We start from the raw sequence: 116,900 nt of genomic DNA, 5'->3' as shown, positions 1-116,900 counted from the left end.
TTTGTTGACAATAATACTTTTAACACCCTTTGAAAAGTAATCCACCCCATCCGTAAGAGTAAATAAATAAATTTTTAAACCATAAATAAATCGAATAGATTTAGATGTAATAAAATAAATAAAACAATATTGTTTTTAAACACTATTTTTTTTTTCCACCGACCGGTTTCAAAGCAAACAAGCTTCTTCGTCAAATAAAGTATTTAGTAAACATGGATAAAATAAAATAGAAAATAATCAATGAGTTACGTAAACCTTGACGAAGCAGCTTGTTTGCTTTGAAACCGGTCGGTGGAAAAAAATAGTTTGTAAAAACAAATCTGTTTTATTTAGTTTTATTTATTCAGTGTTCTTCATCCGCCCGGACACAGACTAACCGCATAAGCCTTTAAAAATGCTGTATTTTATTACGCGAATGTATGTTCCAGCTAAACTAGTATACGCTAGAGTGAGTGCAGGCCTGTACAGTGCCTTGAGTTCGGTAGCGTGGTTACCCATCGGATCAGTGCAAAACTGTCTTTCCTAACGGATGGTTGGAAAATTCTAGACGCGTCTATTAATTAAAAACGTAATTCGCGCGAATACGAAATAAATAAACATTTAATATTAATTTATTCAAACAGAAAATAAAGAAGTACTTGCTTTCCTTAATAACAAATTACTGTATTTTAAAACAGTGGCAACCCGGCGCGTTCTATTTTTCAAAATCGCAGTGAAAATTTTTACAGATAAACAAATGCTAGCGGGTTCAAACAAAATTCACCGGTAGCGGTGTCAAATGTCAAAATTTAAATACAATATTAGTTATTTTCATTTTGATTTGCTGTTTTAGGAAACGTACACTAATTTGGAAGGAATTTATCAAATTCACATGTAATGTGATCAAATTAAGTTCGTGAAGAAAGCGTAACGTACATTTTATGTTAAAAGAGTATTTTTGAATAAATTATTGTGTATTTTTTGCAATATTTTACGTAGCGAAATTTAATTGTGTTTGTGAAAATGTGATGTGATTTATGAAGAAGTATTGTAATAATTGGATATTCGCATTTGAATACGTAAGTACCACACTATTTTTTTATGTATTTTTTAAACATATTTGAATTACATACTAACTTTATGGTAATTCATAATACAGATGACTGACGTTAAATTATATTGAAATTGATAAATAATTTGTTTTCCTGTTTTTCTTAATCTAAAACAAAAAAGTATCAAATACCCGATTACACAAAAAAGAATTACATCTGTCGCATTATTTTAAGAAAGATAAAATATCAGGATAATCTATTACAAGAAGGTAAGGTAATCAGTCTTACGATTCAGATGCCAGTCCAGGAACAATCCAATCAATTCTTCCATTTGTTGATTTTAGCGAAGTTAAAGAGCTAAACCTTGATTGTTGTGAAGAGATTCATCTGACTGAATTATTTCACATACTAGGCAACGCCTGAAAATAATTTTTCCATTTTTAAACTTCTTCTTGGACCAGTTGGTTTCATTACAATATTTGAGTTTGTCCAAATGTTCCTAGACAAAAGACTGGATTTCACCCCCTCGGGAGTCATTAAGATTAACAAATTACAACAGGGATGGAGAATAGTTTATTACCATATTTATTTATTGATATCAGTGATGTTAATTATAAATTTTAAAGATTCTAGTTGAAAAAGTTCATTAACATTTAAATGTTTGGTTTTTTAAAGAGTTCTTTAGTTGGTGTTAGATAGAGGTCTTATACTTTAAGCCAAACTTTTAAATGTAAGACATTTGTATTATCTCCAATGTCTAAAATTTGTTGTAAATCGTCAGCACTTGTTCCCTCAAAACCCAAACCGCCATAGTCAAAGAAGGAATCAAATGCTGGAGATTCCGTTTCGTAAATCAACACTTGGACAGAGGCCTGCAAACGTCCTTGCTCCTAAATTGTATAACTCATACTTTATAGACACAACGGAAAATGATAATTTATGCCTCTCTTCTACTAATAATTCATTTGTAAACTAGGTCAAAAATACAAATGTCAATTAACAAATTACAACAGGGATAGAGAATACCTTAAAGTAAGAATATGGGAGTCTAGGCATTTACCAGCCATGACCTGTCATTGGCTGGTTTAAGTGGCCACTTTACACACTGTGTAACATGCACCATTTTGCCTATGTTTGAAAATCCATATTTCTCAAATTCAACCATTTGTTGATTTTAGTGAAGTTAAAAGAGCTGAAACCTTTCTTGTTTTGAAGAGATTCATTTGACTGAATTATTTCACATACAACGCCTGAAAATAATTTTCAAATTTTCAAGCTTCTTCTTGGACCAGTTGGTTTTATTACAATATTTGAGTTTGTCCAAAATCAACAAATGGTTGAATTTAAGAAATATGGATGTTTCAACATAGGCAAAATGGTAAATGTCACATAGTGTGTAAAGTGACCACTTAAACCAGCGAAAGCCCTGTAAATGCCTAGACTTCATATTCCATACTTTAAAAGGTATTCTCCATCCCTGTTGTAATTTGTTAATCTTAATGACTCCCGGGGGGGTGAAATCCAGTCTTTTGTCTACAAACATTTGGACAAACTCAAATATTGTAACAAGTGTCAATGTTTTCTTTTCCCGATAAACTTTTAATTTACTCTCGTATTTTTTCCTAATTTAATTATCAACTTAAATTAATATATTTTTCGGTAAGGAATACTTTAAAATTATTTAATTATTATCATGTATTAAGAAATAGTGTTTTATTTCAAGACAAGTTATAATAGTCTGATTTAACCAAAGATGCGCTGGTGCGCTAATGAATTATTTAGTTTATTAATTACTTTTTCGACACGTAGCCCAAAACGCGAAATAGCTGTTGGGTCGTTGCTTTCTAACGATGAAGGCGGGGGTTCGAGTCCACAGGGGTCTCAATTTTTTTTGCAATCATGTTTTTTTTAAATTGTATTTTTTAAATCAAATGTTTGTGCTACATTAAAAATATTTTTGCTGAAACTATTAGCCGCTGGAGCCATTTGTTAGGAATTATTGATTAAATATAAAATAGACTTGTTTTTTATATGCCATACTACCGCTATGGACATTTTATCAGAATTTTCATAGCTTAACAATTTATTTCCTAAGACCTAGGACCTAGGACCTAGGACCTAGGACCTAGGACCTAGGACCTAGGACCTAGGACCTAGGACCTAGGACCTAGGACCTAGGACCTAGGACCTAGGACCTAAGACCTAAGACCCAAGACCCAAGACCCAAGACCCAAGACCCAAGACCCAAGACCCAAGACCCAAGACCCAAGACCCAAGACCCCTTAGACCTTAGACCTTAGACCTTAGACCTTAGACCTTAGACCTTAGACCTTAGACCTTAGACCTTAGACCTTAGACCTTAGACCTTAGACCTTAGACCTTAGACCTTAGACCTTAGACCTTAGACCTTAGACCTTAGACCTTAGACCTTAGACCTTAGACCTTAGACCTTAGACCTTAGACCTTAGACCTTAGACCTTAGACCTTAGACCTTAGACCTTAGACCTTAGACCTTAGACCTTAGACCTTAGACCTTAGACCTTAGACCTTAGACCTTAGACCTTAGACCTTAGACCTTAGACCTTAGACCTTAGACCTTAGACCTTAGACCTTAGACCTTAGACCTTAGACCTTAGACCTTAGACCTTAGACCTTAGACCTTAGACCTTAGACCTTAGACCTTAGACCTTAGACCTTAGACCTTAGACCTTAGACCTTAGACCTTAGACCTTAGACCTTAGACCTTAGACCTTAGACCTTAGACCTTAGACCTTAGACCTTAGACCTTAGACCTTAGACCTTAGACCTTAGACCTTAGACCTTAGACCTTAGACCTTAGACCTTAGACCTTAGACCTTAGACCTTAGACCTTAGACCTTAGACCTTAGACCTTAGACCTTAGACCTTAGACCTTAGACCTTAGACCTTAGACCTTAGACCTTAGACCTTAGACCTTAGACCTTAGACCTTAGACCTTAGACCTTAGACCTTAGACCTTAGACCTTAGACCTTAGACCTTAGACCTTAGACCTTAGACCTTAGACCTTAGACCTTAGACCTTAGACCTTAGACCTTAGACCTTAGACCTTAGACCTTAGACCTTAGACCTTAGACCTTAGACCTTAGACCTTAGACCTTAGTTTTTGCAATCTATGACCAAAAATGGGATAATGTACTGACATTATCACATGAAACTAACTTACTGAAGTTAGTCTTTGATATGCGTTTCCATTGGTATACCCGTATATATGTTTCTTATAGCTCTATTTTGTATTACTTGTATTTCTGGTATCAGTGTGTATACACTCTTTTGTGGCAAACCCCAGATGCACGACAAGTATACCAAATGATAGTGTATTTATTTTTATTTATTTATTCATATTTTTCGCTTACTAACTGTAATTAATAATAATAATAATGTGATCTCACTGGGGTTTCCCGTGCCGAGGACACTTTTTTGAAATATACTTTTTTGAAATTACATTTGAGAATAAACAAAGAAGACTTTAAAAAAAAAACATATTCAGACAGTTTTAAAAACAAGGTATTTATGTACATTTATATTATTTATATTACAAAACACACAATGAAAATAACAAAAACCTAACATAAGCTATACACTTGTGGAGCAGTTGATTCAATATTGGTATGGGCGAATGAGACAATCCCTTTTACTTCTACCTAGCTCCACTATCCATTTTTTTATAGCCTTTTTAGACATTTTCTCGTGACTAATTGTTTTAATAGATAGTGGAAGTAGGTTATAGATTTTGATTGAATAATACTTTGAGTATTATTGGATGGATTTTGAAATCAATTTGTCCGAAAGTGGTTTTAGTTTGTATTTGTTTAAGTTGTCTATGTGTTGAGTATCTAGCAGTGGCGAGCGGTGAGTTTTTAAATTGGTAAGCTATGAAAATTCTGATAAAATGTCCATAGCGGTAGTATGGCATATAAAATACAAGTCTATTTTATATTTAATCAATAATTCCTAACAAATGGCTCCAGCGGCTAATAGTTTCAGCAAAAATATTTTTAATGTAGCACAAACATATGATTTAAAAATTGCAATTTTAAAAAACATGATTGCAAAAAAAAATGAGATCCCTGTGGACTCGAACCCCCGCCTTCATCGTTAGAAAGCAACGACCCAACAGCTATTTCGCGTTTTGGGCTAAGTGTCGAAAAAGTAATTAATAAACTAAATAATTAATTAGCGCACCAGCGCATCTTTGGTTAAATCAGACTATTATAACTTGTCTTGAAATAAAACACTATTTCTTAATACATGATAATAATTAAATAATTTTTAAGTATTCCTTACCGAGTACGATAGTTCACCAAACAAAACATAAATTACGTTTTAAGAGATATTGTTTCATCGACTTTTATATCACATTGTTATTCACAAAACGACATGAGTTATATATATTATAATTCTTCATATATATTTATTCTTAACACAATAAACACCCGTGCTGAAATATTATCTGAGGCATATTATCTCCTCTCGATTTTCTTGTTCGGAATCTTTACTTGTGAGCATCCGTCGAGTGCAAAACACTCTCCCAGAGTTCCCGTTCTATTCCACACACAGAATTGTATCTTCATCCATCTGGACAGATATCTAGTGCCTACAAACATAGATGCATTTTGTTTTTAAATATAAAAATTGTTTTTATTGCGTCTACGAACAGCCCAGTGCTAACGAAATTAAATTATTCACAAAACAAGCAATCTATTCACCCCCCGTTTTAGTTTTTGTTGCTTACACCCCTCGACGTCCATGCCAGGGAGGCTCAATCAAATTTTTATAAAATTAAATAAAAAATCATCCACCTCGCGGTCAAATGGTCAGCACGTTTGCCTACCACGAGGTCTCGAGCTCGATACCCGACATGGTTGGCATGTATTTATGTATTTATTCAAATAAATATACATATTACAAAAAAATAACAATAACATAATAAAAATTATCACATAAACATAAATTTTAATCAACATCTGGACAACACGCTTAATAGTACTTTATCTATGCAATGTCTCGCAGCAGTCTCCTGCAATGCTCTCTTCCCTCAGACAAAATACAAACTTGTACACTTCTCCTGAAAGTGGTTTTCGTTTCGTAGAACTTAGCATGTTCATTCAAGACATTGAACACTCTTTGGGCCACAACAGAGATTTTTTTCTGAGCGAAAGTCGTACGTGTTTTTAGTATTAAATAATTCAAATTCCAGGAAAACCTCTAACGAGCATTCTGCTGGGATCTCCTCTTGTTACCGCATGACCAGAAATGTGTCAAAGACTCGTTAAAAAAAATAGTCTTATGTCCAGTACCTTCTTAAATTGAAACAATGTCTCAGATTGGAAAGTTTAGGGACATCGCATCGTCAATTTCAGAATTAATTTTTTATATAAATCTGTTTTAACACCTCACATATTTGAAATAAAGTATTAATATTTTTTATTGATATTACATTTTGTGAAAATGTACTTATCTATGTTGAAAAAATTAATTGAATTGCAACGCATGAAGTTCAAATAATGAATTTCTTAGTTATTATAAAATATTATTAAAATATTCTTAAAAATTTAAGATGGAGATCATTTTAGAGATGGGATTACGGAAGTCTAGTCATTTAAAGAGCTTATGACTTGTCATTGACTGGTTTAATGATTACTTGAACCAGACAATGACTACACGATATGTAATATTCACCATTCTACCCATGTTTTAACATTTTCCACCAATAATTCATTAAAAGAAATCCTTTATCTCTGTTGTAAAAAATATCAACATTGACAAATTTCTTAGGGAGTAAAATCCTGTACTTGTTTACAAATATTCTTACATGCTCTTAATATTGCAATGCTGAGTAACCTTTATTGAGAGTCTAAGCATTTTTACAGGGCTTAATTCCTGTTTTTAACCATGTAAGTGATTACTTCACGCACTGTAACCATAACTAGCCTGCTTATGTTTGAGCTCCCACATTTCTCCTATCATTTTATCCTTCGATTTATAGTTTTAATGAAAAAGTTCAGTACTACGGGGAATTGTATATAAAAAATGTTTTCTTAGACGCAGTAAAAAATAGAGCATTTAATTGCACAGCGAAATTTCTCCAAAATTTATAAAAAAATTGATAAAAATGATTTTAAAAAATAAACTACTTTAAATAACGTCACAAGTTATTCTAAATCAATCAATGATTTAGTGTTGCGATAGATTTCCGGTTTCCAGGAAGCCAACCCACCAATCAGGACAACTTACCAAAGAGAATTAGTCACGTCACGCGCGAAACAATTAAAAAATTTGAAAAAATTCGTCAATGTAGTTTGATAGTTTATTAATAAATAAAAAATGAAAAAAAAACCTCCGAACTTCCTCATTAAAAGAGCTGAAACCTCTATTTAAAACATGAAACAGGTTTGAATTGGCAAAAAATATATGGGTATGTTAAAATATGCATTTAATTTTAGGTTCAATGAGTTTTGAATCTATTGTTTTTTTTTCTAAATATGTCACGTTCTGCGCATGACGTCACAGCAGCCAAAGAGTCATACAAAATAAATCACGCCTATTGAAAATGTTCACCGGATGTTACGTCACAAAGGCAAGTCGGTAGATGTCTCATGCGCATGACCTGCGCAGTACTAGGAGGCACTGAGGCTACTGGGTGAGACCGTCCCTTGGTTACACCTGCCTGAACACGGCACATCCTGTATCACGTGCTACGGTACCTGCACCCTACACACCTGTTTATAGTTAGACAGGGAGAGTTTACTTGCAACACGGGGACACAAAACTATCTTACGTAAAATAAACCAGTACTAAAAAACTGTATCCCTCTGAATAGTCTTTAGATTTCATCATCATCATTCCATGTCCGCTCCCTGGTTGGACCATATGGTGTCCACGAAGATTCTCTAGGCATCTCTGTCGGCTATTTTGTATTTTATTTTTTTTAAATAGGAGTTGCATTATGTTTTACCTTGCTTATAATATACAAGGTTTATGTTTCAAATAAAATGATTTTTCTGCAGTTAAATTACTTTAAATTTTAGCTTAGTTTTTAGGATCAGAAAGGATATTCTAGAGTGGGCCAATCAGGAACTTCTCAGCATTTGCTCATGTGGAGAGGAAACCACTTAAAACTCTTCAGGAGAAGCTCGCATGTTGACAGCAGTCAACAGGCCTTCCGTTCCACTAGAAGAGTGTTCGGCATTTTGTTCCCTACTTTGGTTTATTTTACAAATTGCCTGCAAAATTTTGACCATGTATAATACTACCATCTCTGTCGGCTGCCAGCTCCTGTGCATCCTACCAATTCAGATTCGCGTCCCGTAGTTCTGACATGAACTGCCGACAAACAGTCAGCAGTGGACGTCCAGGACGTCGAGAACCGATGCCGAAAAAAGTAGGCAAACGTGGTTAAGACTCTAAGGAGGCATCCTCAGTACATGACCAAGCCAAGCGTATCTCCTCCGCTTGGTGACAGTTGTCACCGGAGTTTGCTGCGCCTGTTCTCTTATTACTTAATTCCAAACAAAGTCAAACCACCGCACACACAAGATTCTTTTGAGACACATATTATCAAAAATCTGTATTTTGTTTTTTTGGGCCCTAGTGAGATACCACGATTCGCATCCATATAGGACACTAGGTGATATGCAGGCGTTACATTGGCGGCATTTGGTTTTCATTGAGTAAATATCCGATCTCCAGACAGCCTTCAAACTGTTGAATGTGGCGCCTGCTATTCCAAGCCGCACTTCCAGTTATTTTTAAAGCTGCCATTTTCCGTAACATATATATACTCCCAGGTATTTGGAATTTTAGACCCTTTCGTTGACTTGGTGTGACAGATTTAGGGGATTTTGTAATAAAAATACAAATATATGAAACAAAAAAAAAAAAACAATTAAGAAACGTTAATTTGTGTTTTTGTAATTTACCTAAATATTTCAATTTTGGAACCATTTTCAACGAGTTGTAAATAACTCACTATAAGAAAATTTAAATCAAGTTGGGGTAGAGTGGGGTTCGAACTTCGGACCTCTGATCCGTGAGTCCGCATAACTAGCGACGGGTGTTTTCGACTCGATGGCTGCTCTCAGGTAAAAATCCTGAAAAAGGTGATCGAATCGAGATAAGTCCACCTCGTAGTGTATTAGTTACTGTATTTGCCTACAATGCTTGAGGTCCCGTGTTTGATTCCAGGGAAGGTACCCAATGATGCATAGGGCACTGCATTGCCACACCAACCGCAGTGTATCTTGATAATAAGGAAAAAGGTCAGTCTTGCGCTTCAGGTATCAGGGACGCACGGACTATGAAATATTCTAGTCTAAAAACGCATTTACACAAATACTTAAATATTTAATTTCAACCATTTCGGGAATCGAACCGAGACAGCTTGCACGCGATTTAAACGCGCCGACCCTTTGGCCACAGAGACAAAGGCGAAGATCTTAACAACGACGCAGAAAATGATTTATATGCCAGTTTAGGCATTTACAAGACTCGTGTATAATACGATTTGTTATTATCACGGCATACGCGTGTTTTTGTGATTGCCCGGATTTAAAAAAATGTTTTACTTACTTTCACTTTTTTTTTCGTACATTTTTAATTTTTTTGGATAATGTCTGTTTAAGCATTTCTGAACACCTTATTTTGAAACTAACTCCCTACCTCAAATTATTCACCGAACCTCGACTCCTCGTGTAAAATAGGAATTTTTTGCTTTTGGTAAAAGTTCCACAGGCCCTACTTGGGTAGGTTAAAAATAGGATTACCTACTATCGAAAGAATAAAATTAACATCATTCCTGGATTTTATTTAAAAAAAAGAATAACCCGCTAAGTCTCTATTTTAGAGGTGGAAAAGAGAGGACATGAAAGGAAGTTATAGGAAGGATTTAAATTAAAATTAAAGAAGCACATTTTAAAAGTTCAACCGACATTAATTATGGACGAAATGTGGATTTTTCTAAATTATTACGATACTTACGAAATACTCCACTTTTTATGATTTTAAATAATTTTTCCTAAATATTTAGTATGATGGAAATTTCCAGCACTAAGCATTTAAGGATTTATTTCGATATTTCGGGCAGCGTCCTGGGATCAATCTTATTTATAGGCTACATAAACTCTCTTTGCAAAATAAATAATTTGGGAAAAAATATTTCGTTTGCCGACGATACGGTTTTGTTATTTGAGGCTGGTGACTGGAACTCTTGTCTTTCAGAAAGCAAACCGTGGAATAAACATAGTTAAACAATGGCTAGATGATAATCTTCTTACACTTAATATTGATAAAACGAAATATCTGACATTTTGTATAAATAATAGTTCTCTATCAAGCAATACGCTTAATCTAGGAATTTACTGTGATAAAACATACCAACTTCTGCAACGGGTAGATTCCGTACAATACCGTGGTGTTATCTTTGATAGGAATTTGCGATGGAAGGCTCAAGTCTAGTCATTGAACTCTAGATTGAGAAAGCTGTGCCATCTATTCTGCTCTCTTAGAGACATTCTGGATATTGGCACTCTCAGAAGTGTGTATTTTGCTCTGTTTCAATCCACTGCAACCCATGGAATAGCTGGCTGGGGGGTTATATAAATTATTATTGAGAATAATGTTCCGGCGCCCTCCAACATACCCGTCAGAACAGCTGTTCCAATACATGAAGATGCTGGATATGAGACAACTGTACCTAAAAGAAGCACTTACACACTTCTGGTCGAACAATAAGGAGAGGTCTCAGCAAAATGTCCGTACGAGATTTTCCAAGAGCATGAATTATGTCATACCCAAAACCCGTACGACTTTTGCTCTGAGACATCTCTCATTTATCGCACCGAGAGTTTAATATTTTGGAAGAGCGTATTAAGCTCTCAAGGACAAAAACAATTTTCAAGAGAGTAGTTAAGGACTGGACTTTCCTTCGTGGGAGGGTTTTGAGTAGGAAACTCCTTGATGATTTTTCGAATGTTTGAGTTTACTGTATACCATATTGATGTGCCATATGTATATGTATATTAAAAAAAAAAAATTTGTTTCTGATCCTATATTTGTAATGATATAATGGGATAGTTGCTGAATGTGCATCTTGAGTGGTTTATGCTATGTATATGTGCCGCATGTAATGTATATGTTTGTGTATGTTTTATATGTGCGTTCATGTGTGTGCGTGGATGGCTCGGAGTGTACATTCGGTATTTTTATTTATTTTAATTTATTGCCTCCATGGAAAACGCAAATGTCAACAATTATTCTTTTCTCACTTAAAATTCTTATTTATTTTTTTGTCACATTTAATGTTTATATCTTTTTAATTTATGAAAACTTAATTGGTCTTTTTATGTTAGAAAATTGTTGTTTTTAATACTTATTTTGTATGACTGTATGTTTTCTGAATAAAATATATAAATAAATAAATACTCCCGTGTTTGTGTCAACTAACTGCTCGTCCCATCTCAACACAAGACTTTAAGTCCCATGGAGTTGCGACTTAGGCCTCAAATAATGTACAATAAACTTATGTGTAAATAAATTAATTAATAAATATAAGCTAGACAAAAAAAATCTAACTCAGATTTGATCGCTGAAAAAAACATAAATATTTGGCTATACGTCATTAATTTATTAATAGAAATTATTATTTCTATATTCACAATGAAATTAATTATTGAAAAAATACCAGCACGCAAGACCTGAGTTGATAGATAATTATATTTAAGAACAAGATTTAAGATAATAATTATTGACATGTTAATACAAACACTAGCTGGTATGTGGTTACAAAAACAGTTATTATCAAGTTAGACGTGCATTTGATGTCAATGTCTGCCACTTAGAGAAAGGGAATTAAACAGGTTTAGTTATAATACAATAATTAATAATATAGATATTCAATTGTAGAAAGTTGATTGATTCTTCTTTTGCCAATCATTAATCATTATCACATGTTAATAATATATTCTCAAACTTATAATTAGACTACACTAACAAAATTAGGCGTCTTTGATAGTGACACGATCGTTAGCAAAATTAGAAAACTAGTTTTATGTACCTAATTACTAAACTTAATGACGACTCAAAGAATTAAAATAGTTAGTCATACAAAAAAAAATGATTTAAATAATATTTAAAGTTAGGTATCTTAATAAGTTACCTCCAGATATTGTTCTCTAAATCATTTGAATAAATCCGTAGCACGTGACAACAAAATAAATTATTTTAATCAAATTACAAATTTAAAGCTTCAATTAAATTAACTTAACAGTAGAATCACCATGTAAAGCGCCCTTGAGGTATTTTATTACGAAAATGGCGCTATATAAGTTATCCACAATAAATAAATTGCTAACTCTTCCTAAAATAAATTGCTAATGAGGAACTTCAACCCTACGGGAAATTGGATACAAAAAGTGTTTTCTTGCTCGCGGTAAAAATTTGTTTCTTGAAAATGTACGAAAAAAAAATAATTTTTTTTCAAACTAAAACGCACTACTTTGAACGACGTCACAGGTTCGTATGATCCAACCAATGATATAAGAGCTATGAAGGATATCCGGTTTGCTTACCTTATACAAACCAATAGGGAGAACTGACAGAGAAGAACCTCTGACGACACACGCGGAGTTATTTCAGAAATACAAAACTTTAAAAAATCATAGCGCTGATAATGCGATATATAGAAATATCTTTATTTTTTGCCTCGTTTAATAGTCTAGTCTGCAGACATTTTTCTTTTAAAAGCACGGAACTTCCTCATTGAAAAATAAATATTTGCGTTCTTATGAATTGCCAAATTTTGATGGCAATTTACAACTAGTAAATAACTCACTATTAGAAAATAGGAATCAAGTTGTGGTAGAGTGGGGTTCGAACTCGGACCTCGGATCCGTGAATCCGCGACACTATCCACTGGACCACAACACCACATTGGTTGTATCCGTTTTATATTAATAATGATGTATTCTCCTTTATTTTTTTACAACAAATTACTCAATAATTCGTGGCATCTTCACTTTAAAGTGCGTAAGTATTGCAAGCAGCTATGGTAGTTTTATTCCCTCGATTGAACGCGAACAGAACGAGGCGTCGAGAATGCTGTTTACCTGACTTACATTTTGAAGACTCGGAATCAAATAAAATAATACTTGTAACGTAAAAGCAAACATAATGTCTTGTAGAGCAGAATTTTTATTTCGAATGACGCATAACCTTTAGCATTTTTAAAAATGTTTGGTGTTAATTTTTTAATTTGGAAAAAAACGAACACAATTTACGAAAACACCTTGTACTAATTTTTACCAATAATCGCCGTATTTTGGCACTGAAACTTAAATAATTGTTGCGTCTTTGTCAAAGTGGAGAATATGGATTCCATTAAAAAAGTAAAATAACTATTCATTTTGCACATTTTGACATAAACGCAATAATTATTTAACTTTAATCCAGTGTTTCTTAACTGTATTAAAATAATCACCTTCTTTACCACAGTAAAATTATCCAGCGCCCCCCCCCTCCCTCCCGAACAAAAAACGAAATATTTTTTTTCACTTTTCTCTATGTAGGTATGTTTGGTATCCAATGTATTTCCTGTTACAAATAAAAAATGATGAGAAGTACAAATAAAACACAATATTCTTTTTATGAACATTATGTACTTTTTCACTTTTATGTCATACTAATATCACATACATCTAAATATATATTTTTTTAATTAGTAAATAATTCAACATCAATTTTTTATCAAAAAACTAAAAAAAGTTAATGAGATCCTTAAGCGTCATTTAATTTTGCCAATTTAGTAATATTAGGTTCAAGTTAACTCAAATGTAATCTTGAATCTTTTCTTTGACTTAATTGTATTCGATTTTATGATTTTTTCAATATATAATGCACTGAAACAATGGGCAATGGTACATGGGATTTTGGAGCTGTCCATTAATGGAATTATTGACGTAATCTCTCCATAATCTATTTACTATACAATGGGTATCGCAAATCCGTCCAACTTCTTGACTCTAGATTCTGCCTCTTTTGGATTTCCTTGTGATTGCCTTTAGTACTTTCATCTCTGACGTTCTGAGCAGTTATTTAGTTTTTTATTTAGTTTTTCTAGTAAGTTTTTTCTACTTGGTTTTTCGTATTTTTTATTTTAACTCGACATTTTTTAGGCCTCCAGGTGTTTACTAACTGAGATGGATATGTTCTCATCATCACTATGGCAGCATCATCTGCATGGCATGAAATGTCAATGACTTTATCTCCCTTAGTAGATTCACTACTTTTTTTTATTCTTAAAAGCGTTTTTTAAATATATTTATTCTGCTTGTGTAGGAAAAGGTTTTAGGCGTATATATTGTTTTTGTGTATTTGGTTATAAATGTGCTAAACTTGCTTTGTTTCTTTGTTGTTCTCAATAGGTGTTATTTTTTTAATGTTAATATTATTTTTGTCTTAAATTGAGTTGTTGTAACTCAATGGAATGTAATTCAACGAATTATACTTGTAAAATACTTTGTGTCATATGATTTATAAATAAAAAAAAATAAAAAACCCTTCACTACCAAATAGGAAGATGGCTAATTTGACTTCTTCCCACAAAAGAGGGTATTGATGGCGAAAACGAACCCAAAAAGCAGCATAATCACATTATTGAATACTATTTTGGCTTTGCGGTCATTTTGTAAGTCAATAAACTGCTCTTTTAAATTTGAACCGACACTTTCTCGTCCGATAAAAAATGCCTCGAATGGTACAAAACTTTTACTCGGGTGATATTTTTAATTTTTTTGAATGGGCTTATATTTTATATGAAGAAGATGATATTTAACTTATTTTGACACAATGCCCACTTGATCTTCTGCAGCGCTCCCTAAATGCTAAAAATTTTAAAACGCCCCGCCAGAACTTCAAAACGCCCACAAAGGGGCGCTGGCGCCCCGGTTAAGAAGCACTTCTTAAAACTGTATTCAACTCCACTTGCTTTGATCCAATTGGCTCTCAGATATTACCTGAATTTTTATCAGCAATACCTAACCTTTATGTAAATTTGAAAAAAAAACATTGTTTTTGTTCCTCGGGCATCTTTTCAAACATCAAACAGTTTAAAGATTCTGTATTTTTCAAATACGTTTTCAATAAGTATGATTTTTGGGTGAACTCGTGTGAGATAAAGTTCCGAAGTTTCCACTTCCATTGCTGGGTCCATCTTCAGGATGATTATGGTCATATTTCTCAAGGTAACTGATAACAATCAACCCAGCGGTAATGCAGTAAAGTGGATGATGTCATTCCTCCAGATTGGCCTGTCCAAATTGTTGGATTCTATTGCTTTCTGTCTGAGTAAGGAGGTCCATAAGCCGCGCTAGTAAATAAGCCAGAGCCATCATTCTATTGTGTGCAAATTGGATCCAGATATCAATCTAAATGTACTTTTTTTATTATAAAAGATTTTTGTACGTTACGAATGCCACGCCAGTGTTTTTCAACCTTCTTGAACACGCCACCCCTTTACGAGTAAAAAAAATCTGGCGACCCTCCAGGACCTTCATTTTATCATACAACTCGTATGTCAGCGATTTCAACCACGACGCGACGCGGCATATTGAATTTCCTTTCTGTTGATACCATGTTGTATAAAAATAAGTGCGAAGTGAGAGCTAAGCAGGCCGTCGGCAGTAAGATCTATAAATCTTATAGATCTTGCTGCTGACGACATACTTAAATTGAAATTTAACTCGCAAGTTTGACGTCTTCTAGCCTTAAAGACATTAAGAATATTCAGAGCTGACGTTTGCCACGTCTTACCAATGCAAACCAAGGTTCTTTTCAATGATTATTATTATTATTATTATTTATTTATTTAGTTCTATGTATTACATAGTCTAATATATATTTACAACACAATATTTACATCTATACTTATTCTAACATTATTTATCACTATTATACACTTAGTATCCTAATTTATAATATTAACTGTTTCATATGTACATTTTCATTAATTATATTCACTATTTACACTATTTACTACATAATATTTTTCACATATATACTTTTTACATTTAATTTTAAATATTTTTACATTAATTTCATTTTTTATGCTTTCTGGCATTTCTTCAAATAGTTTATGATGGACATAAAAACTTTAAAAAATATATATTACTCCAATGAGGAATTTCAGCCCTACCGGAAATTAGATACAAAGAATGTACTCTTACGCGCGGTAAAAATTTGAATATTAAATTGTACTGTGAATATTTTTTTTTATAAAAACGAGCTACTTTGAACGGTTACTAGTTCTTTTTTTTATTTAGTCTTAAAATAGTACAAAAATCGTATGTGAATGTTAACTTATATCTTATATCTAATTATTATTGAAACATATAATTATTAACATTTTAAACTACATTACAATACACACGCACACAAAAGCAATTTAAAAAAAATAAACTTTATAAAATTATTCCGTTGATAGTACGATAGATATATTTTTTTTAAATGTACATTTTGGCTTAGTGTAATAAGCTTTTTACAAATAAATAAAAAAAACCTATCAGAAAATAACTTAGTTATTATTTGTGTCCCAAAAATAGAACCACGATTCAATGAATTGTTGGAAAATACACATGCGTAGCTTTCTCACTAATACTATAGCATTTTTATTGTAGTGTATGCCCTAAAACCCTTGCCTTTTACTTTTATCTTGCTAGCGAATGCGACCCCCCACGCAACGCTGTGCGACCCACCTAGGGATCGCGACCCACATGTTATAAATCACTCCTATGCACTATATACGTTTTTCAGAACCTTTGCGTTTGAGCACGCGTGAGTTAGGTATTTTATACGACGCCCAAAAACACATTTTTCTTAAATAGATGCATTAACAACACCTCAAGCGACGTGACGTCTATCCGGATCCAATATTTATCTAAGATTAAATTTCTGAAGACTAAGTTTGCGTTCGACAGAAAAAAATGTTAATAAATAATATCTAGTTAAGAAAGAGCGCCCAGTTTGCCCCACGTAAACTGCATTACAGTCGTTACATTCCAGTTTGTAAATTCAATTGTTTTTTAAAAAATAATTAGCTTATCTTTTGAGTTTTTTAAAAAAGCTCGGTTATTATTATTGGTTTTGAAGGCTACGTTTATTCCAAATTTTTTTTTAAACAATTTTCACAGCAATCATCTAAAGATATAAAACTATAAGGCTTCATTGATTATTTCACAATACATAGGTACATGTTTGTCAACAAATACTTACTTTGTTTGAAATTTTTCTGAAATTCAAATATAAATACCAAAATTCTTCATTACCTATTAAACACTTAGCCTTGCCCTTAAATATTGGATTTCCTACAATTATGATTAATGTACATTAGGGTGATGCTTAAAAGACCCAAAAAATTTTTTTGTTTCTTTTCTCTTGATTCACCCTTCCGTTTTGTTCTACCTAATAAGAGAAACTTAAATTAATTTTTTGAGATTTTTTGAGAAAAATTTAAAGGTCGCTACCGAAGATTAAAAAATCTAAAATTTTCCCAAAAAGTGATTATTTAAAAAAAATTGTATTTATTATTATTTTTTTTTTTTTTACATAATTAAAGCTAAAATGAGGTTATAAGGTCCATATATGTTACTCAAAGCTAATTTTGTATCATATATGTGTTACAATTTACTTTCGGGATGTGAACAAACAAGAGGAAAATTAGACAAAAAACACAGATTTTTATAAAATTTCTTTAACTGTCACAATTTAAAAAAAACTTATTACAGAATTAATATAAGCTTATATTAGTTGTTTAGAGTCCTTAAAAAGATTTTGATGCACAATTAACACGTAAAAAACTCATTATGCAGACAGCAAAGTTGCTTTTTTGTAGTTCGGGAACTTTTGTCTGAAGGACTTCACGAGAAGCAAAATATACTGCTTCTGGTCTTCATCTAGGGTCAGTATTTTGTTGTACTCTTGGATTAAGGACACCCCTCTCTCTGCTGTATCATTGACTACCTTAAATTTGGATACTATCTCCTTACTTTGAATATATTCCTTGTCTTTGATCCAGTCTTCAACTTTTTTCTTGAGGAAATCGGAGCTTAATCCGGTAATAGAAAAGAATCGTTTGGTGTTACTAGTGACAAAATCTTCTAGATTTTTATTACCAATGTTATCAATGTCTACATTAATTCTTTTCGGGCAAAAATCAGCTCCTTCTTTCTTTAGAGCTTCCACCATTTTCTTCTTAGTTTCATTTCTCACTTTGTCGTCAAAAAATGATAAGGCGATAAGTTCCTCTGAGACATACCATAAATGGCCACATACTTTATTTATTGCTTTTCTAGCTATGACAGGGTTTACATCCTCATACTTCTTTAAATCTTTGAGGAGTTCTAAGTCGTTTCTTGGGGCTGAACAAGCGGATGGAGCTTGGAACCAATACTTTATATAGATTAAGACTGTAAAAATACAGATTTCTCGCAAACCTTTTTCCTCTTGTTTTGTTAGTCTGAATTGTTCTCGAAACAAGAACATTTTCAGAGAGTAGATAGACTTTGCCATCCAACGTGCTCGGTGCAGACCTGCAGGATTTTTGAATGACACGCCATTTTTTAGTTCTCCTCCCAAAAATACAATGCTTAGTTGCAAGAGTTCCTTGTAATCATCTCTGGGCTGATATTCTGTCAATTGTTTCTTAGCAAAATTAATTATTTCATCTTTCACATCTTGGAGCTTTTCAATAGATTCTTCATCAGTTTCTAACGTCGCATACTCTTTTTTATTAATTAATTGCCAGTTTTTCTGAAATCTTTTGAATAATGAATTATCTGGTCCAGACGAAGGCCCAATTTCGTTTTGAACAACTGATTCCAGCATAATTTCCATAATGTGATGCCTACATGCTAGCCAGAGCATTTACTTATCCATTTTCTGCTCAAGTAGAATACAAGCCCCTTTTCGAGACCCGGTATTAGATGCGGTTGTGTCAAAACTCATACTCATTACTTTATTGAGTAAACCCCATGAAAGGAGGGATTCATAAACTGCTGATGCAATTTTTTCACCTTCAGCAGACTCAAGTTTCGGAATGCAGAGAAGCTGATCCACCCCTTTACCAGAAACTAAAACTGGAAGTCGGTCAACAACTTCATGGCCTGTGAAATGTGAAAGTGTTTAGTGGGATAATAATTTTTTGTAATATAAAAAATTACCACAGAAAATTAAATTGAATTTTATCATTTTTTATTAAATTTAAAGCCTGGTAGCGACCCCTAAAACTTAATGAAATCCAACAAAATTTTAGTTAACTCCATTTTACATATGAGAGATCAAAATGGGGGGGTGAACCGTTGAATTTTTTAACTTTCATTTTTAAGCATCACCCTAATGTACATGCTATAGTTCATAAAACCATTTTTATTTTTAACTTGAGTACCTTGAGTTATATAACTATATAAGGACATTCAATTAATTTATTTTTATTTAATGCACAAAATACACAATTTTATCATAGACACAATTATATGTTTTTTTATGTCCTGACTTGTTCGGAAATTCCGTGTTAAGTCGGGACTCTTCGACATATAAATTAAAAATATTTATTTACATATTAAAACAATATGCAAAATAATCAAAATAATATACAAAATAATAATAGAAAAATAAAAATCATAAAAATTGTAATAGAAAAATATGAATAATAATAATTTCAAAATTTCAAACATTTTTATTTTTTTAAAATAAAAAGCATATAATCTTCATATTTGTTAGAAAATGCCCTAACAAGGCGAAACAATAGTTACGAAATTTTTGTTTTTATATTTGTAAAAATAAAATAAAGTTTAAATTTATTTCAACAGAGAGGGAAAAATTTTCTGAGAAGGGAATATGGAAGTCTAGGTATTTACAGAGCTTATGACCTGTCATTGGCTGTGTAACATTCATAATTCTGCCCATGTTTAAACATCCACATTTCCTCAAATCTTCTATCTGTTGACTTTTGTGAAGTAAAAGAGCTGAAAACTTTATCACGTGGGTGAGATTCAGACGGCTGAACCAAATCATCTACTAGGCAACGCCTCAAAACAATTTTACATTTTTTTTACTTCTTCTTGTACTAAGTAGTTAATTCAACAATGTTTGAGCATGTCGAAATGCTTGCAGACTGGCTGGATTTCCAAGGAAATGTGGATGTTCAAACATGGGCAGAATGGTGAATGTTACGCAGTGTGTAAAGTGGCCACTTAAACCAGCCAATGACAGGTCATAAGCCCTGTAAATGCCTAGACTTCCATATTCCCTTCTCAGAAAATTTTTCCCTCTCTGTTGAAATAAATTTAAATATGAACAACTCCCTAGGGAGGAAATCCAGCCAGTCTGCAAGCAATTGGACTTAATCAAACATTGATAAAATAAAGTGTTCAGTAGACTCAAATCAGTGTTTGATTTTTTATATTATAAGTTTAAATATAGAGTTTTACAAAATAAACACCACATTAATCAATCAATTATTGATTTACTTTGAGTCAGATTTATTTCCAGCATTTCCATATTTTACAACATATAACGAGAAAAAATAATAACGTATCCCTAACTCTATGAAGCCAAGAGCCCTGTGTTGAGTTGGGATACAACATAATAGAAGGTGGAAGTATGCATATTATTAAAGAATACTACAAACAAAAAATATTATATAAAGATACATTTTAATAAACATCTGGACAACAAATTAATTAAATTATTATGAAAATAAAACTTTGTTATCAGTGTTACACAATTTTATTCTTTTACAAGAACACAACAATAGTTTCGGGAGAGCACTCCTCCCATCGACGGGTGATATAAAACTAATATAATAAACACAGAATATTGTTCACAATGTCATCGAATCTAAACAAAAAATAAACAGATTAATCAGTGAAACTTAGAGCAGGGGGTTTTATTCTTATCTAAGGTGTTGGCATATCACCCGTCGATGGGAGGAGTGCTCTCCCGAAACTATAGTTGTGTTCTTGTAAAAGAATAAAATTGTGTAACACTGATAACAAAGTTTTATTTTCATAATAATTTATAATGAAGTGTTACGAAGTGAATGCCGATTCAATTAAAAATATCTGGACAACACGCTAAATAGTACTATATATAAATATATGCAATGTCTCGCAGCAGCCTCCTGCAATGCTCTCTTCCCTTAGACAAAATCCAAACTTGTGCACTTCTACTTCAGTAGTCAATCGCTTTCGATTTGGAGAGCTCAAAATGTTCATCCAGGACACTGAACACTCTGATGATGATGAATGACTCTGACTTTAAAACTCTAATATCCAGTATCTTCATAAAGTATAATGTCTCCTATGAAATATAGAAACAATAGTTAGTTTGTAACTATGACTGAATGCAAGATTGTAGTAAATGGAGATAGTTTGAAACAGGTCGAAGAATTTGTATATCTGGGTAGTATGTTTACTAGAGATGGAAATATGGACAAGGATATTGAAAGGAGGGTTAGTGCCGGTAACAGAGTTAATGGTGCCTTAAAGTCTGTCGTAGCAAATAAGTGTCTATCGCAAGAGGCTAAATTAGCAGTTCATAATGGAGTTCTGGTACCAACCCTAATGTATGGAAGCGAAGCATGGAGTTGGAAAAAAAGGGACGAAAGTAGACTGAATGCTGTTGAAATGCGATCCCTCAGGCGAATGTGCGGAAAAACAATGTATGATAGGTGCCCTAATGTCGAAATTAGAGCAGAATGCAAGGCTGAGTTAAGCATTATCGACAAAATTAAGAAAGGTCTTTTGCGATGGTTCGGTCATGTGGAGCGAATGAATGATGAAAGAACGGCTAAAAAGATTTATGATGCGAATGTGTCTGGTTGTAGAAGTCGAGGAAGGCCGAGAAAGACATGGCATGATCAAGTACAACAAATTCTTGAAAGTGGTCATGTGAAAAGTCGGAATAATCGACGTGCGTGCATGAGAAGATGTATGAATGTGAAGGAAGCAAAGGAAGTGTGCCAGGACAGAGTGGTGTGGCGTTCTATCCTCTCTGCCTACCCCTCTGGGGAAATGGCGTGATGGTTAGTTAGTTAGTTAGTTAGTTAGTTTATAGTAAACTTTACTACTTTTTCTTAGCGAACATATTTTTTAAATATTTTAATGCTTATTTATTTATTAATGTATAGGCATTTTTAAGGACATATTTATACATAGAAAGTTATTATAAAGAAAAGTAGAAAGACGCAATGGTATATAGTAGACTTGGTGGGAGTGGAAGCGGAAGAGAGGTGTTTATAATTGAATTTGATTCAGTGATCGTTTGAAAGAAGACAATTTGCTATCAAAGAATTTTCTTAATGCTTCGCAATCGCGATGGGAATCTTCCTCTTCAGGGAGGGTTACCTTTCTTTTTTTTCCTTCGATCCGTCAGCGCCTAGAATCGTCTTGGGTTATCCCCGATCACTGGACTACGCAGTTTTTATCAGGTCATGGTAAATTTAATCAAAAATTATTTGTTTTTAATATTGTTGACTCTCCTTCGTGCTGCTGCGGATATCCTAACCAATCTTCTGAACACATCCTGTGGTCTTGTCCCTTTCCCCTTCTCTATGATTACCGAATGGAGCTTCTCGCTACTATCCGTGGCCCTGTTATAGGTCCTGTCGGATATACAGATCTGGTGGCTTCTAAAAAGAATTTCAAGGCTTTTAAAAAGTTTTGTAATCATTTCGGCGAATTGATCATGTCCAATCAATTTAATCCCAGTCAGTGAAGAATTCACTTCCCTCTCTTCTCAATCCAATGAAGTACATATTATGTACTTCTGGATTACTTTCTTTCAGCACAAAGATGCTTAGGCTACCAGATTTCAGAGAGCTCCTTCGGGCAGCTTTTCTCGTTTGACAACGAGCAAATTTTCCGTGTATGTGGGCACCGCCAAGGAGACTTATGTCCTCAGATGCGGTGTGCGGTATGTGGTGGGTAAGCTGCTATCAAAGAATACTTTATTGTATGCGAGTAATTACGCCCACAGAATATTTTGTTTGCATATCTCGCGCCCTTGAGGTTTCAGCAAAAGGATTGATATTTTAAGTAAAACCTTTAAGCCTATTTCACACGGTTGTATAAATCCACACGGTACGATAAACATATGGGATATTTTTTACAAAGTTACACATATTTCATAAAACTGTAACGTATCCCAAACTCCATGATACCAAAAGCTCAGTGTTAAGTTGAGATATAGCATAAAGAAAAGTGGATGCATACTTTTTATTTCTTAATCAAAAAGTAATAATTAAACCATTAACATTAATTTTGTATCACTACATAGACAAACTTCATCAAAATGTCAACGGATGTCGCCCGTGAGAAAGCGTCAAATAATGTGAAAGGACGCCTGCTCTAACTAGACATGCAGCTTTTTTTTTTCTTTTTTTTCATTGATTGTGTACACTGTGTAGATGTGGAAATCATAGATATTAGACAAAATAGTGAATGTTAACCCTACAATGCCCAATGTAGACGATCTGCTACATACAAATAATCGGTGTATAAAAGTATTTTCAAACATGTTTATCACTCGGCAACTGGTTTTTTATATTGTACTCATACTTGCCGTTGTATTTTATTTTAAAAAGTCGCTACCAGAGTAAAGTTTTTCTAAAAAAATTGAAACAAAAAGTCACTTACACGTATTCTGTCAAAAATGTTATTTAGATAAAGTTAAACGAGTGATTTTTTTTTTTTTTTTACGATTTGAAGTTATAATAATTGTTTCCGAAACTTTTATTATTATACTAGCATAAAAAGATGTTCATAAGAATAGTTATTTTTTGTTTCTTTACATTCTTGTATTTTAAATAATATTTTAATGCGCGGTGTAGTATATCATACACGTGAACATGAAATTAAAACTATATAAAAAAAAACTTTTTAAAAATTATTTTTCCTAGTATTTGCATCCCAAGATATTTGACTAATTGGAATTGAGATTCGAGGTTCAAACCCCACTCTACTACCCCTACTTGATTCTCATTTTCTTATGTACTCGTTGAAAACGGCCCCAAATTTTATTTAAACGCTTGGGTAAATCATAAGAACGAAAATATTTATTTAAATAAAATAAAGTGAATGTGAAGTGGCCACTAAAACCAACCAATGACAAGCCCTATAAACGCCTAGACTTCCAAACTTCTTTTTCTAAAATATTCTCCATCTCTGTTATAATACATTTAAAAACGTTTTCAAAATACACGTATAAAATATTAATACTGTTTTCGTATAAAAACATTAAATATTATATTTATATGTTGTCGGCCTCGTGGTGTAATGGTCAGCGCGTTTGCCTACCGTGCAAGAGGTCTCGGGTTCGATTCCCGACACGGTTGGTATGAAATATTTATTTAAAACGGTGTTTTCACTCTAGAATATTTCATAGTCCCCGGACTGGTACCCGAAGCGTAAGACTAATCACTCACCTTCATGTAACAAAATTGATCGAGATATGCTGCGATTGGTGTACCAATCCAGTGTCCTATGCACCATTAGGTGCGGAAAAGGAATGTTGATGATGTTGATATATGAGTACATATACAGGGCCTCTGTGAGAAGTGGTACCGTGGTACCCAAAGGGCCTTGAATTTCGGCGAAGATAGATCATTTATAAGAAAAATAATTACAGATAAAAGCTAGGAACATAATCAACTATTGTGCATTGTTTTAATAAATATCTTTATATTCAGCTCATTCAACATGATATCTATGAAAAATTAACATATTTTTCTGAGTTCTATCTCGCGATGATGGCGTTTACCTCGCGGCCTTAACCGATTTAAAAAAAATATATTTTATTTTCTGAAAACGATAAAATTCAACGAACAAACGACAGCCTCCATTCGTGCAGGTGTTTCGATGTTAACTTTAATTAATTAATTGCTCATTGTTATTTGTGTTGACGTGTTTTAATAAAATTATAAAAATACCTCTTAAATAGTCATAAGCCGCTCAGAATCTTTACTTTCATTTTTGGCCAATCAACTACATGTTATAAACCCAGGGTCGCGATTATAAAGGCTATCTTCATCTGTACATACCGAGATGGTATATTTAACTTCTGTACTATCTTTATCTACCTCGGTATGTTCTCGGTATGATCGAATCCAACCACTGAATGACCTTGAAAATTTAGTCCGCGTTCCTTACTTAACTAAATTTAAAATAGTTCTCTTTTATATTTTTAACAGGCCTTTGTGATAAAAAATAAATGGTCACTTCAAAGCGATTACGAACTCCAATAAATCCTAATCCCAGCAAAAAATTCAGAAAATTACCAAGAAGTTATGCTAAACTTTGATCTGTATTTTTCTACCTAGCGATTACAAAACCGGCTTTTTTAACGTCACAATACGTACACACTCTGGAAGATAGTAAAACAAATGGAAAAAATATAATTACTAAATTTATTTTTGATAGTCGCAACATTTTTATACCTAGATGCTTTTATATGTTGTTAGGCCAGAATCTAGCTACATTACCTACGTATCTAGCCGTTCGTTTTCAAAACTGACAGTTATAGCAGAGTTTACTTCGACTTAAACATTTAATTATTTCTCTCTCATATTTTAAAAAGGTTTTTATGAAAAAAAGTGCCGACCTCCGAACGATTTAAAATTCTAATAAATCAGAATTAAAGGAAAAATGGCTCGGTGGAACAAATTTTTGACACTTTTAATGCGTAGAAATGCCGTACCGAAGGGTACTAGACCCGTCAATACATACCGATGTTCCCACCTCAAAACTTGAAGGTGGGGGATCGGTAGTGTATCTCCGTAATCGCTCGTCCGCAACTATACCGTCATGGTGATGGTATGACGTCCTTAACTTCCTATTATAATCGCGGCCCAGGTTTTTCATAAAATAAAGCTTTTTACACCAACCTTCTAATTTTTGAGACTATATGGACATTAGGTGGTTCGATTTTATAACTAACATTGAAGTCTGAGAACGGACGCGGCAACCTTCTATAACGAACGTTTTGATGGTGCAGCGGTGTACCTGACTTGGACACGTAAAAACAAAAAGAGAGTAACGAATTATGAGGATTAGATTAGATCATTTTTTATCTACCTAATAGTTTACGTGGTTTCAGTTAGAAAGCGCTTTAATAATAACATCTAGTGAAAACATGGAAAAAAAATACTGGTCACGCAGTAAAGGTAGCATTTGAGAACGTATCTGCAAGACAGTTGGGCTATTTTATAATCATTTGAAAATACTAAGGAAAATGCGCATGACCTTTGTCGAATTAAATGAATGTAAAACTCGTCTTTGAATAAAATAATTGGCGTCACGCAGTAAAAACCTAATTAACTTTCTCTGCGTTTGGTCTCATCGCCTTTTCACAAAATACCACCTCTCGCCCTTTAGCGATATACGAGAAGCTAGGTATACGCACCTCTAAGGTAAATTATATAACCTATATTACGAATAGTAATGTTATCAATCTTTATTGACGCTCGTTGCAGGGTTGCCAAAATTAAATTATTTAAAAAAAACTTAGTATGCAGCAGAATAAATTCACATGTGAATATTCCAAATACAAACATTCAGTCATCCAAAATGGTGCATAAGTCATGGGTTCTGTGTATATTTATTATATGGTAAATATAAACTATAATACAGGACAGCGAGAACTGAATCCAACTGAATGATGTGACTAGATTTTTTAATTTATTTATAAATCATATGACACAAAGTATTTTACAAGTTGAATACGTTGATTTTGTGGCGGGTCGACAACGACGGCACGAGCCGAACATTGCCGAACGCCGACGTAGAGCGTACGAACGGGCCAAACCGGCGAGGGAGAAAACTACCGGATTCCGACCTCACCGCACGCGTCTTCGAGGCACAAAATTACCGCCAATTTAGATCTACCAACTTCATTTTATTTTGCCTAATATAGTTATTAGAATCCTTCTTTCAATGTGTTAGCTTCAGTAGTTTAGTTTCGTGAATAAATCTTTGTGTAAAACGTAAGTACCCTGTTTTACTTGCTCTCATTCTGTGCACCCACATAACTTTGTACATCACAAAATTAGGCCACCAACTAGGTGCCTACATAAAGGTGGTAACAATCCCACTAAAGTGGTATACCCCGACGTTTGAACACGAAAACACAACATTAAACAATCAATCACGGTGACCCCATTCAAATTCCATAAAAATTGCGCAAAATTTCAGACAGAAATATCTTCGCTTGACAAAATTGTACAACAATTACTTTTTTTCGGTCGGTACATGAAAAATTTAAAATTTCATTTTTAATTTGATTGCACTTTTAATTTATTTGTAATTAATCAAGGTTAATCTATTTCAAGGTTAACTCATTGTAAGGTTAATTAATTTAGTATAATAGAATTATATTATAATAATTATAATATATAATAGAATTAGATTTTTCAAAGACCGAGCGAATCGAGTGAATTTTTCTGTCGGTAACAATCTTCAATGTAAATGTAACTAATGTAAATGTAATTAATGTAACTAGTGAATTGATTAAACTGTGATTAATTTCTTAACAATATTACTCGGCCGGGATTAATTCAAACAGGTGATTCATAATTTAACTAAAATTATTATAAACAAACATAATATAATACGTTCGAGCGACTCGCTCACCAAAAATCGCACGCCGAGTAATACATTCCTACAACACATATAAATTTTATTTTTTTTATTTTTCTTGAGTCGAACACACAAACAATTCACACGAACATTTACATAGGGTGCCAGATTGAGTAGAGGTACTTACAGGGTACCGGAAAATAATTGTTATTTATAGTTCTTAAATTTTTTTTTTTTTTTTTTTTTTTTTTTCAAAAATCCGGTACATAATTATTTTTGACAAATATTATATGGCGAGACAAGCGTGACGTAGGCATCCGAAAGTTTCCTCCTTGTGAACGCACTGCGGGAGTAAGTTTTTTTTTTTACCAGCGAAATCTATCGGAAATATTTTTCAGCTGGCGCAGTCGTTCACAATACTTGCAATTTGTAAAATTTTATTTTTGTAAACAACTTGAAACTATCAAACAAACAGATATTCGGGCGGCTAAGCCGACGAATGTTTAACTTAGTACGTGGACATTAGTATCCATACTTTTTTTCTATATACATTATATTGTAACGTAAACGTAAGTACCCTGTTTTACTTGCTCTCATTCTGTGCACCCACATAACTTTGTACATCACAAAAACGCTACAGAGATCTTTCTTCAACCAAGTGCATAACCTCAACCATGCAGGAGCCGACGCCACGACCAAGACCATCAGTCAAAGAGGCGTCTGGAAAAATATGAAAGCAGACTGCGCAGCTTGGACGAAGGCCTGCATACCCTGTCAGAAGAGCAAAGTCAACAAACACACGAGGACACCGATCATCAAGATCGACATGCCGAGACAGAAATTCTGCGTGGTCCATGTCGACCTCATCGGACCTTTTCCACCATCAGAGGGACTGAGGTACTGCCTCACATGTATCGACCGATACACTCGATGGGCGGAAGTAATCCCTATCGCAGATATCCAGACCCACACAATCATCAGAGCCATCTGGGACAACTGGATTGCGAGATACGGCGTACCGGAGAAAATTATAACTGATCAGGGTAGGCAATTCATGTCTACGGACTTTAACTTGTTTTGTTCCAGATCAGGCATAGCACACTCCAACACGACGCCTTACCATCCACAAAGTAATGGCATGATCGAGCGATTTCATAGAACGCTGAAGACGGCCATTAAAGCTCACCACCCTGTTCCGTGGACAAAATCGATCAGCACCATACTACTCGGACTGAGGGCCACACTGCGCACGAATGCAGAGCACTCAGTAGCAGAGATGCTGTATGGGTGCAAACTAAAGTTACCAGCAGACATCCTGGAGCAGACGAACGACTACATTGACCCGGACTCCTACACTAGGCAACTGGTAAATTTCATGCAAAACGTCAAACCAAGGCCAGTCGAGCACCACAATAAAGGTAACGTTTTCATCCACCCGGAACTAAAGAGAGCCACACACTTGTTTCTGAGGGACGACAGAGGGTACAAACCCCTGATGCCGAACTACAAGGGGCCCTACAAGGTCATCACCAGGGCGGAAAAGACGGTAACACTGGACGTGGATGGCGAACATAAAAAGGTTTCGCTGGACAGGTGCAAGCCGGCGTTCCAGACAGCGGAAGAACGAGCCAGTCCAGCAGAAACGGAAACACCAACAGAACAACCGGCATACACAACGCGTAGCGGCAGGAGGGTGATACAGCGTCAGTTTTGAAAAACAGATTTCAAAACTTGGAAGGGGGCTGTGTGGCGGGTCGACAACGACGGCACGAGCCGAACATTGCCGAACGCCGACGTAGAGCGTACGAACGGGCCAAACCGGCGAGGGAGAAAACTACCGGATTCCGACCTCACCGCACGCGTCTTCGAGGCACAAAATTACCGCCAATTTAGATCTACCAACTTCATTTTATTTTGCCTAATATAGTTATTAGAATCCTTCTTTCAATGTGTTAGCTTCAGTAGTTTAGTTTCGTGAATAAATCTTTGTGTAAAACGTAAGTACCCTGTTTTACTTGCTCTCATTCTGTGCACCCACATAACTTTGTACATCACAAAATTAGGCCACCAACTAGGTGCCTACATAAAGGTGGTAACAATCCCACTAAAATTTCGTTCCCAGGAGTTACAACAACTCAATTCGGGATGGAAATAATATTAACATTTAGAAAATAACACACATTGCGAACAACAAAGAAACAAAGCAAGTTTAGCACCTTTACAACTAAATGTAGCACAACAATATATAAGCCTAAAACCTTTTCTTACACAAGCAGAGTAAATGTATAAAAAAACGCTTTTAAGAATAAAAAAAAGTAGTGAATCTACTAAGAGAGATAAGGTCATTAACATCACATGCCATGCAGATGATGCTGCCATAGTGATGATGAGAACATATCCATCTCAGTTAGTAAACATCTGGATGCCTAAGAAATGTCGTATGGTACAATGAACATATGATTATTGAAAACATAATTCGGATATACAAAACGTGTGTCAGACCAAATCATGGTGTATACAACAGAGGCGAGGATAGGTAGAGAGAGAAAAAAAACACGAAAAACCAAGAAGAAAAGCTAAATAGAAAAACCAAATAACTGCTCAGAACGTCAGAGATGAAAGTAAAGGCAATCGCAGGAAAAACCAAAACAGGCAGAATCTAGAGTCAAGAAGTTATTATATATAATAAGATGAACAACGAGCACTGAACTGTACTAAATTGAACTGCACTACCACGCCATGTGGTCCTTTTATAGGTCATGTTCTTTTATTCTTGACGTCACTATGAAAAAAATGTAGTTGATAAACTCAAGTAGCTCAATCTCAAACAGCTATCGACGTGCTTAAAAACATGCATTTGAGCGATCACAATGAACATGCTTAAGTTATCGCAGTCATAAGTCGACGCTCGTGTCAGTTTATTTTTTTGTTTTCCTCGTAAATATGTACAGTTCATTGCCAAAAAATCAGCGTTTACTATAAAAATAATAAAATATACTTATTGTAATTCCAAAAAAGTAAGGAGTATCTAATACAAAAGAGATAAATTAAATTATAATAACTATGGCGACTGCTCTTCTTGACATTTGGCTTGCCAACCGCCATCTTAATGCAATGATTAGCATGATAAATAATGAATAAATAAATAAAAATAGCTGTTTTGAAATATTTTCCATATTTACACCGGTGAAAATCAAATGTGTGATTGCGCAGCAGGATTATGCGTCGCGAAACGTAAATATTTTGACATTTAATATTAGGTGTTCACGGATATTCTATTGTGATTGCGAATACGATAAACAACCAAGGTGAAAAATTGTCATCACGTTGCTTATTAGCACGTCGATAGTTATTTGTGATTGAGCTACAGAACGTTGTTGGTACTGGATATATCACCCTATTTCGTTACTAAGAATTAACGTCCCGTGTGAAATAAGTTTGTCGTGCACAATTTATTATTACTGTTTCCGTACTTAACATGTGTGTTATTTTCATTTAAATTTGGTCGTATTTTAAATACCTACATGTAAGCTTGTTTAAATTGTTTAAAAATTAGCCTTAGTTTATTTTCAACAATATTTTGAGTTTGTCCAAAATTTGGTAGACAAGGACTGGATTCAACTCCCTGGGGAGCTGTTTATATTAACATATTACAACAGAGATGAAGAACATTTAAGAGAAGGTAATATAGAAGTCCAGGCATCTACAGGGCTTATGACCTGTCAATGGCTGGTTTAAGTGGTCCTTTTACACATTTTGTAACATTCACCATTCTGCCTATATTTGAACATCTATATTCCTTCAATTCTTTCATCTGTTGATGTTTGTGAAGTTAAAGAGCTGGAGTAAAAGTGGCCACTTAAACCAGCCATTGACAGGTCATAAGCCCTGTAGATGCCTGGACTTCTATATTACCTTCTCTTAAATGTTCTTCATCTCTGTTGTAATATGTAAGTTTATTTTTTTAGCCTTAGCAAAGGAACAGACCTGTTCTAAAACCAGCTGAAATTTCAAATCTGTTATATTGGTTTCACACAAAATAAATTCGTAACACGTAATTAAAATATTAATTAAGATCTACAAATATTTGTTTTACATTTTTTAAATAAATACAAATCAAATTTAGTGAGTATTTTAAGTTCATACAAAATTAACAATTAAAATTGAAAATCCCCTCAAGATTCATAGAGCAATAATTGAATGTATAAATTAACAAAATGTGATTCAAATTATTTCGAATATAACATTACTGGCATCCTTGACTTTACGCGTCTAAAGTCTTCAAAAAAAAATATTACGTACAGACCGTTATGTCAGCATACGCGTATTAAATTCATTGTTAATAGGTATTTTATTATCAAAGTCGATTAAAATATATTTGAGCGGCTAGTTAGTGAAACTCTAGTTCAATACCATTGTGTGTATAATAATACCCACCCACATTTCCGTCAGATGAGATTCATTACTTCCTACGTTACTGTATGGGCGAATCTCGCAATCGTCGGATTTTTAACTGGCTACAAAATTTGGTGGCCCGCGGTGCAATGGGACGAACCCATCCTGTAAACAAACACAAAGTTTCGAGTTTGATTCACGGTGGAATCCTTAAAATATGGCCTGATTAAAATGACAGCTGGCAAACTAATGTGACTAGTGGTGGGAAAGTACTGATCACGGACCATGTACCGATCAAATCGATTTTATCAGTTTTTTCGTGCTTACATGTAACTTTGTTTCCGAAAATTGAGATAAAAACGCAAAAAAAAGTCACCAAAAATAAGACATTTTATACTTTTTTTCATGAACAACATCAAAGGAATTATTTTTTATTTGATCGATTTACATTGATCAATTTGTCCCATCTCTAACATTTTCGCAAAATTATGTAACCTTGTAAGAACGTCATTAATAATTAAGTTTATTTTAGTTTTAAAGCTGATTTTATATAATTATGTTGATTCATATGTCAAGCATTGAATTAATAAATCAATTAAAAGAAATCGCCGTATAATGAAATGTGACTTTTTTAATGTCTGGATGATCCGTAATGTAAGCAACAGATTATTATTAGTTTTGTGCGTACGATATATTTTTAATCATCATCATCAAGCCTTTATCCGCACCAAATGGTGCATAGGATACTGCATTAGTAAACCAAATGCTGCGTAGTTCGATCATCTGTTACATGAAAGTAAGGTTCAACGTTCAATCTAGGAATAATGAAATATTGCCGTTTTAACACCCGTTTAAATCAGTATTTCAAGTCCACCCTGCCGGGAATCGAATCCATACCCTCAATAATGGAAACATTTCATTTTTGTTACATGAAGGTAAGATGATTAGTCTTACGTTTCCGGTGCCAGTCCAGGGCCTGTGAAATATTCCAGTGTAAAAACACCTTTTAAAATAAATATTTCAGGTCAACCATGTCGGAAATTGAACTCGAGACCTCCTGCATAGTGGGCAAATGCGCTGACACTGTTGCCATGTATGACCACACTGATTATGTAAAATAAAAACACGTGAAACTGAACATTGGTTGGCTGATAGATATTGCTTTAAGTAACAAGTCCACCAAAGTACTTATTATTTGTACTTGAAGTTTTAAAATAAAATAAATAAGCACGATGATTTACATTTAGAACATTATTGCGATCTTAAGCATTGCCCAAAACACTTAATTAGGTTGAATTGGCCAACAGTTTTATAATGTCGAACTATGAAATGTCAATTATAAAACTGTTTATTTTACGTAATTTGACGTTTTATCACCAGTGTGGCTATGAATGAAGCAAAGTGTCGCAAAATCGCATGAAAAAATAAAAAATCCCCACATTACGTAGAGTAGAAATCTTATCCACCCCCTCGAGAAGATTGGAATAGCACCCCTGGGTACGTATTCTGATGGGAAGTAAAAATTTATCTTCAATTTTATCTACAAAATAAAATTAAGTTTTCTGTACGAAAAATAGAATATGCTTACAATTTATTTTTTCTAAACATGTTTAATTGCCGGTTACCGACGAAGATACTTTGAATTTTCATACAAATATATACACTTTCGTATATAAATATCGATATTAGTTTATACCGTCTCAGTATACACCGATTAAGATAGCCGTTCATAAGCGCGGCCCTGGGAGACATCGTAACCGTAATAAGCCATAAGGGCTTATCACATGAGGTAATTTGATACATCGTCGTTGCACATCAAATATGGGCCATGTGACGATTTTTACGAAAATGAGTTAAATATACAGTTTTTCTTTAATTTTTTTTCTCCAACTTTTATGATATGAGCCATGTAAAAGTAAAAATTATTTACCGATATGGAAAATTAACCATTTGAAAACAATCAAAATTTTGCATTTAAATATGAGCCATGTGATCGTTCTTTACATTGTCTCTGTATACAAAAAACCCCTTGCATGAACAAAACCTAAATCTAGGCATTTGCAAGCTTGTAATAGACGAAGATCATCATCCTCTTCGTGAGTTTAATAATTTATCGAAATCATAATTAAATTTTTTTTTAACTGTGAATAATTTACAATTATTGAGTTAAAATTAATAACAGTACCCAGTTAGTACTTTATTACTCTAAACATATGCCTTAGGTAGAACTAGAGATGCAAGGCAGTAAAATTACCCTGGTATTTTACGGTAATTTTACCAGATTTTGGTAAAATACGGTATTTTGCTGTAATTTTCGGAAAAAATGAATTAAATGTACTAATTTTTATTTTTCGAAGATATAACAAATACGAGTATCTTTGTTTTAGGACACCTTACATGACAGTAAAAACCAGGTTGAGATCCATCTGGTGGTTGTCGAGACTTATTTTAAATATATGACGTTCAATAATGTATAAGGTTTTACTAAAAACCTTATGTCCACTGATCCTGTTAAGTTTTAAAACATTGTACCCTTTTTTATCAAAGAAGTGAAAAAAGTACATACCGAATGACCTTGAACATCCCATACTTATAATAAATCTCGACAATCACCCAATGGATCTAAACCTGGTTTTCACTGTCATTTAACGTGTCCTAAAACAAAGCTACTCTTATTTGTTATATCTTCGAAAATAAAAATTAGTAAGTCATATTCGTTATTCACCGAAAATTACCATAAAATATCGTAAATTACGGTATTTTACCGCGCCTTTTGGTAAAATTATGCAATTTTACATCCTACGTAGGACACCTTCAGGATTTTGATATCAATCAGCAACTGTCTGTCGACTCTTGCTCTTAGGAGCGCATTTTCATTGCTGAAAATATCGGTTCGTGGAATGCGTAGCATTTTACGATTCATTCTAATGCCTCTAGCCGGTTCATCTTGAAGGTCCACGATTCATATTTTTACCATGTCATGGAAAAAATAGTTAAGTTAACTGTCGAAAAAAAATAAGACACAAAATGCCGAACGTTGTTAAAGTAGAACGCAAGGTCTGTTGATGTCTGTCAATAGTCCAGCTTCTCATGAATGAGTTTTCTGTAGTTTCCTCTTTAAAGCAAATGCGGAGAAGTTCCTTCCACGGCCGACTATCCCGCCAGATCCTCACACAACAGTTAGAGCAGTTAGAAATTACATAGCTATTGTAATAAATATAAGCATTTAAGTTTGTAAGTGAAAATTCTTGATGGAAGTTCATTGTAAGTTATTGTATAAATAAAAGACGAGTAATACTTTAATCCACAAATTTGGAATATCCAGTGACCGGTTTCATCGCTTTCGCGACATCTTCGAGACTGGTATCTTTATTAAAGAGTTAAATGTATTTATACAGAACAGAGGTAAGGATAGATAATTCAAAGTTATATGTAAGTAAATTAAATAAAGTTATTTTTATCTTAAGGATCATTATCAAGAAATTTTCTCTGGGTTAACTAATGAATTGATATAATGATATTTTAATGAGTTTAAGTATTTTATCTTATTTTTGGTGTCCCATCCTTCGTGAGTGTGGTTTTGTAAATAATGATTTCTGAAAGACAAAGGGTAAAAAGTCATTGGTAAAATTATATTACAATGGGTAAAGTAATGGAGAATGCACATGTGTTATCTGTTCATTAAGTAATTCTACGTCGGGTTTATTTTTTTATCTATTAATTTCGAGAATTTCTAATTTGTCAAAGAAAATTTCTTGATAATGATCCTTAAGATAAAAATAACTTTATTGAATTTACTTGCATATAACTTTGAATTATCTATCCTTACCTCTGTTCTGTATAAATACATTTAACTCTTTAATAAAGATACCAGTCTCGAAGATGTCGCGAAAGCGATGAAACCGGTCACTGGATATTCCAAATTTGTGGATTAAAGTATCACTTGTGTTTTATTCATATAATAAAATAAATATAAGCTTTGAATATAATAGGCTTGGCTCAAAATAAGCAACTCCAATTATAAAAAAAGTTTATACTCGATAAAACGTTTTACTATTTCTAATTCTACCTATTATTATTCACACCTCTCAAATCAAATAATTACTCAATTGTAATTGAAGCAAAGAGCTCTAAACTAGCGCGGCGTTATTAACGTCCATTAAAACGTACATTTACAGCTTCACGGATAAATTGGGATCGATTTACCGATATTAATGGTGCCGAATTATTTCATCTTCAATACAGCGAGATTTCTCTTCAATTAACTCGGAATTCCGTGAAAAAATAATAATGGGTTATAAATTTAATGTTGGAATTTCAACTGAAGATAATCCAATTATTTTCATTCTGAATCCGATTTGCTGGAAAAAAATATAAAACCGCATTTAATGTGACAGTAGATATTATCTAGTCTGTATTCGAGATAGTTTATCAACTTAAACTCGCGTTTTCTGTTATTTGCGGATTTTTAAAGGTGACAACTTCTGACGATTTTCGTCTTCTCCAAGCAGATATATCTAATATATCTGAATGGAGAAGGCGAAACAAATTTAGGTTTAATGTTTCCAAGTGTTCGGTCACGTCCTTCACTAGGGCCCAAAAAACTTGCCGCAAAAATGCTCTAATTTTTACCGCTTGTAAGAAAACATTTTTTACATCCAATTTCCCGTAGCACAGAACTTCCTCATAGAAATATTTTGATAGGTGCACTATACGTTTTAAAATAGTATTGAATATGTATTTTTTTTCGTTTTAGTTGTGTCTTTTAATTCCCGCCTACAAATAAATTACATAAAGCCGGTAAAATATTAATGATAACAGTTATAAAACTTAACGATTCACATAGCCCAAGAGTATTTGCCATTGTAAAAGTCCCATATAGTAAGTAAAAAGACTGTTACTCCGAAACGTTAATCGCATTACGACTGCGGCACGGTACAAATAACTTGATCTTAGTTCTGTGAGAAAGAATTGCACCTAGTTTATAAACTAGCACTAGATAACAATTTTATATTTTAATTAATTAATTGCATTGTTTTACTTTGCTTTCTAATTCTAAAGGCAGCCGAGATCATTGCAGAATATTTCAAGAATTTCAACCTTCTCACTATAAAATCGTTCCACGCACATAAAGGTGCATTTATGATAACTGCATTTGCAACGAGGAATTTCAGCCCTACGGGAAATTGGATACAAAAATTATTTTATATCGGGCGTTAAAAATTTGAGAATTAAATTACATGGTAAAATTTCTTAAAAATGTACGAAAAAAATTAAAAGATATTTGAATTAAAACGATTTACTTTGAACGACGTCACTAGTTCATATGAATCAAACAATGATAAGAGAGTTTTGGAAGATTTAGGAACATAGGTTAATGCGTGTGCCTGCCTTCTTCTTCTGGCGGTGCCTTATCAGGTCCCCCCGACGCGACGTTGGCGATCACCACAGCGAAAGCATCTCGGTCCTGCGCTACTCCGAGGCCAGGACAACTGCTTGTTGGATCTAATCGCCATATTGATTCCAGGGAAAAGATGATCCAAGTGGTTTCCCGTTTCCTTTTTTTGTGGAATTTTCTGTCGGGGTAACCTTCCTTTAGCTGGTAGATTCTGGTTTGGGGGCGCCAGAAATTCGCCTTTCATCCTCTCGTTATCTGCTGTGATCACACCGTTATGAAAGTGATCCCATTGCCCAGGGTTCGCGACGTGGACGCTAACGAGTTGGACTGGTCAGTAGTGTTGCCGGTGAAATGCAACTGGGCGTTTGCAGCATTTAATAGAATTATACCCTCGAGCAAGATGTGACTCATTGCGACCCTATTGACGGTTCGAACCCCAAACATCAATAAAGCAAGTCAATTATAGAAATTTATATAATCAATATCAAATTTATTCTTTTCGACATCCTACTTTACCACCTACTCATTTTCAAATAATATTGCCAATTGTTACTATGTTCCTGTTTTTTTTTTCGGGATGAAAAGTAAGTATCCTATTTTACTACCCATCTCTCAAGTTATATAACTGTACAAAAAATCAGGTCGATCGGTCGCTCCGTTGAGACGTGTAGGATGCACAAACAAACACACATTCGTATTTATAAGTTTAGTATATATTCACATATTGCTAGAGTATCTACGTATATTTTTTTCTCGCATAACTCATTGTAACTCAAATGTATTATCAAATATTACACTTTATTTTATTGGTTGGTTGGAAGGAATTTCCATTTGGCAATAAGCACGCTAATATAAAAATATTTTACACATATATGTTTATAAATTTGTATAAACTACTTTGATTTTAAGTTACACTTCGACCGCTTTCGAGGTTACTACCTCATCGTCAGGAATTAAACTAACTTATAATTACACGCGTTGCTATTTATATTATAAAATATTGTATGAAAAGGGCAGAAAAATGAAAGAGGACACGAAGTTAAATTTAATTTATTATTCATTATTTGAAGTTTTTGATTAATGGCTTTACTAATTTCTAATCGTTCTAAATTGTCTAAACGATAACCATTTTATTGACATGCAAAATTTCTACACCCGTTTCTTAATTAAAATCATGGTTTTCGGATATAAAATGATTTACGAATTCCAAAAAATTATTACTAGAGTCATCTTATATGTTCTTTGATTCTAACTATAAATTTACGTGAAGTTTTTCCAATATAGAAATTTGGGCAATGTAAACAATTAAATTTATAAATTGATAACACTAACATAAAAATATTTTATTTTTTATTAACATTATTGAGTTATGAGTCTCGTAAATAGTATGGTTTTTAAAAATATTTATCTCATAAATACCTACGTAAAAAAAATATGAATGCGTGTAGGTGCGTAGAATGAAATATTTTTTGTTATACTTTTCAGTTTGGCGTAAGATGACACCCTTCCTTGTAGGACTAAGAAACGTGTGGTGACGCCACAACGTGCAGAATGATCACAGCGCGGCCCTACTCTCTCCAGGGTCATGGATCCCTACTACTGCTTCTCCTGATGCTGACCACGTGGACTCCAGAAACCCAAGGTGAGATTTTAACAAATTTTAAAATGCATTATAAATGCTGGCAGATAATTCTTCGGAGCTGGAGAATATATTTTTTTATAACATTAAAAATATTTTTTTATAATATTTAAAAAAATAATTATTTGAGAAGGTAAAATGGATACTTAGGTATTTACATTTACCAGCTCATGAAGTTATACGCAGCAGATTCAGTTTAGGAATATGTAAAAATATCACATAATAACTTATTTCATCATTCCTTTTCGCACCTAATGACGCATAGGGTACTGCATTGATACACTAATTGCAGCGTATTTTGATCATTTTTCGTTACATGAAGGTAAGACTATGAAACATTCGGGTGTGAAAACACTTTTAAATAAATATTTCGTATCAACCATGTCGGAAATCGAACCCGAGACCTCTTGCATGTTTAGCAAACGCGCTGAACATTACACCACGAGGCCTACAAAATATAAATTATATTAGTACATATATTACAATTTTACGATAAAAGTAACGCAGTTATGATAAGTAGTATCCTATGAGGCGATAAATTAGCCAACTATAAAAACGTATATCTTTTTCTCACTTTTGTATAAGTATCCAAATCACGTTTGCATATGTATCGTGGTTTGCTACCGCTTTTATTAAATTTGTTTAGAGAGAAACGCCATATTTGTTAAATCTAAGATCCGATTAGTAAAGGTCTGTCTATTATACACGACTGGGTTCCCCTAAAAGTTTCCCATAATGTAGGTTTATTTGTATTAATAATAATCATTTTTTAACATTTTTAATAATTATTATTATTTTTTATTTATTAATAACAAATAAAAATACAATATTAAAACTAAATACATTTTTTTACATTTATCAAATACATATACTTACATTAACGTTTCCCATTACGTAAAAGAAATAAACAATTCTTGTCTTTATAATGGGGAGTGACGTCTTACAATGGTTTATTTTATTTTAATCAATAATATTTTTATGATACTATAAATAAATTACAAAAAAGATAAAAACGATGTTTTCAATCAGACTTACATAAAGAAGAATAATAGATGTAATTTTTTACTTCTTACTTAAATATATTGTATTCCTGACTGTACTTTCTATTTATTACCTTTGTTCATTTCATTAAAGAAAAATATTCCTCTGTAAGTATAATGATGTTGTGCAGTGGTTGTTTTTAATTTAGGAATTAAGATATTACCACCTGTTCTAGGTCGCGTACTTACGTTTTGTGACCTAGAAATACTACTATTTATTTTATCTTTATGTATTTGAAACAAACAATTCTTTTTACATAGCAATTTTATATCTAAAACCTTTTTTTTTTTTAATAACTGAACAGTGGGAAAAGTAGACGTGAACATATACATTTAATCATGATATTATTCGCAACCACGATTCACGAAACTCTTCATGTATCTTAATTTCGCTCAACGAAGTTCGGCAGAAAGTGGAAGACGTGGGCCGTTCCCAATTTAATAAACTGCCCGATGAAATTAATTACGAAAAGTCAAATAGTAAATTTAAAAGTGTAGCAGTTAAAAAATAGTACTAGCATATTTTTGATAGTAATAGTTAATAGAATAGGGAAATATTACGAATTTTTTTACAATTTTTAGATAGTAAGAATAACTGTCAAATACACAAAAAAATGTTTCACTTATAAGTAGCATAAAAAATATTTTCATATTTGAATTCCCGCGAAAACGGTCCATTGCATTGGCACGCCCCTAATACGTCACGATTTGGTTAAATTTTGAACTTTGTTAGTGGCCGTTTAAATTTAAATAGAACATCGTCACGCATCTTGACGTCACAATTGTCAAGGTCAAACATGTCGTGTTTTGCGGTAAAGACATATTTTTTAACAATTCGATTTTAGAAGTTATGTATTTAAATATTTCTCCACAATATGCATACTAATTTTGAAAATACAATCAATTTTTCTTAATCCATTTGACATATTTTTATTGGTATTCGTAGTATGTGATATTTCCCTAGAAATACCGTGTTTTATGTTTCAAATATTGGTTTTCTTACTATATTGAATTGTATTGATATTGTCATAAAAATGTTTTTTTTACGTGACGTCAAAAATGAGTTTTTTTTGTAACTTCTAGGGCATTTAATGTTATTAATGTATAACGTGTTTCATTATTAATAATAAAAAAGTCATAACTTAACAATTCTTTCTCCGGATTTCTCCGGAGTGTGTATAGTCAGTCTATCTAACTATAGTCATTAAAATATAGCTAGCTTGAGTAGACTGACAGTTGTCAGCAAAAGTGACGAAATAACTTTGTAGTAACGTCTAAGAAGTGATTTATATTGACACACGAAAAATCATTCGTATCTGGTATGTTAATGTATTTTTTTAACACAATGCTTGACATATAAATCAACATAAATTTATAAAATCAGCCTTAAAACTAAAAATAAACTAAAATATACCTTATTATTAACGGCGTTCTTACAAGGTTACATCATTTTGCAAAAACGTTAGAGATGGGACAAATTGATCGAATAAAAAAATAATTCATTTGATGATGTTCACGAAAAAAGTATAAATGTCTCTTTTTTTGTGAATGTATTAAACACACTATAGTAGGCTTGTTTTTGCGTTTTTATATCAATTTTCGGGAACAAACCTTTATGATTGCATGAAAAAACTGATAAAATCGATTTGATCGGTACATGATCAGTGCTCAGTAATTTCCCATCACTATTGACATTAGTCTGGCAGCTGTTATTTTAATCAAGTTATATTTTAAGGACTATAGGTACAATCTATTTTAAAGCAGACATCTTTATTTGCATTGCATAATAATAATAAAACATAACTATCAACTAGTGCATTTATTTTTAAATTATTTGTCATAGTTTTACAATATTTGGCTATTCGAACAATATTTTGGGTCCCAAATGCAGAGTTTGTGGTAGACCCCATGACCCATCCTCTAATGTGGCTCCCGGTAATGTGGGAGTGTTCTTTCATGCGTTATGAATTCACAGATCATTTATTTTTTACACAAATCCCAACTCCACGAGACTAAAGTCCTGTGTCAAGTTGAGACTAATAATATTATATTATTTGCTTTGATATTCACTATTTAACTCTGCACGTGCTTCAATTAAATCGATTCGTGCCTGAAATATAACCTATCTTATTCCCATCACATAAATCTTCAGCAATCGACATTAATTATTATGTTTTACAAATTCACGCGCAATTTATTTAAAAGAAAGTTATTGATGAGATTAATGGATCAGCGTGTTAACCACATCTAATGAGATAAACCAGTTAATAAATTAACAGGAATGCATGAATTTAATCTTAGTGATAAAATTTAGAGTTAGCTAAACATCTTACTTTGATATGTACGCATGAAATATTGAGAGAAGCAGACATTTAATTGATTTTATTATTATATACAGATTTTTCATTACTTATCTTTAATATTTGTTATGTATAACATAATTAAAATTATTGTCTTAAGTGTAAACATTTTTTTTGGTGTGTGCATGAGTTTCCTATACTAATAAACAACGAAATTGTCAATATAGTTTGTACATGCTATTCGTTTATCCAATAAAATAAATAAGTATTTTATTCTACATGCCTTTTGCTTTTTTTGTTCGGTTTTTTTTTTTTAAATATTTAAAACAAGTCTTAAAATTAAAGTCCTACTGAATTGTAAGCATACAACTCGTCAGCAGGTTCTTACACGATGTTGCTTCGATTTTTCATACATAACCTACATTAATCATAATTTTATTTGAAAAACATTACATACGAGTATCATACCATATTCTATTACATGAATAAAGATTAAAAACTATCGTTAATACAAAAAAAACTTTTTCCAGTTTTTTCCACTATTTTTAATATTGTTTGGTAACATGTTAAATATTTTAGGGGCTCTTGTTTTTTTATTTCTCAATATTTGTATTTATTTTACTTTTTGCTGCATTTTTTCGATTCCCTATGATTTTTATTTAGATATTTAAAATGAATAACTGAAAAGAAAGAATCAATTCGGAATCACACTTAATTTTTTTTTTTAAATTCTTGTTCTTATTTAAAAAAACAATAGATTTAATACCCAACACACATATTTTTTTGTTGAACTCGACGATTTCATTAACTGGGTAATTCTTTTTCAAACAAATTCTATATTTATTTGTTCAGTGTATTTTTTATTTGTCTTTTTGTTTCTTCTAATATGTGCTTACCTAGCAAAAATGAAAATTAAAAAAAAATAATGAAATAATAATAAATAAAACCATAATATAAATATTAGTTAACTTACGGTTCTTGAATTAATAATAAAATCGAGTATCAATTCTCTCCTTATCCTACAATATACATATATACATTTCTTCAATAGATTTCTCTATCCTATTTCACTTTCACAATATTGGTTTGTGATATTATTTCTTCTGATTCATCTGCGCTATAGCGTATAATATATTCAGCCCCCTCATCATAAATAGTGTAACGCATAAAAAACTATTTTTTTCCGTTTTCCGGCGCATTCCGATATATTTACCAATTTTAGGAGAATAGGGAAACATTTACGTATACTTTCCTTTAATGAAACGCTAAGTTTGAGGTTTAAAAAAAAAGTTATCACGGGTGTTTTATGCCAGTCAAAAAACAATTGAAAAACTATAACTAAAGTACTTCTCTAATTGTTCTGTGTAAAACTTTTATATTGAAATATTTATTAAGTAAACAAAACACCGTAAAGCTTCTCTAAAATATTTTACTATTTGATTTACAAAACACAATTTTTTTAGCGCCTTTATAAATAGGATGTGGAAAGGAGAATGATAAATTATTTATTTACGGACTTATTCAGTTCATTTAACAATGGAAAACACATTTCCTTACAATGCATACATGTATAATTGATTGGGTTGTGGTCCTGTGGCTAGTGTCTCGGACTCACAGACCAAAGGTCTGTGGTTCGAATCCCACTCTACCCCAACTTTATTCCATTTTCTAATAGTGAGTTATTTACAACTCGTTGAAAATGGCCCTCAAAATTAAATATTTGGGTAAATCATAAGAACGCAAATATTAAAAAAAAAAAAATAATAATAATTGAAATAAAATAAAACAAAATAATTATAATAATAAAAATACGTATATAGTTTTATTCCACTTTTATTTATAATTTTTTTACCAGTGACCGGGTTTCGTCGTGACCGACATCGTCAGACTGGTTGTCATCGTCATCGTCAGACCAGTCTGACGATGTCGGTCACGACGAAACTCGGTCACTGGTAATAAAATTGTAAAAAAATTATAAATAAAAGTGGAATAAAACTATATGCGTATTTTTATAATTATAACTAAAATGCAGTTCCACCAAGAAATGTCAGTAGAAAAACTCAACTAAAGAAAATCAAAGCTAGGACAAAAAAATAAATTACTACCTTAAGACGAGATCTGAGATGGTATTCTGGATCTTCTCTACCCCCTCCCCTAGAGAGTGATTAATTTGAAGATTATTATTTTTTTAATTCGACGATACTTTGCTTCCTTGGTGTAGTGGTCAAGACGCTTGACTCACACACGGAAGGTTCCGGGTTCGATTCCCGGTAAGAACACATAAAATTAAATGTGACTTTCATCAAGCCTGAGTGTTCTGTGATGTAATTCACCACTGTAATTGGGCCTCCTGGCCTGTTGTGGTGCAAAAAAATAAATAAACAATAAAAAATATAATGGCCACGCTGATGATTTAACGCCATCATCATTCCCTTTACGCACCTAATGGTGCATATGGCACTGCATTGGTAAACCAATCTCAGCGCATCTTGATATTTTTTTATCACATAAAGGTAAGATGATCAGTCTTATGCTTCAGGTACCAGTCCAGGGACTATGAAATATTATAGTGTGAAAACACCCTTTTAAATATTTTTTTTTATCAATTATGTCGAGAATCGAACCCAACAACTCTTGCATGGTAAGCAAACACGCTGACCATTACACTACGAGGCCGTCAAATGGTATATAAAAGTGCTGCAAAAACGGAAATAAAACTAATACAGTTTAGTTAACTCAACTGAATAAAGTAAAATTATCATGTTTGATTTTACGTGTTCATATTTTTTCACGTTTAATCACCAGTGTGGCCATATATGAAGCAAAGTGTCGTCGCCTTAAAAAAATAAACACCTTAAAATTAATCACTCTCTTGAGAAGATACATAAAACCACCCAGGGCTGGTATTCCGAACGCGTTTACAGCGCGCTATAATGCGTATTTAGTACGTAAAAACGCGCTATACCGCGCTATAATTTCGTTTGGAATACCAGCCCAGGGCTGGTATTCTTAACGGAATTGCGCGCGAAGAGATCGCTCTGTTGGCGTGTATTTAGTACGTAATACGCGTTAAAAATGCATTTTCTACGCGCGCTTTTGCGTTCAGAATACCACCCAGGTCTATCTCAGTGATTGTTTAAATTTAGAAAGACTAATATCAAAAAAGTCCAGATCTCGATCCAGACAATGATGATGATACATTTTATTTCCTTAGAATATGGTTATCTTGGATCCGTTTTTAAAGTAAGGTAAAGAGTCGCCAGTAAGTGGCGGAATGTAGGCATGTGGGGCTTCCTAATGATTATGTTTTTTCTCTAATGATTACGAAACGATGTGCAAGGTGTAATCAAGTTACAACGACCCGCCTACGGCTCGCATGTGACAAGCCGGCATCACAAGATGCGTATTGTGCTGTGCACTTTCTGCTTTCTCTCGGCGAATATCTGATGTGACAGATGGGAAATGTTCTGTGACAAAAAATGCCACAATGCGAGTTATCACTGGAAACTTTGAATCACTCATTATGTTATTCAAGCTATTAAAACCTTATTTTACATTTTAATATAACTTGCATGGCAAAATAACTTTAGTATCCATGTGCGCGTCAGAAAAAATGTAATCTATACTAATACTAATATTAATGTGAAAGTGTGTTCGTTTGTATTTCATTAAAGTCTCAACGGAGTGACTGATTGATTTTTTTTTGCATCATGATAGCCGAAGATTTGAGCAGTAAAATAGGATACTTATTTTTCATCATGAAAAAAATGTATAATATCGTGGGCAAACAAGAGAAATTGACCAAGTGACAAAATCAATTATGTTCAGGGGAGCCATTTTAGTGGTATTCTAGAGTTCAATTGCTTCTCAAAGATCAGGTTTTTCAAGTAGGTGGTTGATAATTGTACATTATATGTACGGTACTTTCAACTTTAATGTAAAGTATAAACGTATTTCAAAAACATTATCACTTTTAAATAAAATAAAAAATTGAAAAACTTAGTTAATTTTGCCTGTAAAGTTTGTTATGAAATTTTGCAGATAAACATTTTTGTTTCGTTCATTGAGGGAGGTAGTACTTTAGTTTATTTTATTTTACAACTATAAATAAAACTTATTAAACTTTAAAACTAAAATTAAAAAACATTTAAGACTCACCCCTTCCTGGACTCTCCATACCAAAGAATGTTTATTTTTTATTTTTAATTTACCTTGTTTATTTTTATTTTTAATTTACTTTGTTTATATAAAAAAAAAAAAAGTGAAACGAACTCCCTCTCTAAACACAAGTATCTACTTTATTAGAGAGGTAGAAACGTTATATATAAGATGTTCTGTATATTTACCTATTTTGTATTTCAAAAATGTATTTTGTAAAAAAAAAAAATATTCAATAAAAAAAAAATATATGTTTTTGGGATTTTTTGAAATTTATAAATGGTTAATAAAATAAACACATAAATACAAAATAAATAAAAAAGAACATATATTATAAAGTGTTACGTAATAATCTAAAGAATAAATTTTACTAATGATCTTTTTATTAAAAAAAACATATCTGTCAAATACAAAACGTACCTTTACTAACTAACTAACTACTAACTCTAACTAACTCTTCACTGATGACATCTACTTACATACATGTAAAATAATACTTGGTCAATTCTTTGTAATAACAATAAAAGTAACAATAAAAGTGACGATGTGTGTTGGTCAGTTTTACTTGTCAAATTTCTGTGAGCTTCTATCAAATGGTCCCATATTTTAACAACGAGTTTTTTTTAGAGTGTCAGATTACTTGGCATTTTAACCAGTCAAGCATTATGCTAATGCGATGTCAAAAAGTCAATAATCTCAATTTCGTCATTTTTGCAAATAGTCACTTTTACTTGTATAACCACGATATGTCAACAATGAGCAACATTTTTGGCTCCACAGGCTGGTTAAATATTTTTCACAAATTATTATCTAACTGTAAATATATATGCCCATGATTATCTTGTTCAGATTAACCTTAATGTACCTCACCGAAACTTGCGTACCAATGCTGTCTTTGCTGTTCGAAATTATAAAACCAACATCGGATTCTTTTCCCCTCTGCCAAGGATTCTCAGAACAGTGAACCAAATCTCATTAAACGGTACTGTCGATGTGTCCCATCAGCAAAGGCAAGCATTTAATAAGCAAGTGGTGTTGTGCCTCCTGACTCGCGATGATACACTTGCCATGTCCGCCCAGATTATGCCATAATTAATCCTTTGTAAATTTAAAAAGACCTTAAGATTGTTTAGATTAGTGTTATTATTTAATATATAGTTAATAATGCCAATCTGTTAGGACTTTCATAAGCCTGTTGATTGGTTTAAAAAATAAAACATGATTTAAAAATGAGCAGGCGGTAAGGTTAGATATCAAAAATAATAAATATGAAATTAATTCTTTAAATTTCTATAATTGTTTTGTTTTATCAATGGTTAGTTTAATTTTCTTTTCGTTTTGGATTTGTGAATAGAAAAACAATTGAACGTAGTTATGCAGAAAACAGCTAGCCATAGAAAAGTGAAACTGACATAAAAGCTTTTTGGTGGAAAGAGTGAATAATAAAATCTACACAACAGTTGGAATGATTTTTACTTTGACAAATTATAAATAATTCAAGCATTTGTTTTTTTATAATACAAAAAAAGTAAAATCATGTATATGGTCATTTAATGATTTTAATGACACCCAGATCTAATACTGAATGTAACCTCATTTAAACTTTGAATCTATGAGGTGACATTAATTTTTATGACAGTTTGACATCACGAAATTTTCAGAAAGTGATTATTACAGTTTTTGTATGAAAGTAGCCTGGCTGTTTTAAGCCGAACGTAGAATTGACCATCTTGAATTAAATAACACCAATATCTCATTTTTTCAAAATTGTGGACTGGCTGCTTTCTGCATAACTACCTTTAAATCTACGTCACCATAGACTAACTATCATTGTATTTCTTTCATTCCTATAGTTGGAAGACCAAGTTACTTTCAATCTCGATAAAATATGTCATTCCATCTGGAAAATTTTTATTGATAAAAGAGTCAAATAATAAATTAATTACCGAAATACTTGCTCTCTTAAATCACGTAAGCAAAGCCGCAAGTGAAAGCTAGTAATTATATATTTTATTTTGTAAAATTTCAGATACAAAAATATATGCCCTTTGGAGGGCTTATTCGAACCAAAGTCTTTCAGCATACCAGAATACAGACTAGTCAAAACAAAAAAAAACATCTTACTTATCCCTGTTGTAATTTAGTAATCTTTATGACTCCCGAGGGGGTAAAATCCAGTCTTTTGTCTACGAACATTTGGACAAACTCAAATATTGTAATCTTACTAAATGTTATTAAATATTCGTATATAACCACTTACCGACTTTTCTATGTCTACCGGTTTCGAGGTGTACCCGTCTCTTTGTCAGGACACCAATTAAACCAACATGCAAACCAACATGGTTAACGCACACAAAGTTAACGCTTTAAATATTAATAACAAAAAAATCATCATCATCCCCTTTCTGCACCTCGTGGTTCATAGGTTCGTGGTTGCACGGGACACCCCAGGGAGGGAACATTATTCAGTATAAAAAAAGAATACAAACAATGTAAGTATTAATAAATAGGGTACTGTATTAATAAAGCAAACGTACCATATTTCGATCATCTGTTCGGGTGTCGATCCAGAAATATGAAATATTACAGTGTAGAACCACCTTGATAATCAATATTTAATGTCGACCTTCCCAGGAATTGAACCTGGAACCTCAAGCACGGTAGAACAACGGGCCAACCACTACACTACGAAGTGGACTTATCCACACTTAATTTGAGTTGAGTCAAAAACACTCGTCCAGGATTCTGGTGTCATTTGTATTTTATTCTATTTTAGATAGTTGTACAAATAATTTGAACATCTAGTTGACCTCAACTAATAAAATATATATATATATATAAATAATTTAAAAAACAAAATATTGTTATAAAATCCAGACGCTTTCTGATGACACTCTACCCGTATGGATGTTTGTTTTTAACAAAAGTCATCGCCATCCCACGAAACGATGCTATAGACCCAACATCTCTAATTTCCGCAGGCAACTCATTAAACATCTTAAGTGTTTTTTTATACCAACTTTACTTCTAAACACCGTTCTATCTTTATTGCTTTATATTGTATTTTTTAAATTTTAAGTTGTTTATATACTCATGTTTTATATAACTTCCAAGTATATCAAAGCCTATGGGCGTGAAAAATTAATAAAATAAGAAATAAAATCCTTTTTGATACAGATTGTTTTGAGTTGCCCAGATACTTGTTTTGGGGAGTCTGAAACCCTCACCTCCCCTCGTAGGATAGCGATGAATTTCGTCATTACGCTGAACATTACAAAACATGTATTTGTTATTTCACTCACAGAACAGTATTGTTTATCCACCCGGACACAGAAAAATACAATAAATGTACAAGAAGTTAAATAAATCAAATAACACTGTAAGTAGTCGGACGAAGGGTATCAAGAAAGACGTGAAATGATCAGACAAATCAAAATTTTAAATCTGGTCATTTCAAAAGCAGATGAAACTGAAAGGCTAGGAATATATTATGTCAGGATAGACGTATGTGGCAGTCCTTCCTCTTTGCCTACCCCTATGATAAAATGACGTAATTGTAGTGGTAGTGTCCAGATGAATCTGCAAATTTACCTAAACTCCAAACTCTCCAAACTCGAAGGAACATGGCTGACGCCATTTTTATGTATAAAACTTTGAATAACATGATAGATTGCCCTAAGATTCTATCACTTATTAATTTTAGAGTCCCAGTAACGCAGACCAGAAACCAATCTCTTTTTAAAATTTCTAAATGTTTCACTAAATCTTTTCAAAATTCATTTGTAAATAGAACCTGCAATATGTGTAATCAGAAATTAAATTGTATTGATATTAATAACGTATCTTTAACTTCCTTTAAAAGTGAAATTTCCAAAAATAATTCAAGTTATGATGTTGCGCCTTGAATCCGCAGCCTATATTATGCAGGTTATGTGCAGTTCTGTATGTAGGCACATTATAAATGTACACTGTATGGTCAACTATAGTTGTATTATATATTATAATGTGCGACCAATATTCAAAGGTATTTATTTTTGGAATAATATGTATTACATTTACATTTCTAGTAATATTATAAGTTTTGTATGATTAGTTATTTTATGTTATGTATATTTTTTATGTGACAACATTTACAATAACAATATTATTTGGAAGCCTCTAATTGGACTTTATGATATGTATTTATGGTATAATTGTATCTTATAAATTTATAAATGTCTGTTGGCTTTCCAATGAAATAAAATAAAATAAAATATATTTAAAAAAAATAGGAGCCGCCCCAATTTGTATCCCTGAGGAACACCTATTGCCTCAGCGGCTTGTACGACGGATTAGCGCCTACAGGAACAATGCTTTGACCTGTTTTAACCCCGAATCGCCTCCTCAAAGCAAATTCGGTCTTACTAATAGTATTATTTCGTTTATACGTCTCGTATGCCCGAAGCGTAATGCATGTTAGTCGCCGGCTGTTGGTGCTGCACGTTCGGCTTGGCCGCGCACCGCTGTCTCGCGGTTACCTGTGACGGTGCCTTGTGATCACTTGAGCAAAGTTCCTCGTGTATTACACTCTCCATCGTGTGTACATAATGCAGACAGGGTGAATATTGAGTCGCACAGTGGGGCAAGACGCATTGGAACGTGAACAAAATGACGATTGAGGAATTTCCCAATAATTGAATATGGTTTATGCTTTATTTAAATACACAGATGTCGGTTGGGGATTTTTTAAATAAATCCATACGTTAAAAGATGTCCATTAAACAAAATAAAATACTACAATGTTTTAAGTATGTCCAAATACTTATAGACAGACTGGATTTCGTCTCTGGGGAGTCATTTAGATCTAAATCCCTGCAACAGAGAAGGAAAGCATTTTCGAGAGGAGGATATGGAAGTCTTGGCATTTACAAGGCGAAGGACCTGTCATTGGCTGACTTAGGTGGCCACTTTACACACTGTGTAATATTTACTATTCTGCCCATGTTTAAACATTATAACAATATTTTATTTGAATTATGTATTCACAATTCTTGATGGAATCCCATTGTAATGATGTAATTACTTATATTTACATCTAAGTTACTAATCAAAAATACTGCGCACATGTAGAACATAAAGGTCTAAAGTTAGATAGATTGGAAATTTTAGAAATAAATAGGATGACAAGTAATAGCATTTTTATAAATCAGCAGATAGAATTCAAAAACTCACCCTTATTAGCCCCCTTGGTTGGACCCTGTACATTGTAATAAAACAATAAATATTTTCAAAGAATAGAATCCTCTCTTGCAGTACACTACCAACACATGTTTCAATAATTGAGGGTATTAAAAGCAAACTCAGAAATCTACGCCAAAAAGGGAAAATTAGTAATTGATGCCAAATAAACTATACATAAAAACCCACCTACCTAAATAATAGCGCAATTCAAAACCGTCTCTAAATCTAGAAAAAACAGATTTCAATTATACTACTTGACACCGCAAACTTAGCATTCTCAATTGAGTTAGTGAAGCATAATTAAGAAATCTCACCATCCTTTTTTTTTTCAAGCTTTTCGCAAATATCTCAATTAACACATTCGATGGAGATTTCTAAGTTTGCTTCTAAAACCCTTAATTTATCCCATTCTGTTTCATTGAAATATTACGTTTTGTATATCTACAAACTTTTTTTTTAAATGTACCTACATTTAAGATAATATTTTTTTTGTTAAAAATTATCCTCAACTGTATAATATTTACCAGTCTGAAGGGTGAAAGTTGAGACCTTAAAAATTGTGCACAAAATAACACTGGGAAACATACAAGACGACGACATAATATTAGTCAAAAATGTTGACATACATAAATATAACACCAGACAACAAAAACACTATCATATTGAAAAAGCAAAGACAAACACAGGACAGTCAAAAATACTACATAAACACTACAACGACCTACCTTACTACTTGAAAACTTTTAATGGAGACAAATTTAAAATCAATCTGAAAAAGCACATGATGACTGAACTAACTAGACTAGATGAGACATAAAATGACTAGACAATATTAAATTTCTAATGTAACCCTAACGGGTTTTTTAAAATTGTAAATAAATAAAATAAAAAAATAAATAAAAAAGGGTGAAGACGCTAATTGGTCGAACAAATAAGTGGAAGTGTAGCAAGTATTTTTCATTTTAACTTATTTTATTTTATTAACATAAACGGCAAATCTGCCTTTTACAAAAACTCATAATACTACAGTCATTTCGGGTAACATTGGACCACTTCAACAAGTTTTTTCTAATATTTTTTTATTGGATTGAGCCAGCTGCAAATTTATAAATTATTTGGTGTTCTGAATGCTCCATTTAACTAAATTTGACCACAAATTTTATAAAATTACATGTAAACATAACTTTAATGATGTTTTTATCGGTGGTCCAATTTTATATTGATATTTGGGTAACTTTGAACTTCAGTATTTTCGATGAACGAATTTCTTGATTTTTGTCAAAAAAATCTCTCCGGGTAACATTGAACTATATTTTTTTGGTAATAAATACTCTTCTGATCCAAAGCATTTTTTAAAAACATGAATTTGTGTCCATTACCCCAAACATACTTACTCTTGGGCTCGAGCGGTGGGTGGTACCACACAAATAAAAAAAAAATTTAAAAAGCTTTTTTTATTCTTTTAGAAAGTAATCAGTCATATATAAGTCAGGTTTTTGTCCAATGTTATATTGAATTCCAATGCTACCTGGAATGACGTTAACATATTTGCCTTTATATATGTACATTTTTTTTTTAAAACATAAATTTCCTTATACCCAAGATTTATAAAAAAAAAATTTACCTAAAAATTATGCAACATTAATATTTAAAAAAAAACCTAAAAATTATACAGCATATTCAGTAGAAAGTTTAAACAATTCAAGAATAAATGTAAAAAAACAAAATTAAATAATAAAACATTCTGCAGCAATACAACAGGAAAATCATAAATACTGTTTCATACAGCTGGACAAAGTGAACAAAAAACTGTACATATATATTATGAAATGCATGAATAAATAAATATAATAACCATTCACCATCTTTGAAAAGGTTCAAAAGGTTTGTTCTATAGGAACAATACCCTACACTAAATATATCAGATACGTGGGAATAACTATTGCCGAGTTCATGAAGTCTGTTTAATGCGGCATTACAAGTATACACTGTCCGTGAATTGTTGCTACAACACGGTGGCACCTGTCTAGTCATTCTTCCAGGCACCCTGAAGTTGATGAGAGATAATAGTTCAGGGCAATCTAATAAGAATGTGAATATAAGTTATTAAATCATTTTAACGATATGTTATCCTGGCGAAATTATCTCCTGACTTCTGCATGGCACATCAAAATACTCAATCGAGCTGAATGAGCCCCACGGCAAAGTTCGGTGACATAACATTGCCGGACCCCTCATTTCGATGTCCGTCATCAATTTATTTTCGGTACATGCACACGAGTACAACTTAGTACTTATAGTAAATTGTAAATCAAGTCCCCTTCGACCTTCGCTCCATGTTTGTTTGATTCGTACCTTACATCCTGCGAGTTTTAAATCAATTGTATTATTAGGACAACATTATATCACATTTCATCATACGTGCCTACAAGAGATTAATACAATAATATGCATACACTTGAATCAATTTGTCACCCTAGTTCTAAAACCCACTGTAGACTTCATGATATGGTAGATATTATGGACGTGGCCCTTCAAGAGTATTATTTCTTCGTTGGTTTATATTTTTTGAAAGGTCTTACATTTTTTTACGTCTACGATATATTAGATATTTTTTCAACGGAAACTTTTTCAGAATAGAACATATCCCGAAGTCTGAGTGATTTCAATTCCACATTTACATGTATTTAATTGAGGAGGTTAGTATCCAGGGCCTCATTAAGATATCTCGGACCCCTAGAACCCTAGAAGTCGGGCGCCCCCTTTTGATGGCTGAGAGAGAAACAAACTTTTCTTTTACATATTCACATATGTACTTAGATATTATAAAATAGACAAGCAGACTTGTTACGCCACATTTACTATATGTTTGTCACACGCTAAGTTTATTTGCTGCCTACTGGGCCCTGGTATAATATAGTAATATAATATAATGGTTATACTACGAATACTCATAAAAATATATGAAATGGAGTTAAAATAATTAATCGTATTTTCAAAATCAATATGGATATTGTAGAGAAATGTTTTCATATACAACTTAAAAAAGAACATATAAAAAAACGTGCAACTCGAAAAACGCGACATGTTTGGTATTGATGGTTGTGACGTCAGACAGATTCATAACGATGTTCTATCAATTTTTCAATGATTTGGAACAAAGCTGATAACAAACATGAATCGTGACATATTATGGGTATGGCCAATGCAATGATTGTTTTAGCGGTAATTCGTAATTACAAATTATAAATATTTTTTATGCTTCGAAGTAGCATTTTTTTCTGGACTTTTATGGTAGGCAAACGCAATGATCATTACATAATTACGCGCGAACCATAATATACAATGTGATTAATAAATAAAAAAAACAAAGGTTAAATGGACTTATTGCCACTAGCAATTTCTTACAGCTTGACCAAAAACAAACAGTTTTTAATTTTTTTTAATTAAGTTAATGCGACTCTGTTGATATCTACCTTATGGTTTATTATTTTACTGGGATACTCGTATTTTATGTAGAAAATAACACGTCGTTTCGTCAGGGAATTAAAATGAAAAAGGGTTAGAAGTTGCTCGTAATTTGATTGTGACTTAGAAATTTGGGACTCATATAAAAGGTACTTTTAATTATTTTTTTAATGATTCTGGTGTTTATTTTCAATAATCTTGACACACCAAATATATTGTAAAATTTAACATATAATACGTTCTCTTGCGCTACGTAGGAGTTTCTAAGTCTGTGGCGCACGCTCCGCGTACCTACGCCACGCCATTGCACGCATTATGTAAGTGCATCAAATTACTGGGTAAACAGACTTGGGAGTAGTTAGAGACAGTACTTACTACCTACAGAGTGTATACTTACGATTAATGAGTGGATAATGCATGCATAATGAACGACCGGGTATCGTAACTCGCGCCGGCAATTTTGACATGGAATCAAATTGTGAATAAAAATGGCAATAATACCAACCGGAAAACTTAATAATGTAAGAATACTTATATAATATTCTAAATTAATTACTTTATATTGTATCTAACGGGCGTTTAATCATTGCAACGTGATCTTTTGATAAGCTGGATAAAATCTCGTACTAATGTTTGTGTAATTCCTTCCTTCTAGAAAGTGCTAACTAAGATCATTGTGATAACAATTTCTTCCAAACGACTAATACTATTTTCAATGTAAGAAAATAAATTTAAACAAAGCAGGGATATAAACACATTTTAGAGAAGGAAATATGAAAGTCTAGGCATTTACAGGGCTTATGACCTGTCATTGGCTGGTTTAACCATTCCCTCAATAATCATCCAAAAATTACACATGATCTGAACGGGGGACCAAACGACCCTACCGCCTTCTTGTTTATGGCATCAGGAGAATAAAACGTTGGGAGTGTTTATGACCGTCTAAAAATTTATTCATATTTTCGCGTACACATATTTTACTCATTCGTGAATTTTATTCATTTTTGTTAGTTTGCCAAATGCTTATGTACATAAAGTTATATTGACCAAATCGGTCTATGAGGGATCCGAATCCCCCCATTCGGTCCGGCTAGGTTAAGTGGACTCAAAAAAAATTCAATAAAAATGAATTTTTAGATCGTTATTAAGTAAATACAATATTTTTTGTGCTAATGGAAACCACAGACACAAAGAAAGTGGAACTTAATCTTTTCACCAAAACTTCTTTAGAATGACTTTAAAGCATTCGGCCAAACAAACGACTTGGGTAACCCGGTCAGTTCCATAAACCCGAATAGTGGCTATTCCGTTGTGAGTCATTTGGGTTGTGGACTTCCCACTCCTCAGTCGGACACGAGCGGAACAGGAAGTAATAAATTTCATTCCCTCCCTAACTGGTTTAATTCCCGGGTTATTTTAAGGGGTGGATATTGAGTTATTTCAATTTAACCCTTTAAACCCGGGTGTTCATTCAAATTTACAAGATATTTAAGATTTATTTACTCCCTACCTACCGAAAATAAATAAATTAATTAATTACTGGTATCTCTTAGTACATTTCTATTTTTTCTGCTTGTTTTAGGTAGTCGACATTACACCGATTTTTTTTTTTTAATTGTCAGCTGACATCTGTCTGGTTTGCTTGTTTCAAAACAAATTCTTAATTTTTGCCTTAAGGCTATATGCTCGCCCTATGTAGATAAAGTCTAACAAAACACTTTTAAGAAGGGAATATGGTAGTCTTGGCATTTACAGGGCTTATGACTTGTCATTAGCTGTGTTTTTTTCAAAAAGGAATAACCCGCTAAGCCTCTATTTTAAAGCTTGTCAGCAGGTGGTATAGAGGAGATATGGAAGAAGGTAATAGAAAATACACCATAACACACAGACCAAATGAGAAAAAAATCTTTCTTGGATTTTTTCTCTCAACTAGTGGGAATCGAAACCGCGACGCCAATTTCACAGTTGGCCGTCTAACCAACTTCGCCACGGTGCCTGTTGAAGGCCTGTGAAGAGGCCACTTTATACACTGTAATATTCACCATTCTGTCCATATTTAAGCAAAAATATTTATTTATTGAAAAAGCAAAGACAAACACAGGACAGTCAAAAATACTACATAATGGACTTAAACACTACAACGACCTACCTTACTACTTGAAAACTTTTACTGGAGACAAATTTAAAATCAATCTGAAAAAGCACATGATGACTGAACTAACTAGATTAGACGAGACATAAAATGACTAGACAATATTAAATTTCTAATGTAACCCTAACGGGTTTTTTAAAATTGTAAATAAATAAAAAATATATTAAAAAAAACATCCACATTTACTCAACTTTTTCATCTGTTGACTTTTGTAAAGTAAAAGAGCTAAAACCTTTATCATGTGGGTGAGATTTATTCGGCTGAACCAATTCACGTGCTATGCAACGCCTGAGAACGATTTTACAGTTTTTATACTTATTCTTATACCAGTTACTTTAATCAATAATGTTTTGAGTATGTCCAAACGTTTGTAGATAGGTTTGATTTCCTCTCTAAGGAGTTATATAGATCTAAATTTGTTGCGATTACTTTCTAGACTAGACTCCCATATTCCCTTCTCAAAAATGTTTTTCCTCTCTGTTGTAACAAATATAGATCTAAATAATACACTTGGGAGGAAAATCCAGCCTACCTACAAACATTTGCGCATAGTCAAAACATTGTAGAGTTCAAAACCGTTTAGATGATTAAAAAAAAATACTATCAAATAAGAGAACACAAACATAACATTGTACACATATAAAATGATTAAGAAACATAGTACTAAATGTTATTAATTATTTGTTTATAACCACTTACCGACTCCTCTATGTTTACCCGTCTGTTCGACAAGACACCAAGTAAATTAACATAGAAACATAGAATTAAGAAACCGGAACAAAAACAAAATTAAATAATATTTTTTAAATTAAAAAAATAATGCATATTGCTAATTAAATTTAAATTTCCCTGGAATTCACGATGCTAATGCAGATTATTTTATCAATCCTCGACCAGTTTCAGAGTCTAGAGTAATTTCCTCGGGACATGGGCAGCTGGCGCGGCTCCGCTCCGAGAGGTCCGCAGAGTACTCTGGCAATAATTAAACAAAATAACTATTGTGTATACACTCATATATAATGTAAGTGCGATGGCTGACCCCGATTCTTGGTCTATCTGCTCCATCTTCTTTGTTCGCGTTACAAAATACGCGAGAAAGCGAATCTATTTTGAAAATACTTATTCGCAACGGTGGCAGCGAGAAACGAATCTACTGCCGTTTGACAGCACCAGTTGAGAGGCTTCGATCTTATCTCCTATTTCCTCCTAATCTCTGTTTCTAGTAATCTGAATTGCCCTACGGCATGTCTGGTTTTTGCAACACGCGACCGTTTAATTTTCAATTAAAGTTGCTTACAAAAGGTATGTTCTGCGCCCGAGTCTGGTGTGAAATAAAACCTGAACCAGAACCAGAACCTCGGACGAGTGACTCGATGGCTGTTCTCAGGAAAAAGTCCCGAATAAGGACATCGAGTAGAGATAATTCCGCCTCGTTATTCATTTATCTATCTATCTACTTATAAGTAGTTTATTACACATTTTTTGAGACATAAGTCCGAACTCCATGGGACTAAAAATCCTGTGTTGAGTTGGGACGAGTGATTAGTTTGGTAATGTATCCAAAATAAAACAAGTTTATTGGATTATAACTCCACTTAATATACAAAGGTATATATCTCTTTTTTTAATATACAAAGGGTATATTGTGACGCGTTTCGTCTTGTTAGGACATTTTCAAACAAACAAAAATGGAAGGAAAATGTCCCAACAAGACGAAACTCATCACAATATGCCCTTTTTTAAATATGGAATTCTACCGATTGTCTGCATACACAATACATTTTTTTTTTCATTTTTTTTTATTTATTAAGGAAAAACAACAGTTGTTATTTATTTATTTATTTATTTATTCATTCAAAATTATAAAATTAAAAATTTATTAACTTATTACCTAAGGCTTTTTAGGCTATGCCCGTGTCAAGCCACAATAAATAACAATAAAAATAAAAAATAAAATAAAATAAAAATAAAATAAAATTATGTTATACAAGAATAGAAAATATAAAAAATAGTACATACATCCTTTTAAAGTTTTTCACAAATATAATGAGAGAACATGTTACACAGTAAAGAGAAAAATAATATATTACATAAGACATGAGAAAAAAAAAGAGCTCGTAAGAAGGTTTAGAGATGAGAAAATAGAGTGGAGGAGTGGAGGAGAGGGATTTTCATAATAAAGTTGACCAATTCAAAATTTTGAAATTATAATAAAATAAAAATAATTAAAAGAACATAAACTTATAACACACTGACAAATGTTTTATTTTACAGTGTTTCAAAAAGTTTTTTTTTTTAAAGTCACAAAATTTTGTATTAAAAATATCTAAATGGGGACAAAGTAAATTAAATTTGGAGCAGCTACGATAAATAAACGAGTTTTGAACATTTTTTTTGGCAATAAATTATTAAAAAAATGAACTTGTGTTGACTTTACGGGACAATTTATTAAAATACGCTACAAGAGATATGGACTATCGATAAAATTGTTTTAAATTTTGAAGAGGAAAGACAGTTTAGAAATGCTTCTACGTTCAGTAAGGGAAGTTAAACTATGAAAGGAAGAAGAGTCTTCATACGAGTCAAAATATGTAAGAGATTTACGATCCAGAAGTTTAAGGAATCTATACATTTGCGCATATCATCACAAATATCTGTACCTTAAAGCTGAAAGACTGGAAGTCCTTCTTTTTGCCAAATTGAGTTATGAATGTCATTTTGTTCATATATTCAGATTCTTTTATTGCTAAAAACATTGGAGTCCTCCGGTATACCACTACTGAAATAGCTTGTCCTAAAACACCAGAAGTGCAGTAATAATACTCTTGCTTTCAGCAAAACTCAACGGTTTGCTGGTATTAAAGCAGTGGATACCGAATAAATTCCACAATTTTTATAACAAACTACCTCTGACGCAGCGAAAGATTTTGCGCAAGATGAAGTCTTATAGTCATAATCAACCATACTTAACCATTATTTTATTTTATTTTTATTTTTATTTTTATTTTATTAGGGAAATCAACAGTTCTACATACATATTTTTAGTAAACAAACAGATACAGTGTATAAACTCAGAACCAATAACAGATTTCCACATAGTATACAAAGTTAGTAAAGAATATATATATTACATATCAAATAAATACAAACAATTTATACATATAAAAATGTTATTTTCAAGTACTCAATAATCAAAGATTTTTAAATATTAATTTTAAGAACATTAAGTTACTGTAAATTGGGCGGGATAAGGACAAAAATTCTTGAAGAGAGGATAAGGAGGGGGGGGGGAGATGTACATATTTATTATTATAATGTCTACTAAGTTACATAACACATTTTTAGTTTAAATTTTAAATCTGACAGAGTGATGTTTGTATAATCTATATTTTTAAATTTTGTATTGTACATTGAAAAAGTCCTACGAAAAAAAGCATTTTTAACATACGATGTCTTACTTGTTGGTACATGAAACAGGTGGTACCGTCTACAAAATCCTGGCTGGCACATGTATTGTTATTAAACCAAGCAGCTCTGTACAGTCAACCATTCCTGTCACAATTTTGTAAAGCAGTAGTTGGTCCGCACACACTCTGCGGTATTGTAGAGAAATGATTCCATGGAAGGTGGAGGCAGTGAGAGTAGATACATAAGAAATACCGGTTTTGTATTTAAGGTACTTTATAAATTTGTTTTGAATATTTTCTATTACTACTTATATATATGGCATACTGGGGATTCCATATCTGAGAGGCGTATTCCAAATGGCTTCTGACAAATGTATAATATAATGAAATAAGGGCCTTTGGATTATCAAAGTGTTTACTCATTCGAATTATGAAACCTAACATGCTCAATGCTTTGGAGGTAATTTTATTGATATGCGATTCAAAAAGTAGTTTTGAGTCTAAACCAATCCCAAGATCTTTAATTTCGTGCTTTCTCATTAGTACATTATTGTTTAGTTTGTAATCAAAATTAAGAGTTTTTCTTTTCCTTGTGAATGTAATACAGACACATTTATTTATATTCAAAAACAGTTTATTTTCAATACAATAGTCAGTTAGACGATTAAGATCGTCTTGAATCATTAGGCAATCTTCTTGAGATTTAACTTTAGCGTATATTTTCATATCATCGGCATAAAGAAGAAATTTTGAATAATGAAAGCAAACATCAATGTCATTTATATATATAAGAAATAATAGGGGACCGAGTAGACTTCCTTGGGGAACACCAGAGGAGATTTCTGCCCAGTCAGATTTATACCCACCAATTACTACCGATTGACATCGATTACTAATATATGATATCAGCCAGCGCAGAAGATCACCATGTATACCTATAGCCAAAAGTTTGCGTGTTAAGACTGAATGGTCAACTTTGTCAAAGGCTTTGCTGTAGTCAGTATATATAGCATCAGTTTGGAAACCACTTTCCATTGTGTTTAAAATATCATTTGTAAATAAAGTAAGGTTTGTAACGGTCAAGCGTCCGGAGAAAAAGCCATGTTGTTGAGGACAGATATAGGATTTTACTGCATGGAATAATTTTTCATAAATAATTTTTTCAAATAATTTAGCGAATGTCGATAGTATTGAAATTGGCCTATAGTTGTTTGCGTCATTTTTTGATCCAGATTTAAATATGGGTGTGATGTTTGCTTTCTTCCATTGAGATGGAAAAACACATTCCTGGAGAGACTTTTTAAATAATATAAAAAGTGGGAGAGATAAATTTTGGTAGCACGCTTTAATAAAAATAGGAGGGATCCCGTCTGGTCCACTACCTTTATTTATGTCAAGTTCCTTAATGAATTTTCTTACGATTGCTTGGGTTATATCCGCATATTGGATATCAGCTGATCCATAATTAGAGTTATTTTGATTAAACAGAATAGGTATTGTTTTTGGAGTAAAAACGGATTTAAAGTAGTCGGAAAATAAATTGCATATGTCTATTCCATTATTTGCAGTTTGGTTTAGGTAGATAATTTTATTAGGAATAACATGAGAGGTATTTTTAGATTTTACATATGACCAAAAACGTTTAGGATCTGTAAGAATTTCGCTCTCAATTTTTTTATTATAATTTATATAACTAATATAAGATAAATGTTTTAATCTTGATCGTAATAATGAGAATGCATTGTAATCAAGTGGGTTTTTATGTAATTTATATTTTTTGTGGTATTTCAATTTTTCTTTGCTTATTTTAATAATAGCAGGATTATACCAAGGTGGGTATTTGTTTACCCAGACATCCTTCACGGGAATATAATTATTAATCAGGTCATTAATAATATTATAAAAGACAGTAAGTGCATCATCCACATTGTTGTGAGCAAATAAAGTTTTCCAATCGTAGGTTATAAGTTTTTCATTTATAGATTGGTAATCACCATTATGAAATTTTTTAATTTTTTTCTTTGACGATGTGTTAAGAGGATTATTAGAAGCTATAGAAAGAGACATGTTAATTGCTTTATGATGCGAATCCTCAGTCACCAGTGGACTATCACATACAGATAAAGTACTAATATTTTGATTGCAAAGTGCCAGGTCCAAAATTCTTCCTAATCGATTAGAAGCATGATTGAATTGATTTAATCCCAGAAAGCTAATGGAATCAGCAAATTCTAAACCAGAAGGTGTACGGTAATCAATTGGATGAAGGAATAAATTGTTATTAGTCTTTACCCAGGAGATTTCAGGAAGATTAAAATCTCCCAAAATTAAAAAAGTGTCGTTTGATGTACTGTTCTGAATAATAATATTTAGTTTTTGAAGAAAGTTATGAAGTAGGTTAGCATGTTTGGGTCCTCCTGGTAAATATATACAGCAAATGTTTAGTTTTGATTTAGAATTTATTGGAATCGAGATCCATATATCTTCTGCTTCAGTTTGCCACTGTAGTATTTCAATGGCATTTAATTCAGTCTTTGTCGCAATAGCTACACCCCCTCCAAGTTTTTGACCTGTGAGGGAATATTTTCTATCGCGCCTAAATACTGTGTACCTGGGATCGAATATTTCGTTATTACTAATACCATCCACCAACCATGTCTCCACTATACTCACAATATCCCAGTCGTCACAAATAACATTATTGAGGAATATATCAGATTTTGTGCGTAAACCTCGCACATTATGAAAATAAATGTTAAGGGAGGACTCCATAATTGATAAAAATAAATCTAAAGTAATAATATAACATATTAAAATTAATTTCAGCAGAGATTGCGATCATGATAGTACATAATAAAAATATTGTGAGTTTGGACCTTGGTTCTAGAGATGCGATCATACAACATAATATTATACTCCTCATTATTGGGACAAACTCAGGGTGGAAAAGAGATTTTATAATATTTGCATGTTTATTTGTGTGAATTAATTTAAAGTTGAAATAGTTTCCAATATAGAGAGGTACTAACATAAATGCAGTAAGCCGCAGATTCAGAGAGGTTGTAGTGTTGCTTGTACGTCGCTTAATAGATTGCGTTAATGTTGGTAGGTCAGTGTAAACAGCACGCACGCACACTGTACAATTATGAGAGAGTGACAGATATAAATTAAAGTTTAAATAAGTACAACCAGAAAGACATAGTTCTTTCGGATCTTGACAATAGTTGTGTGCAGTAATAGGTAATTCTGAAAGCATTTTTTTAAAGATATACGACTTGCATTTTAATACTGCTATACAAAAGGGATTGGGGAGTTCAAGCATATTTAAGGGGTACGGCATTATAAAAGAGATATTGAGTACAGATGAAAAAAAATAGAAAATAATCAAGAAATAATTTTTTAAATGAAAAGGTATCAAGGCCTGGCTAACTTTTGAACATCCCACTCTGTTTGAATCCTGATAGGAGGAGATGTGTCGTTTTGCCTTACAAAAATTAAACCGTTTTTCACCCAGCAATATGAAAACCCAAGTTGTCGGGAGATTGTCTTTGCCTGGAACAAGAGTTTCTTCTTCTCCGCTGTCAGATGCTCGTTGCAGTAGATATTTTGTGGAATACCAGAGATACCGATTTCCATAGTTGTTAAGTTTTTTTTGACACGGACAGCGTGGAGAAATCGGTCTTTCGTATGTCTTCTTAAAAATTTTATGATAAGTGATTTGGGTTTACTTTGATTTGGGGGTTTCGCAGACACACGCGTTGCGAAGTCAATATCATCTGGACTAATTTGACAATTTACTGCATGTGCTATCTTCATTATTGTATCTAAATTATTTTCACTGTTACGATGAGGGATTCCTTTTATTTCCAAATTGTTTTGTCTGGCCCATATTTCATTTTTATCAGCATTTTGTTTTAGCACTGAAACTTCATTCTTCAAATCTTTTACCTCTAATTCAAGTGCATCTATCTTGGATAGTTTGGATGAGATTTCTGTCAGCTTTAACTCAACATCAACACAAATAATTCTCTTGAGCTCCTCATATCCATCGGCAATTCTGCGAACCTCAGCTTGAAGTTCTGAGATAGCATTACTTAAATCCATACTGACAGAGAATGCTGGAGATTGAGGAGATTCAGAAATTTGGACAATTCTCCGTATATCTTTTTTTGGAGCCATATTAGTTTTATATCGTTGTTTTTCCGTTTTTTTATTATATTGTTTTTTTTTTTTTTTTTTCACTTAGTTAAGTTCCAACTTGGTTATTGTCTATTGATATGATTCAAAATAAATTATATAGTTTATGGTATAAATCTGACGTTTATGATATTTGTGGTCATAGATCAATGAATATATAGTATATTAGCTGTCAGCGGTGAAGTTGTCAGTCAGTTCTCAGTACAAATATTAATTTCTACCAACACTTCATGTAACAATAAATTGTCCACGAACATTAATATTAGAAATGTAAGGAAATTAAGGCACCTGAGCTTGAGATAACAGTTGCTGATGAGGACGAGCACTTAAACAGGTTAAGGCTGGTGTTTGAGATGGTTATAAGGTTGTATTTAGAGTAAAAGAGTTTTTTTCGATAACTGTCACTTTCTTTACTGTCACTTGTAAGTAGGTGATAATGATAGATTATGTCATTTCTTTTGCCGTTAATTTCATTATTTTACTTTGCTTTTTTCGCATGCTGTTTACTTTCAATTAGTGTTTTACTGCTATTAATAGCATGCCATTAAATTTGTATTTACCTGTTTTTTTATTAATAATATGACACATAATTTAATGTTTTTGAATTAAAAAAGTTTTATAAATACATTGTTTTTCCTTCAATATTCTACATTACTTTTTATACTTAAGTCCGAAGAGGAATTGGGGCGCTGGCCGGGCGGTTAGAAAAAAAACATTGAAGTCCTATAGTTATTTGAAAGTCTATATTTTAAATGTTTAAAAAAAATATATTTATATCAAAAGCCTATAAATCCAAAAAAAACAGCAAAACATTGTGTTTTTACTTCGAGAGATACATTTAAAACAGTTTTTTAACTTCAAACCGCTCTCATGAAAAATTTACCAAATGTAACTTCCAGCATTTCAGCTTTAAGGTATATATTTATTTAAATTAAGATAATATATTTTTTCAAGTTAAATAATGTTGTAAGGAAAAAACATACATGAAAGTAGTTAAAAAATTGAAATCAAAGTTTTTTTTAAAAAAACAGTATGTAGTTAGTATTTACATACTTGGAAATAATGTTAAAATGAAAAAAAACTTACTGAAAGTAATGAAAAAGTAAGAATTAAAATAAATAAAAATAAAAAACATACTCAAATGCAAAAAAAAAACAATTTTCAGAAAGGAAAAATTTATGTAAATGCATATTATAAGGGATTTAAAAAAATACTTTAAAAGACAATAAATAAGTTAATTTTAAAAACATATTCAAAAAATAATAACATATTACTGTAAAAAAGGCATTATATTATTTTTAAAGGCCATTGCAAGAGTTATTCAAATTAGTTTAAAAATATAAAAGCAGCAGTGAAAAAAGAAAAAAGAACCGTATTTCAAGTCATTTAAAAGTAAAGAGAGTTAATAAAAATTATTGAAGTGAAATTGAAAATTATTAAAGAATTTAATTAAAAATAACTGATACTAAAGTACAAATATAAAGTATTTCGTAAATACATAAAATGGTGGTGGTAAAAGTGAAGGTGTATTTTAGTATAAGCATGTTGGTGTAGAGAGTATCCTGACGAAGATGCGGGTACGTCTCGAAACCGATGGGCATTTAAAATTGTATACTAATATTTACTAACACTAATTGAAATGTTGAAATAACTTGAATTCTACGATACATTTAATAATACATCGTTGGAAGTCTATAACATAAAAAATGTGATTATTTCTCTACAATGAGTGACGATTTCAAACATTGCAATAAAATTGACAACTTGTTGAATTTAATCTCAGAGGAAATGGCACTGTTTTTAGCACAATGGAAAAAGCGTTTCCTCCAGACTTCAGATACACAAAAAGCGACGACTGGTTTGAAAATTGTTTTCTTTTTTGACCAAGAAAACAATGTTTTCACAGTTGCGAATCGCATTAATTGACGGTCCCTACGTATACTATAGAAACTATTTTGCGATGTTCAAAGGAGAACATAAAGAAAGCTTTATTTTTTGTTACGAAGCTATCAGATATTGTAGAATTGCCAAACATGACATGTGTCCATTGAAATACAATACAATTGTCAAATTTAATGATAAATAAACGACAATATGTATCTCATCTGTTTTATACTAGAAAATTTCATAATCCCTGGACTGGTACCTTTTTTTAAAATTATTTGTTTTTGTTTAAGAAGGTAAACGTGAACAGAAAATATAAAAGAAAAAATAATGAAACCCACTAAACCGCGAAATCGGCTTGTCAGCAGGTTTCTTATTTTTCCTTTACAAAGAAAAAAGTTCAAGAAATTATGTCAAATTAAAAAGTAATATAAACGTTATTAAGAACTATAAGATAAGCGTGTGTATTTTTCACACAAAATATATTTGCAAAAATTTAAAAAGTTCACTGTTAACATAAAATAATTAGCCATTAAATTATTTTTTTCTTAAATGTTTTGTCAGAATTTTCTTTTAAGATCTGCTTAGGAATCTTATTGAACATTTTTGGAATTGTATAATGAAGTGTTCTTTGACCATACTTGTTTCAAAACCTCGGTACTGATAAGCCTTCACGTTGTGCTAGCCTTGTATTATGTATATGTACATGTATACTGTTTCTGGTAGGTACTGTCAAACCAATACATAGAAACAAATTTGAGCCATAAAATAGCAAAAAAAACGTAAAACTGATAATCTTACGTTCATTTAACACTAAAATGATCAAGATACGCTGCGATTGGTGTACCAGTGCAGTGCCCTATGCACCATTAGGTGCAGAAAGGGAATGATGATGATATGAGGGTATTAGAAGCAAAATAAGAAATCTTTACGAAAAATGAAAAATTAGTTATTAATGCCAAAATAAACTAAACATAAAAAACCTACCTACCTAAATAATAGCGTAATTCAAAACCGTCTCTAAATCTTTCAAAAATAGATTTCAATTAAACTACTTGACGCCGCAAGCTGTTTTTTCCCTTTATTACGGACTTCTACCAAAATATGAAAATTTATTTCAACAGAGAGGGAAAACATTTTTGAGAAAGGAGTCAGCCAGTCTGCGAGCATTTGGACATACTCATACATTGTTTAAATATGATAAAATCGGCCAAAAACAACACAGGGGTAACAATATAGACGCAAACAATGGACAACAAAAATATATGAATAAGAATATGCCTCGACACGGGTTATGCCCGGTGAGGTGTTTACATAAAAAAGAAAAAATATAATATTTTATGTGAACTAAAAAAATAAATAAAATAATAATAATAGTAATAAACATGTAACTATACTAACAAAATTCCAACACCAATTGAAGTAGGAACTAACAGAAAAAACTCACCGTAAACATGATGGGGCCTATTTAACAGAAAATAAATACATACAGAAAATACATATCACCATCATTCCCTTTCCGCACCGAATAGTACATAGGGCACTGCATTGGTACGCCAATCACAGCGTATCTTGATTATTTTTTAAATACTTAAAGTAAGATAAAACTTAATTATTAGAATAATTACAACAAAATGATAACAAACGCAAAGCATTCATTATTGAGTTAGTGAAGCATAATTAGAAATCTCACAATAATTTTTTCAAAGTTTTTCGCAAATGCCTCAGTGGAGATTTCTGAGTTAGCTTCTAATACCTTCAAATGTATCTAAACTAAAAATAATAAAAAAATATTTTATTTTAAATTAATTTAAAACCGTTTACACAAAAGGCTATGGAAAATGAGGACAATGGATATTTAATCAAGAGACAAAACAACTAATGCACGGAAAGAAACGAGATTCAAGGTCTCCGATGTGGTCCACAAAGTTGCCAACCAGAAATGGAACTGGGCTGGTCGTATAGGCAGAACCACAGACTCTAGAAAGACTTTAAAAAGTCCTGGAATGGCGACCCAGAACAGGCAGAAGTGCCGGCAGACATCAGGCAAGGTGGTCTGACGAAGCCTTTATTTATAAAATTTAAATGTTTTTTTATTTTTTTATTTGTTTAAGACGTTTTTAAACGAATGTCGTCTTAGGGCCGGTTGCATCGACAAAAGTTAAGTTAAAGTCAGGGCTAAAATCAAATAAAAGTTACTTTTATGTCAAAATGCGTTGCATCAAAAAAAGTCAACTAAATATTAGCAAAAAAGTTACTTTTATTTGACCGGCCGCTAGGGGACCGTTTAAAGTTAAGTTTAAAGTTAAATGCGATCTGCCATCTGTCAAAAATGCGTCGTGAGTGTTGAAATCTATTGATCGATCTGTGAAAAGTTGCACAAAATGTCAATTTTAACTGATTTTTCGTCTTCCGATGACGAATTTATCATCGAGTATATTCTAAACCGAAAAAAAAACTGTTCAAACCACGAACGGACCATTTTTTGTATGAAGAGTCCGACTTTATCGCAAGATTTCGAATGTCAAAAAAGTGAAAAAAGAATAATTATTTGAATTTTTAATTGTTAATTATTTTTCAAAACACGGGACTTGATCATCAGCGGCGTGGTGTAAAATAAATCTAAATCATGACTGTATTGAAATGCTGTTTATTTATTTTTAAATAGAGCTAGATTGAGCTCAGCTAACTATTTCTGGGCATTCAGGGGAAGGATAGTTATAATTCTGAAGTGTAAAGGTACCTCTTCCGACATTTTAATCGGTATTTTATAAAGCTTATTATCTAGAAATACGTTGATTGCGGTAAAATTTCTTTCAGCGATTTCTTATGAAATTAATAACATAATGTTTACTGCGTAACCAGTTAGTACCATGACTCTCGAGTGCATTCTGTTAATACGAGTTGTAGCAATTACAGGGGCGGTTTCTCTCGTAATGGCGCGGAAGTTAGCAAGTAATTAAATATCAATTTGTACCTTATTTAATGTCATAAATTAATAAAAGTTACTCTGTCCTGTCCCCTGTCAACGTGTCAACTCGCTCTACGTTTTTCCATATTGAAATAAATCAATACAATACGGATATATGGCACAAAGATGGATTTTAAAAGGGAAAATGAAAGCAACTTTCAAATCAACAATGTGTTGAGTTTGTCCAAATTTTTGTTGACAGGAACTGAATTCAACCCCCTAGGGAGCTGTTAGTAATTTTAAATCGGGATTTGGTCCTGTGGCTAGTGTTGCGGACTCACGGATCAAAGGTCCATAGTTCGAACCCCACTCTACCCCAACTCGATTACCATTTTCTAATAGTGAGTTTTTGTATTTGGGTAAATCGTGAGAACGCAAATATTTATATTTCCGATTAAAAATTTTAAATAAAAAAATAAAATAAACAAACAATATATATAAACATCATCATTCCCTTTCCGTACCTAATGGTATATAGGGTGATGGATTGGTACACCAATCGCAGCATATCTCGATCAATTTTTGTTACATGAAGGTAAGGTGATTAGTCTTACGTTTCAGGTACCAGTCCAGAGACAATGAAATATTCTGAAAACACCCTTTTTCATATTTTTTTTTATTAATAAATTTCATAAAAGGTACGTGTTTTTAAAAAATTCTATACTTATCTACTTTTACACATCTAGTAAATGTTATCACTATAACTCTCCAAAAAAGAGACTAACTCTAGAGCTTGGATAGTGACTTACACTGTTGTAGTTGTTTATTGTTTATTATAAGAGTTTATATAGTTTAAAATACGAGTATATGAGAAAAAAATAAAAACATAAGATATATAAAGAAAAATCATGAAACAATAATATATTTATACTAATCAAAATTTAATGTAGTTTTTACGTGTTCAAAAAATTTCTTTAGATTTACTTTAAATTTATTTATTAATATATTATTTTTAATACTTTTTCGTTCATTGGGAAGATTATTATAATTTTTTACACCTTTGAAGACAAAGCTATTTTGACCATGACTTGTGTGGAATTTAGGCGTTTTAATATTATGTTGGTATCTGAGTGACTTATTCATCTCATATTCTTTTATTTTTTATATTTTTATATTTGTATAACATAATTTATTTTATAAAGAGTGTCTACTGTATGAACCTCAAATAAATATTTCATATCAATCATGTCAGTAATCAAACCCGAGACTTCTTGCATGGTAGACAAACGCGCTTTAACACCACGAGGCCGACACACATATTAACAGATTATAATATAGGTGAAGAACATTGTCGAAAACGGAATTTATAAGTCTAGGCATTTACAGGACTTACGACCTGTCATTAACTGGTTTAAGTGGCCACTTTACACACTGTGTTACATTCATCATTCTGCCAATATTTTAACATCTATATTTCTTCAATTCATCCATCTGGTAATTTTCACTAATTCATCCACTTAAACAAACTAGTGACAGGTCAAGGGCTCTGTAAATACCTAGACTTCTATATTCCCGTCTCTAAAATGTCCTTCACTCTGTTGTAATATGTTAACTTTCAAATGTTTCATAATTTATCAATTTAAACTATGAACAGGTATATATATACCTGTTCATAGTTAAAATATACTCCTATATCGCAAAAAAAACATAATTCAATATTTTTTTAAAAAAAACGTTTGAAGTACTTGCTTTGTGGTTATTTATTATGATTAAAATTAAAAATTAAAGAACTTTCGCTTTTATACATTTTTTTTTATCGATTGGTTTCGAAGCTACACAAGCTTCTTTCTCAGGGTATAAAGAAGGTATTAAGGTAGAAGGTATATCCTTGATAAGGAAGCTTGTGTAGTTTCGAAACCGGTCGGTCAAAAATAAAAAAAAACAATCTGTTAAAAACAAAGTTATTTTAATTATTGGTACTGTATTCAAAATAAATTAATGTTATTGGATTAAATACTACTTATATCTAAAAAAATATACACTGTTATAGTTCATTTAAGTACAAAATTATAACAATGAGGAATTACAGCGGTTTTAAAATATAAACTCGTATATATATTTGTTAATAAACTAAACCATTTTTAAAAAAAAATTAATTTTAATATATCGGATTAAAAGTTTTGTATTTCTGAAATAACACCGCGTGTGACGTCAGAGGTTCTCTTCCGCTTATTCTCGATCAGTTGTGCCCATCGGTCCATTGACGGCAAGCAAACCGAAAATCTTTCATAACTGTCTTATCATTGGTTTATTCATATAGTTTAAAGAAGTTCGTTTTTATAAAAATATTTTTTTTGTACATTTTCAGGAAACTTTGTTGTGAGATTTAATGCTCCAATTTTTACCGCGTGCAAGAAAACATTTATTGTATCCAATTTCCCGTAGGGCTGAAGTTCCTCATTATAATACTCAAATCCATACAATTATCATTATTTTATACTTAAATTATTTCGATTTAAACTCTTTTACTCCCATAATTATAAACAATCGTAATTTACAACCCCTGCTTGCACTTGTATTTTACACTAGCGGACTCGACAGATGTTGTTCTGCCCGAACGTTAGCTGGCCTGCTATTATCTTGGAAAAATACTTTTTATCTAGGTACTTGTTTGTAATTAAGTTCCAAAAACTTAAAATTGTTCATATTTAAAGACTGAATTTAAGTACGTACCTAGGGACTTGTTAATGGTTGAATTCCAAAACATAAAATAAATATTTTTTCGAATATGGCATTCTTTTTGCAAACGTCAAACTCTGGTCTTCTCACCAACAGAGGGGTGTATTTATGTAGGAATACGATTTTTAAAAATGTATTGAATACAATATTATTTTAGTATTACCAGTAAAATAAATAAATGGGTAGAAATTATAAGGAATTTAAGGAAAGAATCTGACTGAGATCCGTAAAAAACAAATGCTGTTTGTAAACATTAAGAAAAAAGCTTTTTTTTTTAACACAAACTTTTTTTTTGTAAATGCATTCTCCGCGAATACAACTCTGGTAGATCGATTAATAAAACATTTATGCTCCTTACTTATTTTTTACAAATGAGATTTAAGATTTTAATATCTACGAGCACGCACAGCGCAAAGATCTATATTTCTCTGAAAACCGCACATAAATCGGTTAAGCCGTTTAGGAGTGCAGTGACATCACACGTACAGAAGAATTAAATAAATAAAGATAGAAATTTGTTTAGTCTCTGGTAAAAATTATTTGTAAAAGCGGGGTAAAACTATAAAAGTATTTTTATTAAAACAAACTACATTTAATTATTTTTAACTATGTCATACTATTACTCTTCTTCCGTTAATAAATAAATAAAACCTACATATCAATACTTCTATAGTCCATTTCCATTTCCCAATAATTTCTTCGTCTTTATTGAGATGTATTTATGCAGTCATTAGTTTTTGATTTTCTGCTTTCAAACCGGTGACCATTCAGTTTTTCTCTTGAAAGCATACAATTTTTATTATTTCTGTCGAAAACATCGCAGAGAATCGATTTAAGAAATGAGTGCTCAGTTTTCATTCGATCTTCGACGGTTTACGGAACTTTTAATATCTATGGCTAACTTAGCCGAATTATAGCTACCGCTTCCAATATTCGTCCCACGGCTTTTGACCCATAAAGTGAGCAGTAATCACTGAATCGTTTCTTGGCATAACTAATGTAAATAACTGATTTGATTGGAAGAGCCGTAACTTAAGAACGTCGAATCATTTTATCAAAATAAATGTTGAATCTCGAGTAATCATTTAAATAATCAAATAGCATAAAAACACGAATAAAAACCGAGTACTTTTTTTCAATTTTTCGAAAACAAAGTAAAACATCTGCTTGCATTTAAAAACGAATAAAAAAGATTAACCTTCCAGTACTTCATATTGTTTAAATCCACCCAGTCCCCTTTCCGCACAAAGTGGTACATAAGGCACCGCATTGGTAAATAAAACGCTACGTATTTCAATCATCTGTTACATGAAGGGAAGGTAATAAATCTTACGCTACAGGTACCAGTCAAGAAGCTCAATCACAAATAACTATCGACGTGCTTAAAAATATGCTAAGCATTTGAGCGATCACAATGAAGAATAATGAACATGCTTAAGTTATCGCGGTCATAAGTCAACGCTCGCGTCAGTTTGTTTTTTGTTTTCCTCGTAAATAAATATACTTCACTGGCAAAAAATGTACGTTTACTATAGAAAATAATACAATATATATTGCATTTGCAAAATAGTAAGGAGTATCTAATACAAAAAAGGGTAAATTAATTTACAAACAATTACTATGGCGACTGCTTTTCTTGACTTTGGCTTGCCAACCACCAGCTAAATGCAATAAAAAGCACGATAAATAATAAATAAATAAATAAAAATGGCAGTTTTGGAATATTTTTCATATTTACGCCGGTGAAATTCAAATATGTGATTGCGCAGCAGAATTATACGTCGCGAAACGTAAATATTTATACATTTAATATTAGGTGTTCACGAATATTGCATTGTGATCGCGAATACGATAAACAACCGTGGTAAGAAATAGTTTTCACGTCGCTTATCAGCACGTCGATAGTTATTTGTGATTGAGCAAAAGGAATAATAAAAAATATTGCAGTTTTTACAACAATTAATATTAAAGTCAATATTTCAAGTTCACTCTGCCAGGAACTAGGACCTCAAGAATGGTAGGCGAACGCGCTAACCACTTCACAACAAGCCGGACTTTTTTTCCATACCCACACCGTATTGTACAATTTTACTGGAATTTTTTTTTCATCATTCCATGTCTGCTCCCTAGTTGGAGCATAATATGGTGTCCACAATGGTTCTCCCGGTATCTCTGTCAGCCGCTTACTCCTGTGCATCCTCCCTAGTTATATACGCGTCCCACAATTCTAACATAACTGCCGACGAATAGTCAGCAGCGGACGTTCAGGACGCCGAGAACTAGATGAAACAACCGCTCACCCAAAACTCTTCTAAGACACCTATTCTCAATACTCGATATTTAGCTCTACAAATTACCTTTTTTCTATGCGTTATTTTAACTAGACCCACATTACCAAGTTCAATGCTCACGCTCATTCTGTGTTCCCATGGTCTGTCTACATCACACTAACTTATATACAACACAGTGATGTCTGGCTGATGAGGGAAAGAGGTTACCACTTAGTTAACAATAATTAACACAGGCGGTGGATTATCTTCTGTTCCCATGGCCTTGAACTTACTCTGTAGCGAGTTTAATAGGCTTAAGTCATAGTAAAAAAATATTATGCAACCTCCTTACTGATATGTGATATAATTTTATTTTAGAAACCACTGCGAGATTCCTAAGAAACTAATGAACTTCATTTTAACGTGTATTTTGTCAATGTACAACTGAACATCATTTAGTCCCCATTCAGGAAAATGTCACTGACCCCAAGTCGCTCCTAAAATCGGTCAAGTTGGCAACGCTGGTGAGGTGTTCCTTCATGTTGGAGAGGGTTCAGAAAAAAAATCTGAGGTGTCTCTACATGAGAGGAATATGGTAGTTAATAAATAAGTATTTATTTTATAAACATAAACGGCAAATCTGCCTTTTACAAACATTAATAATATTAGCATATTTGGCTTAATATATATTTTTTAAAACAAGAATTTCCTTATACCCAAGATTTATAAAAATAAAAAAAAACAAAAATTATACAAGATTTATATTTGAAAAATAACCTTAAAATTATACAGCATATTCAGTAGAAAGTTTAAATAATAAAACATTATACAGTAAAACAACAAGAAAATCATATGTACTGTTTCACACAGCTGGGTAAAGTGAACAAAAAACTGTATATATATTATGAAATGCATGAATAAATAAATATTATTATAATTCAATATATTTGAAAAAGTTCAAAAGGTTTGTTCTATAGGAACAATACCCTACACTAAATATATCAGATACGTGGGAATAACTATTACCGAGTTCGTGAAGTCTATTTTATACGGCATTACAAGTATATACTGTCCATGAATTGTTGTTACAAACCGGTGGCACCTGTCTAGTCATTCTTCCAGGCACCCTGAAGTCGATGAGAGATAATAGTTCAGGGCAATCCCATATTGAATTTACAATTTTGAATAAATTTAAAAGGTCTATAATTTTTCTAGTTATCCATGGCTCTATCCCACTGATTCCTCTTGGGCGTGCTTGGGATCAACAGTTTACAACTTAGAAGGGATGGGTTCACATTCCCCCATTTTTTAAGACTAATAAGAGGATTTATCGAGAACTCACTCCTTTTAGAGAGTATCAGTTTTTATAAGCGCGATGTTAATCTCCAACAGCACATACTGTTTTACCTCCTGGCTTGAATTATAAAAATAAAACTTTAATTTTATTGGTCGGTTGAAAAAAGTTGCCATTAACAATAAGCCCGCCAATGTTTAAAAAACATCATGTACAAAAAGTCAAATAAATATATCTTTTCACATAAAAAAATATTTGTCGAAAGGTCATTTACATAGTTCAGAGTTTCCGGATCTCTGCCTTTTCTTATTGCTCCAGCTTTCACTTTCCGAGCTTCTTCCATCGTTACCTCATTACCTTCTAATATGATGATAGTACAATTACTCAACCCAAGTATCTTGGCGTCCGTAATACCTATAATCCACCTTTCTTCTTTCTCAATTTACATTCACCGAATCTACTGGATCGAGAGATGCGGTCAGTTGAAAAAACAACTCAAACATTGTTATTATGTTTGATGAGCTCGTTCCTAAGCAAAGCGGATTTGGTTAATCCTCCGAGATGACTGCCTACAAAAAAATACTCGATCAATATAAATTGTATTTGTCTGAATCAACTTTTCTTTCTCCGCTCTACCAACTGCTTAATTGATACTTTCCTCTCTCCACGTCTAATGCTGCATAGGGCTCGGAGCTTTTGAACAAAAACTCAAAACAGTACCAATCCAATATTTATATCACATAGAAAATAACAGGTATTACATAGTAAGAGTTAATGGGGGATTTACATCTTGGTTTGCAATCTAAAAAGGCGTGAATCAGGGATGTGTAATGTCACCATGGTTGTTTAATCTATACATGGACAACTGTATGAAAGAGATAGAATATATGGGTATTGGAGCAAAAATTGATAACTTTTCTGTAAGCTGTTTGTTGTATGCTGATGATGCAGTTCTGTTGGCAAGCAGCAAGGATGATGAACAGATAGAAGAGTTAAGGAAATGTGATTAAACATTGGCAGAATGGTTAGAGTTACACAGCGAATAAAGCGGCCACTTAAACCATCCAGTGACAGGTCATAAGCCCTGTAAATGCTTAGACTTCCGTATTCCCTCAAAAATATTTTCCCTCGATTGCAACAAATTTAGACGATTGTCTTTCTTCAGTTTCGCACATTATAATTATTTGTTATATAACTTCCATTTTGTTGCCAAATATAATATTTTAAACTAACAATGTTTTAATTAATATTGTAAACAATAGTATTCTTAATAAGTTTCAGTTCATATCTGAGCTTTTTAAGATTTTGATTTTACCTGGTTCACAAGTAAAACCCAGGCATGAGATGTGGTCGATACTTGAAGTGGTAATAGGCAGGCCGTATCGCTCGAGTGTCGGACGATAGATGGACAAAGCATGTTCTAGAGTGAGAGGAATACGGGTATTCGGAGGTTTACCATCAGATAATGACAGTGCAGAACCTGGAGGAGATGGGGAGGCCTATGTCCTGCATTGGACCAACATGAGCTGATGTCCTAAGTCCTAACTACAAGGCGAACAAAACACTACACCTCATTTTTTGCTTGTTTATAATTGGTTGTACAACAATTATTATAATTTAAACAATATTCTAAAATCTTTGTTAATTTCCGGAAAGAGAAAGATCGATTGGCGACGGATTCCATTGTTCAAGCAGTCAATATTAGCTTTCTAGATTTCTTAAGTCATTTTCAAAATACAGTTCAACGTTCAATAGACGGTGACAACCTTTGACGGAGGCGCTGGTTTATCTTATAATCATTTAAAAAATCAGCAATGAATTATGCATTTGTTATGTTTATACAGTGGAACCTGGATTTAGGAGACCTGGACATAAGAGAAACCTCTTTAAAAGAGAGCTGCTTTAGGGTCTCATATTTTTATTCCCAAGAAGAGAGCAAGAAAAAATCTGTAAAGAGTCGTTCTATCTGAACTGACCTTAATATAAAAGAGAGCCGAAACCGTAACCTCTATAATAGAGAATTTGGTTTGTAGGTGTAGCCGCAGCGTCACTGCTTGTACGCGTGGTGACAAGTTCTGACAGGTTGTTATGTACAAGGTAGCGCAAAAGTCATCAGCCTATCGGAAGATGCTATAATTTTTGCAAATGGAAGTAAATGACAGTTCTGCTTCGACATTTGTGAAGTAAACAGATACAAAATACACGTCAATAAGACATGAATCGCTATAATTCTCAAGAACGTGGAGAAATTGTTTCATTTTTTTTTCTGAATAAGTCGTCAGTAGTGTTGGCGCAGCGTGAATTAAGGTGCAAATTTCCTGGCGTCCGACACCAACTGGGCAAACACAGGCCTCATAGAGTTAGGGACACTTAATTATTTTTTTGTAGTATATAAACATATAAATAAATATTAATATTATTTTTATTAGTAGTAGTAGTGATAGCCACAGAGTTCTTGATTCAAACATAAATTATGAAAAAATGTTCTTGATTCAAATACAAATTATAAAAAATGCTAGTTTAAACATTCTATGGAGAAAAAAAATGTTATTCCTATGCTAAACCCACCTGTTCCTTTAATGTAACCAGCAGGGCATTGCGAATTGCTTAATGAATGTCTCGGAAACTACTATGAATATTACCAAGAAAATGTTGGTAATCTTCCAGTAAACGATAATAGGTATATAGGAAATAAAATTTATCATATATTTAGGTATACCTATTAGATCAAAATAAATGAAATGTTTTGTCCGCCAAGATCTCCGAAAATGACAAAATATCGAGAACCATGGGTCAAACATATATAACATTCACTTGAGATGTAATCTAATAAGATTACTAAGCAAGACACACGTATAATTTAAATAATATCAAAAGAGACAGTGATTATCAGGCGATCATTTCCTAACCTCAGGTTACCACTCAGTGACTCGAGGGAGTCTTTTCACAGTCTGTTAAAAGTCAGTAAATTCTACGTTTCTTTTGAAGTATCTGTAAGTTAAGATAACGTTGATGGCTGAATCGATTGTTCAAACTCTGATAATCATAAACTCGAGCCTGTTATGGCTATTAGTTCTAGCTCGGCAGTGGCAAGCTGCCAGGAACAGTTAGGAGCGACAGGTGACGTCAGTGGAGCGGCCAAAGTGAGCAGGTATTATCGAAGACGTTATTGTCTGAGGCAATGGACCTGATGGATTTCTCGGGCAGAGTTCCTACCGTTAAGTGACGTCATGCGTCACGGCGGAGGTACATAAATATTAAGTCGGTTCGTGCGTGGCCAACCGTAGCAACCCTTCCAAATAGGCACCATTTCTAATATCAGATAGATGGAGTTGCATTTATTTTTTTTCTCATTTATTTATTTACACACTTATACATATTTTAAAAAATAATAACGTATCCCTACCTCTATGAGACCAACAGCCCAGTGTTGAGTTGGGATACATCATAATGGAAAAAAGAAGCATGTATATTATTAAAGAATGCTAAAAATTAAAATTATTACATCCACATACTAATTTTATAAATGTGAAACGGTGTATGTTTGTTTGTTTGTGTTTCATAATTTAACAGTAAAATTGAAATCTGTTTTTTTTATTTATTTATTAATATACACGGCACGTAGTGCCTTTTATTTTATAAAAAAATGTATAATGTGTAGAAATAAACACATCTTTTAATAAAAATTTAAAAATATTGGAATGTTAAAAAAAAATATTAATAGTATTTTTACTGATATTTATCAATAATCAATACAGTATATAAAAGAGGAAAAAAAAAGCATACAAAGTTTAATTGTACCTACATATTATATCACAATAGTTTCATTCAATGAACACGCTAACATATTGTGTAAAAAAATAAAAAGTCATTAAAAGGAATAAAAAATAGATAAAAAACATTTAAAAGAATATAAAAATTAAAAAGTACGAAAAATGTTTTATAATTATTTATTTTTTAAAGTTATATTTAAAAAAAAAGGATAGGTAGGTTTTTCTATTAATCATAATTACATTGAACAAAAAAAAATACAAAATTACAAAAAATGTTTTTTTAAAGTTAAAAATAAGAATCCAATTAACGTATAATAAATGTTCATTGAAATATACAAAAACTAGAAAAAAGTAAAGAGAAAGCAATTTTTTTTTTTTATATAGTATAGGTACATAACTATAGCTTGACAAATGTAAGTTACAGTTCACCATCTTTGAAATAATTAAAAAGAGTTTATTTATATAAACTATACTTTATGTTAAATATACCAGCAACGTCAGAATAGTTATTGCCGAGTGCATGAAGTCGATTCAGAATGGCATTATACGAGTAAATCGTTCGCGAATTGTTAGATTAAGAAACGGATTTGAATTACGCTATTGTTTGTACTTTGGCATTAATAACTAATTTTCTGTTTTTGGTGGAGGTTTCTAAGTTAGTTTCTAATACCCTCATATTATACCGTCGAAAAAAATATTATTGTTAAACGAGTTTTTTTTTTGATAAATGACACAACTAATTCATAACTAAAAAATACCACGTGAGCGAAACCGATTTATTTTTTAATCTAATAACTTATAGGTTTTCACATTATCTAAGTTGTGTTTCTTTATGTGAGTTTTAATTATTTACATTTATTTATCTATTTTATAAATACACATAAACATATTCTTATGTGTTACCTAATAATAACAATGATATATATATATCATATACGAGTATAAGTTGTTTAACAATATTTCTTAACCTTTTGTTTAAATTTTGACTTTTTATTCTTTAAAAATGTTTTTTCCCATTTCATAACATTAATTTATTTAGAGTTACCTTCATTGAGAAATATGAAAATAATGAAAAATTTCACAACGAATTTCAAAATTATTAATACAAATCTATTTGTGAATAAAAAGACAGTGATAGACAGACAGCAGGCAGATTGACACTTTGGTTTTCGTCCAACAAGGCAACATTGCAATTCTATTATTGGATTTGCATGAAGCATTTTGAAAGTATTTGAATAAATGGAAAAAAATCATGAATAGTGAAGTAGATGGCGTGTGGTTAACACACGGGGTACGTAGAAATATTAAGCGAGGTGATATGATTGTGACAGGTAAACGAATAAATTGAATGTGTATGCCAATTTATTTTCGATTTATATATTAATCCACAGCCTGGAGATGTGTAATTCAAAATAGTGTTATAATTTATGCATTTCTAACTATGGTTTTCATTCCCCAATGCCCGGAATTTTTAGGTCTGCCAACAAACATACCAGTCTTGATTTCTTTGATAACAAGTTGTCTTCTTCCATACGATCACTGAATCAAATTCAATTATAAACACCCCTCTCCCGCTTCCACTTCCACCAAGTCTACTATATACAATAGTGTCTTTCTACTTTCTTTTATTATAATTTTCTTTTTAATTTTTTTGTATTTTATTTATTTCAAAGAAACAAACGGTCGACAATCAAATAGTAACCTTAAAAAAAAATACAGTTTAAAGACAGACCAGAAAAGTTTCTAAATAAGAATCACTCATATTATTCAATTGTGTTACAACAAAAGGGTGTGTTTATGTGTATTTGTATGAGAGTAAGTGTAGACGTGTGTTTATGTGTATTCGTGTAGGAGTAAGTGTTCAGGTGTGAGTAAGTGTGAGCATCATTAAATAGTAAGTGGGATCGTATCGCAGCCAGAAATATTAAATCTTATTTTTTTTTTTAAATAAATTGAGGGGCATGTAAAATATATCAATAAATGAAAAAAAAAGCATTAAAATTAGAGCACGAACGATAGAGGAAAGAGTATTGTGCATAGTTAGTTCTACAGACTGGCAGATGGAATAAATACTTATTTTTTGTCACGCGAAAGGATACATTAAGATTAATTTTGGAGAGTAGGTTAAAAGAGTCTACTTTATTATTTAATAATTTATGTAACTAGCATAATTCAGATACAGTGCGTCTATTTTCAAGTGTAAAAAATCCATTTTGTTTGGCAGATTGGCTGTAAGTACATGTATACATATATCCTTAAAAATGCCCATCGGGCGTATATGTAAATAAATAAATAAATTATACAATCAACAATATTTCGGTGAATCATAACTATCATTGTGGGAAAGTTCAGTGCTACGAGAAATTCGATATAATGTTTTCTTACGCGCAGTAAAAATTTGAGAGCGTATTTTGAATTGTACGGCAAAGTTTCTTTAAAATGTATGAAAAAAATTAATTATTTTAATAAAAACGAACAACTTCGTACGTCACTAGTTCTCCTGAATCAACCAATGATAGAATGTTGCGATAGATGCCCGGTTTACGGGAAGCCAATTCGTTAATGAACTGAACTCACCGCAGATAACTAATGACGTCATACGCGGAGTCATTTCAAACTTAGTTTAAAAATCTTTTCCAACTCTGTTGTAATATTTTTAAAATTTTATTTTAAGAATGCAGTTGGTATCTTTTTATTTATTTATTTTATTTATTTAACTTTTTGTACATAATGTTATTTGTACATTGGCGGGCTTATTACCAAATGGTAATTTCTTCCAACCAACCAATCTTACATTATATCGTATCTTACATTATATTATGCATTTTACACCCTCTGATTTGCGGGTTGCGGAAAGCCTTTTCCGGCCAAGAAATGCAGCTATGCCTTGAAAATATACCTGTACTTGCACAACTAGTAGTTGACCCGAGGGGTTCAGATAATAATTTCTACCCTTGTTGTGGGGAGGTGTAGAAGGCGCGGGCGGTGACCTATGCCGTTGGCTTGTAGGAGGTCAATGGTCATATTCTCGCATACAAATACATAGACGGAAAGTTCTGCTATTAGACTTGACATATTCAGGTTCAAAAATCCATTTGCATTATGAAAGTTTTTAATTAAACTGTTTTAGCTATCATTCGTGTAATGCCGCCAAATGGCCGATATATTATTTTGTATGTTTTTTATTTAAAATTTATTTATTTATAAACTCTTACTGATTACAATAGTTCAACAAAATATTTTTTCTTTTTTTAATTAATATTCCATTATAAATTATAATAATTTTAACATATTTTGTAAAGTCAAAAGTTGTCAATTGTCTTTTGTATGCTGATGATGTCGTGCTTCTTGCTAACAACAAAGAGGAACTGCAATTCTTGGTAACGAAAGTCTACGGTGTATGGCGAGGGAAGGGAATTGCTGATAAATGTCGATAAATCGAATGTGATGGTTATGAATGGAATGAAAGTATGACTAAATGTGAATGGGGTTATACTAAAACAGGTAGAAGAATTTGTGTATCTGAACTCACCGAGAAGAGGAAGAGAACTTAAGCGAGATAATTTCAAAAGTAGGAAACTTTAAAAAAAAATATGGTTTTAACTTTGAGCTAAGTTTAATTGTCTTTTAATAAATAAAAAATAAATCCCCTGAACTTTCGCATTATCGGGGCTTGAAGAGACCTTTAGCATTATAATTTTAAAATCTCTATCTTGTACTGCCGGCCGGGAGTGTCGGGCACCGGTAACGTCCGGACTCCATTGTCCATACTCCGCCAGTATTATTTATTTTTACATAAACGGCATAAATTGCCTTTAACATGTATTGAACATAAATATGAAAAAAAATACATATATAAATACATAACAAAAAATTATAAAATTGGATAACTATAACAATAGTAACAAGTAGGTAAATACATATAAGCAACCAAAAATATTAACGGAATAAATACATAAATATGAAAAAACAAAAAAAGGAAAAACATTTTTAAATATAAAGAAAAGTTTTAGAATAATATTGCGAGAGAAAAAAAGAAATCAGACTCGTTTTATAACTATCAAGTCCAGAACCAAATATACCAGCCTTGTCCTCATACTGATTGCCATATCTGTGGAGCCTAGGGATAGGCGAGTGCATGTGATAGTTGGTCCTAGAACTTGCAGAACAAAAAGGAGATCTGTGGCGGGTATGTCGACCAGGTACACGGAAACACACCAACTCCAGCAAATCAGGACAGTCAATTAATGAATTGATCACTTTATAAAGTAATATTAAGTCAGTTAGGATTCTTCTATCAGAAAGTCTTAAAAGATTTGCTGAAGATAACAATTTATTTTAATTAAATAAAGCAGCTGGAATATTGTAAGTAAACGCGCAGTCGAATGTAAGATATAACACATAAATGTGGGTTATGTGCACCTCCCGAGACGCACATTTCACCATCTACCTACTAACTGTTGTACAACTAGCGGAAGTAACTACGCAGCCCCGGAAAGGCGAATATTAAATAATAAATTGCCATACGTAACCGTAAATGCATCAATTTACATTCGAAAATTTGGTGGATCCACATTATAATAGCCTACAGAAATGTAGAACATTTTGGAGAAGCGAATATGAAAGTCTGGGAAGGAACATCAGTCATCGGCCCTGTTGGGTGATCATTTCTTCTTGATCTTTTCCACATCCGCTCCTAAGTGGAGCATGTGGACATCACCAGGAGACCCTATCGCCAGCCAACATTTTTGTCCCTTCCTACGTCAATCCAGCGCCCCTTAATTCCGCCGAATAAAGTCTAAAGATCGTCTTCAACTGCGTTCCAGGACGGCGTGAGCCCGCAGGTTAAAAGAACTTGGCAACTCGGGTTTAGGTTCTCTCGAGGCATGAGCAGCACGTGTCCAAGCCAGGTCCACTGCCGCATCCTTCAGACGCTCGTCATAGGAGGCTGCTGCGTCCATTCTTGGACTTTAATGTTAGTTATAAAATCAAGCCTCCTTATACCTAATATTCTTCTCAAGCACTTACTCTCAAAACTCAGAAGTTTGGTGTTTCGAGCTTTGGTATGGTGCCAAGGTTCGCACTCATATAGGAGTACTGGCATTTTAAAAGAGTTAAAAATTAGCATTTCGTTTTGACCGAGTATAGACTAGAGTTCTAGACAACACGCATCATGTTAAAAGTTGCTCCAGCAATTCTTAGGCGGGTTGCGAGCTCAATGTGCATGATATCATCCCCAGTTATGTGAACTCCCGAGTGTTTAAAGCTTTCAACTTTCTCAATCCTCTGTCCATTATTATAGAGAGGCTGGTCAGGGTCAGGACAGGATTTGTTGCACATAATCTGAGTCTTTTTTGTATATAAATATCATTTACGCTTTTTTTAAAAATTAGAAGTTGCAGTTATATTGACCTTGGCTATAATGTACAAGGTTTTGAATTTCACAAGTTGATTTTGTCTCCTAGCTATCTAAATCTAAGAAGAGTTGGGAAAGAGAAGGAATTTCAGCTGTGGTCAGTGGACCTTCATAGGAACTTCTCCACATTTGCTTAATGAAAAGAAAACCACCGTTAGCTCATTCAACAGCAGCCAGACTATTGATAGACATCAGTGGGCCTTCCGTTTCACTTAAAGAGATCACGGCATTTTGTGTCCTGTTATTATTTATTGTTATTACTACCTGTACTATCCTAATCATAATAGATACTACCTCTTGTGATAAGTCACAATGACTTATCACAAGATATTATTTACTCACGACATTTTTCGATTTTTGTAGCATGCTTGATTTTAGTTGACAAACGGTTTTTCAAAGAAAATTAATCTATTTAGAAAACTAACGACATGAGTATTGTTGAAAAAAGTTCGTCTTTATAGACCTGGAATCTTTTCATTGGATCGGTTTCTAAGATAGACAATGGCTAGAATTTCAGTTCTCAATTTTGAGTCTCAAGACTGATCAAAAGTTTGTACTAAAAAATGAAAAAATATATCAAAAGATATATACATAAAATAACCTAATTAATTAAAAATAACAGCTGTTTTTTTAATTGGGAGATAAGGCTTGCACATATTGACTTAAAATATAAAGGTACATTATATTATACATATCAAAGTATGAGGAATGTGGAGTCAGATAATGAGTTTGGAAGAGAGAAAGAGGAACCAAGGAAAGAAAAGGGATACAAATTTGAAAAACAATAAAATTTCAGATCTGAATTTTTTGGTCTGTAATGTTTCAGGCGTTTCTTAAAAGTGGTTAGAGGAGAATTGACATAACCATATTGTAATTAAACAATTGTTAGCTTAAAAACTGTGTTAATTTACTGTATTAAACTCAGTTACAAAAATCCGTTTCTTCTGTAGTATTTAAAAAAAATTGAATAACACTACTTTACAGTTTTACATACAGCTCCGCATAATCTACTCATCTCCTTCTTGATCTGCTTTTGGGCCGCTTCCATTGGGGTGCACACTTGGTTTTATCGTCGGCCAATCTTTCTACATGTCTCGTTAATCGCAGGCTTACAAAAGCGTAAAATAGTTTCGTTTTCCATTAAATTTTATAACTCATGTCTCATTTTTTGTCAGTTCTGGATAGAAATTTATTATGAAGGCAAAAATGTATTGTCGAACCGCTCTGGACTGTCATGCGTCATTTCGGATCACAGAATCGGATGGCATGGACCAGTAGCGAACAGTGTTTTTATTTATAGGTAAGCTAAAAAAATATCATAAATTTGTATCTACATGGTACATAATATAAGTAATATAAAAAAATGCTATTTTTTTTCTGTGGTTCTGTGTGATACAACAACAGTTCTCATGTTTGAAATTAACTCAAACGACGATTATTATTGACTTCGTGATATATATTAAATATTATATGGCTATATTCTCCATTATTTTAATACACAACTAATATAACTCTTTTTTAAAAATACCACAATGAATTCAGTAGATATAATTATTAGTACCTAATTCATTAATTAAATTTCTTGTTTTGTAATAAACGTACATTTTAATTAGTATAATATTATACTTCATATGCAAAAATGTTAATTAATTATTAGTATGTGGATGTACCCTACATTAATTAGTCAAAACAAGAACAATAAACTATTACACATTTTAAGGTTTTCTTCATTTTAAGAAACGTTTAATATTTTTTCTGAGTTATTATGCTGTGTGGTATTCTTAGTTATTTATACAACTTTTTGGCGTGGCAAGTGGCATTTTTTTGCAATCAACCATTAAAAAAAATATTATTTTGTTCATTTATTTTGCAAAACGTATTTTAGAAAAAAAAAAAATAAAATGGATACAAAATCAGAACTAGTAAATTGTGTTTATAATAAATAATTATTAAGTAAGCAAAAATAATAGAATACCATATCACTCTGTTATATTCTATTTTATTTTACAGGCGGTCAATGATAGAACCACTTATTTTTAAATAAATTTATAACAAAATATGTATGGGTTATTTATTCATTTAAACTTTAAATATAAAAAAAATATGCGTTTTGTAGGACTTATAGCTAAAAGCAATATGTTTCATCCGATAAAAAAGAAGACTGTTGAAAATTTACTAAATATTTGTTACTATTCATCATTTTTTGTGAAGTTAAAATCAACAGAATGTCCAGAATGTGTGGCTAAGTCAATTCGTCGCTCAAGTCAGAATTCTTTGAGATAGATCTTTCGCCATTGCGGAAATCTCTTCGCCATTAACACAGTGTGGGATGAAAATGAATTGGCATGGGTTAGATCGAAATCCTTTATTACGAAAAATGTTTTTTTTTTGATAAACGAGTTACTCGTTTAACATTTTCAATTTCATAAATCACGATTTTAATTGAATTCAACTCTACAACTTTTACTGTGAATTTGGCAAATTTTATGGAGGTTCCTCGCTTCCTCTTCATTCCTACGTCTTATCATGCACCCAGGCCGATTATTCCGACTCTTGAATTATCCATCTTCATGTCTTTTGTTGGACTTAGCCATGCCGTGTCTTTCTCGATCTTCCTTGTTTTTTGCATCAATCGGCATTCGCATTACAAATATTTTTAGCCGTTTCTTCGCTGTCCTTTTCCTCTACGTATCTAAACCGACGCATCACGTCTCTCGTTTTTGTTGACAATGCTTGTCTCAGCTAGCATAATGCGCGGATTTCGACATTATTTGTTCACCTATCGTAAATAGTTTTTACCACACATTCGCTTGAGATCACATTTCGAAAGCATGCGCGGCGCAATAACCCAGAAAAACTCATTGAGCATCTGAACTACCGATGCATTGAAAATCTAACAAACTCCTCCTTCTTTCTGACCTAGTAATGTATTAATTCATTTTATTTTAAATGGTATTTCAACAAATGTTCACATTTAAAAAAGTGCAATTTGTAGATATTCGCCGATATGATGTAACATATTATTTTTAACATATTACAACAGAGATGAAGAACATTTAAGAGAAGGTTATATAGAAATCTAGGCATCTACAGGGCTTATGACCCGTCAATGGCTGGTTTAAGTAGACACTGTGTAACATTCACAATTCTGCCCATATTTTTATTTTTTTTTTAAAGAAAAAAGAAATATTTGCGTTCTTATGATTTACCCAAATACTGAATTTTGAGGTTTATTTTCAACGAGTTGTAAATTTTATTTTTTATTTTATTGAAATAAACGGCACTTAGTGCCTTTTACATATTAGTTACAAATACAATTAAATATACAAACATGTATAATTATAAGTAATATAGAGCGTGTAAAACAATATGATTAATTTAGAAAGTCTAAGAAATATAAACTATAAAAATAATAAAATATTACCAGTTGTAGAATTATGGATAAAAAAATATAATTTGGTATTAGAAATACTTTGAACCAGTTAAAAAAATAACTAAGAAGTAATTTTGAATAACATTAAAAAATATATATATATATGTATTATTATTGAAAACTAATATTTAGGTAAATAGTATATGTTTATTTATAAAAATATATAATGGTGTAAAAAAAATGATAAAGAGAAATATTTTTTACTTATAAATTAATTAAGAAAAGAAACGAAAAAAGAAAAAAAAAACACTAATAAAGAAGTTTAAAACAAATTTTTAACAAAAGTAACAAATAGTTACCTAGAACTATTACCAATAAAATAAAGAAGAAGAGCCGTTCTATATGTAATAAATTTCATGTGAAATGAGTCACCAATGTCCTGGTACTTATTGCCTAGAGAGTGAAGTCTATTGATGACTGCATTTTTACCATATGATGTCGAAGTATTGTTGCCACAGTATTGGTAGGTTTGCCGAGTTGTCCTTTTTGGTACATTAAAACTAATAAGTGATAAAAGTGCAGGGGTGTCAAACATGGAATGGATTATTTTATATAAATTTAATAAATCAGTTATAACTCTCCTGTCACTTAGTCTTAATAATTTCAAAATAAACAGTAACAAATCATAATTTAAAAATTCAATACCAACACCTAATTTAAAATTTATAAATCGTAAAAACTTATTTTGGACCTTTTCAATACAATATTGGTGCCTAGAATAATGAGGAGCCTAGATTGTAGAGTTGTACTCCAAAATGCTTCTTACAAGTGACGTGTACATTATTTTAAGTGCACCAATATCTTTGAAATATTTAGTGGTTCTGATAATGAAACCCAACATTCTTAGAGATCTATTACTAATGCTATTAATGTGACCAATAAATAACTCACTATTAGAAAATGGGAATCAAGTTGGGGTAGAGTGGGATTCGAACCACGGACCTTAGGTCCGTGAGTCCGAGACACTAGCCACAGGACCACAACCCGATAAACATTTGAAAAATCCGATTTGAACATCTAGTACCAAATGGCTGCTTCCCTAATCAAAAACTTCACCGCACGCTCCTGGTATATACTATATTCAGTCTCGGTCAAGATTGACGGTATACCGTAGGTATAATATGAATACTCACTACATACATATGTATCTCGTACGAACTACCAACGTACACCAGCCAGCAGCCTCTCGGATACATTTAGCAATTAAATCAATGTGATAGGTAACTTTCTCCTGAATTAATTAACAAATTCAAAGGTTTATTAGGCAGTTTGAAAAACGCGCATGAATGACGGCTCTTTTTCTACTTTCCTAAAAAAACAATGTCTAATTTATTCATACACATAACAAACAAAAGAAGAAACGCAATATACCTTACCTGCTAAGGTGTATAAGATTATTAACTATCTAGACTCGTAAAGCGTTTTTAAGGGAAGGGTTTTTATTTGTTTTGCTAAATATTTGTTTGTTATATTCAATTTCTATACTTCTTCATGGACCACGTGGATTAATCAACAATATTTTGAGTTTGTCCAAATTTTTGTAGACAAGGACTGGGTTCAACTCCCTAGGGATCTGTTAATATTAACATATTGCAACAGAGATGAAGAACATTTTAGAGAAGATTATAAAGGAATCTTGGCATCTAAAGGGCTTATTACGTGTCATTAGCTGGTTTCAGTGGCCACTTTTTATGCAAAATGTTTTTTTACCGGACAGTATTTCATAGACCCTTATTACTTTGAAAATGTTTGAAAAAACGTGATATTTCCCTAACAAAAATTAATTACCCAATAATTATTTTAACGCGCAGGTAAGCGCGATAACTCATGAAGTAAAATATGTTTCAAAACAATAATAATATTCGCATCTTTGAGGACCAGGGTACGTATTCTGATGGGAAGTTAAAATTTATCTTCAATTTTATCTACAAAGTAAAATTAATTTTTTTGTATGAAAATTATAATATGTATTAATTTTTTTTTTAAACATTTTAAATTACCGGTTACGGACGAAGATACTTTGAATTTTCATACAAATATACACACTTTCGTACATAAACATCGATATTCGTTTATTCCGTCTCAGTATATACCGATGAAGATAGCCATTCGTAATCGCAGCCCTGGGTTTGGAGGAGGAGATTTAGCAACAGATATGTGAGCACTCGCCCTAAACCCAGTAGCTAAACTTTTTTAAGACCAAAGCTTGAGGAGCGAGAATACACGGTAGCCCGTCACAGGTCGCTGCAACGTCAAGACGATTTATATATATATACAACATGCGCGGTCCGCTCATAGAACGCATGGAACCATTGATTCTCCTAAATTTAGCCAAATAATGTTTATAAAATATCATATTTAATAAATTAATTATCAGTCATAATACCTAACATTTAGATTACTATAAACAAATAATGTAATAATAATTTTATTTATAATCGCAATAAATTGCGGAAAAATTTTACAATCGCTTTATAAAAAAATGATAAAAAGCAACGCAACCCACTAACACATCCGTTCACCAGCGCTTTCATGCGCGTACTGATCGGCGAGTACTTACTACCGGCTGGCTGGGTATCGATTTAAAGAACGATCGCGGTGGAAGCAAATTCGAAATGCCGTTCCAGCGCCGTACTGAATGCGCAGTCCGGGCGCAGGCGCAGACTTCAATTCTCACCAGGCAAGGGAAGCAATGATCATGATGATGATGATGATGAAAGGAAGCAATCGAAACACACTAATACGTTTTTTGCCATGTAGTTTAGATGCGATGCGAACGTAACGCCGCGCCGCGCCGCGCAGCAGATGCGATTTTAGTATTTTGGCGATGAACATAATATTATAATTATTATTTTGTGGTGGAGTAGGAATACAAAATAAAATTTTGAATTTAATTTAAACATTATATCAATACAATCTTTATTTGTTTTAAGAAAAAAGTTTATAATCTTCTACATATTTTTATTTTTCAGGTTCAAATAATGACCAATTTTTTTTCGTTGAAAAGTCGAGTTTTTTAACGAGATAATATCAATTTTGGTTTCACTGCATTTTAGTCAAATAAAATACAACGCCACAAAATACTTGCAGTTATTTATTATAGTATAAACAACTCGTTGAAAATGGCCCTCAAAATTAAATATTTGGGTAAATCATAAGAACGCAAATATTTCTTTTTTTAAAAAAAAAAATTAAAAAAAAATAAATAAATAAATAAAAAAAATAGTGAAGTTGGTTAATTTGTTATTCTATTTTTTTACTAGATATGTGAAATTATTGCTTTTATTTCTAATCATATAAGTATTTAGTTTATCTCTTATTTCTTAAGGGCAGTGTATATTATTATGTACCAATTACTTATATACTAATTGTTTCCCTAATCAAAAACCCCAACGCACGCCCCTGATATACATGTATATATGTATATAAGACACACTAATGAAATTATATATCATCTTGCATGAATCTGCACTTACATATCTTCCAATTCTTCCCATAAGAGAAACCTTCCTGGTTATCTTCTTCGCCACATATCAATGATCAATGATGGAAAAACAATTATCAATGATCTTGGTAATTTCTAAACTATTATTATTCTTTATATATTATATAGGATACATCGAATCTCCTATAATCGTCATTAAATAAATTATAACTATATAATAAAAATCAATAAAATATAAATCATTAAAATATAAATCAATAGTTAGTATATGAAACGAATTCCAAATGAAAAAAAAAGTAGTAGTTTTAAATAATAATACACGTAATTTAAAAGAGAAAAATCTTCGTTTAGTGTTATTCAAAATTGTTTTAATTTTTTTGTTAAGATGTGTTGCTTTCTTACTTTTTTTTTTACAGATTCAAAATATTTCTAAGACCAAATATTAAATTTTTGAAGTATTTTTTTAATTATAAATATAATTTTTAACTCTGTATCTTTTTTTTTTACTCCTTAATTTGTAAATAACCGTTTAGTAATAATTTGTTTTAAATACTATATTTTACTTATTTTACTTACATGTATGTATTTTATTATATGCAACTTATATGTAAAAGGCACTAAGTGCCGTTTATTTCAATAAAATAAAATTCAAATCAAAAAACAAAAACTAATAAATTAAAATCGATAATCGCCAATCTTATGCTACGCTGTCTTGTCCTACAAATATTCATCGACTCTACGGTAACTGTTTCCAAACAAGCTATACTTGACAAAATCTTTGTTTTTTTTGCTGGCAAAGCCTGAATTTCAAGAGGTACCTTATTGTAGAATCGTATGCAGTCTAGTAGTGGGCACAACTATCATATCTTTATTTCTATTGTTGAACCTATGGAAATGTCTGTTTCTTCTCAAATCAACAATATTTTTATGAATGTACATTAAATTTTCATAGATATATTGACATGCGGCTCTCAATATATTGATTTTTAAAAATATATCTCTAAGCGATTCTCGGGGACTCGCATTGTAAATTGCTCAAACAGCTCTCTTCTGCAGCACAAAAACAGAATCATCATCTGCAGCACTTCCCCACGGCTACTTAAGTATTTCTGTAAAAAAAAACGAACACCTCTAATTGACATACCTTTATTAATTTTTCAGAAACTAGTACCTACATACGCTTATTTCCTCTGGTCAAATAATGAAGTAATTAAAATATCCGTCCATCTTTTAAAAGCTGTTATAAATTCGTTTAAGATGCGGTTAGATATGAAATATGAAGTAATTACAATTTTAATTAGCTTTACAGTGATTTTCGACTAGTGAATCAAGACGATTAAATAGTTATTATGTTTGTCCTAGAAACAGTTGCGTAGGAAACATTTAGTGACTCATGTCTATCCTACTCAGAAATAATACGATATTTCACAACAATTATTAGGAAGGCTTGAAAAGTGCTATTAAGTTAAGAATACAGTTCTGAGCGTGAAATGTGTAGAAGAACCCTGAGAGAGTATTTTCGACTAGATGTTGTTGTGGTTGGCGCGTTAAACTACCATTCTTGAAGTAGTGGGTTCGATTCCTGGTAGGGGTGTATTTGAAATATTGGTTTCGAAAGTTTTACGCTACTAGTTTTTCATTATAATTTTATTTTGTGTAATATATTTTCGTATAAAATGTAAATAACATCAACAATAGACCCCATAACTTATATTTATTTTTTTACTCATTGTATTTTCTTAAATTTTTATTTACTTATTTTATTATTATTATTATTTATTTTTTCACTACTTAATTTTTTTGTTTGTTTTTTGATCAGACTGTAAGATATTTCTAGTGGCAATAAGTCCGCCATTTAACTGTGTATACCTTTGTTTTATTTAAGAATAAATATTTATTATTTTTTGTATTTATCACATTTTATATATTATGATGAAACGATAAAAATCCTGAAAACGGAAATTGAGTTGAGACACTATGTTGTACATCCGCCTAGTGGTGTAGTGGTTGGTGCGTTCGCCTACTATGCTCGGGATCTGGTACCTGGGATGGCCGACAATTATTTTTTATTTTAATAGTGCTTAAAATTAAATTATTTCGTCATATCTTAATGTCCTAGACAAGGCTGAGGCGTACGACTGATTGCCTTACCTTCCTGTAACAGGATCTTTGGTTTAACAATGCAATACCCTTTGCTTCATCAGATGCAAAAAAGGGTTCGATGATGGTGATGCAGTGTCGTATATTATATTTAAATTAAATTTAAATGTTCAATGTTAATATTTTGCAATTGGATTTTATTTTCTTGCTTTGTATATCTGCAGGAACTAACAGAAACTTCGTCTCTCTTGAGATGTGTTTATTATAATTTGAGTTGTTTTGTTTTCAGGTGTTGGAGATAGCAGATGCTACTTAGAAAGTGGTGGCTCAGTAGAAAGCTTCTTCGTCAGCGAAGATGCGGCTGTAGGCTCCGTGATTGGTAAGATTACCTACATTTTATTTTCATTGTATTTATTTTAGAAAATAAACAGCAAATTTAACATGAAATGCATACAAAATATAAAAATAATTGTAACAACTTCTAAAAAAAGTATATATACGTGGTTGCGCCACGTGTACTATGTTTATTGTGTATTACACATTTACTAGGTTGCTGTGTTAAATTTATTGCTACTTACTGAGCCCTCGTGAAAATGTTGTGATTATTCTAAATCATCATCATTGCCTTTCCGCACGTAATGGTGCATAGGGCACTGCATTGGTAAAATTTTATCGTTCATTCATACGCCTTATCATGTACGCACGCCAATTTTTTTTGTTGTTTTTTATTTGTTTAATACATCTTAAAATTAAGCTATAACATGAATTGGAAAAAATTCCCACAAAGACTTCAGCGTCTGAGCGTAGGCCATTCCTTTTTAAATTATTAAAAAGTGTATAGCACAAATATATGGTATGACATGACCATGAAAAGAAAAGAAAAGAAAAGAAAAGAAAAAGAAAAGAAAAATTAACGAAATTAACTAATGCTGATATTACGAAAACATGATTCATTTAAAAAATAATTTTTTTGATTTTTTATATTTTTTTAAAAGAATATGTCTATCTGTTGCTTCTATGCTAATCCAAGACTGATTAATTTTAACTGTACCAGTGATATAATGTTTTGTAGTTCCTTAGTTAGAAGATTGAAGAATCTTGGACCAACATGTAAGGAGTTCCTCTGTACGATCTTAGTTCCGCATCCTGGTACTGACAGTATACTATCGGATCTATTACTAATATTATTCCGTCTTTTGACATGTCCATCTTCAAGTGTTATTGGATTTGATTGAATCACGTATTTCTAGGTCTCCCCAGTTTTTCGCACCCGTGAACATTTGCATCGTCAAACTTTTTAGTAACTCTTTCGCTGTCCATTTGCTCTACACGTGCAAAGAGTAAAATAAAATAAATAAACAATAAATCTTTTCGCGAAATAAAATATCCATGCTATGGTAGCTGTGTACTATGTATCATACATTTTAATCTCCGCATAATCTTGGTTCAAGGACGCTGCGTGGCTAAATCCTGTCAGACATACCATGCCCATCCACTCGTATCCAAAACACTTGTATATTGTTAAAAATGGAGTATTATGGCTTGTCTACTCACTACTCACCTGCTGGCGTTAGTCACATCCTTTATATTTTGTTATTTAATGTACCTAATCAGTTTGTGCCAAACCGAAGCAAGAACAATCCATTACGGTCTTACAAAAAACGTACTTTATTCAGATGACTGTTTATTTATTCACGAATTTTAATAGTCTTAATTTATTTATTTTTTTGTTTATTTTTTTATTATTTAAACACAATATATGTTTATGAAAAACATTTAGGTTTGTAAGTGAAAATTCTCGATGGAAGTTCATGGTAATTTATTATATAAATAAAAGACGGGTGATTCTTTAATCCACAAATACATTGAACTCCTTAATAAAGATACCAGTCTCGAAGATGTCGCGAAAGCGATGAAACCGGTCACTGGATATTCCAAATTTATGGATTAAAGTATCACTCGTCTTTTATTTAAATAATAATATATGTTTAATAAATATAAAAATTGTACATATATCCAGTTAAAGTTTTTCACAAATATAATGACAGAACATGTAACACAATTTTTCTTTTTACTATGTTTTTAGAAAACATGTTTTTGGTTTTATACGTGGTTCTACTTTTTTCCATAATATACTTCTCATTTTCTCAAACTAAACGGTTTAGTTAAGGAACTTGTTACTTAAAAAAATTTAGAACGAAATTGCCTTAAGGCAACATTTTATTTTATTTTATTTGGGAAATCAACAGTTCTACGTACATATTTATAGTAAACAAACAGATATAGTGTATAAACTCAGAACTTATAACAGATTTCCACATAGTATTACAATTTATACATATAAAAATGTTATTTTCATGTACTCTATTGAGTATCAAAGATTTTTTTTAATATTTATTTTAAGAACATTAAGTTACTGTAAATTGGGCGGGATTAGGACAAGAATGCTTGAAGAGAGGATAAGGAGGGGAAGGGAGATGTACATATTTATTATTATAATGTCTACTAAGTTACATAATGCATTTTTAGTGTAAATTTTAAATCTGACAGAATGATGTTTGTGTAATCTATATTTTTGAATTTTGTAAATATGCCGCCTTTATACAGGGGGTTCATTGAACCCTGTCACATCCAAAACCACGATGATCAGTATAAGTAAGAAGACATATTGGCACATCAAAATATTTTTTTAGAACGAATAAATTTAAAAAATATATAATATCAAAAAAAGCAAATGGTTGTTTACTTCTGCAGGGGTAAAACGAGAAGTGAGAAGGGGGGAGTATGATACTACGCCGCGCTCCCTTCACTTCTCCCTTGCAGAAATAAGCAACCGTTTGTTTTTTTAAATATTTTATTTAAAAAAAATCATTATTCTAAATATGTTTTTAAATATGCTAATATGTCTTCTTGCTCATACTGATCATCGTGGTTTCAGATGTGACAGGGTTTCAAGAACACCCTGTATGTATACAAAATGTATACGTATATAAAGCGTCAAATAAATAAAATTACCCAAATTGCAAAGACACCCCCTAAAGTTTCAGTTTTTTTGGTTTTAATGAAAATGTCAAAAGTGTCTTGTAAATGTAAAATTTGACATATTAGTGACAGCAGCGCCATTTTCCGAGTATAGATGAGAGCCATCTGTGGTGCAAATATTGAGCTTCTACCTCTGCTGATGAGGAAGAAAACGTTGACGTATCAAGGCATTCCGTTTCCTCCTATGAATCACTAAATTTTCCTCTATATTGCATTAAATTTGTTTGTACGCAGGCGTCCTCGGCATCCACGGCGACCCGCACGAGAGCATCGCGCTCGGCCTGAAGGAGGCCGACAGCCCCGTGCGGATCGCCCCCGGCTCCAAAAACCTCACGCTGTCCAGGCCCCTGGACAAGGAGGGCGTGCTGGGGCCCTCGTCCGTCTACGTCAACGTCATCTGCGACAGGAAGCGCACCAGCGACCCGGTAAACAGACATTCCGATCCACACTGCTTTCCGTCTTATGATTTACTGAAATATTTTTAGGGGACCATTTTATTTTAGTCCGTGTTAGAAAATGAGAAACAAGTTACCTTCAAAAGGTTGAGCAGGGTTTGAACCTGGGCATTATGTAACACAGTGTGTTAATTGGTCACTTAAACCAGCCAATGACAGGTCATAAGCCCTGTAAATGCCTAGACTTCTATATTCCCTTCTGAAAAATGTTTTCCCTCTCTGTTGCAACAAAATTAGGTTTTTAAACTGTTTGGTTGACCGTAATGAAATGGACAACTAGGCTTGACAATTTATTCCAGTCTGAAACCACCTTTCTGGAAAATAGGTTTTTCTTGAGATTTAGGTTGAATTAGGGACGACAGAGCTTCTATTAATTAGTATTGAAATAAGGAATTATTTTATTACAAGATTAGTAAAAGGGAAATATTTATTTATTTATTTTAAAGAAACAAACAGTCGACAGTGATATAATAAATTATTTTTCTTAAATATAGTTTAAAGACAGACCAGCAAAGTTTTTAAATAAAAATCATACATATGATTAAATTGTATTACAACAAAAGGATGTGTTTATGTGTATTTGTATGAGAGTAAGTGTAGATGTGTGTTTATGTGTATTAGTGTGGGAGTAAGTGTTCAGGAGTGTGCACCATTAAATAGTAAGTGGGATCGTATCACACCCAGAAATAATAGGTCTTAATTTATTTTTAAATAAATTAAGAGGTATGTAAAATATATCAATAGATGAAAAAAAACATTATAGATAGAGCAAGAACGATAGAGGAAAGAGTTTTGTGCATAGTTAGTGCTGCAGACTGGCAGATGGAATAAATACTTATTTTTTGTCACGCGAAAAGGGACATAAAGATTAATTTTGGAGAGTAGGTTAAAATAGTCTACTTTATTATTTAATAATTTATGTAAATAGCATAATTTAGATACAGTGCGTCTATTTTCAAGGGTAAAAAATCCATTTTGTTTGGCAGATTGGCTGTAAGTACAAAGCGTTTTATTGTTTTTATAATCTAGGTATTTTAAAAAGTTTCGTTGAACATTTTCAATCCTTTCTATGTTTGTTATGTATTATGGGCTCCACACAACGTATGCTATGTACTACGAATACTGATGAAAATATATGAAATGGATACGGAATAATTAATTATATTTTCAAAATCAATATGGATATTGTGGAGAAATATTTTTATATATACTTTGAAATAAGAAATGATTTTTAAAATATGTCACAGGAAAAACCCTATGATAACAATTGATAATTGTGACGTCAAGATTTGTGACGATTTTATATAAAAAAAAATAAAAAAATAATTTGACGTACTTATGCAGTCTAAACTATGACTAATAAAATAAAATACAACTAAATAAAATTAAAGCTAGGACAAAAAAAATACTACCTCAAGACAAGATCCGGTCTATCTTAGTGATTTTTTTAAATCTTTTAAGACTTGCACCAAAAAAGTCCAGATCTTGTCTCGAGTTTACAATACGACACAATCGGGACATCGATGCATGCACGCCATAGTTTGTGCTGTGTTGATCAAGAAACAGCACATTATTATTTCGCAACCGGCGGATTGGATAATCGGGTTGTGGTCCCGTGGCCAGTGTTGCGGACTCACGGATCAGAGGTCCGAGGCTAGAACCCCACTCTACCCCAACTTGATTTCCATTTTCTAATAGTGAGTTATTTACAACTCGTTGAAAATAGCCACCAAAATAGAAATATTTGGGTAAATTATAAGAACGCTAATATTGTTTTTTTTTAAAGTAAAAAAAAAAATAATGAAAAGGAACAAAGTTGAAAATGAAAATTAATATTTACGTATTAGGGGCGTGGCCAATGCAATGGCGGTTTTTGCCGGAATTCAAAATTACAAATTTAAAAATATTTTTTATGCTACTAATAATCAGTATTTTTTTTATTTAAAGTATTTCATAGACCCTTATTACTTTTTAAAAATGTTTAAAAAAAGTGATATTTCCCTATTCATTTTACAAAAAAATAACAAATTAAAAATGTTTTTCCTGATTCCAGAGCTTCGTGATCCCGGTATCGATCCGCGTCACCGACGCAAACGACAACGCACCCGAGTGGATCGGCGCCCCCTACCGGCTGCGGCTGGCCGAGGTCACGGCCCCCGGCACCCGGGCCCTGCAGGCCGCCCGGGCCAAGGACAGGGACCAGCACGGGCCCTTCTCCACCGTGGAGTACCGCGTCCTGCCCGGGCCTCATGCGGTTAGTGACCCGGGGCCTGAAACCCTCGGGTGATCATCTGTGTTATAAAAATGTGGTCTCTCCAACCGACAAACCAAAATATCAATTTTGTTTCATGGAAAAACAAAACAAGTATTAAAAAATGTGTGCAATATGAACCCAATCACAGTGTTCATAATATTTTTTTTATATTATTTATTTATTTACACCTTTTATCAAAAATACAATTTTATGTTCACTTTGCCTAGCTAACAAGGGTACATACCCCGTTCCAAGCCAGGCAATTACATTATAATATATGAAAATGGTTAACAAATTAATAGAGAGCACAGACTTATAAAATATAAACTTACTCGTATATATATTTTGATACATATACATACACATATATACACGTTTACATACACACACACGGACGTACACCCAAGCGCATACACATACATACATTCATAAAACATAGACAATTTATTTATTATGCGAAACTTCATGATTGCCATCTGTATATATATTTTTTTTAATTATTTTTTTTTTTCATTTTTAATTTTCGACATCCAATAAGAATCTCCAATCCGTGGTATGCATCAATCTTTCTGACTCCCTACGACCAATGTCATGAAAGAGCGAGGTCAGCACCTTCCGCAACTTGACAACACTCCCGTCTTTCCACGATTCTGTCAAATGGTTATGGACCTTTTTGCCTACGTGATAGTGTTGTCTCGATGCCAGAACAGTGTTGACCCCTTCACTTAGTATCAGATCCCTATTAGAGTATCTTGTATTATGGTTGTGGTTGACGGTTGTGATTTATGTGTGTAACCACTACCGTTCTCAATATTCCTCATAACAGAATATATAATGAGGAATATTATTTGAGGGTATTAGAAATGTAGGAAATAGGTTGTTGGGGCTCCTACCCCAGTTAGAGATTGAGAAAAGACACGAGGTTGCTGCTTGATGGTTATTTATTACATGGCGAATAAAATAATGAATTATGTCGGACGAGTGTTACGTCGATGATGGGTTGAAGAGACTGCACTTGAACTACATGCTCGAATTGAGTGACTTCGTCGAGCTGGTCTGACTGACTGAACTGAAGTTGTTGGGCTGACTAATGTTGATTGCGTTCTGTGGTCTCTTTACAGACCACGTTCCTTTGTAGTTCATTTCTTCATGGTAGGGACGATGTGAATGTACTGCAGAACGATACTCCCGATTTGATATGGAATACTGTTAGAGTTGCACTATATGTTATATTGGATTGTATAGACAATGATGATATTGCTTTCTTTGGTCGTCGAACTATTTCAGGTGAAACGTATTAATTTAGCACGTGTGTGTCATCGATTATGGACTGTGAACCCTACAGAAGCAAACTTAGGAATCTCCATTGAAAGAGTTACTGAGATATTTGCGAAAAGCTTCAAAAAAGAATTGTGAGATTTCTAATTATGCTTCACTAACTTCAATGGAGAATGCTTAGTTTGCGGTGTCAAGTAGTATAATTGAAATCTGTTTTTGCAAGATTTAGAGACGGTTTTGAATTACGCTATTATTTAGGTAGGTAGGTTTTTATATATAGTTTATTTTGGCATCAATAACTAATTTATTTTTTTAATTGTCTCTTTTTGGTGGAGATTTCAAGGTTTGCTTTTTATATTCACATTTACTCGTATTTATTATATATGCGGCCTAAGCCAATTACAAAAGTTACACGAAGAAAAATAAATACAAGAAGCTGAACAAAAATAACATAAAACTATCTAGCAAAGACAAACAAGGGCAATAAAATAAAAGTATACAATATGTTCATAAACACATAAGACTTAGAGCTAAACCATGCCAATCCATCTTCATCCCACATTATTTTAGTGGCGAAGAGATCTTCGAAAAGCCGGAAGATCTATCCCAAAGTATTCCAAGTCGTGTGACGAATTGACTAATCTTCACATTCTGGACATTGGGGCATAAAAACAAAAGTTGCTCTTAGAAGATTTTATAAATAATAGCAGAAAAGCATTATAAGAAAATGAATAACTATACAATATAATGTTAAAATTTGTTGCAACAGAGAGGGAGAAAAGCATTTGGATATACTCAAACATTGTTGAATTAACTACCTGGTAAAAGAAGAAGTATAAAAATTGGAAAATCGTTTTCAGGCGTTGCCTAGTAGGTGATTTGGTTCAGCCGGATGAATCTCACCCAAATAATACAGCTCATTGGCTGGTTTAAGTGGCCACTTTACACACTGTGTACATTCACCATTTTGCCTGTGTTTGAATATTCATATTTCTTCAATTATTCCTTCTGTTGATTTTGGTGAAGTTAAAGAACTGAAACCTTTATTGTTGTGAAGAGATTTATCTGATTAAATTATTTCACATACTAGGCAACGCCTGGAATAAATTTTTAAACTTCTTCTTGGACCAGTTGATTTAATTACAATATTTTACTAATTTTATATTATGTAGGTACAAATTTATGATTTTTTTTTTAGCTTACCTGTAAATGAAATCAATGATCACCACTGCAATCTAGTCAAAACCCACTGTCCATGGTTCCGTTTCTTTTTTAGACACCGAACTGTATTTTATTTTTTTAGCTACTACCGTTTGTGCAATTTGTCTCTATTTTATCTCTGCAATCTTTGATTTTCCCACAGCCATGTGACTGATTCAACACTTTCTTCTTCAGGACTACTTCTCTTTTGTCAACTCCCTGGAGGGGACGCTGGTCCTGAGGAAGGCGCTGGACTACGAGACTCTCCCGAACTTCACGATCGGCCTCCGCGCCCAGGACCAAGGCACGCCTCCCAAGTTCTCGGATACCGTGCTAAACGTCCAGGTGCTGGACTCCGACGACCAGAACCCCAAATTCCAAGAGGATCGGTACACAGCCGTTCTTCCCGACAGAGTCAGCCAGGTATTTACGTTGCATTTTCGAAAAATTAATATTTTATTTGTTTCGTTCACAAGTCGAGCTTTTGTATTAAGGAGCAGATTTATAAAAAATACAGACGAACTCCGACTATCCGAATCGCTGATTATCCGAATCGCTTTCAGAATTTCAGAAAAAAAAATACGGAATGCGATTCGCAAAATAACGACTTGGCTGCCTGAAAACGGATGACAACAGTCAAACAGCTTACTTTGACTGAGATGTTTAGCAAGCAATGACTTTCATTTACAGTGCGGTACGTACGTACTGTACTAATGTACAGCACTTGTAACTACGCTTAACATGCAAAAGTGTTGCCTTTTCATTTAATTAATTAAATGTTCTCTTTCTTTAAAAATAGTTTTTTCTCCCATTTTCAACATACGTACAGTAATGAATTAAAAAACATCCTTTTCCGGAAAAAAATCTTATTATCCGAATGGGTCCGTTCCCGATTGATTCGGATAATTGGAGTTCTACTGTACATTAAAATTAAACGATTTGTTTTTAATAAAATAAACATAAAACAACTTTGTTTTTAATCACTTATTATTTTTTCATTTTATTTATTCTATATTTCAAGCTTCTTTATCAAGGAATTCTATCCTGTTTTATTTTTACAGTGATAACTAAATGTTACATTATTGATACATATTATAGAGCTAATATTTCAAGTGTTTTTGTCACGTTGTATTTTTAATGACGCAATGTGTGAAATGAGATGGATACGATATATAAAACTAGACAGGAGTGGACTGAAGTAAATATTGTTTATTTGGTTATTTATTATTTTTTCTTCTTATGAATTACCCTTTTAAATTCCAAGATTTCCAAGCTGTCTAATTTTAATATTTTATTTTGAAAATGAATAACCACGAAGCTAGTGCTTAAAATATCAATTTCAAACTTTGTTTTTATTTTGTACCACTTCGTTTTTTTAATAATTTAATAACCAACTAGTTTCAGCAAAAACACCACGCCCTTCTTCAGGGCTAATTGCATACTAACATAATAAATATGAAATAAACTTACACAGTGAGGGTAAAGTGGATGTGGTAAGGGAGAAGAGAGGGGGTAGAAGCTGGGGGTTTATACGTAGATTAAGGGAGAGGGAACGTATTTAAAATGGAACTATTGCTTAACTTAATTTTAATAATAATAATATTTAAATTGTTATATACAGCCTTTCTAATTTCTAATAGTGCTAAATTGCAAATTTTGTATACAGGGTGTTAGGCAGACGGTTGTCCAAACGGAACAGGCGCCCAGGGAAGGCAATTGCAGACTCGACCAGCTCCAATAACCTGGACTTGGCCTTACTGCCAAGAGGGTTTTTTTTTCTTGTAGTTTTTAGAAAGAAGTCCGATATTTTATTTATATAATTTCGATTAAAAAACCAATGTAATATCTAAAAGAGCTAAAAAAATTCACTATATGATATTCAATATTTGTATATAACCACTTACCGACTTTTATATGTCTTCCGGTTTTTAGACTTACTCGTCTCTTCATCGGGACATTAATGAAACCAGCATGTAAAATCATTGAAAAAATTCATTTTGTAAAATGTTTTACCAAAAAGTTAATTCTTTAAATATTCACAATAAAAAACTTTCTTTTAGAAACCTTGATAACTCTATATTTTTTTTCAAGTTAATACCTGCACCAATTATTTTTTTTACTAGAACATAACAATACTTAATTGAAAAACAAAATATGGTTTTGGGGGGTGGTGTCCACGACTCTTTTTATTTATTTCAGTTCAGGATATAATTATCGGACTTTTTTCTAAAAACTACAACAAAAAACTCCCCTTCGCGATGAGGCCAAGTCCAGGTTATTGGGGCTGATCGAGTCGGCAATGGCCTTTCCTGGCCGCCTATTCCATTTGGACAACCTTCTGCCTAACACCTGTATATTAACATATTGCAACAGAGATGAAGAACATTTAAGAGAAGGTAATATGGAAGTGAAGGCATTTTCAGGGCTTATGACCTGTCATTGGCTGGTTTAAGTGGCCACTTTACACACTGTGTAACATTCACCATTCTGCCCATATTTGAACATCTATATTCCTTCAATTCATTCATCTGTTGATGTTTGTGAAGTCAAAGAGCTGAAACCTTTATTTAGGCGGGTGAGATTCATCTAATTGAATTATTTCACCTACATGCTGGGCAACGCCTGAAAATATTATTTTTTCAATTTCTATACTTCTTCATGGACCAGGTAATTTATCAACAATATTTTGAGTTTGTCCAAATTTTTGTAGACAAGGACTGGATTCAACTCCCCGGGGAGCTGTTCATATTATGTTAGTTTGTAATTAACCCCGTAGAAGGCACGGTGTTTTTGCCGAAACCATTATTTACAAAAATTATTATTACAAAAATTCATTTTGTAAAATGTTTTACCAAAAAGTTAATTCTTTAAATATTCACAATAAAAAACTTTATTTTAGAAACTTTGATAACTCTTCATTATTTTTCAAGTTAATACCTGCACCATTTTTTTTTTTACTAGAACATAACAATACTTAATTGAAAAACAAAATATGGTTTTGGGGGGTGGTGTCCACGACTTTTTTTTATTTATTTCAGTTCAGGATATAATTATCGGACTTTTTTCTAAAAACTACAAATTATTTACAAAAATTAAGTGGTACCTAATAAAATCTTATTTATTTCATTTCAATGCAGTGAAAAATAATTTTTTATTTTGTATTTACGGACTCATTGTCCATTTAACAATGATAATCAAATTTCTTTGTAACATACACAGGTAGAATTCAAATAAAATAAAACTAAAGAAAATTAAGGCTAGGACAAATAATAAATAATAATTACTGCCTCGAGACAAGATCTGGTCCACTTTGGTGATTGTTTAAATCTAGAAAGACTCGCTCCAGAAAAGTCCAGATCTTGTCTCCAGCTAACAATGCGGCACAATCGGGACATTGGTCTTCATAATACATACGTTTCAGGGCTCCCACGTAACGATATCTCCCCAGGAGATATCTGCCGAAGACCAAGACACGGGTATCAACGCCCCGCTCTTCTACACTTTTAACATCGACCACCCCAGCTTCAAGATAGACCGCGATTCCGCCAGAGTTTCTGTAGCGAGAGAGATCACAGACGACGATCTCACCATGCCAGCCACCCTAGTGGTGCGGGTGAGTATATTTTACATATTTTTGCTTTTTTTACAAATGTTATTTGTACGAAATATTCCCAATCAGCGAGTGCTGGTATGAGGGGATATAATATATTATGACACTATTTAAAGTCGATAAAATAACATCACATATCACTTGTCACATGGGCAGAACAGTTTTTTAAAGTGTTTTTTATTTATTTATTTATTTATTTTTTTATTTATTTATTTATTTATTTATTTATTTATTTATTTATTTATTTATTTATTTATTTATTTATTTATTTATTTATTTATTTATTTATTTATTTATTTATTTATTTATTTATTTATTTATTTATTTATTTATTTATTTATTTATTTATTTATTTATTTATTTATTTATTTATTTATTTATTTATTTATTTATTTATTTTTATTTATTATTATTTATTATTATTATTATTATTTTTTTTTTTTTAATTTTTTTTTTAAATTTATTTATTTATTTATTTATTCACACTCTTTATCAAAATACAATTCCATATTCACTTTGCCCAGCTAACAAGGGTACATACCCCGTTCCAAGCTAGGCAATTACATTTTTATATATTATAATAGTTAACAAATTAATATAGAGCACAGACAAACAAAATATAAACTTATTCGGTTACACATTTTGATTCATATACATACAGACATACACATATATACACACATGTATATATAAATATACACATATATACACATGTACATACACACACACGTACATACACCCATGCGCATACACATACATACATTCACAAAAACATAGACAATTTATTTATGCGAAACTTCATGGTTGTCATCTATAAATATTTATTTTTTTAATTATTCCTTATTTTTTATGTTTTATTTATGACATCCAGTAAGGTTCTCCAATCCGTGGCGTGCATCAACTTTTCTGACTCCCTACGACCAATGTCATGAAAGAGCGAGGTCAACACCTTCCGTAACTTGACAACACTCCCGTCTTTCCACGATTCTGGCAAAAGGTTATGGACCTTTTTGCCTACGTTATAGTGTTGTCTCGATGCCAGAACAGTGTTGACCCCTTTTAAGTATGGAGCTAGCACAGAGACACGCATATTTTACAGGCCCAATTTTTACAAATTCTTTCTTTACTGATATTATTTCGTTAACTCTTGTGTGGCGTCACACTAGTCTGCATATTTATTTTATAAATTTATTGCACAAAATAAGTATACGTATTTAGGGAATCTATATAAAACTAGTTAATAAAAAATGAAAACGGAGTGTTCTCTGTTTAGGATAGTCTCCATCTAACGTAGCTCAGCCTGTTCTAATATGGAGATTTTTTTTATCTTTTAAGCATATGTAGTATATCAATACAATATCAAAAGAAAACTAAAACTACTTGATTATGAATGCCTAGCTAATCAAACGTAAGACATTAATAATCGTTATTATACAAATTTTCTTATATTATACAAAAAATATTACATCTGTCTATTTATTATTGAAGCAAAAAATTAATTCACATTTTTCGTATGCCTTTGAACAGGCCACGCCTTTGTTGGATTTTTCTTTACTATTCTTACTTTTAATTTCATTGCTATGTAATTTTTTTTAAATACTGTGTATTACCTCTTATGTATATTGTTAAAAAAAAAAATACAATAAAATTCAAAATTTCTGTATTTTTTAGTCATTAGAAAGTGAACTACAGAACTTTATCTATGTATACAACAAAAAAAATCTTTTAGTCCTAGGTTATTCGTAAGTTAAATTATTTGATGTTAAATTATTGATGATTATTTGATATTTCTCGGATGTGTGCTGTAGTACAAATTAAATTTAATATTATTATTTTGATTTTTTTTTAGGCAACGCAGTACGATAATCCTGATCGCTATGCCCTGGCAACTTTGACTGTTAGTAAGCAATCATCATCTCTGCCGGCGGTCCACTTCTCCCAGCGCCATTTTTACGCCACAGTCATGGAAAATTTACCACTCAACTCGGTACTCATGACACTTCACACCAATAGACCAAGGGATAGAGTAAGTTTAAAAATTAGTATTATCCTTGAGATATTATGACGGATAGCCAACATTTTTAACATGTCATAAAAAATACGCAAATTGATGTTGTTTGAGAAAAAAACAATATTTACAGTTTTACGATTTACCCAAATATTTCAGTTTTGGGGGCCATTTTCAATGAATTGTAAATAACTCACTATAAGAAAATAGGAATCAAGTTTATTTAATTATGTTACAATTCTTTCTCTGTTTTTGATGTGTATTATTATTATCTTATCTCTTTCTGATATTAATTTATCAAATATTTTTGCGTACCGTATATTATATTATTTTCATATATATACTTACTGTTAACTAATTTTCATTATTTGTTTTTAACAATAATTTGTTGATACCATTTTTTTTATACTTATAAGTATTTGAAAATGTATTTATTTTTTGTTTGAATTCTTTACAAGTTATTTACAATTTGCTTTTTAATTCAAGTACTGTTATTATATCCATATATATTTTTTTTCTTTTTTACTATGTAAAGTTTCACTTTTTATTTTGCATGGCAGTATGCTCCTTATTGTTTCTAAATGTATACAAAAAAGCATTGTTTATCTTTTAAATTTTTACGCACTATGTTTGTACTTACCTGTATATTTTTTGTAAATGCCCCTTGGGCGTATTGTAAAATTAAATAAATAAATAAAATAAATAAATATCATCATCATCATCATTCTCTTTCCGCACCTAATGATTTTTTTTTTTTTTTATTAGAAAAAAAATATTTGCGTTCTTATGATTTACCCAAATATTTAATTTTGAGGGCCATTTTCAACGAGTTGTAAATAACTCACTATTAGAAAATGGAATCAAGTTGGGGTAGAGTGGGATTCGAACCACGGACCTTTGGTCTGTGAGTCCGAGACACTAGCCACAGGACCACAACCCGATTTGATGAATAGGGCACTGGATTTGTACATATCTCTATCAATTTTTTCACATGAAGGTAAAGTGATCAGTCTTACGCTTCGGGTACCAGTTCAGGGACTATGAAATATTCTGAAAACACCCTTTTAAATCAATATTTCATTTTAACCATGTCGGGAATCGAATCAGAGACCTCTTGCATGGTAGGCAAATGCGCTGACCATTACACCACGAGGCCGACAACACTTTATATACATATACATAAAAGGGCGGGCATATTGCCATAAGGCAATTTCTTCCTACCTACACAAACCGTTCAGTTTAAGAAAATTACAAGTACAGTGGTGCCTCGCATAACGAACGCCTGGCACAGCGAACGCTGCACACAACGAACTTCCTTTTCGTTCATTTCACGATTCATACAACGAACTTCGCTTCACACAACGAACTTCGCTTCACACAACGAAGTCGCCCACTTCACACGATCACTGCCGATTTATTGCATCCTTCCGCGCAGGCAGTCGTTAGTCACTGAGCAGTACGCTTAACTTACGCACGTGTCGCAGCAATCGTTGAAGAGGATGTAGAGGAGCTTATTGAGGAACACAAAGAAGAGCTGACAACTGAAGAGCTCCAAACACTTCTGGCCCAACAACAGGACAATGCTCAAAGAGAAGCGTCATCTGATAACGAGGAGCAACAATCAAACAATCAACCAATTCCAACTGCTGACATCAAGAACATCCTGGTCAAATGGAAAGCAGTTCAGGAGTTTACCAATGCCCATTATCCGGATTCCGCTGAAGCAAACAGGATCAACGACCTGTACTCCGATACTCTTGTCCGTTATTTCCGGCAGATGTTGAAGAAAAGAGAGAAACAAACGACTTTGGACAGGTTTTTCACTGCACCATCGGCCAAAAAGCGGAAAATGGATGAAGATGTGCAAGATTCGATTATTTCTTAAAATTAAAAAATGTGTGTTTTTTTCATTATGTTTTTAGATGTATCTAAATAAAAATAATAACAAAAAATTTATCTTTTTTTTATGTCATCTTACCATATTTTATGCTACAGAACGAATTATTTTTTTTAACATGTATTGTTATGGGAAAACGCGTTTCACATAACGAACTTTTCGCATAACGAACTTGCTCCTGGAACGAATTAAGTTCGTTGTGTGAGGCACAGCTGGACATATTTTAACAGAATATATTTTTATACAACAATTTAAGAAAAAAATTTACACTTATTTGTGGTTGAGTGGGGTTCGAACTTCGGACGTCTGACCCGTGAGTCCGCGGCGCTAGCCACGAGACCACTATCCAATTATAAAACGAAATTCACATGAACATAAAATATGTGGATCTAAATTTGTTGCAACAGAGGAAAATATTTTTGAGAAGGGAATATAGATGTCGAGGTATTTACAGGGCTTATGATATGTCATTGACTGGTTTAAGTGGCTACTTTACTTCCATTTTCCCTTCTCAAAAGTGTTTTCCCTCTCTGTTGCAACAAATTTAGATCTAAATAACTCCACAGGAAAGAAATCTAGCCAGTCTGCAAACATTCGGACATACTCGAAACACTGTTGGATCAAATATTTGTTTCAAAGGGGGTTTGTTTTACGCTGGAATATTTCATTGTTCCTGGGCTGGCACTTGAGGTGAAAGATTGATCACCTTATCTTCCATGTAACAAAAATGATAGAAGTAGGCACTAATTTAGTGCTCTGTGCACCACGGGACGCAGATAGGAAAACGATGAGGATAAAATAAATATTTTAAAAATATTTTACTGGACGCGGTAGTAAAAATTTTTGTGGTCACAAATTCGAATATATGTCGAGTCATTTGGTTGGAAATTATAAATCAGGGAAATATTTTAATGGTAGTTATGGCAAAAAGTCCCCAGTAGTCAAATATTCGAATATTGCAAAGAGACCGCATGTCGGCTATTTATCTGCCATTTCAGAGACCATTTATCGGCCTCGTGGTGTAGTGGTCAGCGCGTTTGCCTACCATGAGAGAGGTCTCGGGTTCGATTCCCGACATGGTTGACGTGAAATGTTTATTTAAAAAATGACTTTTCGCACTATAATATTTTATAGTCTCTGGACTGAAGCGTAGGACTGATTATCTTACCTTCAGGTAACAAAAATGATCAAGATATGCTGCAATTGGTTTACCAGTGCAGTGCCCTATGCACCATTATGTGCGTAAATTGAACGATGATGATGATGACCACATGAATAATTTGATTGGGAATTGTATTTCAAAAAAAAAAAATTCTGATGGTTATAGTATATTTCTTGTGGAACCCCAGTGGTCACAGATACAATTATTGCATATTACTGAATTTTTTCAATGATTTCAGGGATTGAAGTACTTTGTATCGGATCGCCAGTTTCTCAGCAAGTTCGCCATCAGCACTGCCGGGGAAGTCGTTCTACGCAAGAGTTTGGACTATGAAGAAGACGACAAGTATTCCTTCCAAGTCATGGTGACTGACGGACAAGCTGTAAGTGTTCAGCACATTTATTCACTTTGGCTGTGTAAAATGTGGAAGAACAAAAATAGTAACTATATCTTAACAGAGATGACGAAATTCTAAGGAAAGGAAATTAAATCTACTTTGGCAAACAAATGTTTATCGCAGGAGGCTAAACTAGCAGTTCACAACGGAGTTCTAGTTCCAACTCTAATGTATGGGAGCGAAGTATGGAATTGGAAGAATAATGATGAAAGTAGGTTGAATGCTGTCGAAATGCGATCCCTCAGGCGAATGTGCGGTAAAACGATGTATGATACGTGCACAAATGTCGAGATCCGTGAAGTGTGTAAGGCTGAGACATGCATTATTGACAGAATCAAGAAAGGGGTGCTGCGTTGGTTTGGACATGTAGAGCGAATGGACAGCGAAAGAACGGCTAAAAGGATCTACGATGCAAAAATGTCGATGGATACAGAAAACGAGGAAGACCGAGAAAGACATGGCACGATCAAGTCCATCAATACTTGAAGATGGACATGTCAAAAGTAGGAATAATCGGCGTGCGTGCATGAGAAGATGTATGAATGTAGAGGAAGCGAGATCTGTATGCCAAGATAGAGTGTTATGGCGTGATGGTTTGTTGTTGTTGTATTGTTTGAATTAGTTTTGATTAAAACTTTTGTTGAAATTGTGGATAAAAAAAGCTTATTGTTTTTATATTTTCACAATTACATAATTTATTTATTTTTAACATACGTAACTTTCTGACAATTTCGCTCTTTTGAGCAATTCTTTTTGCACTTTTACGTGTCTATCACTAAAGATCCGTAGAAGTCATTAAAAAATTAACATCACATTGCTGTATTGATTCTAGAGTACCTGACCATTTCTTTCAAATTTTCACTGGGTCGACATCAATGAAAATACTTATTTCAAAGTTTCGTTGTGTGCCAATTCCTGCTGGGATAGAGAAATATCAGTTTTTTTAAAATTATTTTTAAGTAATAAGGGTTTATGAAATACTGTCTTGTTAAAAAAAAATGCTACTTATTAGTGGCATAAAAAATACTCATAAAATTTCATTTTTAATTCCCGCAAGAACGGTCATTGTATTGCCACGCCCCTAATACGTCACGATTCATGTAAATTTTCAAGTTCATTCCTTTCCATTCAAATTTTTTTAGAACATCGTCACGAATCTTGACGTCACCACTATCAAAGCCAAACATGTCGCGTTTTTTTGCTGGACTGGCACCGTATGCGTAAGACGTAAGACCGATCATCTGGTTTCCTAAAAAAAATTAACAAAATATACGTTGCAGTGCTTTTTGCCCAATCGGGTGCAGTAGCTCAATCACAAATAACTACAGACGTGCTAATAAGCGACGTGATAACAATTTCTCACCTTGGTTGTTTATCGTATTCACGATCACAATAGAACATCTGTGAACACATAATATTAAATGTCAAAATATTTACGTTTCGCGACGTATAATCCTGCTGCGCAACCACATATTTGAATTTCACCGGCGTAAATATAAAATTTTTCTAAAACTGCTATTTATATTTTTTTATTTATTATTTATCATGCTTTTTATTACATTTAGCCGGCGGATGGCAAGCCAAATGTCAAGAAAAGCAGTCGCCATAGTAATTGTTTGTAATTCAATTTTCACTTTTTTGTATTAGTTACTATTTTGCAAATGCAATATATTGTATTATTTTTTTATAGTAAACGACGATTTTTCGCCAGTGAACTGTATTTATTTACGAGGAAAGCAAAAAACAAACCGACACGAGCGTTGACTTAGAGATTACACACGCGTTGACTTATGACTGCGATAACTTAAGCATGTTCGTTTTTGTCCACTGTGATCGCTCAAATGCTTAGCATGTTTTTAAGCACGTCGATAGTTATTTGTGATTGAGCTACAGATGGGTATGGTGATGACGAATTCTCCATACATTATTCATATTTCCTTTTCAGAACGACACAGCCACAATCAACATAACCGTGCTGAACGTCAACGACTGGGAGCCGCGCTTTCGCTACCCCCAGTACGAGTTCTTCGTGGGGCAGGGCGCCCCCGAGGAGGGCGAGGGCTCCCCGGGCCCGCGGACCCACCGCCACCTGCACATCGGCCAAGTGGAGGCCGCGGACGGGGACAAGGGGGACGCGGTGCACCTGGCGCTCAGCGGGGCTGACGCGAGGTAGGCAAATGGAAATAGAATTACAGTCCTTAAAATATAGTTGATAGCAAAAGTGAAGACATAACTTTGTAGTAACGTCTAATGAGTGATTTATATTGACACACGAAAATACTTTCGTATCTGGCATGTTAATTTATTTTTTAATACAATGCTTGACATATAAATAAAATATATATAAATAACATAATTTTATAAAATCAGCTTTTAAACAAAAAAAACGAAAATAAACCTAACAATGTTTGATTATGTCCAAATTCTTGCAGACTGGCTGGATTTCCTCCCTAGGGAGTTGTTCATATTTAAATTTATTTCAACAGAGAGGGAAAACATTTTTGAGAAGCCGGATGAATCTCACCCACGTGATAAAGGTTTCAGCTCTTTTACTTCACAAAAGTCAACAGATGGAAGAGTTGAGGAAATGTGGATGTTCAAACATGGGCAGAATGGTGAATGTTACACAAGTGTGTAAAGTGGCCACTTAAACCAGCCAATGATAGGTCATAAGCCCTGTAAATGCCTAGACTTCCACATTCCCTTCTCAAAAATGTTTTCCCTCTCTGTTGAAATAAAAATGAAAATAAACCTAATTACATGGTTGAAATGAAATATTTATTTGAAAAATTCGTTTTTACACTAGAATATTTCATTGTCTCTGGATTGGTACTTGAAGCGTAAGACTGATCATCTTACCTTCATGTGACAAAAGTGATAAAGATACGCTGCAATTGGTGAACCAATGCAGTGCCCTATGGACCATTAGATGCGAAAAGGGAATGATGATGATGATAATAAAATAAATTAAGACTTATTATTTCTGGCTGCGATACGATCCCACTTGCTATTTAATGATGCTCACACTTACACACACCTGAACACTTACTCCCACACAAATACACACTTCTACACTAACTCTCATACAAATACACATAAACACACCCTTTTGTTGTTCCACAATTTAATATGTATGATTCTTATTTAGAAACTTCACTGGTCTGTCTTTAAACCGTATTTTTTAAATTTTATTATATCATTTTCGACTGTTTGTTTCTTTAAAATAAATAAATAATAATTATAATGTTTGGCTGATTTATATAGCGCCATTTTTTTGAAAAATCACTTTAAGGGTGCTTTACAATTGTATACTTAAACTTACGAGTACATTCTAACTAAGCTAAAGTGACATATTATATTTTCTGATTTAAAATTGAGGGTATGACTAAGGTAGTGAGATTTTAGTTAGGATCACTGACTAGGACTGTCGATGATTCGTCAGTTTTAAGGCAATTGGTTCCAAGCAGAGGGGCCGGCAACGGCAAAAGCACAATCTCCAAATCTAGGTTTTGGGGAGCGCCGGATTTCGGCAATTGTTCCTCTTCCTGAATCAAATGCTGACCTAAGAGTAGATTTTCTTTGACGTGTATTTTCCCTAATACAAAAGTTCCCATGGGTATCTTGGAGCCATTTCATGAAGGGATTTGAATACTGTCCAGCAAAGCTTTTATTTTATACTCTCTGGGCTAGCTATTTAACCAGTGCAAATGTCCAAGATGTTGTGAGATGTAAGAATATTTTTTTAATCCCGTAATAAGCCTCGCTGCTGCATTGAAAACAGATTGAAGTTTGGTATTTTGGGACATTTGTTTATATTCCATTACAGTAATCTTGACGCGAAACGACATAAGCATTTACAAAAGCTTTAGTTTCATCTATAGGAATATTTTCTGCATATCCGGATAGTGTCTGGAACTTGTTAATCCAGAATCAATATGTTACAATAATACATACATAATCCCTGAAAAATAAAAAAATACAATTCCACCAAGTTATGGATAATCTTAGTCAATGTAAATAATGCACGCTCTCATTATTTTTCAGTTTATTCTACATCAACGAGCAGGGAGAGATATTCATGAATGAGAATGCTCTTCCTCTGGTCAACTCTTCGCTGGTTCACATGGTAGCAGTAGCTACAGATTCTGGAGTACCTCCACGACAGGTAAAACCCATAGTTCATTGCATCACTAAAGGAATATTACCTTTATTCTCTGAATGACTAAACCATGGCGTACAGGTGACGGTTGTCAAACTGACCTCTCTTATTTTTGACTAGTTTTATTTCGTTAAATGGTATCCACAAATATGCATAGATGAAACAAAAAAATGATCCTGAACAAATACCAGAAGAATGCAAACAAATATCATAAAATAAACTAAAATTGCTTGTTAACGAATACCACAAATATATGTAAATGTCTTTAAACAAGTGTTACGAATTCACGTAAACAAAAATCACAAATGCACTTTACCTCAATCTACAAATGCAATAAACGAATTCTTACACAGAAGGAATTTACAATAGCGAGCACTGGCGGAGAGCTGTGGGCAGGCGACACGAAATGCCAAGAAATATTTCATATCTCGTCCGGGGTGACATTGCAGCGGACTATGCGTTGCGGGCCAAAGGGGAGTTCGGACCTACCAACCTCACGGCTGTTGGTGTTGCTCGCCACAACATAAATAAATAAAATAATTTTACTTAAAGAAATACCAAAAATACACAAAAATAAATAAAAAAAATATGTATGTAAATGATTATTACAAAAGGAATAAACATAAACAAATTCCATGAATACACATAAACAAATATACATAAACGAATACCACAAAAAATGTGCACATACTTCATTAATAATAAACAAAGATTTACATATCTTGTTTTACATTATTAAAAAAAACAATAGGAAACTAATAAGAGAGCTCACAGAAAAATTATGCCTTAAATAAAAGAAGTACTTAAGTTAACTTAATGTTTATTTTTAAAAATTAGATATAATTCTAAATTGTTGATGTCTATTAATTTTGAATTTGTATTTTCAGTCATCAGTGCCCGTGATAGTCCACTTCTCGGAAGCCCTCATGGGAAGCACTCGGACGGCAACTCTCCAGGGAAGCAGCTTGCTCCTCATCATAGTATTTGCGACAGTTCTCGGCTTGCTGGCTGTAGTCATCTTCTTACTACTCGGATACATTTACAAAGTGTAAGTCAAAACCATCACAACCTCGCCAACAACTAGGCGGCCCTTAGACGGTGGGAGTGGAA

At 32.6% G+C, this 116,900-nt stretch overlaps 1 protein-coding gene across 1 annotated transcript; it reads left to right on the top strand.

Annotated features, from left to right (window-relative positions):
• The first annotated feature begins 504 nt into the window (after window positions 1-504).
• Cad96Cb (protocadherin Fat 4-like Cad96Ca) lies at window positions 505-116,842 on the top strand. Its single transcript, XM_088226742.1, has 12 exons — window positions 505-1,058; window positions 38,968-39,124; window positions 94,618-94,707; window positions 97,605-97,795; window positions 99,879-100,079; window positions 102,753-102,980; window positions 105,979-106,170; window positions 108,017-108,193; window positions 111,473-111,616; window positions 113,577-113,800; window positions 115,676-115,796; window positions 116,678-116,842. Exons 2-12 carry the CDS (start codon window positions 39,034-39,036, stop codon window positions 116,840-116,842), a joined length of 1,824 nt encoding a protein of 607 aa, XP_088082868.1. The 5' UTR covers window positions 505-1,058; window positions 38,968-39,033.
• Window positions 116,843-116,900: the final 58 nt, after the last annotated feature.

Source organism: Micrasema longulum, unplaced genomic scaffold (assembly GCF_059751315.1).
Source record: "Micrasema longulum isolate JH-2025_06_02 unplaced genomic scaffold, ASM5975131v1 h1tg000467l, whole genome shotgun sequence".
NCBI classification, from domain to species: Eukaryota; Metazoa; Arthropoda; class Insecta; order Trichoptera; family Brachycentridae; genus Micrasema; species Micrasema longulum.
Note: the sequence above shows the minus strand (reverse complement) of the source record. Positions and strands in the feature narration are given on the sequence as shown.

Excerpts from the sequence above, each read along its gene's own strand:
- Cad96Cb (XM_088226742.1), top strand. The coding sequence starts at position 39,034 with ATGATCACAGCGCGGCCCTACTCTCTCCAGGGTCATGGATCCCTACTA. Across the intron at positions 97,796-99,878 it reads GGAAGCGCACCAGCGACCCG|AGCTTCGTGATCCCGGTATC; the intron begins GTAAACAGACAT and ends TCCTGATTCCAG. Across the intron at positions 115,797-116,677 it reads CTGGAGTACCTCCACGACAG|TCATCAGTGCCCGTGATAGT; the intron begins GTAAAACCCATA and ends TTGTATTTTCAG.